General features: G+C 44.7%; 2 protein-coding genes and 1 long non-coding RNA gene across 3 annotated transcripts; all 3 read left to right on the top strand.

Moving 5' to 3' along the window:
- Nucleotides 1–16,966: 16,966 nt before the first annotated feature.
- Nucleotides 16,967–59,123, top strand: LOC311121476 (serine/threonine-protein phosphatase 6 regulatory ankyrin repeat subunit A-like; the record flags this gene model as incomplete). Its single annotated transcript, XM_084195963.1, has 21 exons — nucleotides 16,967–17,054; nucleotides 17,498–17,640; nucleotides 17,935–18,147; nucleotides 18,535–18,613; nucleotides 18,803–18,917; nucleotides 19,186–19,332; nucleotides 20,766–20,834; nucleotides 21,168–21,308; nucleotides 53,510–53,621; nucleotides 53,838–53,864; nucleotides 54,041–54,115; nucleotides 55,005–55,206; nucleotides 55,689–55,776; nucleotides 55,999–56,116; nucleotides 56,340–56,559; nucleotides 57,415–57,580; nucleotides 57,794–57,939; nucleotides 58,066–58,148; nucleotides 58,243–58,325; nucleotides 58,454–58,545; nucleotides 58,751–59,123. The coding sequence occupies 21 exons, from the start codon at nucleotides 16,967–16,969 to the stop codon at nucleotides 59,041–59,043; spliced, it is 2,700 nt and encodes an 899-aa protein (XP_084052089.1). The 3' UTR covers nucleotides 59,044–59,123.
- A 1,906-nt stretch (nucleotides 59,124–61,029) lies between these two features.
- LOC311121479 lies at nucleotides 61,030–68,048 on the top strand. Its single transcript, XR_014612288.1, has 3 exons — nucleotides 61,030–61,111; nucleotides 65,613–65,695; nucleotides 68,016–68,048. It is a non-coding gene; the product is annotated as an uncharacterized lncRNA (long non-coding RNA).
- A 6,351-nt stretch (nucleotides 68,049–74,399) lies between these two features.
- LOC311121475 (2-hydroxyacyl-CoA lyase 1-like) lies at nucleotides 74,400–87,312 on the top strand (the record flags this gene model as incomplete). Its single annotated transcript, XM_084195962.1, has 10 exons — nucleotides 74,400–74,414; nucleotides 75,321–75,408; nucleotides 82,763–82,838; nucleotides 82,997–83,069; nucleotides 83,258–83,335; nucleotides 83,512–83,610; nucleotides 83,910–84,018; nucleotides 84,818–84,953; nucleotides 85,301–85,406; nucleotides 87,187–87,312. 10 exons carry the CDS (start codon nucleotides 74,400–74,402, stop codon nucleotides 87,310–87,312), a joined length of 906 nt encoding a protein of 301 aa, XP_084052088.1.
- Between the last annotated feature and the right edge of the window lie 45,188 nt (nucleotides 87,313–132,500).

Raw genomic sequence — 132,500 nt, 5'->3', positions numbered from 1 at the left:
GAGTTGTCAACCGTGATGGCGAGATCATGGAACGGGCAGTCCTTCCCCGGGAGGAAGAGCAGCTCCGTCTTGCCAGGGTTCAGCTTGAGGTGGTGATCCGTCATCCATACTGATATGTCTGCCAGACATGCAGAGATGCGATTCGCCACCTGGTTATCAGAAGGGGGAAAGGAGAAGATTAGTTGTGTATCGTCAGCGTAGCAATGATAGGAGAGGCCATGTGAGGATATGACAGAGCCAAGTGACTTGGTGTATAGGGAGAAAAGGAGAGGGCCTAGAACTGAGCCCTGGGGGACACCAGTGGTGAGAGCACGTGGTGCGGAGACAGCTTCTCGCCACGCCACTTGGTAGGAGCGACCGGTCAGGTAGGACGCAATCCAGGAGTGAGCCGCGCCGGAGATGCCCAGCTCGGAGAGGGTGGAGAGGAGGATCTGATGGTTCACAGTATCAAAGGCAGCAGACAGGTCTAGAAGGACAAGAGCAGAGGAGAGAGAGTTAGCTTTAGCAGTGCGGAGAGCCTCCGTGACACAGAGAAGAGCAGTCTCAGTTGAATGACCAGTCCTGAAACCTGACTGGTTTGGATCAAGAAGGTCATTCTGAGAGATAGCAAGAGAGTTGGCTAAAGACGGCACGCTCAATAGTTTTGGAAAGAAAAGAAAGAAGGGATACTGGTCTGTAGTTGTTGACATCAGTGGGATCGAGTGTTGGTTTCTTGAGAAGGGGAGCAACTCTCGCTCTCTTGAAGACGGAAGGGACATGGCCAGCGGTCAAGGATGAGTTGATCAGCAAGGTGAGGTAGGGGAGAAGGTCACCGGAGATGGTCTGGAGAAGAGAGGAGGGGATGGGGTCAAGCGGGCAGGTTGTTGGGCGGCCTGCAGTCACAAGTCGCAGGATTTTATCTGGAGAGAGAGGGGAGAAAGAAGTCAAAGCATAGGGTAGGGCAGTGTGAGTAGGACCAGCAGTGTCATTAGACTTAACAAACGAGGATCGAATGTCGTCAACCTTCTTTTCAAAGTGGTTGACGAAGTCATCCACAGAGAGAGAGGAGGGGGGGGGCGGGGGGGGAGGATTCAGGAGGGAGGAAAATGTGGCAAAGAGCTTCCTAGGGTTAGAGGCAGATGCTTGGAATTTAGAGTGGTAGAAAGTGGCCTTAGCAGCAGAAACAGATGAAGAAAATGTAGAGAGGAGGGAGTGAAAAGATGCCAGGTCGGCAGGGAGTTTAGTTTTCTTCCATTTCCGCTCCGCTGCCCGGAGCTCTGTTCTGTGAGCTCGCAATGAGTCATCAAGCCACGGAGCTGGAGGGGAGGACCGAGCCGGCCGGGAGGATAGGGGACACAGAGAGTCAAAGGATGCAGAAAGGGAGGAGAGGAGGGTTGAGGAGGCAGAATCAGGAGATTGGAGGGAGAAGGATTGAGCAGAGGGAAGAGATGATAGGATGGAAGAGGAGAGAGTAGTGGGAGAGAGAGAGCGAAGGTTGCGGCGGCGCATTACCATCTGTGTAGGGGCAGAGTGAGTAGTGTGGGAGGAGAGCGAGAGAGAAAAGGAAACAAAGTAGTGGTCGGAGACATGGAGGGGAGTTGCAGTGAGATTAGTAGAAGAGCAGCATCTAGTAAAGATGAGGTCAAGCGTATTGCCTGCCTTGTGAGTAGGGGGGGACGGTGAGAGGGTGAGGTCAAAAGAGGAGAGAAGTGGAAAGAAGGAGGCAGAGAGAAATGAGTCAAATGTGGACATAGGGAGGTTGAAATCCCCCAAAACTGTGAGGGGTGAGCCATCCTCAGGAAAGGAACTTATCAAGGCGTCAAGCTCATTGATGAACTCTCCAGTGGACCTTAGTGGATTGAAGCTGAGCTGGTCCTGGAGTGGTGATGTGGTTCAACTGGGTCTGTCTCTCCCCAGCTGCAGGTTTGGGTGTGACCACAATGGTGAACACACCCATGGTGTCTGGTCCGGATCGTACTGCTGCTAAGGTGTACACACCTGCGTCTGTAAGTTTAATGTCTTGGATGGTTAGTAGGATTTCATCACCTTTACATGCACCCCCTTTTGACCCCTGCACACCCCTTATCATTGAAAACCTAGCTGCTTTAGAAGCATCTCCTATTACATATGGATAGCCTCTACGCCATTCCCAGAAGGTGCCAACATTTGTAATCATAAAATCCCAATATGGACACCACTTTCCCCCACACAGATAAGTACTTCTCTTTAACACATGGGGATACATTTTGTTACAGTTTTCCTTCTGGTTCCAATTGCAACCAGTGTCCCCAATTCCACTAGCCCTATTCCTCCATGACCAGATCTTACATGGTTCTAGGGACATCACTTGAGATTCCCCTTCCTGTAAGGTAATGACTATATTATGATACTGACTGGATGTCACTGTTCCCCATAGGGCCAGCCCCGCTAGTAACCATACCATCCTCCCCGTCTGCAGCCAAGTCCTGTTGTACTTGATCTAGAGTTCTTCCTGGAACTATATCTTTGGCACAATGTGGTCTGTGGTACCACACGTCCTTCTTACTCGTGTTTACCCTCAGCGAGTGACTTGATACCTCTTTCACCTGAAAAGGCCCTTCCCACCTTGGCTCCGTCCACTTCCTGGAATGCACCTTCACTCTCACCCAATCTCCCACCAGGATGTCTCTGTTCTCGTCCGTGGTTTCAACAGCAGGAGTGCGCACTTCCACCACCTGTTTAGACAATCTTTCAACAAGAGAAATTAGTGCCTGCATGTAGTCTGTATATCTGATTTTTGCAATATCTAGCCTAGCCTCTTCTCATCCATTGTGGTCCATCAATGTGTGCAATCCCATGTGCATGGGCAGAGTCTGTGTAGATGTCCACATTCTTTCCTTCACTTAGTTGTAGAGCTCTCCTCAACGGCCTAAGTTCAGCTAACTGTGCTGAAGCTTCATTGGGACCAAGTTTCTCTGCTTCCATTACTTAATGTCCTCCTTCTGTGTCTTGTTTCACCACTGCATAGGCAGCAGTGTTTCCTTCCTTTGGGTCCTTTGACCTGTAGCAGCATCCATCAGTGAACAGGGTGATTTTGTTCCCCTCCAAGGGTGAGTTTTGCAGGTCCATTCGGACTTTAATCTGTTTGGCTGCTCTATCCTCACAGACATGTGGTTCTCCAAAACCCATACCATCGGTCATATTGGTTGCTGTTGTCACATATGTAATGTGCTTTGCAGTGATGGCCTTTGTTATGCTGGATTTTCTTTTACTGGACATTGTGAAAAGTTTGGAGCCTATAAAAGCGGTCACCCCATGATCTGTATTGATTTCAAGTGGATGTCTCATCACAATGTGGGCTGTTTTACCTATAGCTTTTGCAATGGCAGCCATGTGTCTGGCACAGTCAGTCTGTCCTGTTTCAATGTTGTCCAGTTTCGCGCTATAGTAGTGTAACACTCTTCTTTCCCCCTTTTGTTTCTGATACAGGATGGAATGTACATAACCATCCTGCTCCGAAACATCCAAACAGAATGGCGTGGTGTAATCGGGTAAGGACAGTGCTTCAGCCTGTGCCAGCATCTGTTTGAGTTGGATTAAAGCTGCCTCTGCTTCCGGAGTCCACTTAAGGACTGCTGTGAGGTTTCTGTTTCCTGCTTCTCTCAAGATTGCCCGCAGTGGTTCCACTTTAAGACAGTATTCTGGCACATGCGTTCTGCTATATCCAGTAAGGCCAAGAAATGACAAAAGGTGTTGTACAGTAGTAGGTTTGGGATGTTCCAAGATGGAGGTCCTCTGAGCCACAGACACAGCTTGTCCCTTCCCTGACAGCACTCTTCCCAGGAACTGGACACTTCTCCGACAGCACTGCACTTTCTCTTTCTTTACCTTGTATCCCTTTTTGGCCACCAACAGGAGAAGGGACTTGGTGGCCTGCAAACAAGACTCAGCAGTGGGTGCTGCCAACAGAAGATCATCAACGTATTGGAGTAGTGTCACCCCCTCAGGTAATGTTAGTTCTTCCAAGTGGCTCTTCAGGATAGCGTTGAAGATTCCCGGGGAATCACGGTAGCCTTGTGGAAGTCGGGAATACGTAAATTGCTGCCCTCTATAGGTAAATGCAAAAAGTGGTTGGGACTCTGGATGTAATGGGATGCAGAAAAATGCATTGGCGAGATCCACTACTGTAAACCAATCTTGGGTGGGTGAAATGTTCTGTAAGGCCAGATATGGGTCTGGTACAGGTCGAACATCTGGTACAGTTACTTCGTTGATTGGTCTGAAGTCCTGCACCATCCTCCATTTCCCAGTGTCACCTTTCTTTACTGGAAGGATGGGTGTATTCCACACAGAACAGGTTGGATATATAACCTGTCCTTTTTGGAGTCCTGATATCGTAGGCTCAATACCCCTCGTCTTCTCTTCACTGAGAGGGTATTGAGATTTGTGAACTGGGATAGTGAGTTCACTTCCTTCTCGAATGGAGACAACCACTGGTTCTACATCAACCAGCCCCACATCTTCAGCACTTGTTGTCCACAGTTCCTCTGGTAGTTGATTGAAAATGTTAGGAGTATCCGGATGATCAGTCATCTCCCTGCCATGGTAACGTGATCTCCTCACAACCTCTGGTTTTGACACATCATCCACATTGAGTTTAATTCTCCATACTTGATTTCCCTCAAGGAATGCGCTTTCCACTTTGTAACAAGAGGTTTTGTTCCACCGTAGGCAACTTGCTGCCTTTACCGCTGGTCCCAGAGATCTTGCCTCATATCCAAATCCCACGAGAAGGGTAACATGCGGCATAGAATCATTAGGAAGAGCAAACCATTTGTCTGTGAGTACCACGTCTCCATCCATGACCATGCAGCTGGTAGCCACTCCTTCTTTGAGTATGTACATATAATTGCTGGTCACAATCGGGCGCCTATCGTCCATTTCCTCCTCCCAGGCTTCATCCAAGTCCCTGGTATAGTTCATTGTCATGTGCGGAGGGTCCTCAGGTGGATAGTATGCATTTAAGGTCTGTATCCAGGCCTTCCATAGTTGGAACTCTCTGCATACTCGGGGAGCATCAGGGTCAGTATCCATGAGCTTCAGCCAGTAAACATATGCTTCCTCCTCATCTTCCTCGTTTAGGTGTGTTCCCACATATAGCATGTGAGGGGGGTCGGAGAGTTTTTTCATGATTACTGGCATGAGATCATCTATGGGCGTGATGGATGCATGTAAACCCTCCTGGTTACAATAGATACTACATCCCAGTTTGGAAAGCTGGTCCCTCCCCATGAGCCCCATTGAGCATTCCGGGTTGTATAGAAACTGATGGGTAACCTGTTGGTCATCCCATACAACCTCCAATGGAACTGTGTATGGCTTTCTCATTATAGCCCCAGAAACCCCAGAGAAAGCTTGTGTTTTGGTAGTGAGTTGATATGTTGCTTGTACAGAAGACCATGTACATCCTGTATCAATCAGCATATTATGTTGTCTTCCTCCAATCGAACATGTCACTATCGGCTCTGAACCTGGTGGGAAAGTGTAAATGTTGGTGGTGGGATCCTTATGGGTTTCTGGGCAGCTTCATTGGTAATTGTGTTCATCACCCAGCCATGACATGCTGGGCAGGAAGGCAGCGTTAGGCACTGCTGGGTCTTGTTTTCGGTTCTGCTGTTGTGGTGGTTGGTGCTGCTGGACTGGCATTCCTCCTCCTTGCCAGTTTCCCCATCCTTGTTGGTATCTCGGTGCTTGTCTTCTGGACTGTCCCATGTAACCCCTCCCTCTTTGTTGTCCCTGTCTTGGGAGATAACAGTGTCTTGCCAGGTGGCCATGCATCCCACAGTTAAAACACCCTTGGTCAGCGTATCTAGGGGTGTATCCCTGTTGTCGTGGTGGTATATAGGATTGCTGGTATGCGGGTGCACCATATCCAGGAGGACCAGAAGGTGCCATCATTTCCGTCATTGCCTGTATTACAGCAGTAACTGCAGCAGTAGTATCATTTCCGGGTGCAGGAGTGGTAGGATTAGATGTTGGGGTACTGGTTACCACCATTTGTTTTCCCGGCTTGTCCTCTGTCAGTTGCTTCTTCAGAACCTTTTTCTGAAGTTGTTTGAGTTCATCCTCTTCCTTTCGCTTACCCTCTCTCCATCGTTCCACATGGTGTTGTGCTATCTCGGTAAATTCCGGAATTGATTTTGCGGTGATTGCCACAACTTTTTCACATTCAGCTCGAGCCTGATCCGGGAGTCCCCCCAAGCAGTTTGTCAGGAAGAGGTGCTTCATGGTGTCTTTTCCTGGTTCTTCATTCCATGCTTGCCTCCAGAGGCACTTAGCCCTCTTCATGTATGCTGGTATGGTTTCATCGTCATTCAATATCAGAGTTCTCATCAGTTCGGGTCTGGCCTGGGTAGGATACTTCCTCCTTATGACATTCCATACGTCACTGCGGTGGGGGTCAAATCTTGTAGCCGACCACACTTGCCCTCTCAGTCCCCCAGAGGTCATTATCTCTCTGCATTCCTGGTCTCCCATACACCTGTTCATTACAGTAACCATATCACCTATGGTGAGTTCATCCGCTGCTGTGAGACTCTCAAAAGACTTCACCCATCTGTGTCCAGATTCATCAGGTTGGGGGAGACTGTCCACCAGTGTCTGTATGTCTCTGTGAGACCATGGCTTGTAAACTGAGACCCCCCCTGGGGTCTCCCTCAACGGGTACTGCCCCCCTTTGTGTCCTTCTCTGGACTGGGCCCTGGCTCGGGTATGGTATGCAGGTCCATCATTGTTGTCCCATATGTCTCCATCAAAAGCTCCACATATTAGTTTTTGTTGTTTCCCTCTTTCCTCCTCATCTCTGAGGTCAATACAGTGTCCCCTTACTGGTGAGCGTTCACTTTCACTTCCGTTCTTGTTCGCTTTGAGCTCCATTTTTTACTTTTGCAATTGTGCTTCCTGGTGTCGTACTTCCTCTTTTATCATCTTCAACTCTTCCAGTCGTTCTTCATCTCTCTGTCTCTCAAGTCTCTCCCTCCTTTCCTTAGCATCCTTGTTTCGTTGCCACTCCCCCTGGGCTAGACCACCTCTTACGTTTCCTCCAGTTAGGCTCATTCTCTCTTCCTTCTCACTCTCACCGTCACCGTAAATACTCCCTCCTCCTTCTGTTCCGCATCTGTTCCCCGTCTCTCCCTCAATTCTACTCAGTTCAAACACTCCTTTTTCTAGCGCTCTTGCAGCTTTTAGAAGTACATTTACATTTTTTTTACATTTTTAGTCATTTAGCAGACGCTCTTATCCAGAGCGACTTACAGGAGCAATTAGGGTTAAGTGCCTTGCTCAAGGGCACATCGACAGATTTTTCACCTAGTCGGCTCTGGGATTAGAACCAGCGACCTTTCGGTTACTGGCACAACGCTCTTACCCACTAAGCTACCTGCCGCCCGCCATCCACTTCTCCCCTTCTGTCAGTCATATCGCTCTTTCTGACCCACACTCCTTCTTCCCCCTCATCTGTCCTTTGTTGATAGTGGACTTTTCCCGCTATATCCAGAACCGGAGCCATTGTTTTTGGGTGGTCTTCATATGGTGGTGGCGCTGTTGGTAAGGGTGGGTATAAACGGGTCCTTTCCTTTTGTCCTGTTTTCTCCGCACACAGTTTCTTCAATTTTCCAAGCATTGCTAGGCCAATCCTCTCCTTTAGCTTTGCTTTCTCCATTGCGTCTTTAATTTTGCCACTGCGGGGCTCTCCTTCACTTTTCCATTCGCCTTCTGCTTTCTGGGTTTTCCGTTTCAACGTCTCCAGTATTCTCCCTGGTTCGCCTTCTACAGGCACTCCATCGGGGGACAGTATACAACCATCGTCTATCCATTCTCTATAAAGTTTTTCTCCTCGCCTGCTCCATTCTTTTCCATCTTTTCCTCCGTTTGTTTCAAGTGTGGATTTTAGAGCCTTCAATATTCTTTCCGCTTCTCCGCTGGTAGTCATGTTTTTTTCGTTTTAATTTGTAATATTCGTCCGCTATTTAGTTATTTAAAGTACATCTATCTATTATTCCCACCTAATTAGTTAAACTCGGCGCCAGGTTATTTCAACCTTAATTGTTTGAAAGCAGTATTCTTACAGTGCCACACATCAAATGGTAAATTGAAGGAATAAACCCAATTGTTTCAATTATTTAACCAATGTGGCGATACATCAAATTAAACGCCACACATCAATTGGTAAATTGAACGAATAAACCCAAGTTTTTCAATAATTTAACCAATGTGGTGATACATCAAATTAAACGCCACACATCAATTGGTAAATTGAACGAATAAACCCAAGTTTTTCAATTATTTAACCAATGGTTGATACATCAAATTAAACGCCACACCAAATCACTTCAATTTACTTATTTAAAAGCAGTATTACGCTATGTCAAACATCAAATGTTATATTTCAAATATATCAGTTCAAACGTTTTAGTTCAGTCACACTCATTCATCACTTTTCATTTCATGTTTTCGATTGTTACTGACGGGTTATATGGTTTGAGTAAACACAAATCCAACATTTATTCCCAAATTATACCGTTTGGACAGCCACAAACGTCTTTTGATTCCCAATTTGTTTTCTATCAAGGTATACAGGTTTATCATTCACACTTTCATGCATACGACAACACTCGCACTGTCTAACTTTTATAGTACCTCCTATGGGTGTCTTTTGTTAACGTTTGCACACTTTAAACTTTATTTCCTAATTGTAATTCTCATCATTTACTGTTTTAAAATATTCTTTGTATTCACAGTCAAAAATGGTACACAGTTAAACGTAGTATACAGTTATCACACAGCAAAAATAGTACACAGTTATCGCACTCACTCACAATACACAGTCATAATCCTATCATACAGTCAAATATGTCACACAGTCATAAATGACACACTTATATTCCACACACAATCTATTTGGGCACACAGCCGCGTCTATTTTATTCAAAACACTGTGCTGAACCTAGCCGCAACCCTTAGTTACGGACCTTGCCAGTCACCAGTATTATCAAAAATTTCCCGAACCTAGCCGTATCTCAGTTACGGACCTTGCCGGTATAATTCTTCGAACCTTAGTCGTACTGTCGTAGTTACGAACCTTGCCGATAGCAATTATTTAAACCAATTATTCCCTATATCTTCCGAACCTTAGCCGTATTGTCGCAATTACGGACCTTGCCGGTAGATGTCAGTATTGTCTCCTGAACCTAGCCGTATCTCACGGACCTTGCCGGTAGAACCAATACTCTCTGGTACCATGGTTTAAACATCACATTTACTAAAGGCTTGCATGTCACAATATTGTGCTTATCTACTCATAATAGTTTCATAATTGAGTTCACTTACATCAGACAGGTGTTTCACAAAATTAATTTGGATAAAGCCAATGTGCAGATCTTTAGTTATTTAACAATAGGTATCTGCTTACCTTTTTAGAAGCCCGGGCAGTTTGTGAAACACACGGTTCGATGAAAGAGGTGACCAAATGGGCCGGACAGTATCCAGCGAAGTCCCTTCTACCAGATCACGTCGGGGTCACCAATTGTCAAAGTCGCGTCAATTCAAATCTGGTATTAGGAACAAAAGAGGTCAACACGACTTCTAAGATATACTAGTTATTTTAATTAATGCAAAAAACTTCAATGGTAAATATGATGTTTCGTATATACGGACTCTTTGAAATACCTCGCAGGGCACTTCAGAGAACTAAAACATTGTTTCAGATCCAATACTCAAATACTCTGACAGAGAAAGTTTCCCACTTCTCTGCTGGCCAATTAGAGTAAAGGAATGAGTGTGGTTTTAACTTTACTCAGCCAATCCGTTGGTTCAGGTGTTGGTCCCATCTCCTCGGCGCCATTTGTTGCACACTTCAGCCAGGCACAAGTTTATCATAACAACCTGTCATAGTGAGAAGAGCCAGCTCCCTTAGACCTCATTCCTACGTCCAAGGAAGGTTCACAGATCACAAAGAACCAGCATAGTCTAGCATTTGGAGAAACAATCCTTATCTCATTTTACCCCCTAAAACAGCTCTTCACATCAATCACAGCCTGCCAGGTGTCACAACCTACATTAGCCCAGTCAAGAATGCATTCTTTCTAAGTTAGTCATCCCATCAATTTAGGAGAATAATAAATCCCCAATAAACGCCAGGGTTGTAGGTTCGATTCCCACGGGGGGTATGAAAAAAAAAAAAGTAACGTATGCACTAACTGTAAGTCGCTCTGGATAAGAGCGTCTGCTAAATGACTTAAACATGTTAAATGTAGAGGGCCCCGTAAACAGTTCCACAAACGTCAGCATGAGTGCTCTGACTGTGGAAGCACTAATCACTGGACCAAAGCTCACTGTCAGATGCACCAGCTGTGCGTCAAGTGCTTTTCTCCGGGCCACATGAGCTTTGACTGTAGTGAGGCTGGGCAGCGACAGAACCCTGGATGTGGACAGACTGGCAGGTCTCAGGAAAACTAGAAAGCCTCCGTTCTGAGGAGGGCAATGTGGGGCATTCTTATTTTTCCTCCACTGATGATGATATCCAATCTGTTTATTCTTACTTTTGTGAGTCAGTACCCAAGAACAACACAGTCATTTTTCAGAACACAATGAGAATTACTCAGAATGACAGTTTGTTTTACACCACTGTGCTAGTACAGGATAAAGTTGAGCTGAAGGGGATGTTAGATAGTGGGTCCATGGCTACTACTCTGCGCGCAGATATTGTACCTCGGTTGAGGGAGGCAGGAGTGGTAGAGGGGAACTTTCTAGCTCCTTCAGACATCATCCTGGTGGGTTGTGGTGGGAACAAACTAGCCCAGTGGGCATGTGACTTAAAAATTCAACTTTATGGCTTCTGTTATGTAGTCCCAGTGCTTATTGTTGATGGGCAGGTTGATTAACTCATTGTGGGAACTAATGTGTTGAAGTCTCTGATTAGACAGTGATTTTCTATGTGCTCACGCAGGTGCCCGAGAGCTGTGGCTGCACCAAGGGCTAAGCTATTGTGTGTTGTCTCTTCGTGTACAGGTATGTCATTTATTTTGTCAGAATTATGTTGTATATCATTTTACTTGTATTGTATAGTGTGTTGTTAGGCACTGAATGTGTCCCCTGTCGGTCTGTCCCCCTGTCGGTCTGTCCCCTGTCGGTCTGTCCCCTGTCGGTCTGTCCCCCTGTCAGTCTGTCACCTGTTTTTCTGTCTGTGTCCCAGGAGCCAGAGTAAATGCCAAAGACAACAAGTGGCTCACTCCTCTGCACCGGGCCGTGGCTTCCTGCAGTGAGGTACGTGTACTGATACTGTCAGCCCTCACACACACTCCTGTGCATATGTGTTTGACTGTTAAGTGTGTTGTGATTTTTAAATGCACTTTAAACAAAGTTGAACATGATTTGAACTGTGTTCCTGTAGGAGGCTGTCCAGGTGTTATTGAAACACTCTACTGACGTGAACGCCAGGGACAAGAACTGGCAAACGCCGCTCCACATCGCTGCGGCCAATAAGGCAGTCCGCTGTGCCGAGGCCCTGGTCCCTCTCCTCAGCAACGTGAACGTGTCAGACCGGGCCGGGCGCACGGCGCTGCACCATGCAGCCTTCAGTGGACACCAGGAGGTTAGCAATTAGCATGGACATGATTACACACTGTAGTCTACACTTTATACCTGTCCTATCCCCACGTTGAGCTTACTGTGCATCCGATTACTTATATTGGTTGAATGTAGGGCTGTGACGGTAATTGGATAACCGTGACATTGACGGTTTTGGATGAAGAACGCCATGAAAATAAAATAACCGTCAAAACCAAGTATGATTTTCTCTCCATAAAATGTTTTATCACCTTTTATTTGAATGTAGATATACTTTATCCATAGCGGGAGTGTTAACTCTTGATTATATGGTATTGTTTTGCTGACTTAGTTGGAGGAGATATAGACAGTTTAATAGATGGACTATCTTTTGATGCACCGCAATCACCAAATCTGCTCTATGTGCGAATAGGAGAGAATCTTTGAAGGTCAATTCAGGTTAATTGAAGAGGGGGGGTAAGGTGAAAAGTGGGGACCGGGGGTAACTATAGTACCTCTAGATCTATAGCCTACAGGCTGGGGGTGGGTGGGTAGCCTCTGACCTCTGACCTTCACCTCTGACCTTTTTCATTGTTACAGTAGATCAGAGGAGTGAGGTGAAAAAGATGGCTCTCATTGCAAAAAAAAACCCATAACAACCTGTTTGGGCACATTTCAGTTTCACACCTAATGACGATGGAGAACCAGATGACTTGGCCAGCCTGTTTGCAGAATATGCGCCAAACCCATAGGCTACCTACTAAGAATTCCAGCACCACAAACGGGACACCGATAAGTGGCGAGCACTGCCAGACACTGGAACTCGTTATTTAGTCATAGGAATGGTGCCTTTACGAACGGTGGAGAAACCCGCCTTCAAATAAATGCTCTGGAAATTTGACAGACTATACGAGTTACCGGGGAGAAAGTATTTGTCTCAAACAGCGGTCCCTACCTTGTTCAACAAGGTGAAGGGGGAGGTTCAGACAGAGCTAAAGGACGTAGATTTGTTTATTTTTGCACTGAATACGGACATGTGGTCAAGTGTAAATATGACTCCTTACATGAACCTAACAGTGCACTATCTGACGAAAGACTGGACACTGAAATCCAACTGTTTGGAAACAACCTACATTCCGGAATACCACACAGCCGACAAACTCTCCGAAGCCCTGCGTTCGGAATTCCTTGACTGGGCCCTTGATGAAAATCTAATGTCCTGTATCGCCACAGACAACAGGGCCAACATTGTGGCTGAAGTGAGGCAACTGAACTGGCCTTGGCTAAATTGCTTTGGCCACAATCACCATCTCGCTGTCACCATCAATGTGAAGCTAGAGCACAGGCCGTGTTCTAGGCCTATGTAGAACTCTGGTGGGCACTTTTTAGCAGAGCTGGCGATTTAACAGGGGGACCTAGTAAGGCCCAGACCGAGCTGAACCTCCCAATTCACAACCTCATTCTTGTGAGAAATTAAGTTTTAATAACTAAGCTGTAATAACCATTTATAGGCTATTCAATATTAAAAGAATAAGCTATGCAAAATGATTGTTCATGAATAATTGTAATTCAGATGCCCGAGCAAATAAACAAACAAAATAGGCTAGTTTCCTTGAATCACTTAATGTTGCATTACCATAGGCCCATTGTTTTATTTAGCCAATCATACTCTAATTAAACCACTGATTATAATGAGTTAATAATGAGAATATAGAACATATTCTGGGAATCCTACATGTTACGTGTGTATACTATACCAGAAAGCATGATCATTAGCTTCTTCTGGATTGTTTTAAATCGCGTAGCCTGTCGGAAGGCAGCGGGTGCGGCGAATAGGCTTCCAAATAGATGACTGTTGAGTTGTGAATGTCAGTGAAAGAGAGGCTCAACCAGGCATATCGCAATTTTTCAAAATACAATGGAGGGAAAACAGTTTGGAAAGCAATTGGCTTATTGCTTCAAAGAGAAGAAGATGAAAATACTAATGTCTTTTTAATGATCAAAATCCTCAACTTAATTGAGGGAACAGTATCATTGGCATCGGCTATATCCCTGGTGAGTGTGCATATTCACTGTCTTTATCACTGGGTCAGTGCCACTTGAAAGTCGTGTTGAAAAATATTCTGCTAATCTCTCTAGTCATATAAAGTGTAGTAGAATTGCGTGATTTTAAAATAATAAAAGGCCACATTTTTCCAGTGAAAAGAAACCTACTCCACCACCCGCTGCATTGAACAGCCTGTGATTGAGTTATATTATTAGCCTAAATTATGACTATCCAATTTACTAATCACATTAGGAATAGTCAGCTATTTTACATAAGTTCCGAGCTGGTCATGGGTGCACTTCAGCCACGCTCAAGGTCCTAAACGATATTATAACCGCGATTGATAATAGACAGTACTGTGCAGCCGTCTTCATCGACCTGGCCAAGGCTTTCGACTCTGTCAACCACCGCATTCTTATTGGCAGACTAAATAGCCTTGGTTTCTCAAATGACTGCCTCGCCTGGTTCACCAACTACTTCTCAGATAGAGTTCAGTGTGTCAAATCGGAGGGCCTGTTGTCTGGACCTATGGCAGTCTCTATGGGGGTGCCACAGGGTTCAATTCTTGGGCCGACACTTTTCTCCTTGTATATCAATGATGTCGCTCTTGCTGCTGGTGACTCTCAGATCCACCTCTACGCAGACGACACCATTTTGTATACATCTGGCCCTTCATTGGACACTGTGTTAACAAACCTCCAAACGAGCTTCAATGCCATACAACACTCCTTCAGTAGCCTCCAACTGCTCTTAAACACTAGTAAAACTAAATGTATGCTTTTCAATCGAACGCTGCTGGCAGCCGCCCACCCGACTAGAATCACCACTCTCGACGGGTCTGACCTAGAGTATGTGGACAACTACAAATACCTAGGTGTCTGGTTAGACTGTAAACTCTCCTTCCAGACTCACATAAAGAATCTCCAATCCAAAGTTAAATCTAGAATCGGCTTCCTATTTCGCAACAAAGCCTCCTTCACTCATGCTGCCAAACATGCCCTCGTAAAACGGACTATCCTACCGATCCTTGACTTCGGCGATGTCATTTACAAAATAGCCTCCAACACTCTACTCAGCAAACTGGATGTAGTCTATCACAGTGCCATCCGTTTTGTCTCCAAAGCCCCATACACTACCCACCACTGTGACCTGTACGCTCTTGTTGGCTGGTCCTCACTACATGTTCGTCGTCAAACCCACTGGCTCCAGGCCATCTATAAATCACTGCTAGGCAAATCCCTGCCTTATCTTAGCTCATTGGTCACCATAGCAGCACCCACACGTAGTCTGCGCTCCAGCAGGTATATCTCACTGGTCATTCCCAAAGCCAACACCTCCTTTGGCCGCCATTCCTTCCAGTTCTCTGCTGCCAATGACTGGAACGAATTGCAAAAATCTCTGAAGCTGGAGACTCTTATCTCCCTCACTAACTTTAAGCATCAGTTGTCAGAGCACCTTACCGATCACTGCACCTGTACACAGCCCATCTGAAATTAGGCCACCCAACTACTACTCCTGAGTGGCGCAGTGGTCTAAGGCACTGCATCGCAGTGCTAACTGTGCCACTAGAGATCCTGGTTCGAATCCAGGCTCTGTCGCAGCTGGCCGCGACCGGGAGACTCATGGGCGGCGCACAATTGGCCCAGCGTCGTCCAGGGTAGGGGAGGGAATGGCCGGCAGGGATGTAGCTCAGTTGATAGAGCATGGCGTTTGCAACGCCAGGGTTGTGGGTTCGATTCCCACGGGGGGGCCAGTATAAAAAAATATGTATTCACTAACTGTAAGTCGCTCTGGATAAGAGCGTCTGCTAAATGACTAAAATGTAAAATGTAACTACCTCATCCCTATATTGTTATTTATTTTGCTCTTTTGCACCCCGGTATCTCTATTTGCACATAATCTCTTGCACATCTAGCATTCCAGTGTTAATACTATTGTAATTATTTTGCACTATAGCCTATTTATTGCCTTACCTCCATAACTTGCTACATTTGCACACACTGTATATATATTTTCTGTTGTATTTTTGACTTTATGTTTTTTTACCCCATATGTAACTCTGTGTTGTTTTTATCGCACTGCTTTGCTTTATCTTGGCCAGGTCGCAGTTGTAAATGAGAACTTGTTCTCAACTGGCTTACCTGGTTAAATAAAGGTGAAAACAAAAAACAAAACAAAAATATGTTTGCAAATGTGATGATGCATGGAATACTTGATATTTTTCATGGAGAAAATTAGCTTCCCCAAAATTGAGAGCAAGACTGGCCTAAACGCGCTAATGTTTTCCTTTGCTAATGTCCGTCCCGCCCCCCTGTCAGCTGTCAGTTTTGTCGATGACCACGTACATAAGACACGCCAATCACCGACACCTGAAGTTCCATGACCATCACAGCCCTAGTTGTATGCTTGAGTTTGTTCAGAGGAGGCTTTGAATAAAATCCGATCTGAGTGTGAAATGCCTTACTGAGGGTAAATGGAAGCTCCTCTTGTGCCCGGCTCAGCCTTATACGGTTTAAGGTACTTTACCGTATCCATTTCAGTAAGGCCAGATTGTCCAAATTCTACCCAAATATTGATGGTACATGTGACAGGTGTAAAAGCTCCTTGGTGGACTTGACCCACATGTTCTGGTCCTGTCCCCGTCTGGCAGATTATTTGTCCACTATTTAAAACCCTTTCTGAAGCATTTGATATAAAGTTGCAGCCTAGTGCAGAAATTGCTATTTTTGGAGTACCAAACAACAATCCTTCTCTGACCAATAGACAGCTAGATGCCATTGCCTTTGCCTCCCTGTTAGCCCGCAGAAGGATTTTATTGGATTGGAAATCTATCAATCCTCCCTTAGCCTCTCTTTGGCTCGAAGATCTGAAGCTGTTCCTAAAATGAGAAAAAATGAAGTTACCATTCGAGGGTCAACCAACTCATTTTATTCCTCCTGGGACCCGATGATATCCTATTTTGAACAGCTCCAAACACTTCCTCCAAATTTGTACTCTTGGCCCCACCTTGAGATTACTGCTATATAGGCCTATAAAATCACTTAATCACCTGAAATTGTTAGGCTATTACATTTTTGCTTGAAGTAACGTTGTTGTATACTTTTGTTTTGTTTTCTGACATGTAAGTCAATTACTTTCCCTTTCTTTTTAAATGTGTTTGGAGGCATTCTGGGGAGAGGGGGAGGTCAAAGGGGGACTAAAAGGGGAGAAATGTACCATGTCTTTACATGTTATCTTTCATTCATTGTGAATACAAAATATATTTTTTAAAGGGGAGGCTTTGAAGCCAGATTTAGCGGATTTTGCTGTTTAGTTTTCCTCAACCTGTGTTTTGTTTCGCTCTCCTCTCCCTGTTAGATGGTGAGGCTGCTTCTCTCCAGAGGAGCCAACATTAATGCCTTTGACAAGAAGGATCGCCGAGCAATCCACTGGGCTGCTTACATGGGTGATGAGTTTACCACATCATTTACATTCTGACTAATGTCCTTTATACCAATGAATGAATGAATGAATGGACTGTGTGTTAGTCTCACAGCTCAGCTGTATGAGCCACGTCTAGTGTGTTATTATGTCAGAATCATGTACTTAGTAGGTTGATTAGATGTTTTCAGTTGTACTAACATGATGTAGGTGTTGCTTATGGTGCTGTGTACCACTGTAAACTAATCTATCTCTCCCTCTCTCTGCCTATCTCTCTGTGTTTGTATCTCTGTTTCTCTCTTAACCCCCTTACTATCTCCCTCCCCTCTCTCTCTCTCTCTCTCTCTCTCTCTCTCTCTCTCTCTCTCTCTCTCTCTCTCTCTCTCTCTCTCTCTCTCTCTCTCTCTCTCTCTCTCTCTCTCTCTCTCTCTCTCTCTATTTATCCCTCCCCCTCTCTCTCTACCATAGGGCACATTGAGGTGGTGAAACTTCTGGCCTCTCATGGATCAGAGGTGTCCTGTAAAGACAAGAAGGCCTACACCCCTCTCCACTCTGCAGCCTCCAGTGGAATGATCAGTGTGGTCAAGTACCTCCTGGACCTTGGAGTGGATGTGAGTCAACACGCATTCAAATGTGTAGTCACTGTTCAATTACAACTCAATGAAAATACAGAGCTCTAGTGGGTTGGCGAATGATTTCCTTTCAAGTAATGAAGAGATGGAGGTTGGAGCCAGTGTTTTGGGCCAGGGGGTTTTCAGAACCAAGTAATGAAGAGATGAAGGTTGGAGCCAGTGTTTTGGGCCAGGGGGTTTTCAGAACCAAGTGACCTGATCAGGAATGTATTGTTTTGTTCCCCCCCCCCCCCCTCTCTCTCTCCACTCTTTTCCCTCCCTTGCTCCCTCCAGATAAATGAGCCCAATGGTTACGGTAACACCCCCCTCCACGTGGCATGCTACAACGGGCAGGACGTGGTGGTGAATGAGCTGATCGAGTGCGGCGCCAACGTGAACCAGGTGAACGAGAAGGGTTTCGCCCCACTCCACTTCACGGCCGCCTTGCGCCATGGGGCGCTCTGCTTGGAGCTGCTGGTGGGCAACGGGGCCCTCGTCAACATCAAGGTGAGGAGACCGGATGACCAACACTGTGTCTGAACTAAATAACACCCTATTCCCTATGTAGTGCACTACTTTTGACCAGGGGCCCATAGAGCAAGGAGCCGTGGTGGCACTGCCTGTGTCCCAAATGGCACCCTGTTCCCTTTATAAGTACACTACTTTGGTTCAAAAAGTAGTTCACTATGAAGAGAATAGGGTGCCATTTGGGACGCACACACTGACGCAGCACATGGCTTAGTATTTGGCCCTGGTCTACATTCAAATACCAATGGAATAGGCCTAACAATGCAAACTAAATGCAATCAAGCGCTCCTCCAATACGTGTTTGATTTTGCCTGTGGTCAGCAGCACAGACTGCCGTGTGAACCATCTTTGTCTTTCTATCTGCAGAGTAAAGATGGAAAGACCCCCCTCCACATGACGGCCATCCACGGACGCTTCTCCAGATCTCAAGCCATCATCCAGAATGGTGAGTCGCTGTGAATGCTCTCAACTGAATATATATGAACCAGTAGGCTCTTCAGCATTGTCTTTAGTCTTCAAACCATGATTCACTGGCACAGAGCAATGTTACTTGCAATGTGGTTGAACATAATGCTTCATGATGCCTCTTGGGTCAAGTGGTTGACGTGTGTGTGTGTGTGTGTGTGTTCTGTAGGTGCTGAGATCGACTGTGAAGATAAGAATGGAAACACACCCCTGCACATCTCTGCTCGCTACGGCCACGAGTTACTCATCAATACACTCATCACGAACGGAGCTGACACAGCCAAGTGAGAACACACACAGTTTCCAGCAATAATGCAACATGCATCTGCAATTCTGTCATTGACCGAATAGCCGCTTGGAGACTATGCTCAACACATTGTGGTGTGTGGGGGGTTGATAGACAGGGCATTGCAGCATGCTGATGTGTTGATCTGCTGTGGGGTTTAATGAGGACTGTGATGTGGTGCTGTTTCCAATCTTAGCTGAATGAACTGTAAGTCGCTCTGGATAAGAGTGTCTGCTTAAAGTCTAAAATGTAAAAATGTGTTGCAGGCGAGGCGTCCATGGGATGTTCCCCCTCCACCTGGCTGCTCTCAGTGGGTTCTCTGACTGCTGTCGGAAGCTCCTCTCATCAGGCTTTGATATAGACACCCCTGACGACTTTGGAAGGACCTGTTTACATGCTGCAGCAGCTGGAGGGTGAGTGGACTGGTCCAGGCTTTACACCAAGGAATATTTAGTTCATGAACTGGAAAGCCACCAGAAAGAACAAACACATATTCACACTCTTACATTTCACATGGTTTAGCAGTATTGTTTAGAGTTATTTAAAAAATCGTATAGATCATTAGTGCGGTATCATTTCTGTATAATGTGGTTCCATGCCATGGTGGTATTGACTTGAGCTCTGGTCTAAATTGTCTTTATATCTTCTTGAAAGAGAAGCCTGCAAACTGCTCTTGCTAGTATCACTTTTTATTATTGCTTTTAGTAGCATTATAAAAACAGTGATACTAGCAAGAGCAGTGTACGGGTTTCTCTTTTCTTTCAGGTTCTCATTGTTACCATCCACCTGATAGCTCAGATGAACGAGAGCCTTTCTGAACTTGATATCTTGTTACCATCCACCTGATAGCTCAGATGTACGAGAGCCTTTCTGAACTTGATATCTTTTTACCATCCACCTGATAGCTCAGATGAACGAGAGCCTTTCTGAACTTGATATCTTGTTACCGTCCACCTGATAGCTCAGATGAACGAGAGCCTTTCTGAACTTGATATCTTGTTACCATCCACCTGATAGCTCAGATGTACGAGAGCCTTTCTGAACTTGATATCTTGTTACCATCCACCTGATAGCTCAGATGTACGAGAGCCTTTCTGAACTTGATATCTTGTTACCATCCACCTGATAGCTCAGATGTACGATAGCCTTTCTGAACTTGATATCTTGTTACCATCCACCTGATAGCTCAGATGTACGAGAGCCTTTCTAGACTTGATATCTTGTTACCATCCACCTGATAGCTCAGATGTACGAGAGCCTTTCTGAGCTTGATATCTTGTTACCATCCACCTGATAGCTCAGATGTACGAGAGCCTTTCTAAACTTGATATCTTTTTACCATCCACCTGATAGCTCAGATGAACGAGAGCCTTTCTGAACTTGATATCTTGTTACCGTCCACCTGATAGCTCAGATGAACGAGAGCCTTTCTGAACTTGATATCTTGTTACCATCCACCTGATAGCTCAGATGTACGAGAGCCTTTCTGAACTAGATATCTTGTTACCATCCACCTGATAGCTCAGATGTACGAGAGCCTTTCTGAACTTGATATCTTGTTACCATCCACCTGATAGCTCAGATGTACGAGAGCCTTTCTGAACTTGATATCTTGTTACCATCCACCTGATAGCTCAGATGTACGAGAGCCTTTCTGAACTTGATATCTTGTTACCATCCACCTGATAGCTCAGATGTACGATAGCCTTTCTGAACTTGATATCTTGTTACCATCCACCTGATAGCTCAGATGTACGAGAGCCTTTCTGAACTTGATATCTTGTTACCATCCACCTGATAGCTCAGATGTACGAGAGCCTTTCTGAACTTGATATCTTGTTACCAGGAACCTGGACTGTCTGAATCTGCTGCTCAACACAGGGGCAGACTTCAACAGAAAGGACAGCTTCGGAAGGTCTGTCTGTGGCATCAAATAACTTTCATATGTGATCTTTATGATAATGGGGAATATAGTATAGGGGCATATAGGAATTATTATGGGGAAGATTGGGCGGCAGGTAGCCTAGCGGTTAAGAGCGTTGGGTCAGTAACTGAAAGGTTGCTGGTTCGAATCCCCTAGCCGACTAGGTGAAAAATCTATGTGCCCTGCAGAAAGGCACTTAACCCTAATTGCTCCTGTAAGTCGCACTGGATAAGAGTGTCTGCTAAATGTAAAATGTAAATGTTTTACAGCTCCAATAAGCTGTTTCTGTTGTTGATGTTGAATGGTTTCTGTGCGTTCTTCTAGGAGTCCTCTGCATTATGCGGCAGCCAATTGTAACTACCAGTGTCTGTTTGCCTTGGTGGGGTCTGGGGCCAGTGTGAACGATCTGGATAAAAGGGGTTGCACCCCGCTCCACTACGCTGCTGCCTCCGACACAGACGGAAAGTACGTCTCACACCTCTCTTACTGTTGTGTGTGTTGTGGTGCCATGACCTTTCACATTTCACTGTAGTCTGGAGAGTATGTTGTGGTGCCATGACCTTTCACATTTCATTGTAGTCTGGAGAGTATGTTGTGGTGCCATGACCTTTCACATTTCACTGTAGTCTGGAGAGTATGTTGTGGTGCCATGACCTTTCACATTTCATTGTAGTCTAGAGTATGTTGTTGGTCGTGTTTGAATACATACTAGTGTTAAAATCTGCAGTGTGAAAGCTTGGCCACGTCTCCTTTGGGAAAGTGTCTCTGCTTGCTTATCTGTCTGTCTTGATGTTGGTATAATGATTAGTGAACTCTTGACCTCTGACCTCTAGGTGTCTGGAATATTTGCTGTGAAACGACGCTAACCCAGGGATCAGGGACAATCAGGGCTACAACGCAGTCCATTACGCGTCTGCGTAACAGGAAGTGGCGTTTCCTACCGAAAATGCATAAGTTTCCAAAGATCATGATTAAGGTAGGGTGCTCTGTGTTTTGAGATTACCTCTGTAAGGCAGGGCTGAAATTTACCCTACAGATTCACTACACCCCTATTGTCTCTCAGCATTAGAACAATACTGTTGTCATTGTCTTTAGGAGGTTGAGTGAGGACGCTGTAATTCAATCCTAATACACATGGGAGAGAGTCAATGGCTATGTCCCAAATGGCACCCTATTCCCTATATAGTGCACTACTTTTTACCAGCGCTCTATGGGCCCTTTTCAAAAGTAGTGCCTTATGTAGCGAATAGGGTGCCTTTTGGGATGCACACTCTGTATTTTACACAGGCTCAGTTGTCCTGATGTGTTTTGTCAACAGCTGTTCAAGACAAAAGGGGAACCGAAGAGCCACCCTAAACAGGATGCACTGCCTACCAAACGTCTCAGAGAGACTCATATTTCTCAGGGTAAGTGATAAGCATCGATAATGTCATATTGATGTATCACCCTATGACAAGCTTGTTAAAACAGTGACAACAGATACAGGCAGACAGACGGGCAGGCAGACAGACAGACAGACAGGCAGGCAGGCAGGCAGGCAGGCAGGCAGGCAGACGGACAGGCAGGCAGACGGACAGACACAAACACACACATTCATTTTCTGATTATGAAATGTTCTTATGACAGATGCTGAGTGTGAGGTTCCAGAGGTTCCATCCACTTCCCCTCCCAAGGAGGACCTGACAACCACACCGGCCCCTGCTCCCCAGGAGTCCCAGTCCCGTAAACGCCCACTCATAGTCAGGGTGTTACACGCTCTCTCCAGAGCCATCTCCAAACCATTCAGAGGAGCTTCTGGGAAGAAGAATTAGCCAAATGCCTGATTTTATTAATATTATATTTTAATCAGAGCCTTTATTTAATAAAACATTACTGCATTGATTTCTGTCTATAGTAGTCTTCATGTATGTGCAAGATAACGGTAAAGTACTTCAAACCACATAGTCAAAAGTATTCATAGTGAAGTACCGTTTATGATTATTGATTGTGGAAATACACATAATACAGAAAAGTTGTTGTCACATACAAAGACAGACATAAAGGAGAACTCCGTAGACCAGTCACATTCTCAAGCCATAACTAAATCCATGAATGGATCTCCTATAAGATGACAGGAGAACATTTGTAACACTTTCTATGAATCCAGGCTCTGTCGCAGCCGGCCGCGACCGGGAGACTCATGGGCGACGCACAATTGGCCCAGCGTCGTCCAGGGTAGGGGAGGGAATGGCCGGCAGGGATGTAGCTCAGTTGATAGAGCATGGCGTTTGCAAGCAAAACCTCAAGACTTCCTTAGTATTTGATTTTGTGCACCAGCTGTTGTTTACAAATATACACAGACCGCCACCCCTTGTCTTACCGGAGTCAGCCGCTCTTTCCTGCCGATGTAGCGTATATCCCGTCAGCTGTATGTTGTCCATGTCGTCCTTCAGCCACGACTTGGTGAAACATAAGATATTACAGTTTTTAATGTCCCGTTGGTAGGATAACCGTAATCGTAGGTCTTCTAATTTATTTTCAAATGATTGAACATTGGCTAATAGGATTGATTGAAGAGGCAGTTTACTTGCTCGCCGTCGGATTCTTACAAGGCACCCTGACCTACGTCCACGATATCTCCGTCTCTTTCTCCTGCGAATGACGGGGATTTGGTCCTTGTCGGGTGTCTGTAGGATATCCTTCGCGTCCGACTCGTTGAAGAAAAAATCTTCGTCCAATATGAGGTGAGTAATCGCTATCCTGATATCCAGAAGCTCTTTCTGGTTATAAGAGACGATGACAGAAACATTATGTACAGAATAAATTACAAATAACGCGAAAAAACACACATTATAGTACAATTGGTTAGAGGGCTGTAAAACGGCAGCCATCTTCTCCGGCGCCATCTCCCCAGATGCCTTTAAACAGCTTGGAAAATCACCCCCACAGCATGATGCTGCCACCCCCGTGCTTCACGGTTGGGAGGGTGATCTTCGACTTGCAAGCAACCCCCTTTTTCCTCCAAACATAACAATGGTCATTATGGCCAAACAGTTCTATTTTTGTTTCATCAGACCAGAGGACATTTCTCCAAAAAGTACGATCTTTGTCCCCATATGCAGTTGCAAACCGTAGTCTGGCTTTTCTATGGCGGTTTTGGAGCAGTGCCTTCTTCCTTGCTGATTGACCTTTCAGTACCTTTTGTACCTGTTTCCTCCAGCATCTTCACAAGGTCCTTTACTGTTGTTCTGGGATTTATTTGCATTTTTCGCACCAAAGTACGTTCATCTCTAGGAGACAGAACGCGTCTCCTTCCTGAGCGGTATGACGGCTGCGTGGTCCCATGGTGTTTATACTTACGTACTATTGTTTGTACAGATGAACGTGGTACCTTCAGATGTTTGGAAATTGCTCCCAAGGATGAACCATACTTGTGTACGTCTACACATTTTTTTTTTGAGGTCTTGGCTGATTTCTTTTGATTTTCCCATGATGTCAAGCAAAGTGGCACAGAGTTTGAAGGTAGGCCTGGAAATATATCCACAGGTACACCTCCAATTGACTCAAACAATGTCAATTAGCCTATCAGAAGCGTCTAAAGCCATTTTCTGGAATTTTCCAAGCTGTTTAAAGGCACAATCAACTTAGTGTATGTAAACTTCTGACCAACTGGAATTGTGATACAGTGAATTATAAGTGAAATAATCAGTCTGTAAACAATTGTTGGAAAAATTACTTGTGTCATGCACAAATTAGATGTCCTAACCGACTTGCCAAAACTATAGTTTGTTAACATGACATTTGTGGAGTTGTTGAAAAACGAGTTTTAATGACTCCAACCTAAGTGTATGTCAACTTCCGACTTCAACTGTATGTCTCCTTTACTATGTGACTAGCTCTCAGCACGTCTCAGATATCACTGGGGTAATAGAATAGGACTACACTACAAAAAGACTGAAAAGGAAATTGAAAGTGATGTCAGACAGATGACAGGAGGGATATTGTAAAGACATCAGCTCTGGGATACAAAGTCTCATCTTCTCAGAACTGGAGTCATAATATTTCACTTTACTGCTGAGGGTGCAGAGTGTTAAACACACACACGGACGGGCGGACGGACGGACGGACGGGCGGACGGACGGCTATGATGACACACCAAATGATGACCACCAGTCAGAGACCACTATGATGACACAACAAATGATGACCACCAATCAGAGACCTCTAAAATGACACACCAAATGATGACCACCAATCACAGACCACTATGATGACACACCAAATGATGACCACCAATCAGAGACCACTATGATGACACACCAAATGATGACCACCAGTCAGACACCACTATGATGACACACCAAATGATGACCACCAATCAGAGACCACTATGATGACACACCAAATGATGACCACCAATCAGAGACCACTATGATGACACACCAAATGATGACCACCAATCAGAGACCACTATGATGACACACCAAATGATGACCACCAATCAGAGACCACTATGATGACACACCAAATGATGACCACCAATCAGAGACCACTATGATGACACACCAAATGATGACCACCAATCAGAGACCACTATGATGACACACCAAATGATGACCACCAATCAGAGACCACTATGATAACACACCAAATGCGTTTGATGGATCCTTTTTGTGTTCTTCTAATGCCTCTTAAGGGGACAGTAATCAAAATGTAACTGAAAGTAATCAGATTACATTACTGAGTTTGGGTAATCAAAAAGTTACGTTACTGATTACAATTTTGGACAGGCAACAAGTAACTGACATCATCTTCTGCACATCTATCACTCCAGTGTTAATACTAAATTGTAATTATTTTGCACTATGGCCTATTTATTGCCTTACCTCCATAACTTACTACATTTGCACACACTGTATATAGATTTTCTATTGTGTTATTGACTGTACATTTTGTTTATCCCATATGTAACTCTGTGTTGTTGTTGTTTTTATCGCACTGCTTTGCTTTATCTTGGCCAGGTCGCAGTTGTAAATGAGAACTTGTTCTCAACTGGCTTACCTGGTTAAATAAAGGTGAAATAAAACAAAAAAAAACTGTAACACACACTATATTACAAACAAACACGATGAAACACTGCCACCTAGTGCTCATTAAACAGTTTAGCGGTATGAACAGACGCACTCTTGAACCATTCTATTGTCTGGTATGGACTTTAATCTATGGATTAATCTAAAATCCAAAATCAATGTGTAATCTATGGATAAAGATCAAGTTTGAGTAAGATAGTATCTCTCTCTCTCTCTCTCTCTCTCTCTCTCTCTCTCTCTCTCTCTCACTCTCTCACTCTCTCTCTCTCCAGTCTATCTCTCTCCAGTCTATCTCTCTCCAGTCTCTAGAGAGAGAGAGAGAGAGAGACTGGAGAGATAGAGACTGGAGAGAGAGACAGAGAGAGAGAGAGAAAAAGAGAGAGAGAAAAATAGAGAGAGAGAGAGAGATGGCGAGAGAGAGAGAAAGAGAGAGAGAGAAAGAGAGAGAGAGATGGCGATTGAGAGAGAGAGAGAGAGAGAGAGAGAGAGGGAGAGGGAGAGAGAGAGAGAGAGAGAGATGGCAAGAGAGAGAGAGAGAGAGAGAGAGAGACTGGAGAGATAGAGACTGGAGAGAGAGACAGAGAGAGAGAGAGAAAAAGAGAGAGAGAAAAAGAGAGAGAGAGAGAGATGGCGAGAGAGAGAGAGAGAGAAAGAGAGAGAGAAAGAGAGAGAGAGATGGCGATTGAGAGAGAGAGAGAGAGAGAGAGAGAGAGAGAGGGAGAGGGAGAGAGAGAGAGAGAGAGAGAGAGAGAGAGATGGCAAGAGAGAGAGAGAGAGAGAGAGAGAGAGAGAGATACTATTCAAAAAATTTCAAATAGAGCAGCTACTAATGAAAAAATGAGTTTTTAGAGTGAAGTACATCGGAAAAAAACCAAAAGAAAACTGCAAGACTGAATAAGAGACAAAACAAGCAACAAACAAAGAAGAAAGGCTTTTGAAAAAGTAACTATTTTTCATAAAACTGTACAGTTATCTTAGCTAGCTGAATTGTTTACCAGTTGCTAAGCAGTTGCTAGGGACTCTCCTGGAAGAAGCTAGCTAGCTAACAAAGAATATCTAGTTAACTGAAGAAAAGAAAGACAAAATAAGACAAAATAAGGACAGAAGACAAATGACATCAAAGTAAAACAGTCCTCTAAAAGACACAAGAGAGAATAATACAAGAAACAACGCTTCTATTGCAACATTGTGTGAAATTGTTTACCCACCAGACATCCAGACGGAGAAAGCTAAGAAAAGTTTCAAAGGTTTGATGATGGAACAGAACCATGAATGCCTGTTTGCAGATCTTACCAGTTGCAAAACAAGAGCAAATGTAATATTTAATACCAAACAAGGGCACATATGAAAAAGGGTTATTTGCAACAATTTCCCTTTCTCAAAAAAGAGAGGCATCAGCCAAGGATGTCAGATCAGCATTTTTGAAGAAGCTGACAAGAGCAACACGTATTAAACAGTAAACTTATATAATAATGGAACTGTATTGATACAAGGCAATGATTCAAGCCTCCAGGATTTTTAGAATATGTTTGCTACCCTAAAAGCAGAAGCTAAACTCATCTCAGAAACTGAGGAAAAAGTCAATGAGGGAGATGGAGAAAAGCAGGCCCCAACGGTCTCTGTGACACAGCAAGAAGCCCTCAGTGTCCCTCTACCTACCTCACCTGCAGCAGACAAAGCCAAGGACATGCCTACGACACCAAGAACACCTGCTATGCAATGTTTCCACAACACCCTCTCTCTAATTGAAGCAGAGGTCATATAATTCAAAGAGAGGGAGGAGGACACTGTCCAGAAACTAAAAGAAGAGATGAAACAGTTCAATCAGACAAATGATGACCTCAGAGACCATCTGAGCACAACAAGAAAGGAGCTAGAACAAAGAGAGAGGTACATTGAGACCCTCAACCAGCAGCTAGTCAATATGTCCTCTGCATCTAGAGAACATGTCCACCAGCCTGGTACAACACAAGCAGAACCTGAGACCAGCATGGCCTCCACCACACAGCCTGATGACACTGCACCCGCCTACCAGTCTGCTCCAGTCCAGATCAGCCAACCAGCATCCCACTCTGCTCTAGCCCAGGTCAGCCTACCTGCTTCCCAGTCTGCTCCAGCACAGTGTGCTCCAACCCAGGTCAGCCAACCAGCAAACCAGTCTGCTCCAACCCAGGTCAGCCAACCAGCCACCCAGTCTGCTCCAGCCCAGGTCAGCCAACCAGCCTCCCAGTCTGCTCCAGCCCAGGTCAGAATACCAGTCTCCCAGTCTGCTCCAGCCCAGGTCAGAATACCAGTCTCCCAGTCTGCTCCACCCAGACAGTCACCCACAACTGCAATCCTTATTGATTCAAATGGGAAGTTCTTAGTCCAGGAAAGATTATTCCCTAGACACCAGGTGTATAAGTTCTGGTGTCCTACAACTGAGAGTGCAATGCAGCTACTCAGTCAGACCAGGATTGACACCCCCGACAACGTCATCATCCACACTTCCCAGGAAAGTTGATCGAAAAAATAAATCAACAGATCACTGTGGACTGTGCCTCACTGCTCAACGGCTCACCACCCCACTCTGACATGTGAACATTTATACGATAATGTACATCTTGATCAGGACAGTATCAGAACCTTTGCCAAGGACCTAAAGGATGCAACACTTGGCAGGGACCCACACACCCATCACCTCAGCAACAGAGCCCCCCCCCCCTCCCCCCCCCACTCCCCCCGCCCCACCTTCTGAAACAACAGTACCCCCACCATCCCCAAGAGAGAATAGCCAGACACGGCTTATTACAGCACAGCTCTACAAGACCAGGCCCAACACAGCACAGATTTACCAGACCAGACCCGCCTCAGGACAGCACGACCAGACCCGTCCCATCACAACACAGCTCTACTAGACCTGGCCCATCACAACACAGCTCTACTAGACCCGGCCCATCACAACACAGCTCTACTAGACCTGGCCCATCACAACACAGCACTGCCCACTACTCCAGGGTCGGGCAGAACACTGTCCTTCAGAGAAGTACACCACATGATGCAGTCCACACCATGTATCATTCAGATCATCAGCCTACATATGCTGAGGTAACCTCTGGCAAAAGACACCTAGAACTATCAGAGATTGGAGAGGTGCGCCAACTACTGCATCTAATATGCAGACTACTGGGATAAACAGACCCTTTCATTCACACGCACGCACACACGCACACACACAGACACAGGGTTGCAGATTGCTTTGTACTTATTTTTTGGGCCATTCTTATTAATTTGTTTACAACTATCCTTTATTTTAATGCCACTGGTATTTTAATAATAGTGATGTGTAATGGTGTGTGTGTGTGTATGTGTATATGTATGTATATATGTGTATGTGTATATATGTATGTATATATATATGTGTATGTGTATATGTATGTATGTACAGTGGGGAAAAAAAGTATTTAGTCAGCCACCAATTGTGCAAGTTCTCCCACTTAAAAAGATGAGAGAGGCCTGTAATTTTCATCATAGGTACACGTCAACTATGACAGACAAAATTAGAAAAAAAATCCAGAAAATCACATTGTAGGATTTTTAATGAATTGATTTGCAAATTATGGTGGAAAATAAGTATTTGGTCAATAACAAAAGTTTCTCAATACTTTGTTATATACCCTTTGTTGGCAATGACACAGGTCAAACGTTTTCTGTAAGTCTTCACAAGGTTTTCACACACTGTTGCTGGTATTTTGGCCCATTCCTCCATGCAGATCTCCTCTAGAGCAGTGATGTTTTGGGGCTGTCGCTGGGCAACACGGACTTTCAACTCCCTCCAAAGATTTTCTATGGGGTTGAGATCTGGAGACTGGCTAGGCCACTCCAGGACCTTGAAATGCTTCTTACGAACCCACTCCTTCGTTGCCCAGGCGGTGTGTTTGGGATCATTGTCATGCTGAAAGACCCAGCCACGTTTCATCTTCAATGCCCTTGCTGATGGAAGGAGGTTTTCACTCAAAATCTCACGATACATGGCCCCATTCATTCTTTCCTTTACACGGATCAGTCGTCCTGGTCCCTTTGCAGAAAAACAGCCCCAAAGCATGATGTTTCCACCCCCATGCTTCACAGTAGGTATGGTGTTCTTTGGATGCAACTCAGCATTCTTTGTCCTCCAAACACGACGAGTTGAGTTTTTACCAAAAAGTTATATTTTGGTTTCATCTGACCATATGACATTCTCCCAATCCTCTTCTGGATCATCCAAATGCACTCTAGCAAACTTCAGACGGGCCTGGATATGTACTGGCTTAAGCAGGGGGACACATCTCGCACTGCAGGATTTGAGTCCCTGGCGGCGTAGTGTGTTACTGATGGTAGGCTTTGTTACTTTGGTCCCAGCTCTCTGCAGGTCATTCACTAGGTCCCCCCGTGTGGTTCTGGGATTTTTGCTCACCGTTCTTGTGATCATTTTGACCCCACGGGGTGAGATCTTGCGTGGAGCCCCATATCGAGGGAGATTATCAGTGGTCTTGTATGTCTTCCATTTCCTAATAATTGCTCCCACAGTTGATTTCTTCAAACCAAGCTGCTTACCTATTGCAGATTCAGTCTTCCCAGCCTGGTGCAGGTCTACAATTTTGTTTCTGGTGTCCTTTGACAGCTCTTTGGTCTTGGCCATAGTGGAGTTTGGAGTGTGACTGTTTGAGGTTGTGGACAGGTGTCTTTTATACTGATAACAAGTTCAAACAGGTTCCATTAATACAGGTAACGAGTGGAGGACAGAGGAGCCTTAGTTAGTTAATCATTAGTCTAACAGTTGTTTTTCATTTTATTGTTTTCATTTATTTTATTTCTCACATTAAACAGACATTTGAGAAGGATTTGAGAAGCGAATTGCTTGCAGTTGTACCTATGACACACAGACACACTAAAGCTGTACAGTGTAGTTAGAAAAGTCAGTTTACATTATTTGCAGATGTGTTCCCTTTTATTTACAAATCGAAAAATGTAACATTTGAAATGAATGTGACAGAACAGTTAAGCCAAGAGTTCCTGTGGGAGTCTTCTCCTTCAGTCTTTTTGCCTCCTATGCCTCGTTTCCCATTAGATGGGATTTTCCCAATGCCAACTTCACCTGAGACAGCCACTATCCAGTGTCATGTGTTGCTGAATTACAGATCTCGCTATCCCAATGTCGCTGCTGTCCATGGTGCTGAAATATCCAATCTCGAGCTATTTGCATACATAGGACCATCCACACTTGACACCACACACACAAGTTAATGCTTTTTCTCTCACACACTTTTGAACATTGCACAACCTGCAACAAGACACTGAAACAACACTTAATTTCAAGTTTGTTTTTTTCTGAATAAGATGAAATCAATGTGTGGAAGGAGATTGGACAATGTATAGGCATTCCCTATAGCTGTTTTTGACTGGAGCATGATCCGATTGCTTTGTTTGAGCCAGAATGGAAATTTGGTCTGAGAAACGACGCCCATTTTAGCATGACTATTTCAGACAAAATTAACTTTATGTTATATGTAAAAATATAAATAAGGCAATGTTTATATGTCACGCCCTGGCTCTGGGGACTATGTTATGTTGAGCCAGGGTGTGTAAGTCTATGTTTGTATATCTATGTTGGCCTGAGTGACTCCCAATCAGAGGCAACGAGTGTCAGCTGGTTGTCTCTGACTGGGAGCCATATTTAACTATCGGTCTTTTCACTTTGTGTTGTGGTTTCTTGTTCCGTTAAGGTTTGTTCGTGTTGTAACCTTAGACGTCACGCATCGTTGGTTATTGTTTTGATCGTGTTGATCAGTTAATAAATATATATTATGTTCACCTTCAACGCTGCGCATTGGTCCTCTCTCGTAGACGAGCGTGACATTATATGACCCCCTTTCAAACAGTCACTTATTTATCACTTTCTTGCAGATATACAGTGCATTCAGAAAGTATTCATACCCCTTAACTTATTCCACATGTTGCTTTCTTACAGCCTGAATTCAAAATGGATTCAATTATAACATTTTCTCTCACGCAGCTACACACAATACCCCATAATGACAAATTGAAAACACGCTTTTGAAATTTTTGCAAATGTATTGGAAATTACATACAGAAATATCTCATTTACATAAGTATTCCCACCCCTGAGTCGATTAAAGCTGTGTCTTACTTGATAAATCTCCAAGAGCTTTGCACAACTGGATTGTAAAATATATGCATTATACAATATATAGACAGACATTTTTTTTTTGCCATAGGTTTTCAAGCCGAATTAAGTCAAAACTGTAACTAAGCCACTCAGAAACATTCAATGTCGTCTTGGTAAGCAACTCCAGTGAATATTTGGCCTTGTGTTTTAGGTTATTGTCCTGCTGAAGAGGGAATTTGTCTCCCAGTGTCTGTTGGAAAGCAGACTGAACCAGGTTTTCCTCTAGGAATCTGCCTGTACTTAGCTCTATGCCGTTTATTTTTATCCTAAAAAAGTATCTAGTCCTTGCCAATGACATGCATACCCATAACATGATGCAGCCACCACCATGCTTGGAAATATGAAGAGTGGTACTCAGTGATGTGTTGTGTTGGATTTGCCCCAAACATTAGGCTTTGTATTCAGGGCATTAAGTTCATTTCTTTGCCACATTATTTGCAGTTTTACTTTAGTGCCTTATTGCAAACACAATGCATGTACAGGTTTCCTTCTTTTACATTTACATTTTAGTCATTTAGCAGACGCTCTTATCCAGAGCGACTTACAGTTAGTGAGTGCATACTCTGTCAATTAGGTTAGTATTGTGGAGTAACTACAATGTTGATGATTCATCCTCAGTTTTCTCCTATCAAAGCATTAAACTTTCTAACTGTTTTAAAGTCACAATTGGCCTCATGGTGAAATCCCTGAGCGTTTTCCTTCCTCTCTGGCAGCTGAGTTAGGATGGACACCTGTATTTTTGTGGTGACTGGGTGTATTGATACACCATCCAAAGCATAATTAATAACTTCACCATGCTCAAAGGAATATTCAATGTCTGCTTTATTTGTACCCATCTACCAAAAGGTGCCCTTCTTTGCGAGGCATTGGAAAACCTCCCTGGTCTTCATGGTTGAATCTATGTTTGAAATTCACTGCTCGACTGAGGGACCTAATAGATAATTGCATGTGTGGGGTACAGAGATTATGTATTCGTTCAAAAATCACTATTATTGCACACATAGTGAGTACATCTAACTGATTATGTGACTTGTTAAGCACATTTTTACTCCTGAGCTTATTTACACTTGCCATAACAAAGGGGTTGAAAACAAATTGATTAGATTACTAGATACTAGACTCTGTCAATATGTTTTTGGAAGTGGCTCTGCATTTCTTGCATACATATCATATTTATGTAAGGATTATGATGACTTTCTAAAAGGACAAAGCTGTTTATGTGTGTTCCCTTGTCTCCACTGTCACCACATCCCTCGATGCGTGCAAACAGAGCATCTATATCAGGGATGGGCAACTCCAGTCCTCGGGACCTGATTGGTGTTACACTTTTTCCCCAGCCCCAGCTAACACGTTTGACTCTAATAATCAAGTGCTCATGGGTTTCAGTTTAGAATGCAATAAGTTTAATCATCTGTGTTTGCTAGGGATGGGGAAAAAGTGTGACACCCCTCCGACCCCCAAGGACTGGAATTGTCCATCCCTGATCTATATGGTAGGACCAGTACCAGACCTGAATGAATGTGTCTGTTTTGAATATTCACGGAGACAGAATGATGTGGTTGATAGCAGAGACGTCATGCCCAAAGGGGGCACAGGGTCACTTGCCCCCTCAGATTTGTGATGTTTAAATTTGTCTTGTTATATTTTCTCTGTCATACTACTAACCATGAAGTTGGCTTTAGCTAGCCCAGATAGGATCCCAATCTCCCAACCTAATAACTACACTGAACAAAAATATAAACGCAACATGTAAAGTGTTGGTCCCAAAATCCCAGAAATGTTCCATTTGCACAAAAAGCTTATTTCTCTCAAATTGTGTACACACATTTGTTTACATCCCTGTAAGCAAGCATTTCTCCTTTGCCAAGATAATCCATCCACCTGACAAATATGGCATATCAAGAAGCTGATTAAACAGCATGATAATTACACAGGTGCACCTTGTGCTGAGGACAATAAAATGCCACTCTAAAATGTGCAGTTTTGTCACACAACACAATGCACAGATGTTTCAAGTTTTGAGGCAGCGTGCAATTGGCTTACAGACTGCAGGAATGTCCACCAGAGCTGTTGCCAGATACGTTTATGTTAATTTCTCAACCATAAGCCAAGGCGGCTTTAGAGAATTTGGCAGTACTTCTAACTGGCCTCACGACTTCAGACCACTTGTAAAGCAGCATATGGGCGAGCTGTTGGCTGATGTCAACGTTGTGAATGCCCCATGGTGGCATTGGGGTTATGGTATGGGCAGGCATAAGCTACGGACAATGAACACAATTGCATTTTATCGATGACAATTTGAATGCACAGAGATACCGTGGGATAGTGTACGTGCACAAAGTGAGTTTGTAACATGTATATCATTCTTGCTTGTTGTTCTTTATAGTTACTACCATTGCCTATTGTAAGTTGCCTCTCTGTGTTTTACTGTGTTGTGTAATACTCCGCAGGTAGCATTATGCCATTAATACAGCCCTTCCTTTGTTAATAGCGTTGTTGCTCTACTTGTGCTATCAGTTATTGTGCATATTCATTACCCCTGTTATCTGTCCATTACAGGACCACTATCATTCCACTACCTTTCCATGTCCATTTCATCCGTTTGTGTCAATAAAGTATCCTTGGATGTAACTCTGAGGTTGCCTTATTCCCCTCTTACCGAGGGAGGTGAAAGCGCAACCTGGTCTCAAAACATTTCAAGGCAAAGGGTGGCTACTTTGAAGAATCTCAAATCTGAAATATATTTTGATATGTGTAACACGTTTTTGGTTACTACATGATGCCATATGTGTTATTTAATAGTTTTGAAGACTTCACTATTATTCTACAATGTAGAAAATACACAAGACACAGAGGAGGAGAAACTATCCAACACCCTGGGAGAGAGAACGAGTGACCTCAGTCGAACTCACAGCCAGAAAGATGGGTTAGATACAGGAGAGGAGGAGGTTACCCCGGATGCCATCACCCCTGCTCCTGTGATCAGGCCAACGGGCAGGCGGAGCGAGAGGTCATAGTGATAGTGATTCACACCCAGAGAGAGACAGACAACCCATACAACCTCTTGGCTGAGATTAACCACACAGAGGTAGAGGTAGAGGGCCTTCAGGGCAAGCCAGTCAGTCTGCCTGCTCTGATCCTCAAGTCAATTGTATTTAAATTCATATTCATTAAAGATTTTTAGTCAAGACTTGAAAAGTGCCATTTATTTCAAATGATAATTATTCAGTGTCTGCAACCCTCAAGAACCAGGGTGAGTCTGGGTCCCCCTTTAACTGGGCAAACACAACTTGCATATCGTCATAGACTAGGCGGAAACGTTCATCTTTTAACTTTGCTTAAATAAAACAATGCATTTTTCATAGTGAGCAAGAGTTTTCTATGATGATTAAAGTTTTTTGGTCGCGCCCTCCACTTTTTTTGTCAAATAATACATCTAAAAAAAATGTAATAAGTTAATTATTAAAAGCATTAAAATTGGGATTGGGATGTTTCCCACTTATTTATACAACCTACTCCACAAAGTTTAGAGAAATGTTCTGAAATTAATTAAGAATTAAACAGAAGAAAATCAGAATTGAAGGCAACTATAATGCAAAGAATTTAATGGTCTATGGTTCAATCCTGTTTCTGGTCTAATGAATAATTAATATTGTTCCTCCTCTTCCTTGTGGCAAGCGCAGCAGCACACTGCCCTCCAAAGCCTGCAAAAAAAACGCCGGACTGCCCCTTTCCTCGCCCTGCATGGAACATCCAGGGTCACCTCCTTGGTGACGTGTGGGGTGACGTCCAGGGTGACCACAGCAACATCCTCTGGAAAGGGACAAAAGTGGGGCAGAATGTAAATAAATGCAAACCGTAGGTTCTAAACACTGGCCAGTTGAATGGGATCTTTTATTTCAGCTCATGAAACATGGGACCAACACTTTACATGTTATCATGATGAACGGCACCTGTCAGAGTGCTTTCTATAAGTCTTACTCACCTGCTTGGATGTCAGATGGCAGAGTGGCGTAGACGGCCACCATGAGAGGCTTTTCTTCAGGTGTGACGTCCGCAACCTCCAAGAGTGCAGAAGCAGGGTATTTATCTGTGTTAGGGGTGAGGTCCAAAACCTCCAGCTGAGAACAAGCCGGATCTGCCTCTGTGTTAGGGGTGATGTCCACAACCTTCAGGTGGGTAGAAGCCGGGTCTGCCTCTGTGTAAGGGGTGATGTCCACAACTTCCAAGTGGGACGAGACGGGTTCTGCCTCTGTGTTAGGTGTGACGAATACAATCTCCAAGTGGGAAGAGACGGGTTCTGCCTCTTTGTTAGGGGTGATTTCCACAACCTCCAGGTGAGAAGAAGCCGGGTCTACCTCTGTATTAGGGGTGATGTCCACAACCTTACGGTGGGAAGAAGCCGGGTCTGCCTCTATGTTAGGGGTGATTTCCACAACTTCCAGCTGGGAATAAGCCGGGTCTGCCTCTGTGTTAAAGGTTATGTCCACAACAACTAGGTGGAAAGAAGCCGGGTCTGCCTCTGTGTTAGGGGTGATGTCCACAAGCTCCAGGTGGGAAGAAGCAGGATCTGCCTCTGTGTTTGGGGTGATGTCCACAACCTCTAGGTGGGAAGAAGCCAGGTCTGCATCTGTGTTAGGGGTGATGTCCACAAACTCCAGGTGGGAAGAAGCAGGATCTGCCTCTTTGTTTGGGGTGATGTCCACAAGCTCCAGGTGGGAAGATGCCGGGTCTGTCTCTGTGTTAGGGGTGGTTTCCACAACCTCCTGATAGGAAGAAGCCGGGTCTAACTCTGTGTTAGGGGTGGTTTCCACAACCTCCTGATAGGAAGAAGCCGGGTCTAACTCTGTGTTAGGGGTGAGGACCACAAACTTCAGGTGGGTAGAAGCCTTCTTAGCCTCTGTGTTAGGGGTGATGTCCACAAGCTCCAAGTGGAAAGCAGCCAGGTCTGCCTCTGTGTTAGGGATGATTTCCATAACCTCCTGGTGGGAAGAAGATGGGTCTGCCTCTGTGTTAGGGGTGATGTCCACAAGCTCCTGGTGGGAAGAAGCCAGGTGTGCCTCTTTGTTAGGAGTGATGTCCACAACCTCCAGTTGGGAAGAAGCAAGGTGTGCCTCTTTGTTAGGGGTGATGTCCACAACCTCCAGGTGAGAAGAAGCCGGGTCTGCCTCTGTGTTTGAGGTGATGTCCACAACCTCCAGGTGGGAAGATGCTGGGTCTGCCTCTGAGTTATGGGAGATGTCAACAACCATACGGTGGGAAGAAGCCGGGTCTGCCTCTGTGTTTGGGGTGATGTCCACAAGCTCCAGGTGGGAAGAAGCCGGGTCTGTCTCTGTGTTAGGGGTGGTTTCCACAACCTCCTGATAGGAAGAAGCCGGGTCTAACTCTGTGTTAGGGGTGATGACCACAAACTTCAGGTGGGTAGAAGCCGTCTCAGCCTCTGTGTTAGGGGTGATGTCCACAAGCTCCAGGTGGGAAGAAGCCAGGTGTGCCTCTTTGTTAGGGGTGATGTCCACAACCTCCAGCTGAGAAGAAGCCGGGTCTGCCTCTGTGTTATGGGTGATGTCCACAACCTCCAAGTTGGAAGAAGCAGGGTCTGACTCTGTGTTAGGGGTGATGTCCACAACCAATGGGTGGGAAGAAGCTGGGTCTGCCTCTGTGTTATGGGGGATTTCCACAACCTCCAGGTGGGAAGAATCCTGGTCTGCATCTGTGTTTGGGGTGACAATTAAAATCCTGATTGGCTTTACTACTACAAGGCACCAGGATGTCATGACAAAAGGCATATGTCAGAGTGTTCTCTATGAGTGCTACTCACCTGCTTGGATGTCAGCTGGTAGTGTGGCGGAGACGGCCACCACTAGGACAGGGGGAACTGGCAGGGTGTCTGCAGTAGGCTGGAAGTAGCTTTTCACCTCGTCCGCCACAAAGGCACAGACAGAGCTCATAAAAAAAGGGGTTGTGAGGTCATCCAGGGAGAAGGACTGGCTGATTCTCCCAAGGATCGACCTCACAGAGTCAAAAGTAGCAGCCCGGGAGAAAGGGGTGTGAGGAGAAGAGGCCTTCAACATGCTGGAGAGCTTCTCCCCTACGGCCACCACCATACTCACAGCCATCCCGCTTAGGAGGATGGGGTGATCTGAATGGCCTTCCTCTGGCTGAAGCCACAGGGCCAGGAGGATCCTGGGCACCAGCTCCACCACCACCTGGGATGGGCTGAGCAGGTTGCTACAGGGCTTATTGGACAGCTTGTCCTGAATGCTCCTCACAGCTCTCTCCATGATGATGTGGACCTTGGGGTCGCTGAAATCAACAAAAAGCAGCAGAGAAAGCTAAACAATGTGCAATGTTCACACAGAGAACACTGCCCTAGTTTTTTTCTGCATAGCTCCAGATGTGTAGATGAATGGAGCAAGCCGTATGCGGGGCAGTACATGGAACTCACATGTCAGCGCCAGCTGGAGAGGTGGGGTGCATAGAGCGGCGGAGCTTGCAGACAGCCTTGTGCTCCATGTCAATCATTTTTAGGCAGGTGTTTACTTCCCAGGTCTGCCGTAGGAAACAGGAAGTCCCATTAGTGTAATTTCACAACAGATATATTCTGCTGTACTAACTAGTTGTTGAAAGGCTAGAAAAGAGCTCACTGACTGATAGTCTAAGTCTCTAACTCTCATTCTCTTACCAGCCGAGCGAGTTCGTTCCCCTCCTCCAGGGTTTCCTTCCACACCCTTCAAATAAAACACAAAGCATTTCAACTTTCCTGGCTTCCTATTTATCTGTTGTTTATTTTACCCACACCTCCTGGAGTGCTGCTGGTGACAGAGAATGGCAGTGAAGGTGAGAGCTGACGTGGTACTCACCTCTCCCTAAGGGATTTTTTGCCCTGAGACACCAGCCAGTCGCTCATGTGCTCCATGGTGACATGGGGCGAGACCTGGCCTCGACTCTGGAGCAGCAGATAGTGGACCATGAGCTTCTTCTGCAAGATGAGGTAAGGTGTGAGACCGTGCCACTAAAGACCATATAATGTGCTTTCAGAAGGGCCTCTCGTAACATTTCACAACTGCTCATGTCTCACAATTTGCAAGTGATATTAAGAACTCTTATGACCATCTTCTCTAAACTGTCTTGAAATAAAACTCTTGTTTTGGGATTAAATCTATCTCTTTCTTTCTGTGGTTACTGTTTTTGTGGGATGAATCTTACCTGTTTATTGTAATATGCTTCCTCCCAGCAGGCCTGCAGAGTCTGAAAATAAAGGCTGCTTCTACAGAATTCCTTTGAAAATAATTAAAATAAGTATGCTTTATTAGGTACATTATGCACAGGCATTTACAGTATGCCAAAAGGAATATCTCCTAAAATTACCTTAGTGGGACCATAAGTGAACTCAGGAATGCTCCCAATCCTATCCATGGTCAGAGGGGGACGAAATGCAGCGCTATAAATATACGGGATGCTCTAGAGATAACAGGAATTACTTAAAGTCGCGAATGATCAATGCCTGTGGAATCGTCCAATTTGCTGCGCTGAGAATTGAGTTGTAGGCGATATTTGGTTATGTTTGGCGCAACATACATGTTTACATTCTATTGCCATGGAGAAATTGAGTTTCTAGAACCTGTTTTCTTCTATGTCTTTATTTCGTGAAATATTAAGATCTTTTTTTTGTCATAATGTGTATATGAGGACGTTGGAGCCCGTTCCGATTCATGACGCGGTTATCCAGGTGCAAGTTGCATAGACCTACTAATCAAACCTTGGCTTACAAGTTAAATTAAATTAGTATATATGCCTATACAAATCTATTGACCACGTCCATTTAAATCAATGATTGTCAATTGAAAATCTGGTTGTTGTGTTATCCTGTTGTGCGTGTCAGGTGTCCTCTTAAGCACGTTATTCCAATATTTCCTAGAATTGACGCAGGTTACACTTTTGCAAAACTACTCGGTTAAAAATAAGAGCATGAATGACAATAAAGGTATGACTTGAATTATATGTGTAGTAGTGTGATGTTGTTCCCCTAGATTATGCACCAAATTGCACACAAGGACAGTTCAAGTAGGCCAGGTCAAGAGGGGATGTTAAAAAGTTAATAATAATAGTAATTCAATGTGGTTTCTTTATTTAATTACAGCTCCATAGCTAATGTTATTTTTTGGTGTACAAACATTTTTATGTATCTATATTGTTAATACACCTAATTGTAAAAGTTGTGTATATTTTGGTTTGGTCCATCGCGGGTTATCTGTATTTATGTACCCTCTTATTGTTCTCTTTTGCCTGACCTTCAACTAGCAAGGTATGTTGTCCTTGGCGCCGTAATTTGTCGATATAAAACTGTGGTAAAGTTACACAAAGTGCTGTTACGCAACTACAGGTTTTGTTACAATGTGGACAATATAAAGATTTATGTTAACAACTTTCACCGAGCTCGCTAATTAGGGTACCTATTGTAACTCGGGAGTATTTGGGGCAGTGTTTGAGTGAGTTTCTATGTGCTCACGCAGGTGCCCGAGAGCTGTGGCTGCACCAAGGGCTAAACTATTGTGTGTTGTCTCTTCGTGTACAGGTATGTCATTTATTTTGTCAGAATTATGTTGTATATCATTTTACTTGTATTGTATAGTGTGTTGTTAGGCACTGAATGTGTGCATGCAGCACCTGTTCTCTTTTGCCTGACCTTCAACTAGCAAGGTGCCCGAGAGCTGTGGCTGCACCAAGAGCTAACATATTGTGTGTTGTCTCTTCGTGTGCAGGTCGAATAAAAATTATCCAACCATCAGAATTCCAGTTGTGGCAGTGTCCTAATTACGTGACCTGCCGACTGGTCAGCTCAAGCCGACCGCCGGAGCTGTGCATGTGGATGAGGTGCACGACCTGCGCATGTGAATTTGTTGATGGCTTACTGTAAGTGAATATATACTGTAAACAGTGAAAGTGAATGTAGCATATTCATTAGATACAGGTATTCGTGCTTATTTGTATGTTTTGGATGAATTTGTTTATTGCATTTTTTGGGGGGGGTATTTGAATGCACTAAATGCACCCGTGTTATGCTGGGGATTTTAGTGTGGGTAGAGGGAGGGGTGTCCTTCCATTTACACCAATTGTACAGTCAGCTCCTGGGAGTAGAGCGTTTGCTAGTCCTGAGTTTGCAAGCACTGGGAGGGGTAGGCTGTTTGTTCCACCTGACCAGGGTATCCCACCTCTGTCTTTTGATGTACCATCATCCACAGTACTCGGTGATAATGGGACGCCTCCGAGTCAGCTTAGTGACCTTATTAAGCAGATTGGTTCAGAGATAGGAGAATCTATCAGAGCGAGTTTACTGCAGCCTGGGGTTTCAAGTCTTTCTCCTGCCCGTCCCCCTCACCAACCCCAGCAGTTTCCCCTGCCTGAGCAGTGTGGGTCAACCTTTATTGATGCGTCCAAGCTGAATCTGGTTGTGAAGTCAGATGTTAGTGCTCCACCTCTTTTTAGGGGTGATGGCTCAGATAAGTACTCTGTCCTGGAGTGGGAGGAGTTAATGGAAGTCTACCTAGAGAAGAGGGGTTACACTGGGTCTGGGAATGAGATGAGGATTCCTAGTCAATGAACTTGTCATAAATCAACATAGGATAGGCCCTCTTCCCCCCCCCCCCCCCCCACAAGACTCATATATATATATATATATATATATATAGGAAATGTAAGCAAGGGTTGAGCTTCTTCAGTTTGTGTCACAAAGTGGATAAGTTTCTGTGTCCCTTTCAGAGTGAGTGACAAATTTACTTTCTATAGTGTACCAAGAGTTGTTCCCTCGCTTACGGCCATACCAGCCTGAATACGCCCGATCTCGGAAGCTAAGCAGGGTTGGGCCTGGTTAGTACTTGGATGGGAGACCGCCTGGGAATACCAGGTGCTGTAAGCTTTTTGTCCCAGTAGAGCGTGCTCTTGTGTCATGGAGCAACTGCCTTTTATTTATCACCCTAATAATATCATGGATTGTTATTGGACTAAATGCAGTTTGTGTGCTGCCCTGCCCTGCCCTGATCAAATCAAATAATGGACAGTGCGTTTCCCTCAAAATATAGGCAGTACATGCAATCTTAGTTTTTAGTCTAGGAGACAGTCAATGTCTGTAGTCCATTAGGGCACTATAAAATCCCTTCAATGTTTTGCCTGATTCCGTTAATTCCCAAGTTCCCTTTTCTCCGTTTAGATTTCCCCGTTGACCGTTTGTCCCTGTTTTGGCAGGTTTTCGCTCTCAAAAGTACACCTTTTTAATAGCAAAACAGCACAATTGGATGTTCTATGTCCACAACAATGTTTAAACCCTATCAGGTGACCATTTGTGAGGTCTGGGAAAAATGTAAGACATTTAGATTTTGGGGTGTAGTTACCCTTAAATGCAAGCGTGCACCAGGAAGAGACCTTTGTTTGGTTAAGCGGTGTTGCTGTAGAACAAATGGCCACTGGAGTGATGCAAATGATCACGGTATAATTCTGCCAGGCAGGCATAGGCTACTTTGTAGTTAACATTTACTTGCGAAGGTTTTGGGGAAAGCCATTCCTTCCCTACCAGAAGAAGGTTATCATTAGCATCATCGCTAACGGCTACACAAAGTGTAGACATACGCGCGCACCGCACACATGCACACAGACAGGGGCATTCCTGTGCCGTTTCAGAAAGTTCATGGAAATACGAATCACTGATGCATTTTGTTCATGTCTTATGATTGACTTGGGCAAATGAATGTGTTTTCTAACAAGTTGAATAGATTTAGTTGATTTCTTACTAAGTTCAATAAATGTTTGAATATTGTTGAATTTCGGTTTAATGTCTGGATTCCGTGATTCGGTCCGCAACGCTTATTTTATAGGGCCCTAGTCAATGAACTTGTCATAAATCAACATAGGATAACGATATTATAACCGCGATTGATAATAGACAGTACTGTGCAGCCGTCTTCATCGACCTGGCCAAGGCTTTCGACTCTGTCAACCACCGCATTCTTATTGGCAGACTAAATAGCCTTGGTTTCTCAAATGACTGCCTCGCCTGGTTCACCAACTACTTCTCAGATAGAGTTCAGTGTGTCAAATCGGAGGGCCTGTTGTCTGGACCTATGGCAGTCTCTATGGGGGTGCCACAGGGTTCAATTCTTGGGCCGACACTTTTCTCCGTGTATATCAATGATGTCGCTCTTGCTGCTGGTGACTCTCAGATCCACCTCTACGCAGACGACACCATTTTGTATACATCTGGCCCTTCATTGGACACTGTGTTAACAAACCTCCAAACGAGCTTCAATGCCATACAACACTCCTTCAGTAGCCTCCAACTGCTCTTAAACACTAGTAAAACTAAATGTATGCTTTTCAATCGAACGCTGCTGGCACCCTCCCTCCCGACTAGAATCACCACTCTCGACGGGTCTGACCTAGAGTATGTGGACAACTACAAATACCTAGGTGTCTGGTTAGACTGTAAACTCTCCTTCCAGACTCACATAAAGAATCTCCAATCCAAAGTTAAATCTAGAATCGGCTTCCTATTTCGCAAACAAAGCCTCCTTCACTCATGCTGCCAAACATGCCCTCGTAAAACTGACTATCCTACCGATCCTTGACTTCGGCGATGTCATTTACAAAATAGCCTCCAACACTCTACTCAGCAAACTGGATGTAGTCTATCACAGTGCCATCCGTTTTGTCTCCAAAGCCCCATACACTACCCACCACTGTGACCTGTACGCTCTTGTTGGCTGGTCCTCACTACATGTTCGTCGTCAAACCCACTGGCTCCAGGCCATCTATAAATCACTGCTAGGCAAATCCCCGCCTTATCTTAGCTCATTGGTCACCATAGCAGCACCCACCCGTAGTCTGCGCTCCAGCAGGTATATCTCACTGGTCATTCCCAAAGCCAACACCTCCTTTGGCCGCCATTCCTTCCAGTTCTCTGCTGCCAATGACTGGAACGAATTGCAAAAATCTCTGAAGCTGGAGACTCTTATCTCCCTCACTAACTTTAAGCATCAGTTGTCAGAGCACCTTACCGATCACTGCACCTGTACACAGCCCATCTGAAATTAGGCCACCCAACTACCTCATCCCTATATTGTTATTTATTTTGCTCTTTTGCACCCCGGTATCTCTATTTGCACATAATCTCTTGCACATCTAGCATTCCAGTGTTAATACTATTGTAATTATTTTGCACTATAGCCTATTTATTGCCTTACCTCCATAACTTGCTACATTTGCACACACTGTATATATATTTTCTGTTGTATTTTTGACTTTGTTTTTTTACCCCAAATGTAACTCTGTGTTGTTTTTATCGCACTGCTTTGCTTTATCTTGGCCAGGTCGCAGTTGTAAATGAGAACTTGTTCTCAACTGGCTTACCTGGTTAAATAAAGGTGAATTTTTTTTAATTTTTTTAATAAGTTTGCAAATGTGATGATGCATGGAATGCTTGATATTTTTCATGGAGAAAATTAGCTTCCCCAAACTTGAGAGCAAGACTGGCCTAAACGCGCTAATGTTTTCCTTTGCTAATGTCCGTCCCGCCCCCCTGTCAGCTGTCAGTTTTGTCGATGACCACGTACATAAGACACGCCAATCACCGACACCTGAAGTTCCATGACCATCACAGCCCTAGTTGTATGCTTGAGTTTGTTCAGAGGAGGCTTTGAATAAAATCCGATCTGAGTGTGAAATGCCTTACTGAGGGTAAATGGAAGCTCCTCTTGTGCCCGGCTCAGCCTTATACAGTTTAAGGTACTTTACCGTATCCATTTCAGTAAGGCCAGATTGTCCAAATTCTACCCAAATATTGATGGTACATGTGACAGGTGTAAAAGCTCCTTGGTGGACTTGACCCACATGTTCTGGTCCTGTCCCCGTCTGGCAGATTATTTGTCCACTATTTAAAACCCTTTCTGAAGCATTTGATATAAAGTTGCAGCCTAGTGCAGAAATTGCTATTTTTGGAGTACCAAACAACAATCCTTCTCTGACCAATAGACAGCTAGATGCCATTGCCTTTGCCTCCCTGTTAGCCCGCAGAAGGATTTTATTGGATTGGAAATCTATCAATCCTCCCTTAGCCTCTCTTTGGCTCGAAGATCTGAAGCTGTTCCTAAAATGAGAAAAAATGAAGTTACCATTCGAGGGTCAACCAACTCATTTTATTCCTCCTGGGACCCGATGATATCCTATTTTGAACAGCTCCAAACACTTCCTCCAGATTAGTACTCTTGGCCCCACCTTGAGATTACTGCTATATAGGCCTATAAAATCACTTAATCACCTGAAATTGTTAGGCTATTACATTTTTGCTTGAAGTAACGTTGTTGTATACTTTTGTTTTGTTTTCTGACATGTAAGTCAATTACTTTCCCTTTCTTTTTAAATGTGTTTGGAGGCATTCTGGGGGGAGGGGGAGGTCAAAGGGGGACTAAAAGGGGAGAAATGTACCATGTCTTTACATGTTATCTTTCATTCATTGTGAATACAAAATATATAATTTGAAAGGGAAGGCTTTGAAGCCAGATTTAGCGGATTTTGCTGTTTAGTTTTCCTCAACCTGTGTTTTGTTTCTCTCTCCTCTCCCTGTTAGATGGTGAGGCTGCTTCTCTCCAGAGGAGCCAACATTAATGCCTTTGACAAGAAGGATCGCCGAGCAATCCACTGGGCTGCTTACATGGGTGATGAGTTTACCACATCATTTACATTCTGACTAATGTCCTTTATACCAATGAATGAATGAATGAATGGACTGTGTGTTAGTCTCACAGCTCAGCTGTATGAGCCACGTCTAGTGTGTTATTATGTCAGAATCATGTACTAAGTAGGTTGATTAGATGTTTTCAGTTGTACTAACATGATGTAGGTGTTGCTTATGGTGCTGTGTACCACTGTAAACTAATCTCTCTCTCTCTCTCGCTCTCGCTCTCTCTACCTACCATAGGGCACATTGAGGTGGTGAAACTGCTGGCCTCTCATGGATCAGAGGTGTCCTGTAAAGACAAGAAGGCCTACACCCCTCTCCACTCTGCAGCCTCCAGTGGAATGATCAGTGTGGTCAAGTACCTCCTGGACCTTGGAGTGGATGTGAGTCAACACGCATTCAAATGTGTAGTCACTGTTCAATTACAACTCAATGAAAATACAGAGCTCTAGTGGGTTGGCGAATGATTTCCTTTCAAGTAATGAAGAGATGGAGGTTGGAGCCAGTGTTTTGGACCAGGGGGTTTTCAGAACCAAGTAATGAAGAGAGAGAGGTTGGACCAGGGGGTTTTCAGAACCAGGTAATGAAGAGAGAGAGGTTGGACCAGGGGGTTTTCAGAACCAGGTAATGAAGAGAGAGAGGTTGGACCAGGGGGTTTTCAGAACCAAGTAATGAAGAGAGAGAGGTTGGACCAGGGGGTTTTCATAACCAAGTAATGAAGAGAGAGAGGTTGGACCAGGGGGTTTTCAGAACCAAGTAATGAAGAGAGAGAGGTTGTACCAGGGGGTTTTCAGAACCAAGTAATGAAGAGAGAGAGGTTGGACCAGGGGGTTTTCAGAACCAAGTAATGAAGAGAGAGAGGTTGGACCAGGGGGTTTTCAGAACCAAGTAATGAAGAGAGAGAGGTTGGACCAGGGGGTTTTCAGAACCAAGTAATGAAGAGAGAGAGGTTGGACCAGGGGGTTTTCAGAACCAAGTAATGAAGAGAGAGAGGTTGGACCAGGGGGTTTTCAGAACCAAGTAATGAAGAGAGAGAGGTTGGACCAGGGGGTTTTCAGAACCAAGTAATGAAGAGAGAGAGGTTGGACCAGGGGGTTTTCATAACCAGGTAATGAAGAGAGAGAGGTTGGACCAGGGGGTTTTCATAACCAAGTAATGAAGAGAGAGAGGTTGGACCAGGGGGTTTTCAGAACCAAGTAATGAAGAGAGAGAGGTTGGACCAGGGGGTTTTCATAACCAGGTAATGAAGAGAGAGAGGTTGGACCAGGGGGTTTTCATAACCAAGTAATGAAGAGAGAGAGGTTGGACCAGGGGGTTTTCATAACCAAGTAATGAAGAGAGAGAGGTTGGACCAGGGGGTTTTCATAACCAAGTAATGAAGAGAGAGAGGTTGGACCAGGGGGTTTTCAGAACCAAGTAATGAAGAGAGAGAGGTTGGACCAGGGGGTTTTCATAACCAAGTAATGAAGAGAGAGAGGTTGGACCAGGGGGTTTTCATAACCAAGTAATGAAGAGAGAGAGGTTGTACCAGGGGGTTTTCAAAACCAAGTAATGAAGAGAGAGAGGTTGGACCAGGGGGTTTTCATAACCAAGTAATGAAGAGAGAGAGGTTGGACCAGGGGGTTTTCAGAACCAAGTAATGAAGAGAGAGAGGTTGGACCAGGGGGTTTTCAGAACCAAGTAATGAAGAGAGAGAGGTTGGACCAGGGGGTTTTCAGAACCAAGTAATGAAGAGAGAGAGGTTGTACCAGGGGGTTTTCATAACCAAGTAATGAAGAGAGAGAGGTTGGACCAGGGGGTTTTCAGAACCAAGTAATGAAGAGAGAGAGGTTGGACCAGGGGGTTTTCATAACCAGGTAATGAAGAGAGAGAGGTTGGACCAGGGGGTTTTCATAACCAAGTAATGAAGAGAGAGAGGTTGGACCAGGGGGTTTTCATAACCAAGTAATGAAGAGAGAGAGGTTGGACCAGGGGGTTTTCATAACCAAGTAATGAAGAGAGAGAGGTTGGACCAGGGGGTTTTCATAACCAAGTAATGAAGAGAGAGAGGTTGGACCAGGGGGTTTTCATAACCAAGTAATGAAGAGAGAGAGGTTGTACCAGGGGGTTTTCATAACCAAGTAATGAAGAGAGAGAGGTTGGACCAGGGGGTTTTCATAACCAAGTAATGAAGAGAGAGAGGTTGTACCAGGGGGTTTTCATAACCAAGTAATGAAGAGAGAGAGGTTGGACCAGGGGGTTTTCATAACCAAGTAATGAAGAGAGAGAGGTTGGACCAGGGGGTTTTCAGAACCAACTAATGAAGAGATGGAGGTTGGACCAGGGGGTTTTCATAACCAAGTAATGAAGAGAGAGAGGTTGGACCAGGGGGTTTTCATAACCAAGTAATGAAGAGAGAGAGGTTGTACCAGGGGGTTTTCATAACCAAGTAATGAAGAGAGAGAGGTTGGACCAGGGGGTTTTCATAACCAAGTAATGAAGAGAGAGAGGTTGGACCAGGGGGTTTTCAGAACCAAGTAATGAAGAGAGAGAGGTTGGACCAGGGGGTTTTCAGAACCAAGTAATGAAGAGAGAGAGGTTGGACCAGGGGGTTTTCATAACCAAGTAATGAAGAGAGAGAGGTTGGACCAGGGGGTTTTCATAACCAAGTAATGAAGAGAGAGAGGTTGGACCAGGGGGTTTTCATAACCAAGTAATGAAGAGAGAGAGGTTGGACCAGGGGGTTTTCATAACCAAGTAATGAAGAGAGAGAGGTTGGACCAGGGGGTTTTCATAACCAAGTAATGAAGAGAGAGAGGTTGGACCAGGGGGTTTTCAGAACCAAGTAATGAAGAGAGAGAGGTTGGACCAGGGGGTTTTCATAACCAAGTAATGAAGAGAGAGAGGTTGGACCAGGGGGTTTTCATAACCAAGTAATGAAGAGAGAGAGGTTGGACCAGGGGGTTTTCAGAACCAAGTAATGAAGAGAGAGAGGTTGGACCAGGGGGTTTTCAGAACCAAGTAATGAAGAGAGAGAGGTTGGACCAGGGGGTTTTCATAACCAGGTAATGAAGAGAGAGAGGTTGGACCAGGGGGTTTTCAGAACCAAGTAATGAAGAGAGAGAGGTTGGACCAGGGGGTTTTCAGAACCAAGTAATGAAGAGAGAGAGGTTGGACCAGGGGGTTTTCAGAACCAAGTAATGAAGAGAGAGAGGTTGGACCAGGGGGTTTTCATAACCAAGTAATGAAGAGAGAGAGGTTGGACCAGGGGGTTTTCATAACCAAGTAATGAAGAGAGAGAGGTTGGACCAGGGGGTTTTCATAACCAAGTAATGAAGAGAGAGAGGTTGGACCAGGGGGTTTTCAGAACCAAGTAATGAAGAGAGAGAGGTTGGACCAGGGGGTTTTCATAACCAAGTAATGAAGAGAGAGAGGTTGGACCAGGGGGTTTTCATAACCAAGTAATGAAGAGAGAGAGGTTGGACCAGGGGGTTTTCAGAACCAAGTAATGAAGAGAGAGAGGTTGGACCAGGGGGTTTTCATAACCAAGTAATGAAGAGAGAGAGGTTGGACCAGGGGGTTTTCAGAACCAAGTAATGAAGAGAGAGAGGTTGGACCAGGGGGTTTTCAGAACCAAGTAATGAAGAGAGAGAGGTTGGACCAGGGGGTTTTCAGAACCAAGTAATGAAGAGAGAGAGGTTGGACCAGGGGGTTTTCAGAACCAAGTAATGAAGAGATGGAGGTTGGACCAGGGGGTTTTCATAACCAAGTAATGAAGAGATGGAGGTTGGAGCCAGTGTTTTGGGCCAGGGGGTTTTCAGAACCAAGTGACCTGATCAGGAATGTATTGTTTTGTTCCCCCCCCCCCCCCCCCCCCTCTCTCTCTCCACTCTTTTCCCTCCCTTGCTCCCTCCAGATAAATGAGCCCAATGGGTACGGTAACACCCCCCTCCACGTGGCATGCTACAACGGGCAGGACGTGGTGGTGAATGAGCTGATCGAGTGTGGCGCCAACGTGAACCAGGTGAACGAGAAGGGTTTCGCCCCACTCCACTTCACGGCCGCCTCGTGCCATGGGGCGCTCTGCCTGGAGCTGCTGGTGGGCAACGGGGCCCTCGTCAACATCAAGGTGAGGAGACCGGATGACCAACACTGTGTCTGAACTAAATAACACCCTATTCCCTATGTAGTGCACTACTTTTGACCAGGGGCCCATAGAGCAAGGAGCCGTGGTGACACTGGCTGTGTCCCAAATGGCACCCTGTTCCCTTTATAAGTACACTACTTTGGTTCAAAAAGTAGTTCACTATGAAGAGAATAGGGTGCCATTTGCGACGCACACACTGACGCAGCACATGGCTTAGTATTTGGCCCTGGTCTACATTCAAATACCAATGGAATAGGCCTAACAATGCAAACTAAATGCAATCAAGCGCTCCTCCAATACGTGTTTGATTTTGCCTGTGGTCAGCAGCACAGACTGCCGTGTGAACCATCTTTGTCTTTCTATCTGCAGAGTAAAGATGGAAAGACCCCCCTCCACATGACGGCCATCCACGGACGCTTCTCCAGATCTCAAGCCATCATCCAGAATGGTGAGTCGCTGTGAATGCTCTCAACTGAATATATATGAACCAGTAGGCTCTTCAGCATTGTCTTTAGTCTTCAAACCATGATTCACTGGCACAGAGCAATGTTACTTGCAATGTGGTTGAACATGAAGCTTCATGAGGCCTCTAGGGTCAAGTGGTTGACGTGTGTGTGTGTCTGTGTGTGTGTGTGTGTGTGTGTGTCTGTGTGTGTGTGTCTGTGTGTGTGTGTCTGTGTGTGTGTGTGTTCTGTAGGTGCTGAGATCGACTGTGAAGAAAAGAATGGAAACACACCCCTGCACATCTCTGCTCGCTACGGCCACGAGTTACTCATCAATACACTCATCACGAACGGAGCTGACACAGCCAAGTGAGAACACACACACACACAGTTTCCAGCAATAATGCAACATGCATCTGCAATTCTGTCATTGACCGAATTGCCGCTTGGAGACTATGCTCAACACATTGTGGTGTGTGGGGGGTTGATAGACAGGGCATTGCAGCATGCTGATGTGTTGATCTGCTGTGGGGTTTAATGAGGACTGTGATGTGGTGCTGTTTCCAATCTTAGCTGAATCAACTGTAAGTCACTCTGGATAAGAGTGTCTGCTTAAAGTCTAAAATGTAAAAATGTGTTGCAGGCGAGGCGTCCATGGGATGTTCCCCCTCCACCTGGCTGCTCTCAGTGGGTTCTCTGACTGCTGTCGGAAGCTCCTCTCATCAGGCTTTGATATAGACACCCCTGACGACTTTGGAAGGACCTGTTTACATGCTGCAGCAGCTGTTGGGTGAGTGGACTGGTCCAGGCTTTACACCAAGGAATATTTAGTTCATGAACTGGAAAGCCACCAGAAAGAACAAACACATATTCACACTCTTACATTTCACATTGTTTAGCAGTATAAAAAAATCGTTTAGATCATTAGTGCGGTATCATTTCTGTATAATGTGGTTCCATGCCATGGTGGTATTGACTTGCGCTCTGGTCTAAATTGTCTTTATATCTTCTTGAAAGAGAAGAGAAACCTGCAAACTGCTCTTGCTAGTATCACTTTTTATTATAGCTTTTATTAGCATTATAAAAACAGTGATACTAGCAAGAGCAGTGTACGGGTTTCTCTTTTCTTTAAGGTTCTCATTGTTACCATCCACCTGATAGCTCAGATGTGAAAGGGCCTTTCTGAACTTGATATCTTGTTACCATCCACCTGATAGCTCAGATGAACGAGAGCCTTTCTGAACTTGATATCTTGTTACCATCCACCTGATAGCTCAGATGTACGAGAGCCTTTCTGAACTTGATATCTTGTTACCATCCACCTGATAGCTCAGATGTACGAGAGCCTTTCTGAACTTGATATCTTGTTACCATCCACCTGATAGCTCAGATGAACGAGAGCCTTTCTGAACTTGATATCTTGTTACCATCCACCTGATAGCTCAGATGTACGAGAGCCTTTCTGAACTTGATATCTTGTTACCATCCACCTGATAGCTCAGATGTACGAGAGCCTTTCTGAACTTGATATCTTGTTACCATTCACCTGATAGCTCAGATGTACGAGGGCCTTTCTGAACTTGATATCTTGTTACCATCCACCTGATAGCTCAGATGTACGAGAGCCTTTCTGAACTTGATATCTTGTTACCAGGAACCTGGACTGTCTGAATCTGCTGCTCAACACAGGGGCAGACTTCAACAGAAAGGACAGCTTCGGAAGGTCTGTCTGTGGCATAAAATAACTTTCATATGTGATCTTTATGATAATGGGGAATATAGTATAGGGGCATATAGGAATTATTATGGGAAATATTGGGCGGCAGGTAGCCTAGCGGTTAAGAGCGTTGGGTCAGTAACCGAAAGGTTGCTGGTTCAAATCCCCTAGCTGACTAGGTGAAAAATGTGTCTATGTGCACTGCAGCAAGGCACTTAACCCTAATTGCTCCTGTAAGTCGCACTGGATAAGAGTGTCTGCTAAATGACGTAAATGTAAAATGTAAATGTTATACAGCTCCAATAAGCTGTTTCTGTTGTTGATGTTGAATGGTTTCTGTGCGTTCTTCTAGGAGTCCTCTGCATTATGCGGCAGCCAATTGTAACTACCAGTGTCTGTTTGCCTTGGTGGGGTCTGGGGCCAGTGTGAACGATCTGGATAAAAGGGGTTGCACCCCGCTCCACTACGCTGCTGCCTCCGACACAGACGGAAAGTACGTCTCACACCTCTCTTACTGTTGTGTGTGTTGTGGTGCCATGACCTTTCACATTTCACTGTAGTCTGGAGAGTATGTTGTGGTGCCATGACCTTTCACATTTCACTGTAGTCTGGAGAGTATGTTGTGGTGCCATGACCTTTCACATTTCACTGTAGTCTGGAGAGTATGTTGTGGTGCCATGACCTTTCACATTTCATTGTAGTCTGGAGAGTATGTTGTGGTGCCATGACCTTTCACATTTCACTGTAGTCTGGAGAGTATGTTGTGGTGCCATGACCTTTCACATTTCACTGTAGTCTGGAGAGTATGTTGTGGTGCCATGACCTTTCACATTTCACTGTAGTCTGGAGAGTATGTTGTGGTGCCATGACCTTTCACATTTCACTGTAGTCTGGAGAGTATGTTGTGGTGCCATGACCTTTCACATTTCACTGTAGTCTGGAGAGTATGTTGTGGTGCCATGACCTTTCACATTTCACTGTAGTCTGGAGAGTATGTTGTGGTACCATGACCTTTCACATTTCACTGTAGTCTGGAGAGTATGTTGTGGTGCCATGACCTTTCACATTTCACTGTAGTCTGGAGAGTATGTTGTGGTGCCATGACCTTTCACATTTCATTGTAGTCTGGAGAGTATGTTGTGGTGCCATGACCTTTCACATTTCACTGTAGTCTGGAGAGTATGTTGTGGTGCCATGACCTTTCACATTTCACTGTAGTCTAGAGTATGTTGTTGGTCGTGTTTGAATACATACTAGTGTTAAATCTGCAGTGTGAAAGCTTGGCCACGTCTCCTTTGGGAAAGTGTCTCTGCTTGCTTATCTGTCTGTCTTGATGTTGGTATAATGATTAGTGAACTCTTGACCTCTGACCTCTAGGTGTCTGGAATATTTGCTGCGAAACGACGCTAACCCAGGGATCAGGGACAATCAGGGCTACAACGCAGTCCATTACGCGTCTGCGTACGGACACCGCCTCTGTCTGGAGCTGGTGAGTCAGAACCACAGGGGACTAGACGCCCTGCATTCACAGACCATTTTGTCTGCGTCCCAAATGAATGTAGGGCCCATAGGGCTCTGGTCAAAAGTAATGCACTATATAGGGAATAGGGTGCCATTTGGGACAGACGTTGATATTCAGTAGGTTTTAAGGTGTGGTTGCATGTTTGTCGTGGCCGCATCGTCACTCTTGATGTTCTTTTTCCAGATTGCAAGTGAAACACCTTTAGATGTGGTAAGTACCAGTTGGTTACTTTTCCTCACACTAGCTTGTTTAAGATACGAATGCAACACCCCAGTATGTCTGCAGGGGCTGGTCACTGAGATTTACAACATGAAACATGCTACTAGACTAACCTTCAAAGTAAATATGTTACAAGTCTAAACTGGCCCGTCCTTGTCTTTCCCCAGCTAATGGAAACCTCAGGGACAGACATCCTGAACGACTCTGATGTCAGAGCTCCCATCAGCCCCCTACACTTAGCTGTGAGTAAAGCCTACCTGCTCCTGTAGGGGTCTCGCCACATGACAAATGGCACCCTATTCCCTATTTAGTGCACTACTTTTGACCAGAGCCTTATGGGCCCAGATCAAAAGTACTGCACTACATGGGAAATAGGGTGCTATCTGGGATGCAGGCATGGTGTTGTTTTTCCACGAAAAGTTGATTGTCCAGACACTCACACACCATGTTCCTATCTGTTCCTGATTAGTGTAAAATACATGCATATTTTGACACGGTGATGATGAGGATGATTTCCTTATTTTGCCATTTGAGTTAATCAACCTCCAACAGAGGAGAAGTAGAGTGTTTCTAAATCTCACGCTTGGCAGGGACCTTCGATGTTGATGCTGGGCGGGAGAAAAAATGGGCACCCGATTTGAGAGACACTGGTCTACTTTAGGGGTCTAGGACTGTTTCTGTTCAGGCATACCACTGGTCTACTATAGGACATTGATTATATTAAGAGTGTATATCTGTTCAGGCGCACCACTGGTCTACTATAGGACATTGATTATATTAGGAGTGTATTTCTGTTCAGGCGTACCACTGGTCTACTATAGGACATTGATTATATTAAGAGTGTATATCTGTTCTGGCATACCACTGGTCTACTATAGGACATTGATTATATTAGGAGTGTATATCTGTTCAGGCATACCACTGGTCTACTATAGGACATTGATTATATTAGGAGTGTATATCTGTTCTGGCATACCACTGGTCTACTATAGGACATTGATTATATTAGGAGTGTATATCTGTTCAGGCATACCACTGGTCTACTATAGGACATTGATTATATTAGGAGTGTATATCTGTTCAGGCATACCACTGGACTTTGCTTCAGACTGTGTGTTTGTTTCCATTCAGGCGTACCACGGCCACCACCATGCTATGGAGGTCCTGGTTCAGTCTCTGCTGGATCTAGACGTGAGGAACAGCCAGGGGCGCACCCCTCTGGACCTGGCTGCCTTTAAAGGCCATGTGGAGTGTGTTGACGTCCTCATCAACCAGGGAGCCTCCATCCTGGTTAAAGACTTCACCCTGAAGAGGACCCCCATCCACGCTGCAGGTACGCATAGGATATCACGTAAGACCTAGAGATTCTGTAATTCAAAAGTTTTCCTTACCAAGATGGACATTTGTTTGGTCATGTTGCTAGGACGCCAATGTCCACTCTAGGGATATTATATAGCATAGTGTGAAAATGCCCACTACACACTGATCTAAGGTCATTTTTTGTCATTATTGCTGAGGATCTGGGGAGGGTAAGCTGATCCTAGATCAGTGCACAGGGGGACTTCTATCCAGAGCCAGGTACACAGCTAGCAGGTGACAGGCTTCGAGGGCCTCAGCCCCAAAATGTTTTATTATCTGCTGTGTTAACATCATGAGGATGTCATCTACCAATACCACTGTTCTAGAAATCTGTCTGTTCATGTGAAGGTAATAGTCGTCCAGCAATCAGCTCATATCCTCTCTGTTTAGCCTCCTCTAGCTACCAACGGTCAATCATCTCACATTCTTATATCCTCTCTGTTTATCCTCCTCTAGCTACCAACGGTCATTCGGAGTGTTTGCGTTTGCTGATTGGAAATGCTGACCTCCAGAGTCCAGTGGACGTTCAAGACGGGAATGGACAGTAAGTCAATTGGGTTTTGGATACAATTCCTGAAATAAAGAGATTTTGACACTAGTTCTACGTCCCAAATGGCACCCTATGCCCTACTTGGTGCACTACTTTAAACCAGAACCCTATGGGCTCGGGTCAAAAGTAGTGTACCATATAGGGAATAGGTTGCCATTTGGGACTCAGCCTGGTTATTACCAGTTTGTAATATGACCTTGTTGTCTTGTGTATCAGAACCCCTCTGATGCTGTCAGTGCTGAGCGGACACACAGACTGTGTGTACTCACTGCTCAACAAGGGAGCCAGCGTAGAAGCCAAAGACAAGTGGGGCAGAACAGCGCTACACAGAGGGGTGAGGAGGAGAGCTGGCTGTATACGCTCACACACAGAAAGAGACGGGGAGGCTCAAATATACATATTATCTTCAGAAAAGTAGTTGTCCATGGGTAGTGGTGTATTCATCCCTGTAGGGGGACCTGCCTCCAGACATCATTTGTAATAATTGATGATTCATTATTATATCATTGATTATTAGTTATTCAAATCCATTCTTGTCTCCCTGCCCTTCCTCCCAGGCGTTGACGGGTCATGAGGAGTGTGTGGAGGCCCTGCTGCAGCACAGCGCCAGCTTCCTGGTTCGGGACTGTAAGGGGCGGACCCCTGTCCACCTGGCGGCGGCATCCGGACACATCGGGGTGCTGGGGGGACTCCTACACGCCGCCCAGTCAGTGGAGACCCTCCCCGTCATCACAGACAACCAGGGCTACACGCCACTACACTGGGCCTGCTACAACGGTACGTACTGGACTAACGGAACACTAGATATTTTCTGATTTTCTCTCTTCAGCACCGTAAACATGTCCCTGAATTAGGCAGGCCATACAACTAGGGGTGTAACGATTCGATTTGTATCACGATTCGTGGTTGTCGATACGATTCAAGGACGATATTGGTTCATTTAGAACGATACGATCCGAAACGATTCAGTGACTTGAAATCGATTCAGTAACCTTTTAGCCAAAAATTCAACCAGTGTGACTGAAATAAATACCTGGATACTGGACAGTGCAGGTGAAGTTTCCTAGATTCCTGTTTCTTGTAAGGACCGCAATGGTGGCTTGATAATTTCTCGCTCGTCGGCTTCTCCTCTGTCGTCCGCCATGCTATGTTTTGTTGTCTTTGCGCCTTTGCGCTGCTGCTGGCGTGGGGCGATGACGTCACGGATAGGCAGACTGAATCGAGTAATGTTTAAAGCCTTTATCATTAAAAGTGCTAAGAAAAAACATCCATATAAAGTCTGACGTGCTTAAATCCAATGGGTTATTTCCTAGTATCGATACAATCGATTTATTACATTTTAAAACGATGTTAGAGTGATATATGTTGTCCAAAAGGCCAACTCACCGAGCACAGATCGATGTAGTTGGATCATAGGAATATAAATCGATACATCGATGTAGTAGATGGATCGTTACACCCCTACATACAACGGTACGTACTGACTAACTGGACTGTAGCTCTGTTCTCTCCTCCATGAAGTGTACACTCATTCACTCCCTCTTGTGGCTTGAAAAGCATTCGATTGGTGTGGACGGAGCCATGTGGGGGAATGAACAAGACTACAACAGAATTAGGGGTTATGACTCTCAGTGGAGGACCTTACACTGAAACAGGACTTTGTCATAGCATATGTCACCGAGGGCAACTCGTTCAGCCCCCTCCACTGTGCTGTGATCAATGACAACGAGGGGGCTGCAGAGATGCTGATTGACACTCTGGGGCCGGCCATTGTCAACGCCACTGACACCAAGAACCGGTAACTACAGCACATGACAAAGTCCTTTTCTTCTGGAGAATAATGTTGTCTTGGGAATAAAATGACCTCTGGGGTTGGATGAGGGATTGTAGATTACTTTTAATACATCTATTAGTGATTTTATATTTCTATGGTATAAACAGGGTTAATTGAACAAACTTGTTTATAACAGTCCTACATGATATCGGTGAAATAAGTTTCCTCTCTCTCCAGGACCCCCCTGCATGCGGCGGCTTTCACGGACCACGTGGAGTGTCTTCAGCTGCTGCTAGGCCACAACGCCCAGGTCAACTCCCCCGATGCCTCCGGGAAGACCTCCCTCATGATGGCTGCTGAGAACGGACAAACCAACGCTGTCGGTACGCAGCCCCCTCTCCTCCGCTTTGCCTCGCCCAGCCGGCTTAAGTTCAACATGTCTGTTTTACATTTTAATAAGTCGCTTCATTTCCTAATTGAGTTTCTTTATGTTTCTCTGTCTGTGTCAGAGCTGTTGGTGAGCAGTGCCAAAGCAGAGCTCACCCTGCAGGATGCAGTCAAGAACACTGCTCTTCATCTGGCCTGCAGTAAGGTGAGCATCCCCACATGAAGATGACGTTCATCTGAACAGTTGGCTCTCTCTGGTTGACATTTTGGTCTGACATGTTTGACTCTGGTTTTTAAAGGGGCATGAAACCAGTGCTTTGTTGATATTGGAGAAGATTACAGACAGGAACCTCATCAACTCGACTAACGCAGCCTTACAGACGTACGTATGGTTCAGCTGTATTAATTGGGCCAGAAGAATTAGAAGAAGTGCACTATATAGGGAATAGTCTGGCATTTGGGAGGTATCCTCATTTGCTGCTGGCTAATCTGACGGTACTTTCTCCTCAGGCCGTTACACGTTGCAGCCAGAAATGGTCTGACGGTGGTGGTTCAGGAGCTACTAGTGAAGGGTGCTAGCGTGCTAGCAGTCGATGACAATGGTAAGATCCATAACGCTAACACCGTTTTCTTCTGTACTTCTCTTCTCAATGTGTCCACAAATGTTTCTCTCTAGTCCACTGCTTGGTTATTGTCTTAACTTTGTATCTCCTAGCCTGCTGTTATTTCATGTTTTTCACCAAAAGTGTTATAGTAAACGGTGATGCTCCTGAAGTGACCCTCTGCTGTTCTGTTTGAACCCCTCAGGTTACACGCCTGCCTTGGCCTGCGCCCCCAACAAAGACGTGGCGGACTGCCTGGCGCTGATCCTGGCCACCATGATGCCCGTGTCCCCCTGCAACCCGGCGCCCAGCCTGTCCTTCAGTGCCATTAACCACTACACCACCAGCCCCTCCAAGAGTGTGACCTTCGACAGCCTGCCCGTGCTGCGCAGCGAGCACAGCTCCTACTGCAGCTTCAACAACATCGGCCACCGCGACCACGATGGAGGCTTCTACAAGGATGAGGAACTCAACGACTCAGACTCAGAGACATACTGAGGGGGGTGGTGGTCGCTGCCCAGGAGGGGAGCCAAGGGCAGGCGGATGGACAGTGAAGTGGGGCAGAGGCCACAAACAAATCCACACATACACACCGTGTCTTAAATCACCACAGCCAGCTTTGGGAGGGCACGAGCCGAGACAGTCCGCACAGGAGCCTTAAGAGTCCTGCAGATGGAGAGAGAGAAATGGAGGGAGGGAGGGAGAGGGGGAGGCACAACAGGCTGGCTGGCCACACTCATCCTCTCGTACCACCAGGTGTCCTTCCAGCAGATACTGGACTTCAGAGGAACTGCTGCTGCTATACCCCACCTTTACCTTTACCCACAAAGGTCCTAAACGGTAGAAACTGTCCAGCCAACAGACAGACGGACACCTTATGACGGCAATAACCTGTAGTCCAAGGGGATAGTAGCACTTCACTGAGTGAAAAACAGACATGGACCAAAAGATGCGGAAGAAGCCTTTTCAAAACCTGTTTTGACAGTAGAAATGGGATTGAGCGTTTTGGCCTGAGAAAAAACATAAGGAGTGATGTTTCATTTAAGTTTTATGAGAGTGATGGTCATGTTTATCCGCACACTAAGACAGTCAGAACGCACCTAGCCTCTTGTCTGTAATCCATGTGGGAGGAGGGGAAATCATTTATTTTTTATGAACAAACATTTTAATAATATCATTCATGTCTTAAGCTCCTGACCCTCTGTGGGAACCAAAGAATCGTAGTATTTGCTCTCATGAGTAATTTCAAAGAATTTCCATCCCCAATGGCACCCTATTCCCTTTATAGTACACTACTTTTGACCAGGGCCATAGGGTTCTGGTCAAAAGTAGTGTACTCTATAAAGAATAGGGTGCCATTTAGATTTTGCATTTGTATGTGAGCGACAGGACTTTTTATTTGCGTTATTAAACCTACCTGTCCTTTGCCCTCTAGAAAATATTTTAGAAAGTAAATTATTAATTCATGTATTCTTTCTTGTGATATTTATGTCATCATTTTGTGCCTTCTTTAGTTACTGAGGGGAGGTTAGGAGAGTAGGGGCAGCTGTATGAGCGAAAACAATGATGCACACTAAGTAATACAACGTTTGTGAAAAGCACTGATACTATTCCGAGGCATACGAGGGGGAAAACATGCCTCCCTTGGAGAGGAGAAACACTGTAAACCAATGGTAGGACAGCAGCATTTAGATTTTCTTCTGTTGAAAAAAAAATATATATATTATTTGTCTTGGTCTTATAATCAATGTATTTTGACAGGTTTTGCTTGCTTAACTTCTTCAAAAAAATGAAACCACTCAAACCTTTTATGTGATTGCTTGTTCAAACCCCCGTTTGTGTCTCTTTTTTAAAATAATTTTAACTGGAAATATGTACAATACATATGCTATGTTCGTGAAATCAGGATCAGGAGGTTCACAGGTTTTTTCGTGTCCTTTTTTTCTTTAAAAGGATGAAACTAGCATGTACATATGAAATAGTGACTGAATCGAAACTCCCATGAATTCTTTCAGTATCTGAAGATTGCTGTATATTTTATGAGTAATAAAATAAAGAAATGAGTTATGTTATTTAATAATGAACTATGGGTTATCTGTTTTATGTGACAACCGCAGTATCAATTTCTAGGTGACAGTGGTGCTAATCCCAAAAGAAAGGCTACATACAACAAGGAACAAGAAGTCTATTGGCAAAGTGATGAATATTGCATGTACCTTGGCCTAACGGTGTGGGTTATGTATTTTATTTTTCATGGCGTCCTCAACATTACAGTTTTAAGGGCAACAATAGCCTAAATTTGTTTACAACTCGCAGGATTTCCATACATGAGCTTTCAACAACACAGAGTGTTGCATCAGCACGAGATCGAAAGTGCGTCAAATCTGTACAGGTCATTGTTACGTCATCACTGATAAACGTTGAAACGGATGAAAAACCGCTGGAGCAGTTCAGTCTAAACCTCCCTAGTGCTGGAGGATTGCGTTTGTTTTCGCTCTGGATGCGCGTTCATTTTGGCAAGGAAATGTGCTGATTTTGCAAGGAGATGGAGAATAAAGAGTTCAAGGTAGGCATGTTATTTATTTTTAAATCTTCAATTATATTAATTACTGTGGATTAAATATTGTTTAACAAATGAAATAATGTGCTATTCATGCTGTAATATCAAACTAGAAAGTCTATGGCCGGGGAGTCATGAGAGTTGGCTAAAGGTACAGTAGGGTCAAATGGGGGTCAAAGGTTATGACAGCACCTTCATAATTTCGTCCAAAATGGCACCCTATTCCCTATGTAGGCTAGTGTACTACTTTTGACCAGGAGCCATAGAAGGGTTGGCTGACGTCACGAAAACGATGCCCGCGCATCGATGGCCCGAAGTCGTGTATCTTGTTATGATTCTGAACCTCAGCTAACAACAAGCTGCCATGTGGGGAATCGTAGCTCTGTGGCATGTTTCAGCTTGTTGTATGGTGTTATTGATACCATGTCTTGTTTTGAGGTGTTTTGACTGATATCATGTCTATGCAATGACTCAAATTCGCTACCTAGCTAACCAACAACAACTGTAACAATGTATTTGAGACGAGTTCATTGTTCAAATGTATTTATGTTTGCATTAAACATTTAGAGACTAAATATAGTTTACATGTTGTCAACAGTCTAAGTCAAACCCTGTCTATTTTGCCCCATAGTTGCATGCCAGTTTTGTTGCTTAACAACCAACCCCTCTATAGAGTCCCACAGTGGAGGTGTGATAATACCCAAAAAACCTAGCGGTCAAACAGGGACATGGTTCCAATCGTTTTTCCACCATTCATTTTTCCCATAGCCGATTTTAGAAACACATAAAATAAGGGCTGTATTTCGTGTAGGCTTACCCTGGCGTGACGTTTTTGTAACCATGTAAATCTCTCTCGGACAAGTTGACTTTTATCAGTATATTTACATTTTACATTTATATCATTTAGCAGACGCTCTTATCCAGAGCGACTTACAATGGTGCATTCAACAATTGGTGTATTCAACTTATGATAGCCAGTGGGACAACCACTTATTTTTCTTCTTTTTTTTTTATGGGGGGGGAGGGGGGGGGGTAGAAGGATTACTTCATACTATTCCAGGTATTCCTTAAAGAGGTAGGGTTTCAAGTGTCTCCGGAAGGTGGTCAGTGACTCCGCTGTCCTGGCGTCGTGGGGGAGCTTGTTCCACCATTGGGGTGCCAGAGCCTGAAGGTAAGGAGGTGCCGTTCCCCTCACAGCTCCGTAGGCAAGCACCATGGTCTTGTAGTAGATGCGAGCCTCAACTGAGCGGGGTGACATGAGAGAACTTGGGAAGGTCGAACACCAGACGGGCTGCGGCGTTCTGGATAAGTTGTAGGGGTTTAATGGCACAGGCAGGGAGCCCAGCCAACAGCGAGTTGCAGTAATCCAGACGGGAGATGACATGTGCCTGGATTAGGAACTGTGCCGCTTTCTGTGTAAGGTAGGGTCGTACTCTGCAAATGTTGTAGAGCATGAACCTGCAGGATCGGGTCACCGTTTTGATGTTAGCAGAGAATGACAGGGTGTTGTCCAGGGTCACGCCAAGGCTCTTTGCACTCTGGGAGGAGGACACAATGGAGTTGTCAACCGTGATGGCGAGATCATGGAACGGGCAGTCCTTCCCAGGGATGAAGAGCAGCTCCGTCTTGCAGAGGTTCAGCTTGAGGTGGTGATCCGACATCCACACTGATATGTCTGCCAGACATGCAGAGATGCGATTCGCCACCTGGTTATCAGAAGGGGGAAAGGAGAAAATTAATTGTGTGTCGTCTGCGTAGCAATGATAGGAGAGACCATGTGAGGATATGACAGAGCCAAGTGACTTGGTGTATAGAGAGAATAGGAGAGGGCCTAGAACTGAGCCCTGGGGGACACCAGTGGTGAGAGCACATGGTGCGGAGACAGATTCTCGCCACGCTACCTGGTAGGAGCGACCTGTCAGGTAGGACGCAATCCAAGAGTGAGCAGCGCCGGAGATGCCCAACTCGGAGAGGGTGGAGAGGAGGATCTGATGGTTCACAGTATCAAAGGCAGCGGATAGGTCTAGAAGGATAAGAGCAGAGGAGAGAGAGTTAGCTTTAGCAGTGCGGAGAGCCTCCATGACACAGAGAAGAGCAGTCTCAGTTGAATGACCAGTCTTGAAACCTGACTGGTTTGGATCAAGAAGGTCATTCTGAGAGTGATAGCAGGAGAGTTGGCTAGAGACGGCACGCTCAAGAGATTTGGAGAGAAAAGAAAGAAGGGATACTTACTTGTCTGTAGTTGTTGACATCGGAGGGATCGAGTGTAGGTTTTTTGAGGAGGGGTGCAACTCTCGCTCTCTTGAAGACGGAAGGGACATGGCCAGCGGTCAAGGATGAGTTGATGTGGGAGGTGAGGTGAGGTGAGGTAAGGGAGAAGGTCTCCGGAAATGGTCTGGAGAAGAGAGGACGGGATAGGGTCAAGCAGGCAGGTTGTTGGGCGGCCGGCCGTCACAAGTCGCAAGATTTCATCTGGAGAGAGAGGGGAGAAAAAAGTCAAAGCATAGGGTAGGGCAGTGTGAGCAGGACCAGCGGTGTCATTTCACTTAATAAATGAGGATCGGATGTCGTCAACCTTCTTTTCAAAATGGTTGACGAAGTCATCCACAGAGAGGGAGGAGGGTGGGGGAGGAGGATTCAGCAGGGAGGAGAAGGTGGCAAAGAGCTTCCTAGGGTTAGAGGCATAGGCTTGAAATTTAGAGTGGTAGAAAGTGGCTTTAGCAGCGGAAACAGAGGAAGATAATGTAGAGAGGAGGGAGTGAAAAGATGACAGGTCCGCAGGGAGTCTAGTTTTCCTCCATTTCCGCTCGGCTGCCCGGAGCCCTCTTCTGTGAGCTCGCAATGAGTCGTCAAGCCACGGAGCAGGAGGGGAGGACCGAGCCGGCCGGGAGGATAGGGGACATAGAGAGTCAAAAGATGCAGAAAGGGAGGAGAGGAGGGTTGAGGAGGCAGAATCAGGAGATCGGAGGGAGAATGATTTAGCAGAGGGAAGAGATGATAGGATGGAAGAGGAGAGAGTAGCGGGAGAGAGAGAGCGAAGGTTGTGATGGCACATTACCATCTGAGTAGGGGCAGAGTGAGTAGTGTTGGAGGAGAGCGAGAGAGAAAAGGATACAAAGTAGTGGTCGGAGACTTGGAGGGGAGTTGCAGTGAGATTAGTAGAAGAACAGCATCTAGTAAAGATGAGGTCAAGCGTATTGCCTGCCTTGTGAGTAGGGGGGGACGGTGAGAGGGTGAGGTCAAAAGAGGAAAGGAGTGGAAAGAAGGAGGCAGAGAGAAATGAGTCAAAGGCAGAGACGTAGGGAGGTTAAAGTCACCCAGAACTGTGAGGGGTGAGCCATCCTCAGGAAAGGAACTTATCAAGGCGTCAAGCTCATTGATGAACTCTCCAAGGGAACCTGGAGGGCGATAAATGACAAGGATGTTAAGCTTGAATGGGCTAGTGATGTGACAGCATGGAATTCAAATGAGGAGATAGACAGATGGGTCAGGGGAAAAAGAGAGAATGTCCACTTTGGAGAGATGAGGATTCCTGTGCCACCGCCGCGCCGACCAGATGCTCTCGGGGTATGCGAGAACACATGGTTAGACGAGGAAAGAGCAGTAGGAGTAGCAGTGTTTTCTGTGGTAATCCATGTTTCCGTCAGCGCCAAGAAGTCGAGGGACTGGAGGGTAGCATAGGCTGAGATTAACTCTGCCTTGTTGGCTGCAGAACGGCAGTTCCAGAGGCTGCCAGACCACTAGGTTTTATGGGTATTATGACTCATACTGTGGGACTCTATAGGGCTCCAGCCAAAAGAAGTGCACTATATTGGAACTAGGGTGCTATTTCGGACACAAGCATAGATATGATGCATTATTATGTGACCATAGAAATAGAATCACTAGAAAGGATAGAGCCTCTGACCTTGGCAATTTGACTGGTAAACTGAACTGCACACCTGATATGATGTTCTGGTGATTCTATTTCTCTGAATATGATGCATTATGATGTGACAATGAGAGTTGGGTTAATGGTGCTCTCAAGGCAACTGGGAACTCGAAAAAAATAACTAGGTCAAATCATGACGTCCGTGATCTTCAGGTCGGAAAGTCGGAGCTCTAGAAAGATGCCAGAGTTTCCGACTTGGAATTCCTTTTTACATTTTGTGGTGGTAATTTTATCCCCTTTTTCTCCCCAATTTTTCGTGATATCCAATTGGTAGTTACGATCTTGTTACGATCTTGTCTCATCGCTGCAACTCCCCAGCGGGCTCGGGAGAGGTGAAGGTTGAGTCAGGCGTCCTCCAAAACATGACCCGCCAAGCCGCGCTGCTTCCGACTTGGAATTCCGAGTTGGATGACTGTTCAAAACGATTTTTCCCAGTCGGAGCTTGTTTTTTTTTCCTATTTCCCAGTTGTCTTGAACGCACTGAAGTCGGAAGTCAGAGATTTCCCAGTTGTTTTGAACACGGCAAAAGGCGACACAGTAGGTGACATCTAAACATGACTTTGTGCTGTCTTTCAGAGGTCAGAGGTCAATGGAAATGACCTCACCCTCATAGACCTGGATGACCCCATCAATGAAGCTGATGTTATGAAGGAAGTCAGGTAAGTGATTTACACTAATGACACATTTGTGACTGGTTACAGGATCACATAGGCCTACAGATACAGATTCAGTAGTAGGTCAAAGGTCACCGCCTATGGAGAGGTAGGCCCAGAGCCATGTATTTAGAGAGTTGGGACATTGAGATATAAACTCAGCAAAAAAAGAAACGTCCTCTCACTGTCAACTGCGTTTATTTTCAGCAAACTTAACGTGTAAATAACGCATCTCCCGAGTGGCGCAGTGTTCTAAGGCACTGCATCGCAGTGCTAGCTGTGCCACTAGAGATCCTGGTTCGAATCCAGGCTCTGTCGTAGCCGGCCGCGACCGGGAGACCCATGGGGCGGCGCACAATTGGCACAGCGTCGTCCAGGGTAGGGGAGGGAATGGCCGGCAGGGATGTAGCTCAGTTGGTAGAGCATGGCGTTTGCAACGCCAGGGTTGTGGGTTCGATACCCACGGGGGGGCAGTATGAAAAAAAAAAAATATATATATATAAAAAAAGAATAAAAATAAAATAAACAAATAAAAGAATGTATGCACTCACTAACTGTAAGTCGCTCTGGATAAGAGCGTCTGCTAAATGACTAAAATGTAAAAATGTAATGTAAATATTTGTATGAACATAACAAGATTCAACAACTGAGACATAAACTGAGATGTTACCCCCTCGTCCACCAAGGCACCTGCAAGTTCCCAGACATTTCTGGGGGGAATGGCTAAATCCTAGCCCTCACCCTCCGATCCAACAGATCCAGGCTCTTCATGGCAGAACACTGACATTCCTGTCTTGCAGGAAATCACGCACAGAACGAGCAGTATGGCTGGTGGCATTGTCATGCTGGAGGGTCATGTCAGGATGAGCCTGCAGGAAGGGTACCACATGAGGGAGGAGGATGTCTTCCCTGTAACGCACAGCGTTGAAATTTCCTGCAATGACAACAAGCGTAGTCCGATGATGCTGTGACACACCGCCCAAGACCATGACGGACCATCCACCTCCAAATCGATCCCGCTCCAGAGTACAGGCCTTGGTGTATCGCTCATTCCTTCGACGATAAACACGAATCCGACCATCACCCCTGGTGAGACAAAACCGCGACTCGTCAGTGAAGAGCACTTTTTTGCCAGTCCTGTCTGGTCGAGCGACGGTGTGTTTGTGCCCATAGGCGACGGTGTTGCCGGTGATGTCTGGTGAGGACTTGCCTTACAACAGGCCTACAAGCCCTCAGTCCAGCCTCTCTCAGCCTATTACGGACAGTCTGAGCACTGATGGAGGGATTGTGCGTTCCTGGTGTAACTCGGGCAGTTGTTGTTTCCATCCTGTACCTGTCCCGCAGGATGTTCCGATCCTGTGCCGATGTTGTTACACGTGGTCTGCCACTGCGAGGATGATCAGCTGTCCGTCCTGTCTCCCTGTAGCTCTGTCTTAGGCGTCTCACAGTACGGACATTGCAATTTATTGCCCTGGCCACATCTGCAGTCCTCATGCCTCCTTGCAGCATGCCTAAGGCACGTTCACGCAGATGAGCAGGGACCCTGGGCATTTTTCTTTTGGTGTTTTTCAGAGTCAGTAGAAAGGCCTCTTTAGGGTCCTAAGTTTTCATAACTACCGTCTGTAAGCTGTTAGTGTCTTAATGACCGTTGCACAGGTGCATGTTCATTAAGTGTTTATGGTTCATTGAACAACATTTTACATTTTAGTCATTTAGCAGACACTCTTATCCAGAGCGACTTACAGTTAGTGAGTGCATACATTTTCATACTGGCCCCCCGTGGGAAACAAACCCACAACCCTGGCGTTGCAAGCGCCATGCTCTACCAACTGAGCTACAGGGGACTAGCATGGGAAACAGTGTTTAAACCCTTTACAATGAAGATCTGTGAAGATATTTGGATTTTTACGAATTATCTTTGAAAGATCCTGAAAAAGGGACGTTTTCTTTTTTTGCTGAGTTTATGTATACATTACATGACACAGTAGATATCCATATGACAGCTGGCTCCCCATGGGCAATGTTGACATTTTAAACAATGCTATGTAACTGAACATCTATAATTAGAATTTACTTATAATGAAAGGATAAATGAAAGGCTCCAAGGCGCTAACATGGAGTCCTTTTAAAAGTTGGCAGAATTCTCTAAATATTTGGCTCTGGATAGGCCGAGTCATCTCAAGAGTATTGGAGCCATAGAATTTGAGTGATTCTATTCTAATTCTAGAATGATTCATTCTAATTCTGTGATTCTAATTCTATAATTACACATCCTCACACTCACATTATAGCAGTGACCTAAGAGATATTCCTTTTCTCTATCTAGATCCCATAAAGATCACAGAGAGGCTGAGAGACTGACCAAGTTGGACGAGGCTGTTCTAGACACAGATACCCCAACTCAGTCACAGGAGGGTGAAGAAGAGAGTGAGTTGGACGAGGCTGTTGCCATCCCATCTCAGTCGCAGGAGGTTGAAGGAGAGAGTGAGTTGGACGAGGCTGTTGCCATCCCATCTGAGTCGCAGGAGGTTGAAGGAGAGAGTGAGATGGACGAGGCTGTTGCCATCCCATCTCAGTCGCAGGAGGTTGAAGGAGAGAGTGAGTTGGACGAGGCTGTTGCCATCCCATCTCAGTCGCAGGAGGTTGAAGGAGAGAGTGAGTTGGACGAGGCTGTTGCCATCCCATCTCAGTCGCAGGAGGTTGAGGGAGAGAGTGAGTTGGACGAGGCTGTTGCCATCCCATCTCGGTCGCAGGAGGTTGAAGGAGAGAGTGAGTTGGACGAGGCTGTTGCCATCCCATCTCGGTCGCAGGAGGTTGAAGGAGAGAGTGATTTGGACGAGGCTGTTGCCATCCCATCTCAGTCGCAGGAGGTTGAAGGAGAGAGTGAGTTGGACGAGGCTGTTGCCATCCCATCTCAGTCGCAGGAGGTTGAAGGAGAGAGTGAGTTGGACGAGGCTGTTGCCATCCCATCTCAGTCGCAGGAGGTTGAAGGAGAGAGTGAGTTGGACGAGGCTGTTGCCATCCCATCTCAGTCGCAGGAGGTTGAAGGAGAGAGTGATTTGGACGAGGCTGTTGCCATCCCATCTCAGTCACAGGAGGTTGAAGGAGAGAGTGAGTTGGACGAGGCTGTTGCCATCCCATCTCAGTCACAGGAGGTATGATGTATTTTTCTATTACATGGATGACATTTCATTGAGATATTTTGTGTTTTAATGACGCAAAATTGAATTCCAGCCTAACTCTGCTTTCTGTTGTCGCCATCAGGCTGCAGTGGTGACCTTCACTACCGTGACCCACAAGGATGAAACTTCCCAGACCAGTCTCACCCTCAGCAGGGGAAAGAGAAGCTACCCAGACCTACACACCTTTGTGCAGGACATGAAGGACGAGTAAGTTGCTCTTTGGCTTCCCCATGCATCCCCTAGATATGTTCCCTATCTCAATTGCATACTCCTCGTGTCCTCTCTTCTCAAAACCCATTGGATGAGAAAGCCAGAGGTCCCGCCCTTCTGACCTTCTCATCCAATGGGTTTTGAGAAGGAGGTGAGGAGATTGAGAGTCTCCCATAGTCTCGGGCCAATACAAAGGACTCAACGGACCAAATAACCAATCAGGGATGTCTGGGTGTGGCCTAGTTCCATAGAGGTCCATCCTTAACGTAGTCTAAGATAATAGAGGTAATGTCCATCCATAACGTAATCAAAGATAATAGAGGTAATGTCCATCCATAACGTAATCTAAAATAATAGAGGTAATGTCCATCCATAACGTAATCTAAAATAATAGAGGTAATGTCCATCCATAACGTAGTCTAAGATAATAGAGGTAATGTCCATCCATAACGTAATCTAAGATAATAGAGGTAATGTCCATCCATAACGTAATCTAAAATAATAGAGGTAATGTCCATCCATAACGTAATCTAAAATAATAGAGGTAATGTCCATCCATAACGTAATCTAAAATAATAGAGGTCATGTCCATCCATAACGTAGTCTAAGATAATAGAGGTAATGTCATGTAGTTCATTGTGTACTTGCATTTATTTACTTTTCAGCCATTGGAATCTGCTGAGTGAGAATATGCGTGCCGGGGTGAGTTATAGTCACCTCTAAAGTAGTTAATGTTGGTAAAATGGACCAAACATTCATTTGTGGAAATCCTGCAGGACCTTTAATCCTGAACCACTGCTTTAATTGACTAGCTTGAGTAAATGGTTCTACGTTTTATATCAGTGCAGCCCCTTTAACAAACTAACTCTGGATGGTCTTTTAACATTGCAGATGAGCAGACATGAGTTTAGTGCCAAGTGCATGGATATTGTAGCATGGGTGATGGAGTCTACATCCACTGTGGTTGTTCCCGCCCTTGACCTCACCATGCAGATAGAGCTCTCTGATTCGCCAAGCTCTTCTGGATCAGGAAGTAATGAGGCAGGAGAGGTGACCTCTCTTGGCCGCAGCGTCAGATTCAGCTGTAGTGGAGGACCCAGCAGGTGCACCAGCGCCAGAACCGCCTGCAGCACACGCACTCCCACGCCTTTCCCCTCCTCTCACAGGTACCTAGCCCTATCCCCTCCTCTCACAGGTACCTACCCCTCTCCCCTCCTCTCACAGGTACCTAGCCCTATCCATGCCTCTCACAGGTACCTACCCCTCTCCCCTCCTCTCACAGGTACCTAGCCCTATCCATGCCTCTCACAGGTACCTACCCCTATCCCCTCCTCTCACAGGTACCTAGCCCTATCCATGCCTCTCACAGGTACCTAGCCCTATCCCCTCCTCTCACAGGTACCTAGCCCTATCCTCTCCTCTCACAGGTACCTAGCCCTATCCCCTCCTCTCACAGATACCTAGCTCTATCCCCTCCTCTTTTTGCAGGTCTTTCCTGTTATAGGTACAAATATCCATTCCAGATCCACTTAGTGAGAAATACTACTTAGATACTACACAACCACAAAAAGTTTACTCTAAATGTTAATGTTTGGACTGAGTGTGGTTTGAGATGGTTCACAATGCTTCCTTTGAATAACAATAACAAGGTTGAGTTTGTGTCCCAAATTCTTGGATCATATTTTTTTATTTTGTTACCATGTATTATTAATTTCTATTGTGCATTCTGCAGGTGTTTGACCTCTTTGCTGAGTGAGGACAATGAGCGATATGTCTCCTCACCTGAGGGTGGCGATAGAGAGATGAGACACAGACCACACTCAGCACCACTGAGATCTGTGTTTGGCATCTCTGAGGACTCTGTCTTCGACATGGTCCAGAGCGGCCAGTCGCAGGGCGACATCGTACCGCCGCCCAAACGGAGTAGACAGGAGAAATACAGACCTAGCAAAATGTCAACGGACGGCAAGTTTATGATGGGTATTGTCGAGTTGGTTATAAACCTTCTCAACTCCAGATGGGCTGAGCTAATGCGAAGTGTCAGTCAGGGAACTCTAGTTCTGCTGACTGGAAGTATCTCAGCAAGTCAACAGTTTGCCCAAGAGATGCTAAGCATGGCGACTTCTAAGATGTATTCCCATGCCATAGAGCATATTGCGCTCGGCCACAAGTCTCCCCTTGAGTTAGAGAGGGAGCTTGAGGCCATCTTGGGTCCTCTGGCTGGACAGGTCATAGTCATCATCATAGATAGCATCATCAAGGCTAAAACCAACGGAGGAAATGAGGGGAGAGCGACCAGCCCCTTGACCTATTTTCTAACTGCCATTTCGGCAGAAATACAAAGCCTAGTGGTTCACAGATCGGCTAGCAGACCATCCACCAGACTGTCCAACAACGACCCACTGCTGAACATTTCCAAGTCGAAGGTCTTAAGATCAGTTCTGCTCAAAATGGCAGAGCTCTTTGGCCAAGGTCCAAGTGAAACCTGTCTAGTTCCACTAGTCCAGAGTCAGTCCAACAACTCCATTTGCGACTGGACTGTGAATGCAGGCACCATTCATCCAAGTACATTTCTGTCCGACAACAGAATGATAGAAGTGTCATCCGATGTTGTGGATCTTGTACTTGAGGTTTTTTGGATAACAGGATTTTTGGATAACAGGAACCCGTCAAGGCCACAGAGTGCCTGCTCCCACAACTCAGCTAGTGGAGCAATAGATATGAGAGCTCTTGCTGGGGACTTGGTCAGACAGGTGTCTGTCAAACTCAGCCCGTTTGTCTCTGAGAGTCAACTCTCCACCATGTCCATGACAGATCTGTCATCATCTTTTTCTGACTCCACCTTGAAGCAGTTGTGTTCTCGCTCTGTTGTTGCTCTGGTAACTGCCTGTCAAGCAATCAAAACAGAGCTCGAGAACCAGAGACCTACCAACCTGGCAGCCAGAGACCTACTATCGTCTCTGGTAGAGACCATTGAGGACATGGATATCTCTGACATCCTCCGGGGCCCGTCGGCCATTTTGGAGGTGGCTGCTGTGATAAAGCACCCAGAGATGTCCACCTCGACAATATACAGATCTCTGCTTCTCGACTCATCTCTCGCCTCCTCTAAGATGGTCACTGAGAGCATTATCTTCAACAACCCATGCCCATCAGAGGAGAATGTGAGTATTCAGAAGGAGCTCCCTGCTGATAAAGTTGACATCCTCCATGGTCAACCAGTGGAGGAGTATATTGTCAAAGCTGAGCAATGCATCACTCAGGTCATTCAGGATGCAGCTGTGACATATACTGCTGCGCTGGATAAAACCGACACTTGTGGGAAACTGTCGGAAATCCTATCTGTCCATGTTTCCTCAGAGAATATTGAGGAGGCATCCTCTGATCTCTTTGGTGGAATTATTTCCGACCTGCTTGAGGTATATGAGGTCAATAAGGCCTCCAAGCGTACGAAATCAGGTCGCAAAATGTTCTGGGTGGAAGTGAGTTCAGGTTCCCAGAAGATTTATACCAAAACCCTGGACAAACTAAGGAAGCTGTTCACCTCCCACCATCTCACTGAGGGAAAAAATACTCCTGTGCAAATCGAGCTTTCTGCAACTGGACTACTTGTAACTGAGGCCACTGTGCAGGAATCTCCTGTAACTGAGGCCACTTTGGCAGTGTCTCCTGTACAGAAGACAGACAGTAAGACCCCTTCTAAGTCCTCAGCCTCAGCCTACCAGCTCACCCTCGACACCTGCACTAAAGGGGTAATCAAACAGGTGATCTCGGTGCTGAGGGTGGACACTTCAAAGGAAAACTGCTCCGCTTCCGTTGGGGAGAGCACGTCAAATTCATCCTTCGACTTCAACCAGAAGTTGGACTCGATAATTTCGAAATTGGAGGACCTCACCATTTCGAGTGATGTGACGTCAGCCGAGATTGCCACACTCACGCGATCTCTTAGTGCAGCCAGCAGAACCTCTAACATTTCTATCCAGAGCTTTCACAGTGCTGAGTTCCGAGCTAAGGCCAAACACATTGTGAATGAGACCATTCTCAGAGCTGCTAGCAAAGCCAGCCATTCTTTGCTACAGAGCATGCCTAGCACCACCTTCTCACACCATGCGGTTTCTACAGCCGAAGATATAGTAAATATTATCATGCAAGACCTTGAAAGTGTATCCCAGTACACTGTGGACGACGCAGACTCCTTCCCACTAGGAGAGAAAAAGCTGGAGTTCCAGCTCAAACCCAGAGTTGTCTTTGACAACTTATTGGATGCTGCTCAAACCATGTACCACAGAGTAAAGGATAGACTGAACATCTTTTTCTCTTTTCCACCAGTGTCAGTCACCACAGCCAAATATGTGCTGGACTCCACCCCTGTGGAGACACTCAGACGTTCTAAGTCCGCTGACACTGCTCTTGTTGAGGACAGGAGCCGCCCTCCGTCTGTGAGAAGTGAGAAGCCTTTGTCAAAAGTCTGTTTGGCTAAAAGGTCTAAAACCCTTCTGTCTTCGAGTGGCTCTTCAACAGACCACCATGTAATTGACACATGCAGTGAGGATGTCACTCTGCCCACCAGGAGTATGTCAGTTGTGAGCAACAACAGTTTGAAGAGAGCCTCTCCTCTCCACGGCAGTGGATTGAGTGAAAGTTGCAAACCTCTTGTGGCTCTAAAAGACGTAACAGTGGCAGTCAGCCAAGAAGGCTTTAGCAAAACTGCAAAGAAGACGCTCAGCTTGATCCTAAATGTGATCAAGTGTAGAGTGGCCAACTCTGAGAGTTCATCTGTTGGGCAGATTGCAAGTGAGGAGTGTCTGATAGCCACTAACATGTTAGACTCTGTACTGGAGAGCCTTGACCAGTTGCCTGACATGAGCGCTGCCGATGAGATCACAAGGACAGAATCCCATACCTCTATCGCAATGGACGAGACAGGTTCACGGTCAATGCTTGTGAGCCAACAAGAAATAATCATATCTGACACCAATATCATAGTGAAAACTATAATGGACACATTGAAGACGGACGACCCAGAGATGACTTCAGCAGAAGAACATCTGGATAGGCTCCTGTCAGTTGAAGCCCTTCAAGGTGCATCTGGCAACCTGATCGCAAAGGTCCATGGTCTCATTCAGGAGATAACCATAAACCGTCAGCTTCAATCCATGGTTGGCCACAGAAGCCTCTCTCAACCAGCGCTGCCTAAACCAGCCCTGAGGAAGCTGTCAAAGGACGATGCCTCAGAGCTCATTTACAACTTTGCCCAGACTTCTGTTAGGAGACTCCTGGGGCAGTGTATGGGAAGGCCTTTGCCACCATCAGCTGAAATGGTTTTGGATCAGGTCATCAAGTTGATGACAGACGTGGTGATGGACAGCCTGACTTATGTGTCCAAGTCTACAATGGAGGATGGTAAGTGAAAGTACCTCTTTTCATCTGCATAGGACTTAATTGTAACATGATGCTCAATACATTGCGTTTTATGATGTAAAATTCACTGGTTGTGTCCAAAATGGCACCTTCTTCCATATTTAGTGCACTACTTTTGACCAGACCCTATGGGTCCTGGTCAAAAGTAGTGCACTATAAAGTGAAGAGAATGCCATTTGGGATGCAGTGACTGACTTCAATGGCTGCGTCCTCTTCTCCCAGTTATTGTACACAGGTCGGTCACACTAGCGTGCTCTTCTCACTCAGACACCAGCAATGCCACAAGTGACATCACTCATGGTGTTGTAGCTGACCTTAATGCTACTGAGGAATTCCCTGCCAGGAGCCTTAGCCCGGCTGATGTAAAGGCTGACGGCATGGCCCGCCTTCCCTCTGCCAGAGGGGAAGAGACTAAGAAGAACAGGAAGTGGCGTTTCCTACCGAAAATGCATAAGTTTCCAAAGATCATGATTAAGGTAGGGTGCTCTGTGTTTTGAGATTACATCTGTAAGGCAGGGCTGAATTTTACCCTACAGATTCACTACACCCCTATTGTCTCTCAGCATTAGAACAAAACTGTTGTCATTGTCTTTAGGAGGTTGAGTGAGGACGCTGTAATGCAATCCTAATACACATGGGAGAGAGTCAATGGCTATGTCCCAAATGGCACCCTATTCCCTATATAGTGCACTACTTTTTACCAGCGCTCTATGGGCCCTTTTCAAAAGTAGTGCCTTACGTAGCGAATAGGGTGCATTTTGGGATGCACACTCTGTATTTTACACAGGCTCAGTTGTCCTGATGTGTTTTGTCAACAGCTGTTCAAGACAAAAGGGGAACCGAAGAGCCACCCTAAACAGGATGCACTGCCTACCAAACGTCTCAGAGAGACTCATATTTCACAGGGTAAGTGATAAGCATCGATAATGTCATATTGATGTATCACCCTATGACAAGCTTGTTAAAACAGTGACAACAGATACAGGCAGACCGACGGACAGACAGGCAGACGGACAGGCAGGCAGACAGACAGACAGGCAGGCAGGCAGGCAGGCAGGCAGACGGACAGGCAGACAGACAGACAGACAGACAGACAGACAGACAGACAGACAGACAGACAGACAGACAGACAGACAGACAGACAGACAGACAGACAGACAGGCAGACGGACAGGCAGGCAGACGGACAGGCAGGCAGACAGGCAGACAGACAGACAGGCAGACAGACGGACAGGCAGACGGACGGGCAGGCAGACAGACAGACAGGCAGGCAGGCAGACGGACAGGCAGGCAGACGGACAGGCAGGCAGACGGACAGACACAAACACACACATTCATTTTCTGATTATGAAATGTTCTTATGACAGATGCTGAGTGTGAGGTTCCAGAGGTTCCATCCACTTCCCCTCCCAAGGAGGACCTGACAACCACACCGGCCCCTGCTCCCCAGGAGTCCCAGTCCCGTAAACGCCCACTCATAGTCAGGGTGTTACACGCTCTCTCCAGAGCCATCTCCAAACCATTCAGAGGAGCTTCAGGGAAGAAGAATTAGCCAAATGCCTGATTTTATTAATATTATATTTTAATCAGAGCCTTTATTTAATAAAACATTACTGCATTGATTTCTGTCTATAGTAGTCTTCATGTATGTGCAAGATAACGGTAAAGTACTTCAAATCACATAGTCAAAAGTATTCATAGTGAAGTACCGTTTATGATTATTGATTGTGGAAATACACATAATACAGAAAAGTTGTTGTCACATACAAAGACAGACATAAAGGAGAACTCCGTAGACCAGTCACATTCTCAAGCCATAACTAAATCCATGAATGGATCTCCTATAAGATGACAGGAGAACATTTGTAACACTTTCTATGAATCCAGGCTCTGTCGCAGCCGGCCGCGACCGGGAGACTCATGGGCGGCGCACAATTGGCCCAGCATCGTCCAGGGTAGGGGAGGGAATGGCCGGCAGGGATGTAGCTCAGTTGATAGAGCATGGCGTTTGCAACGCCAGGGGAGTGGGTTCGTTTCCCACGGGGGGCCAGTAAAAAAAAATATATACATATATATATTTATTCACTAACTGTAAGTCGCTCTGGATAAGAGCGTCTGCTAAATGACAAAAAAGAAAAAAAAAAGAAAAAAAAAAAAAGCCTATATCTATAATGCATACACTCAAGTCATTTACATTTACATTTACATTTTAGTCATTTAGCAGACGCTCTTATCCAGAGCGACTTACAGTTAGTGAATACATAGATATATATATATTTTTTTATACTGGCCCCCAGTGGGAATTGAACCCACAACCCTGGCGTTGTGACCACTGCGCCACTCAGGAGTATTTACATTTTACATTTTAGTCATTTAGCAGAAGCTCTTATCCAGAGCGACTTACAGTTAGTGAGTGCATACATTCTTTTATTTGTTTATTTTATTTTTATTCTTTTTTTATATATATATATATTTTTTTTTCATACTGCCCCCCCGTGGGTATCGAACCCACAACCCTGGGGTTCATACTGTCATACACTCATAATGACTTAATTGAGTTAAGTGTTAAGTTAAGTGCAGTTATAAACACATAATGAGGGCTTATTATGTATTTCTTGCAATAAAAAAAGAAAAATGCTACTAGTTTATTAAATATTCATGACTGCTATTGCACGGCTCATGTCCACACTTCTGTACAATAGGGGGCAGTAATGCACCATAACGTTGGATGCCAACTGTCTATAAACCCCACTGAAGAAGAAAAAGCTACTCATGTAATGCATGCTGGAAAGCAGACAAAAACTAATGATTTGCAAGAGATCTAAACACGATTTATAAGCTACTGAACAACAAGTCCAAGAAAGCATTGCTAACCGCGTTTGCACTTTGAACAGATTTCTCGACAATAATAATGGAAGATGTGACTGGGGCTCAGCTCATTGCAGAGGCACTAAAAGCTCAGGTGAAGTGTGTGCAATTTATATAAAACAGTGTTATACTGTGTAACCGTGTTGCTAAGAATATATTAGTCGCTGATCATGTCCTTGGCAGTGAGAATGTAGCACTACGAGTTGTGAAAGTGTGCCATAGGTCATTGCACTGGTATAGCTAACTATTAATATTGTTGTAGAAAAACATTTAGATGTTTATGTGGAATAGCATATGTTAACATAGTGAGTTTTTGTCCTGGGTCCGCCTGGGTCCTGCAGTCGGTGAAAAGCAATTGCACTGCCTGCATCTCAGAACTGCGGCTGCCTTGATCTCATGAGGTTATCGTTGCCCGCGTGTGCATGACGTCAGAGAAAGTCGGGATCAAGTCGGACACAAATCTAACCAGCATGCATTGGGCGGTGATCGCTGGTAATCGATTCTGCGCAGACCTGGCTCATCTCAAATGGGCCTCTTGTCTATGATCTGTCGGCATGGTTATACTGGCCTGTGGCCTTGTTGGAGGCCTTGATGATATCGGAGGGGGGCTCCCATTTGAAGCAGGGCTCCAGATTGGCCATCTTTATGGTCATTATTGAGGACAGGGTGCCATCCAATGCTAGGCTGTTTCTTCTCTTGGTTTTGTTCAGTCCCACAACTGAAAACACCCTCTCAGCATCTGCGTTTGCATGGGGCAACACCAGGACAAGCTTGGCGACGGCAGCAAGCCTCTCGAATTCTTTGGCTCCTGTCACCTATGGAAAATGCACCAAAACACAATGGAAAAACATACCTTGATTTTTTATTGATTAATACTGTGAATATACTGTAGGTTGATCCATTAACAAAGTTCAGATAAAAACATGCATAATTTGAAACATGCATGACACATATATGCATGCAACAATTTTAAGCAACAGATGTAGCCAAGCCACACCTGCCAAAAGAAAAGACAAAAAAGGAAAAAAAAATTACATTATGCTTCCGGGTTGCCATTTCAGCCCAGAAGCTTTCCATTTCAGTTTAGTCCTGCAGGGATATCATTGGCATGGTCTGATAATTTAGAAACTCCTCACCCAGAAGGTCATGCTCCTCTGGCCAATGGTATGGGAGGAGATGGGGAAACCTATTTATGAAAGTAGAGTTACAAGTTGTTACGTTTTAGGTATATAGTCATCAACCAGCAGCAGTTCATACACATCTTTGAGGAGAAGCCACATAAGAATATCTCATGTGCAGTTTAGGAGTGAACACACCTCATCATAAAACACAGGGTATTTTAGCTAAGATGAAAGACAATAATTAGAGAAAAAAAACGAACCTTTCAACAAAGTACAGGACATCTTCGATGTCACTTTCAGCCCTCTGCCGTACATCTACAAATTGTGCGTGCTTGATCAGTGGCTCTTCCAGTGGCAGCTTCTTAAGTGCATAGTCCACAGCACTTGTCAGGAAACACAACACAGCTTCATGGAATGAATCCACCTGCTGTGGTGTGATGTCACCCTCGTCGAGTAATCTGTTAATTTTAGCCCTGGTTGTGAACCCAATACAGCATATCGGTATAATGTACAAGGCTAAATATCACATATCACAGTGTTTGATCATAATAATAGTCAAATACTAACCTGGTAAATGGTTTGCCTTTTCTTCAAAGGCAATTTCACAAGGCTCCTCATGGCACTGCAGAGCTGCTGGAACCATAAACTTGGAACATAGCTTGCGTACGAATTTCACCATCTATAACAGACATTTACAAAAATAGTAGGTGAAACCTGTTTTAGAGGACCCCTGCAGATATCAGCAAGAAACACAGAATGGAAAAAAACTGCAAAATCCAATCCCACCTCATCATGTAACAAAAATATTGATGACTGCTCTCTCTGAAGCAGCAAGTTGAAAGAAGTGAAAGTTGGTACGGTGGCTTGGAAGAACAGCAGGTACACTTCTGTCATGGGGACAGTGAATGTCTGCACAAGTCTCTTGAACCTGGCCTGATTTTCATCTTGAATCAATCAATAAATAACACAAAACAAGAGGTTGTCATTAATACAAGTATGTGACTAACAATCCATGTAGTTGCTGCATAATGAAATTGAAAATTGATGACCATACTAGCAGATTTGTAGTAGCTGGCCAGAGGTTCATACAGCCTCAGGATCCTGGTCACACAACGTTCAAGGCTTAGCCAACGGACCGAGATATGCAGGAGGACCTCCATGTACTCCGCTTCATGGAGCTCACAAAACTCTGTTTTAGACATTAAATCCATATCATATATTTTCTACAGCTCAGCATTTCAGTATTACACTTAATAGTATCAAACATGCATACCTGACAGGTATCCTTTCCGATTTGTGCTACCCTTGAACCAGTAACCGATGTCCACTACCATATCCTCCAAATCAAAACCGGACACCTGCAATGCATAAATCAATCGTAACGCATTCAGTCAATGCATGTAATTAGGATACAAATAAAAAGTTACATGTAAAGATAAATCAGGCCTTAACTCACTTTAAAAAATCTTTAAAAAATCCCACTCCTGCAGCTTTGGCGGTGTTATGTGCCACATGACAAGGACAACCATGAATATAGGTGTTGGAATGCTTCTGGAGCACCCTAGAGGCAATGGAATTACGTGGTCCAATGTTCACAGCTGCATTGTAAACTGAGAGACCAAAGCAGTTCTCCCAAGGGATGCCATGCTCCTCTATGGTGGAGTTAATTTTGGTGAAGATCTCACTTGCTGGCCCACATCTCCTCCCACTTGTTGTGCACATATTTAAGAACTGGTGGACAACTTTGCTGCCCATGAAGACCCGGACAGTAAGCGGGTTCATCTTTTCCACTCCTATAATGACAAGTTAGAATCATACAGATGTTCATGTTATTAGATGTTTAAAAATACACAAAGCACATGTTTTGCAGATGAGAAAAATCTCAAATAGTTTGTGAAATACCAGTGTCATTCGACCCATCCGTAACAAGGGTATACGGGGCTTTTTTCATCTCCTTCACAAGCTCCTGTGTGAAATATGGTGCGAGTGCTTCATTGGTAATGCAGGATGACTTAGTCCTGGCACACCTGTACTCCTGCGCTGTCTTCGAATCTCCGAAACATTATTTTAGGAGAGGCCCCAGGTGGTCCGCAAAGGCTAGGGGGACGTTGTGAACTACCAACCCAGCTGTCATTTTGACCTCAGCCCTTCTTGTCTGTAAGAAATAAAAAATTATTAATCCTCCCAAAATACCATAGTTTATTTAAAATAGACGCCTGCGATAATAGGGCACAGGTAAAAAACACATTCAGCAACTAAGATCTCAAATTAAGAAAACTGGACTGTACTACACTGAAATACAAACCACAAATTAGTCAAAACTATCAACCATGACTTTACCGTGATCAACTAGAACACAAAACTCTTGATTGAACCTTGACAGAATCATTACACATATCATACCTTAACCTCTTGTGCAGACATACCCCCAACAGATGGAACGGCCATTGCATATTGGGATATTGTGGCTGTGGACAGGAGAGCTCGTTGCTTATCTTGGTGGCCTTTTGCTTTTTATATGGCGCACTACATCTGTCACACCCTGGTGGCAACATGAGTTTTCAATACGGCAGACTGCACACCAGTAGTGCATGTTGAGGCTCCCTCTGGTAATAAATGGCCATGAAGAGGTCCACTCATTTTTGAAAATGGATCTATATGTTGCTGCTCCAGCCAGAGCACGACTCTTCTGGCCCTGCTGTTGGATTGGGGGGGTCTCTTCTTTCTGTCCCTCTGTGTCTTCTTCCATCTGCCCTGTTGGTTGTTCTATTTGTCCTGTCTGTTGCTCCTCTGCATGTGCGTCAATCTGTCCTGTCTGTTGCTCCTCTGCTTGTTTGTCAGTCTGTCCTGTCTCCTGCTCTCTCTGTCCTTTGTGTTGCTCCTCTGTCTGTTGTCCTGTCGTTTCTATCAATCGTTCTGGCTGTTCTGTCAGTGTGTTTGTCTGTCTTTTCTCACTTGGCTGGTTCTTTAAATAAAATAAAAGGTTTCGCTTTTGTCCTGGCAAAGGTCTCTTACGGGACATCTTTGAAACCTTAAACAATTAAAATGGTCATGTTGGTTTAATAACTCTACTCTCAGTTACAAAAACATACCTACTTCTATTGCACACATTTCCTGTATTTATGTTAAATTCTTTGGAATACATCTTACCTGTTCGAAATCAGCTGAGTTTACATTCACCACACTAAATCATGTTCACACGCACAAACAAATAATTTATTTCAAGATTTAAAGTTTAAGAGAGTGAGTATTCAATTGGACGACATTTCATTGTTACATACCTAGTCTCAGCTCAGCTTCTTATCAGACTTCTTCAGGGCGGCAGGTAGCTTAGTGGGTAAGAGCGTTGTGCCAGTAACCGAAAGGTTGCTGGTTCTAATCCCCGAGCCGACTAGGTGAAAAATCTGTCGATGTGCCCTTGAGCAAGGCACTTAACCCTAATTGCTCCTGTAAGTCGCTCTGGATAAGAGCGTCTGCTAAATGACAAAAAAAAAAAAAAGGTAGTGACCTGCTCATCTTATGTTGACTTTCACGGCAATGGTATCTCTTCTTCTGTCGCTAACTTCGGGGTGCAGCACATATGGTTCATTGGCGCTCATCAGCGCCATCTACCGTCGGGGAGTTTGAAAAAAGGAACGAACGAGTCTCTGCCGATTTTTTTTGCTTGAGAAATTGGATGTGTGGCGTGAGTGCGTGTGAAAACAGGCAAAAACGTGTGTCACACGGCGAAAGCGTGAGAGTTGGCAGCTCTGTGTTAACACCCTTGTTGATGCATGCCAATGTGTGTGTCAATGCAAAGAAAATCTAAACTACATTGTAACAATTCATATACAATTCAGAATGAAAATGTATGCACTCACTAACTGTAAGTCGCTCTGGATAAGAGCGTCTGCTAAATGACTAAAAATGTTTTAAAAAATGTAAATATACTGTATCTACATGTATCTCTCTACAGAATGTAGAATATATGTTTGGAATAGTTGGTGTTCCAGTCATTGAAGTAGCTATGGCAGCTCAAGCCTCAGGAATCAAGTATGTGGGAATGCGCAATGAACAAGCCCTAAGCCACCTTTTTATTACTAAACCAGCTCTCCCCAAATCATGTGATATTAACTACCCTTACATAGACTACAGGAGCGTGTAGTGTGTGAGGGTCAGTTTCATAGCTTTTTTGCATTGCTAATTATGTCTGCCTGTCTGTCTGACCCTTTGTGTGTCTGTCTGCCTGTCTTCCTGTCTTTCCCTCTGTCTGTCTGTTCCTCTCCAGTCCAGGTGCATGTCTGGTTGTGTCTGGACCGGGACTCATCCATTCACTTGGTGCAATGGCCAATGCTAACATGAACTGCTGGTATGCTAGAACTCCACAAACAGAAGACCCTACTACTCATGTTCAGTGGCCTTTCAAAAGAAGGGATGCTATCCGCACACTGCAAAAAATGATCTGAGGACTCCAAACTATCTCAGCTTGTCAGTTGATGTCATTGTGTGATACCTCTCTCTCTGTAGGCCTGTGATTGTTATTGGAGGCTCCTCTGATCAAAACCAAGAGACCACTGGGGCGTTTCAAGAGTTTCCACAGGTACCGATTCAACCATGACATTTCTGACTATTGAACATTAGGGGATGGTATCCCGGGACACAGATTAAGCCTAGTCATGACCTAAAAAGCAAACTCAATAGAGAATCTCTGTCTGGGAAACTGGCCCTAGCAGTTTAATTGCTGAAAGAGGAAATCATTTGTTATTTGTGGTCCTCTTTCTCTGTCAGGTGGAGGCATGCAGATTGTACAGTAAGTTCTCTGCTAGGTCTAGCAGTCTGGATATGATCTCCTCAGTGGTAGAGAAGGTATACAGTCTACTCTGACTCCCTCTGTGTAGTCCTCTTCATATCATTTGGTATCACCTGCAATTGTCTGTTTTCTGACCTCTAATTTTCCAGCTTAGCAAGGTACCTTAACTGCTTCATAAGAGCACAGCACAGCCTTAATTGATCTGAATGGAAGGGTGTTTGGTCTGTCTAAGGCAGCACGCACTAGCATGTATGGACGTCCAGGTGCTGTATACGTAGACATATCTGGGGACATGGTCAATGCTAAATTGGACAGGAGCAGAGCCAGGTTAGTGGCCATCACTGTCTTTCATCCATTTAAAATGTATACTAATGCGTTACTGTTGAATATGTATACCTCTGAATTCACATCACCGTAGTCATTTTTATTTTATTTTGTTATACCTTTTAACGTCTGAAGTGAACCAGAAATTAAATTACTTAGAAAATATAGCACTATATCAAAATATTCTCATCAGAGAATAGCAATAAGCCTCGATAGACCTTCATGATGTATTTACATATGCAATACAGTTGCTAGGTAACATGTTTAATGTTTGACCTATTATTTATTATTTCCTTTGTCAGAGAGGTGCCCTGTAGTCCACCTCCTCCTGTGAGTATGGCTGACCATATGGCGATCACAGAAGCACTGGCGGTCCTGAAAGGAGCCAAACGGCCTTTACTCATCATTGGCAAATGTAGGCATTGCTTTTTTAATAGCCAGATAATCTGGGGGAAACAGAACTAAAATGTTGCATAATTGCGTCAGATACTTGGTTAAGGTCTGGGGAGATGTTAAGAGAAAGATACTAACGCCACTTGCGAAGTTTCCACCCCCCTAAACGGAAACTCTCTGCAAGTTTCAGGCAAGTTTATGGGCCAAATGTCCCCTCCCCTTCTGAAATTGAAAAGATGCGAGTACCTGCGAAATCGGGATTTGTCCAAATGATTAGTGGTGAAAAATCAGCGTACCGGAACAAAGTTGTCACATCCCAGTCTGTTGACAGACGCTACTTCCAGTTATGTTACGTGCGTCTGTCCAGGAGAGATCAATAGCCAGGTGAGACGCACTGTAACACATATAGCACTGTACCACAGCCGGGGCGGCAAGTAGCTTAGTGGTTAAGAGCGTTGTGCCAGTAACCGAAAGGTCGCTGGTTCTAATCCCCGAGCCGACTAGGTGAAAAATATGTTGATGTGCCCTTGAGTAAGGCACTTAACCCTAATTGCTCATGTAAGTCGCTCTGGATAAGAGCGTCAGCTAAATGACTAAAATGTAAATGTACCACGGTTCAGTCGAAAATAGGGCCACGTTCAGTCGACAAATGTTGTTGACATGATTTCTCATTCTACCTGTCCGAGAGGCACGTTCGTTCTACATGCTATATTTCTATCTGAACGTTGCACAACGTTTTGCTCAGCTGAATGCATCCCAGTTGTGAAGGCCAGTCTGTTGAAATCCGTGTGGCAGTGCCCTCTGTCTGTGTCCCTCTGCAGGTGCAGCCCATGGAAGAGCAGAGGGGGCTCTGAAGGAGCTGGTGGAGGGGTGTGACCTGCCCTTCCTGCCCACCCCCATGGGTAAAGGGGTGCTGCCTGACGATCACCCCAACTGTGTTGCTGCTGCCCGCTCCAGGTCAGCCTCTCCTTCTCTCAGCTGGCATCATATTCATGTACAGACCATTGACTGTATAAGTAGGACCAATAATTTCCCTGACCATTTGAACGGACCACGAAACTCCTGAAATCCCTATCTATAACTAGACTCTCCTGGCCAGGTCATGTCAATGTAAACTGGTGTCAATCAAACAACTACACTACTCCTATAACTAGCCTCTTTTCATTACATTTTGTTTTGTCCCTGCTCTCCTCCTCCTCTCTTCCTATCCTCCTCCTCCTCTCTTCCTATCCTCCTCCTCCTCTCTTCCTCCTCCTCCTCCTCTTCCTATCCTCCTGGTTCTATGGTCTTGGTGGGGACTGCAGAGCTCTGCTCCAGTCTGATGTTGTGGTCCTACTTGGTGCCAGACTCAACTGGATCCTGCACTTTGGCCTTCCCCCCAGGTTTGACACCCAAGTAAAGGTCATCCAGCTAGGTCAAAGGTCACCAGTAGGGTTTCTTTTTTTTCCTTCTTTTTTTCGGATTTTCTTCTTATTCCGTTCTGATTTCTGGAATCTTCCAACAGGGATTTCTGGGAATTTTGGGAAAGTAACTGTAATTTTGCAACCCTAGTCACAGGTCATTTCATAGTGAACTACATTTCATTGTAACCAGGTATAAAGGTATTTGACTCAGTCTATTGGATTTAGTCTATCAATTATATAGCTTCTCTATAAGTCTTTGTGGTCTCTCCAAATAATGTCATGGCTGTCTTAGTGCTGTACAGTACATCTATATTTAAGCAATAAGGCCCGAGGGGGTGTGGTATATGGCCAATATACCACGTCTAGGGGCTGTTCTTAAGCACGATGCAACGCGGAGTGCCTCGATACAGCCCTTAGCCGTGGTATATTGGCCCTATACCACAAACCCCAGAGGTGCCTTATTGCTATTATAAACTGGTTACCAACGTAATTCGAACAGTCAAAATACATTTCAAATCAAATCAAATCAAATTTTATTGGCCACATGCGCGGAAATACAACAGGTGCAGACATTACAGTGAAATGCTTACTTACAGCCCTTAACCAACAGTGCATTTATTTTTAACAAAAAAGTAAAAATAAAACAACAACAAAAAAAGTGTTGAGAAAAAAAGAGCAGAAGTAAAATAAAAGAAGAGTAGGGAGGCTATATATACAGGGGGGTACCGGTGCAGAGTCAATGTGCGGGGGCACCGGCTAGTTGAGGTAGTTGAAGTAATATGTACATGTGGGTAGAGTTAAAGTGACTATGCATAAATAATTAACAGAGTAGCAGCAGCGTAAAAGGATGGGGTGGGGGGGCAGTGCAAATAGTCCGGGTAGCCATGATTAGCTGTTCAGGAGTCTTAAGGCTTGGGGGTAGAAGCTGTTGAGAAGTCTTTTGGACCTAGACTTGGCACTCCGGTACCGCTTGCCGTGCGGTAGCAGAGAGAACAGTCTATGACTAGGGTGGCTGGAGTCTTTGACAATTTTGAGGGCCTTCCTCTGACACCGCCTGGTATAGAGGTCCTGGATGGCAGGAAACTTGGCCCCAGTGATGTACTGGGCCGTACGCACTACCCTCTGTAGTGCCTTGCGGTCGGACGCCAAGCAGTTGCCATACCAGGCGGTGATGCAACCAGTCAGGATGCTCTCGATGGTGCAGCTGTATAATTTTTTGAGGATCTGAGGACCCATGCCAAATCTTTTCAATCTCCTGAGGGGGAATAGGCTTTGTCGTGCCCTCTTCACGACTGTCTTGGTGTGTTTGGACCATGATAGTTCGTTGGTGATGTGGACACCAAGGAACTTGAAGCTCTCAACCTGTTCCACTACAGCCCCGTCGATGAGAATGGGGGCGTGCTCAGTCCTCTTTTTTTTCCTGTAGTCCACAATCATCTCCTTTGTCTTGGTCACGTTGAGGGAGAGGTTGTTATCCTGGCACCACACGGCCAGGTCTCTGACCTCCTCCCTCAACGTGACCCATGTTATACGGTCAGATATACCACAGCTTTCAGCCAATCAGCATTCATGGCTCGAGTCACCCGGTTTATAAAAGGGAACGTGTGTGTGTCAGCCTTAGCATTATGTGGTGCTGCCTGGTTATTTCTGTTGTGTTTAGCTTGAGGTTTGGCCACTCCTCCAGCTGCTGTTACATGTGTCACGCACGGCGCTCTTCCTGTCGTGTCGTTGCTGGTATGTTGTAGTAACGTTCCACATACGTTATTTATGTCAAGGTCAATGTCAAGGTTGATCTGTGTGCTGAGGAGATGGGGAACAACGTGCAACCTGCTGCTGCTCTCCTGGGGGACATCAATACTATTGTCAAGCAGGTAACACAACACAGTCCTGGGGGACTGGAGATCCTGGTTTGAATCCAGGCTCTGTCGTAGCCGGCCGCGACCGGGAGACCCATGGGGCGGCGCACAATTGGACCAGCGTCGCCTAGGGTAGTGGAGGGAATGGCCGGCTCAGTTCGTAGAGCATGGTGTTCGCAACGCCAGGGTTGTGGGTTCGATTCCCACGGGGGGTATGACATTTTTTTATAACGTATGCACTAACTGTAAGTCGCTCTGGATAAGAGCGTCTGCTAAATGAGGGCAATGTGGGGCATTCTTATTTTTCCTCCACTGATGATGATATCCAATCTGTTTATTCTTACTTTTGTGAGTCAGTACCCAAGAACAACACAGTCATTTTTCAGAACACAATGAGAATTACTCAGAATGACAGTTTGTTTTACACCACTGTGCTAGTACAGGATAAAGTTGAGCTGAAGGGGATGTTAGATAGTGAGTCCATGGCTACTACTCTGCGCGCAGATATTGTACCTCGGTTGAGGGAGGCAGGAGTGGTAGAGGGGAACTTTCTAGCTCCTTCAGACATCATCCTGGTGGGTTGTGGTGGGAACAAACTAGCCCAGTGGGCATGTGTGACTTAAAAATGCAACTTTATGGCTTCTGTTATGTAGTCCCAGTGCTTATTGTTGATGGGCAGGTTGATGAACTCATTGTGGGAACTAATGTGTTTACATTTACATTTACATTTTAGTCATTTAGCAGACGCTCTTATCCAGAGCGACTTACAGGAGCAATTAGGGTTAAGTGCCTTGCTCAAGGGCACATCGACAGATTTTTCACCTAGTCGGCTCGGGGATTAGAACCAGCGACCTTTCGGTTACTGGCACAACGCTCTTACCCACTAAGCTACCTGCTACCTGCCGCCCCAGTCTCTGATTAGACAGTGAGTTTCTATGTGCTCACGCAGGTGCCCGAGAGCTGTGGCTGCACCAAGGGCTAAGCTATTGTGTGTTGTCTCTTCGTGTACAGGTATGTCATTTATTTTGTCAGAATTATGTTGTATATCATTTTACTTGTATTGTATAGTGTGTTGTTAGGCACTGAATGTGTGCATGCAGCACCTGTTCTCTTTTGCCAGACCTTCAACTAGCAAGGTGCCCGAGAGCTGTGGCTGCACCAAGAGCTAACATATTGTGTGTTGTCTCTTCGTGTGCAGGTCGAATAAAAATTATCCAACCATCAGAATTCCAGTTGTGGCAGTGTCCTAATTACGTGACCTGCCGACTGGTCAGCTCAAGCCGACCGCCGGAGCTGTGCATGTGGATGAGGTGCACGACCTGCGCATGTGAATTTGTTGATGGCTTACTGTAAGTGAATATATACTGTAAACAGTGAAAGTGAATGTAGCATATTCATTAGATACAGGTATTCGTGCTTATTTGTATGTTTTGGATGAATTTGTTTATTGCATTTATTTTTTTTGGTATTTGAATGCACTAAATTACATTGTATTTTAGTGCTCTGTTGAGCCATGGAAGATTCTCAAATCCATAAGACGTGTTATGCTGGGGATTTTAGTGTGGGTAGAGGGAGGGGTGTCCTTCCATTTACACCAATTGTACAGTCAGCTCCTGGGAGTAGAGCGTTTGCTAGTCCTGAGTTTGCAAGCACTGGGAGGGGTAGGCTGTTTGTTCCACCTGACCAGGGTATCCCACCTCTGTCTTTTGAAGTACCATCATCCACAGTACTCGGTGATAATGGGATGCCTCCGAGTCAGCTTAGTGACCTTATTAAGCAGATTGGTTCAGAGATAGGAGAATCTATCAGAGCGAGTTTACTGCAGCCTGGGGTTTCAAGTCTTTCTCCTGCCCGTCCCCCTCACCAACCCCAGCAGTTTCCCCTGCCTGAGCAGTGTGGGTCAACCTTTATTGATGCGTCCAAGCTGAATCTGGTTGTGAAGTCAGATGTTAGTGCTCCACCTCTTTTTAGGGGTGATGGCTCAGATAAGTACTCTGTCCTGGAGTGGGAGGAGTTAATGGAAGTCTACCTAGAGAAGAGGGGTTACACTGGGTCTGGGAATGTTGGGGAGGTGATGTCTAGGCTCATGGGGAGGGCACGGGATGTGACCAAAGTCTGGAAGCGTAACAACCTTGTTGTCACAGATGTTAAGGCGGTGTTCAGTGTTTTCAAGCAACACTTTGGGGATACTGTCTGCTCAGGTATGCCATTAGCTGATTTCTATTCAATCAAACCATATGCTAATGAGGGTCCAATAGATTTCTGGATTAGGCTTAACAAAGCTGCAGAGGCAGCCGACCAGTACCTTGTGAGTGAGGGCAGGACCTTACCCAATCAGTGCTCAGAGTTGGCAGTCATGTTTGTACGCAACTGTCCTGATAAAGAGTTGGCCCAAGTGTTCAAGAGCAAACCCATTCGTGACTGGACAGCCAGTGAGGTACAGGATTGGTTGGATGAACTGTTAAGGGAACGTAAAGCATGTAGAACACAACTTTCACAGCAGGTTGCTGCTGTTTTTGACTGCCCTCAGGAGGGAGTGGGTCCTGTGAAAAGACCTAATGTGTCATCTTTTTCTCAATGTGGCCGTGAACCAGACCAGGCACCATCTGTATCTGAGGGTGGGACATTAAAGAAAGTTTTGACTTTGTTAGAGAAGGCTCTGGTCAGCAATACTCAGTCTGTGAGTGGCGCAGTGGTCTAAGGCACTACATCGCAGTGCTAGCTGTGCCACTAGAGATCCTGGTTCGAATCCAGGCTCTGTCGTAGCCGGCCGCGACCGGGAGACCCATGGGGCGGCGCACAATTGGACCAGCGTCGCCTAGGGTAGTGGAGGGAATGGCCGGCTCAGTTCGTAGAGCATGGTGTTTGCAACGCCAGGGTTGTGGGTTCGATTCCCACTGGGGGTATGAAAAAAATTAATAACGTATGCACTAACTGTAAGTCGCTCTGGATAAGAGCGTCTGCTAAATGAGGGCAATGTGGGGCATTCTTATTTTTCCTCCACTGATGATGATATCCAATCTGTTTATTCTTACTTTTGCGAGTCAGTACCCAAGAACAACACAGTCATTTTTCAGAACACAATCAGAATGACAGTTTGTTTTACACCACTGTGCTAGTACAGGATAAAGTTGAGCTGAAGGGGATGTTAGATAGTGAGTCCATGGCTACTACTCTGCGCGCAGATATTGTACCTCGGTTGAGGGAGGCAGGAGTGGTAGAGGGGAACTTTCTAGCTCCTTCAGACATCATCCTGGTGGGTTGTGGTGGAACAAACTAGCCCAGTGGGCATGTGTGACTTAAAAATTCAACTTTATGGCTTCTGTTATGTAGTCCCAGTGCTTATTGTTGATGGGCAGGTTGATGAACTCATTGTGGGAACTAATGTGTTGAAGTCTCTGATTAGACAGTTCAAATCAAATGACAGCTACTGGCGGGTGGCGGGTACACCAGGTTCCTCTAGCCAGTGTGATGTCAAATCTGGAGAGATGGAGAGGAGACTCCATCCCAGATAAAGTGGGCACCATTAAGTTGAAGAGAGCAGTAACGCTCCAACCCATGAGTGAGCATCTGGTGTGGGGCCGCCTACCGCCAAAGACAAAATTCTCTGTGGGCAGTACTGTTGTTGTCGAGCCCAGCACGTCTCGTTGTGTGAATCGACACATACTAGTGGGGAGAGTAGTTACGCCTCTGTGGGGGGATGGATGGCTCCCTGTGAAGATTGTGAATCCAACAACATCGCCAGTTACCCTGAGACGAAATGCTAAAGTGGCGGATGTGTACCCTTGCATTGCATTGGAGTATTTTAATGATGTCAAGCAGCAAGCAGCTCATCAGAATGTGGCAAAGGCTCAATGTGACAGATCACATGGCAGTCTGACAGCTAAGAGTTCAGTTGGTGGCAGTGTAGATAATGGCAACAGTACACTGAGGAATCTTGGACTTCAAGGCCTGTCTGTTGAGGAGTGTCCAGTTTCACAGTTCTGGAAAGATAAACTTGTCAACTTAATTGGGAAGTATGACACAGTGTTCTCTAGACATAGCCTAGATTGTGGCGAGGCAAAGGAGTTCTGCCTTCGCATACGGCTGACTGATGACCGCCCATTTCGATGACCTTATCGTAGGCTGTCTCCAGCTCATTACCAAAAACTCAGGGAAACACTGGATGATATGGAGGAAAAGGAAATCGTCAGAAAATCCAGCAGCGAGTATGCCTCACCATTGGTGCTGGTATGGAAAAAGAATGGGGACTTGCGCCTATGTACTGACTTCAGGTGATTAAATGCCCGCACAGTAAAGGATGCTCATCCCCTGCCTCATCAGGCTGATGTACTGGCCGCGCTGGGAGGTAATGCCTTCTTCAGCACAATGGATTTGACGTCAGGGTATTACAACGTGCCACTGCATGAAGAGGACAAGACATACACTGCCTTTTCCTCCCCTTTAGGTCTGCACGAGTACAATCGGTTACCTCAGGGCCTCTGCAACAGCCCGGCTACTTTTATGAGAATGATGCTGACCATCTTTGGTGACCAAAACGTTCTAAGTCTCCTTTGTTACTTGGATGATCTGATGGTTTTTGCTAAGACGGAGGAAGAGAGTCTGCAGAGACTTGAGATGGTTTTTCAGCGGTTGCAGGAGCACAACCTTAAACTGTCTCCGTCTAAGTGCAAGTTTCTGAGGAGGTCTGTAAAGTTTTTGGGCCACATCATTTCTCAGGAGGGTGTAGCCACTGACCCTGCTAAAGTTCAAACCATTTTGAATGTGACTGAGAGTGAAGCTGAGAGTGAAGCTGATGGTGTCACACCGTCTCCTATCAAAATAGGTTCTTTCCTTGGTATGGTAGTATACTATTAGCACTACATTGAGAATTGTTCCATGGTTGCTAGGCCATTGTTTCAGCTAACTACAGGTCAGAAGAAGCCTAGGAGAGGCAAGGGTAGGAAGTTCATACATACAGGGCGGCAGGTAGCTTAGTGGTTAAGAGCGTTGTGCCAGTAACTGAAAGGTCGCTGGTTCTAATCCCCGAGCCGACTAGGTGAAAAATCTGTCGATGTGCCCTTGAGCAAGGCACTTAACCCTAATTGCTCCTGTAAGGCGCTCTGGATAAGAGCGTCTGCTAAATGACCAATTATTATTAATTATTAAGAGGCCTGGTCCCCCTCGCAGGCTCACTGCTGCAGACTGGACTGCCGAATGTCGACTCGCTTTTGAAGCTTTGAAATCAGCACTAGTTGACCAGGCACTGCTGGTTCATCCAGATTTTTCTCAGCCATTTCTACTTTCCGTGGATGCATCTACTAGTGGTTTGGGAGCTGTACTATCACAAGTGCAAGATGGGAAGGACATAGCCAGGCCGATAGCTTTTGCTATTAAATCTCTTAATCATGCACAATCCAAGTATCCTGCTCACCGGCTGGAATTTCTAGCCATGAAATGGGCCATTCATGATAAATTCAGCCATTGGCTGCGAGGGCATAAGTTTACTGTGTGGACCGACAACAATCCACTCAAATATATTCTTACAAAGCCGAGACGATGCATGCGAGCAGAGATGGGTTGCAAAGCTGGCACCCTTTGAGTGGCGCAGTGGTCTAAGGCACTGCATCGCAGTGCTAGCTGTGCCACTAGAGATTCTGGTTCGAATCCAGGCTCTGTCGTAGCTGGCCGCGACCGGGAGACCCATGGGGCGCCGCACAATTGGCCCAGCGTTGTCCAGGGTAGGGGAGGGAATGGCCGGCAGGGATGTTGCTCAGTTGGTAGAGCATGGCGTTTGCAACGCCAGGGTTGTGGGTTCGATTCCCACGGGGGGCCAGTATGAAAAATACAAATGATGTATGCACTCACTAACTGTAAGTCGCTCTGGATAAGAGTGTCTGCTAAATGACTAAAAATGTAAAATAAAAATGATATCCAGTACATACAGTGGGGAGAACAAGTATTTGATACACTGCCGATTTTGCAGGTTTTCCTACTTACAAAGCATGTAGAGGTCTGTAATTTTTATCATACATACACTTCAACTGTGAGAGACGAAATGTAAAACAAAAATCCAGAAAATCACATTGTATGATTTTTAAGTAATTAATTTGCATTTTATTGCATGACATAAGTATTTGATACATCAGAAAAGCAGAACTTATTATTTGGTACAGAAACCTTTGTTTGCAATTACAGAGATCATACGTTTCCTGTAGGTCTTGACCAGGTTTGCACACACTGCAGCAGGGATTTTGGCCCGCTCCTCCATACAGACCTTCTCCAGATCCTTCAGGTTTCGGGGCTGAGATCCCCAAAGCCTACAAGAATTCTGATAGTGAAACTCCACTCAGCTGGGATGGTGCTGTGCCTGATGTTGTTAACTTGGTTGAAGATGCTTTGTCAGTCTGATCTGTGACAATCTACCAGGATTCTGATCAGTCGTCTGACACTACTAGTGTTGAGTCGGAAATTGAAAGTGTGCTGGCTCCGGATATGCTGATCTGTAGTACTCCCCAACCTGAGGTTAGACCTTTGAGCACGGTTGGTGCTGTCCGTGACATTCCTGCTAGGTTTTTGGGTGAGGGTGTTCGGACTAGACTAGGTAGATTTATTAATCGAGTGAATAGGCTAATCCAAACTATGTCTACACAGGAAATGAAACAATTCTTGGTTTCTCAGTGACGGTAGGATATTGCCTACCTTTTCTTTGTTGTGTGTATGTGGTAATCTAAGTGGGTCTTAGAGTGATTTGTGGGTTTGTCTAATATTTTTGACAATTCATGTAACTTTGTGTGTAGTTCATCAGCATAAAATGTATTTGGCATTTTTTGTATAGGGTTGAATAAGGGATTAGCTACCTCTTATTTTTCCTAATCCTTCACGGGATAGCTTTCCAGCTGATCGACCATTTGTGGGTCTAGAATTAAGGGACTACACTGGGTTACTCTGTCGCCCTGTGGGTGTGGAATGTTTTTTTTCTTTCTTTGCTTTGTTACCTTCGAGGTAATGTGTTTTGTTTTGTGTTTATAATATAGTGTAAAACAGTAGGGGTGAATGTAGTAGTGTGATGTTGTTCCCCTAGATTATGCACCAAGTTGCACACAAGGACAGTTCAACTAGGCCAGGTCAAGAGGGGATGTTAATAAGTTAATAATAATAATAATAATAATATTAATTCAATGTGGTTTTTATTTAATTACAGCTGCATAGCTAATGTAATTTTTTGGTGTACAAACATTTTTATATATCTATATTGTAAATACACCTAATTGTAAAAGACAATATAAAGATTTATGTTAACAACTTTCACCAAGCTCGCTAATTTGGGTACCTATTGTAACTCGGGAGTATTTGGGTCAGTGTTTGAGTGAGTTTCTATGTGCTCACGCAGGTGCCCGAGAGCTGTGGCTGCACCAAGGGCTAACCTATTGTGTGTTGTCTCTTCGTGTACAGGTATGTCATTTATTTTGTCAGAATTATGTTGAATATCATTTTACTTGTATTGTATAGTGTGTTGTTAGGCACTGAATGTGTGCATGCAGCACCTGTTCTCTTTTGCCTGACCTTCAACTAGCAAGGTGCCCGAGAGCTGTGGCTGCACCAAGGGCTAACATCATTTTTTTGTCTCTTCGTGTGCAGGTCGAATAAAAATTATCCAACCATCAGAATTCCAGTTGTGGCAGTGTCCTAATTAAAAGTACACAACGCAGAACGAACCACGCTACATATGCATAATGATGTAGTAAACAACATCGCTCTGCGTGGGAACTTTTGGTGGGGGGGAAGTAGCCTTTATAAGTCTCCATGGTGGGTAAAGACCATCACTTCGTTGTCTTGTTGGGAATAGTAATAATTTGTGACAGTACGCATTGTATTAGTCTAACGGTTGTTTTTAATTTAGTTTCTCACATTAAACAGACATTTGAGAAGGATTTGAGAAGCGAATTGCTTGCAGTTGTACCTATGACGCACAGACACACTAAAGCTGTAAAGTGTAGTTAGAAAAGTCAATTTACATTATTTGCAGATGTGTTCCCTTTTATTTACAAATCGAAAAATGTAACATTTGAAATGAATGTGGCAGAACAGTTAAGCATAGAGTTCCTGTGGGAGTCTTCTCCTTCAGTCTTTTTGCCTCCTATGCCTCGTTTCCCATTAGATGGGATTTTCCCAATGCCAAGTTCACCTGAGACAGCCGCTATCCAGTGTCATGTGTTGCTGAATTACAGATCTCGCTATCCCAATGTCGCTGCTGTCCATGGTGCTGAAATATCCAATCTCGGCTATTTGCATACATAGGACCAACCACACTTGACACCACACACACAAGTTAATGCTAATATCACACACACTTTTGAACATTGCACAACCTGCAACAAGACACTGAAACAGCACTTAATTTCAAGTTTGTTTGTTTCTGAATAAAGATGCGAAGAATGAAATCAATGTGTGGAAGGAGATTGGACAATGTATAGGCATTCCCTATAGCTGTATTTGACTGGAGCATGATCAGATTGCTTTGTTTCAGCCAGAATGGAAATTTGGTCTGAGAAACTATGCCCATTATAGCATGACTATTTCAGACAGAATTCACTTAATATTGTCTGTAAAAATATAAATAAGGCAATGTTTATATGACCCCCTTTCAAACATTCACATATTTATCATTTTCTTGCAGATATACAGTACATTCAGAAAGTATTCATACCCCTTAACTTATTCCACATGTTGTTTTCTTACAGCCTGAATTCAAAATGGATTCAATTATAATATTTTCTCTCACGCAGCTACATACAATACCCCATAATGACAAAGTGAAAACACGTTTTTGAAATTTTTGCAAATGTATTGGAAATGAAATACAGAAATATCTCATTTATATAAGTATTCACACCCCTGAGTCGATTAAAGCTGTGTCTTTCTGGGTAAGTCTCCAAGAGCTTTGCACAACTGGATTGTAAAATATATGCAATATACATTATATAGACAGCCATTTTTTTTTTTTGCCATAAGTTTTCAAGCCGAATTAAGTCAAAACTGTAACTAAGCCACTCAGGAACATTCAATGTCATCTTGGTAAGCAACTCCAGTGAATATTTGGCCTTGTGTTTTAGGTTATTGTCCTGCTGAAGAGGGAATTTGTCTCCCAGTGTCTGTTGGAAAGCAGACTGAACCAGGTTTTCCTCTAGGATTCTGACTGTACTTAGCTCTATTCTGTTTCTTTTTATCCTAAAAAAGTCTCTAGTCCTTGCCAATGACATGCATACCCATAACATGATGCAGCCACCACCATGCTTGGAAATATGAAGAGTGGTACTCAGTGATGTGTTGTGTTGGATTTGCCCCAAACATTACACTTTGTATTCAGGACATAAAGTTAATTTCTTTGCCACATTATTTGCAGTTTTACTTTAGTGCCTTATTGCAAACACAATGCATGTAAGGTTTCCTTCTTTTACATTTACATTTTAGTCATTTAGCAGACGCTCTTATCCAGAGCGACTTACAGTTAGTGAGTGCATACTCTGTCAATTAGGTTAGTATTGTGGAGTAACTACAATGTTGATGATTCATCCTCAGTTTTCTCCTATCAAAGCCATTAAACTTTCTAACTGTTTTAAAGCCACCATTGGCCTCATGGTGAAATCCCTGATAGTTTTCCTTCCTCTCCGGCAGCTGAGTTAGGAAGGACGCCTGTATTTTTGTAGTGACTGGGTGTATTAATACACCATCCAAAGCGTAATTAATACCTTCACCATGCTCAAAGGAATATTCAATGTCTGCTTTAATTGTACCCATCTACCAAAAGGTGCCCTACTTTGCGAGGCATTGGAAAACCTCCCTGGTCTTTGTGGTTGAATCTATGTTTCAAATTCACTGCTGGACTGAGGGACCTTATAGATAATTGTATGTGTGGGGTACAGAGATTATGTAGTCGTTTGAAAATCACTATTATTGCACACATAGTGAGTCCATCTAACTGATTATGTGACTTGTTAAGCACATTTTTACTCCTGAGATTATTTAGGCTTGCCATAACAAAGGGGTTGAAAACTAATTGATTAGATTACTAGATACTAGACTCTGTCAATATGTTTTTGGAAGTGGCTCTGCATTTCTTGCATACACATCATATTTATGTAAGGATTATGACGACCTTCTAAAAGGACAAAGCTGTTTATGTGTGTTCCCTTGTCTCCACTGTCACCACATCCCTCGATGTGTGCAAACAGAGCATCTATATCAGGGATGGGCAACTCCAGTCCTCGGGACCTGATTGGTGTTACACTTGTTCCCCAGCCCCAGCTAACACATTTGACTCTAATAATCAAGTACTCATGGGCTTCAGTTTAGAATGCAATAAGTTTAATCAGCTGTGTTTGCTAGGGATGGGGAAAAAGTGTGACACCACTCCGACCCCCAAGGACTGGAATTGTCCATGCCTGATCTATATGGTAGGACCAGTACCAGATTAATATGGAGGCGAAAGAAACGCACACCTATTTAGGCGAGGTGCTGGCTATCGGAGTAGAACACTTGAAAAAGAAAAGGAGAGCCGCACACTCTAGGAGCTCAGATGCAATAATTTAATAACTTAATAACCAACGTCAGGATACCCTGATGAAGACAGCTTGTCTGTCGAAACTTTGGTTATTAGGTTATTAAATTATTGCATCTGAGCTCCTAGAGTGTGCGGAAAAAGTGTGACACCACTCCGGCCCCCAAGGACAGGAATTGTCCATCCCTGATCTATATGGTAGGAACTGTACCAGACCTGAATGAATGTGTCTGTTTTGAATATTCACGGAGACAGAATGATGTGGTTGATAGCAGAGACGTCATGCCCAAAGGGGGCACAGGGTCACCTGCCCCCTCAGATTTGTGATGTTTAAATTTGTCTTGTTATTTTTTCTCTGTCATACTACTAACCATGAAGTTGGCTTTAGCTAGCCCAGATAGGATCCCATTCTCCCAACCTAATAACTACACTGAACAAAAATATTAACGCAATATGTAAAGTGTTGGTCCCATGTTTCATGAGCTGAAATAAAAGCGTGAAATATTTTGTTCGCACAAAAAGCTTATTTTTCTCAAATTGTGTGCACAAATTTGTTTACATCCCTGTAAGCGAGCATTTCTCCTTTGCCAAGATAATCCATCCACCTGACAAATATGGCATATCAAGAAGCTGATTAAACAGCATGATAATTACACAGGTGCACCTTGTGCTGAGGATAATAAAATGCCACTCTAAAATGTGCAGTTTTGTCACACAACACAATGCACAGATGTTTCAAGTTTTGAGGCAGCGTGCAATTGGCTTACGGACTGCAGGAATATCCACCAGAGCTGTTAACAGATACGTTTATGTTAATTTCTCAACCATAAGCCAAGGCGGCTTTAGAGAATTTGGCAGTACTTCTAACTGGCCTCACGACTTCAGACCACTTGTAAAGCAGCGTATGGGCGAGCTGTTGGCTGATGTCAACGTTGTGAATGCTCCATGGTGGCAGTGGGGTTATGGTATGGGCAGGCATAAGCTACAGACAATGAACACAATTGCATTTATCGATGACAATTTGAATGCACAGATATACCGTGGGATAGTGTACGTGCACAAAGTGAGTTTGTAACATGTATATCATTCTTACTTGTTGTTCTTTATATTTACTACCATTGCCTATTGTAAGTTGCCTCTCTGTGTTTTACTGTGTTGTGTAATACTCCGCAGGTAGCATTATGCCATTAATACAGCCCTTCCTTTGTTAATAGCGTTGTTGCTCTACTTGTGCTCTCAGTTATTGTGCATATTCATTACCCCTGTTATCTGTCCATTACAGGACCACTATCATTCCACTACCTTTCCATGTCCATTTCATCCGTGTGTGTCAATAAAGTATCCTTGAATGTAACTCTGAGGTTGCCTTATTCCCCTCTTACCGGGGGAGGTGAAAGCGCAACCTGGTCTCAGAACATTTCGTATTATTCTGTATGTACAAAGCTGTGATCAAGGCAAAGGGTGGCTACTTTGAAGAATCTCAAATCTGAAATATATTTTCAAATCAAATCAAATCAAATTTTATTGGTCACATGCGCCGAATACAACAGGTGCAGACATTACAGTGAAATGCTTACTTACAGCCCTTAACCAACAGTGCATTTATTTTAAACAAAAAAGTAAGAATAAAACAACAACAAAAAAGTGTTGAGAAAAAAAAAGAGCAGGAGTAAAAAATAAAGTGACAGTAGGGAGGCTATATATACAATAGAATAAAGTGACAGTAGGGAGGCTATATATACAGGGGGGTACCGTTGCATAGTCAATGTGCGGGGGCACCGGCTAGTTGAGGTAATATGTACATGTGGGTAGAGTTAAAGTGACTATGCATAAATACTTAACAGAGTAGCAGCAGCGTAAAAAGGATGGGGTGGGGGGGCAGTGCAAATAGTCCGGGTAGCCATGATTAGCTGTTCAGGAGTCTTATGGCTTGGGGGTAGAAGCTGTTGAGAAGTCTTTTGGACCTAGACTTGGCACTCCGGTACCGCTTGCCGTGCGGTAGCAGAGAGAACAGTCTATGACTAGGGTGACTGGAGTCTTTGACAATTTTGAGGGCCTTCCTCTGGCCTTCCTCTATTTTGATATGTGTAACACGTTTTGGGTTACTACATGATGCCATATGTGTTATTTAATAGTTTTGATGTCTTCACTATTATTCTACAATGTAGAAAATACACAAGACACAGAGGAGGAGAAACTATCCAACACCCTGGGAGAGAGAACGAGTGACCTCAGTCGAACTCACAGCCAGAAAGATGGGTTAGATACAGGAGAGGAGGAGGTTACCCCGGATGCCATCACCCCTGCTCCTGTGAACAAGGAATGAGAGGGGAAGCCTTCTAATCAGGCCAACGGGCAGGCGGAGCGAGAGGTCATAGTGATAGTGATTCACACCCAGAGAGAGACAGACAACCCATACAACCTCTTGGCTGAGATTAACCACACAGAGGTAGAGGCAGAGGGCCTTCAGGGCAAGCCAGTCAGCCTGCCTGCTCTGATCCTCAAGTCAATTGTATTTAAATTCATATTCATTAAAGATTTTTAGTCAAGACTTGAAAAGTGCCATTTATTTCAAATGATAATTATTCAGTGTCTGCAACCCTCAAGAACCAGGGTGAGTCTGGGTCCCCCTTTAACTGGGCAAACACAACTTGCATATTGTCATAGACTAGGCCGAAACGTTAATCTTTTAACCTTGCTTAAATAAAACAATGAATTTTTAATAGTGAGCAAGAGTTTTCTATGATGATTAAAGTTTTTTTGTCGCGCCCTCCACTTTTTTGTCAAATAATACATCTAAAAAAAATGTAATAAGTTAATTATTAAAAGCATTAAAATTGGGATTGGGATGTTTCCCACCTATTTATACAACCTACTCCACAAAGTTTAGAGAAATGTTCTGAAATTAATTAAGAATTAAACAGAAGAAAATCAGAATTGAAGGCAACTATAATGCAAAGAATTTAATGGTATATGGTTCAATCCTGTTTCTGGTCTAATGAATAGTTAATATTGTTCCTCCTCTTCCTTGTGGCAAGCGCAGCAGCACACTGCCCTCCAAAGCCTGCAAAAAAAACGCTGGACTGCCCCTTTCCTCGCCCTGGATGGAACATCCAGGGTCACGTCCTTGGTGACGTGTGGGGTGACGTCCAGGGTGACCACAGCAACATCCTCTGGAAAGGGACAAAAGCGGGACAGAATGTAAATAAATGCAAACCGTAGGTTCTAAACACTGGCCAGTTGAATGGGATCTTTTATTTCAGCTCATGAAACATGGGACCAACACTTTACATGTTATCATGATGAACGGCACCTGTCAGAGTGCTTTCTATAAGTCTTACTCACCTGCTTGGATGTCAGATGGCAGAGTGGCGTAGACGGCCACCATGAGAGGCTTTTCTTCAGGTGTGACGTCCACAACCTCCAAGAGTGAAGAAGCAGGGTATGCATCTGTGTTAGGGGTGAGGTCCACAAGCTCCAGGTGGGAAGAAGCAGGATCTGCCTCTGTGTTTGGGGTGATGTCCACAACCTCTAGGTGGGAAGAAGCCGGGTCTGCATCTGTGTTAGGGGTGATGTCCACAAACTCCAGGTGGGAAGAAGCAGGATCTGCCTCTGTGTTAGGGTTGATGTCCACAACCTTCAGGTGGGAAGAAGCCGGGTCTGCCTCTGTGTTTGGGGTGATGTCCATAAGCTCCAGGTGGGAAGAAGCCGGGTCTGTCTCTGTGTTAGGGGTGGTTTCCACAACCTCCTGATAGGAAGAAGCCGGGTCTAACTCTGTGTTAGGGGTGATGACCACAAACTTCAGGTGGGTAGAAGCCGTCTCAGCCTCTGTGTTAGGGGTGATGTCCACAAGCTCCTTGTGGGAAGAAGCCAGGTGTGCCTCTTTGTTAGGGGTGATGTCCACAACCTCCAGGTGGGAAGAAGCCAGGTGTGCCTCTTTGTTAGGGGTGATGTCCACAAGCTCCTTGTGGGAAGAAGCCAGGTGTGCCTCTTTGTTAGGGGTGATGTCCACAACCTCCAGGTGGGAAGAAGCAAGGTGTGCCTCTTTGTTAGGGGTGATGTCCACAACCTCCAGGTGAGAAGAAGCCGGGTCTGCCTCTGTGTTAGGGGTGATGTCCACAACCTCCAGGTGGGAAGATGCTGGGTCTGCCTTTGAGTTATGGGTGATGTCAACAACCATACGGTGGGAAGAAGCAGGGTCTGACTCTGTGTTAGGGGTGATGTCCACAAACTTCAGGTGGGTAGAAACCGTCTCAGCCTCTGTGTTAGGGGTGACGTTCACAACCTCCAGGTGGGAAGAAGCCAGGTGTGCCTCTTTGTTAGGGTTGATGACCGCAATCTCTAGGTGGGAAGAACCCGGGTCTGCCTCTGTGTTTGGGGTGATGTCCACAAGCTCCTGATGGGAAGAAGCCAGGTGTGCCTCTGTGTTAGGGGTGATGTCCTCAACTTCCAGGTGGTAAGATACCGGGTCTGCCTCTGTGCTACGGGTTTTGTCAGCAGCCTCCAGGTGGGAAGAAGCCAGGTGTGCCTCTGTGTTAGGGGTGATGTCCAAAACCACTATGTGGGAAGAAGCCGGGTCTTCCTCTCTGCTACAGGTGATGTCAACAACATCTAGGTGGGGAGAAGCTGGGTCAAACTCTGTGTTAGGTGTGAATCCCTCAACCTCCAGGTGGGCAGAAGCCGGGTCTTTCTCTGTGTTAGGGGTGATGTCCACAACCTCCGGGTGGGAAGAAGCTGGGTCTGCCTCTCTGTTATGGGGGATTTCCACAACCTCCAGATGGGAAGAAGCCTGGTCTGCATCTGTGTTAGGGGTGACAATTAAAATCCTGATTGGCTCTACTACTACAAGGCACCAGGATGTCATGACAAAAGGCATCTGTCAGAGTGCTTTCTATGAGTGCTACTCACCTGCTTGGATATCAGCTGGTAGTGTGGCGGAGAAGGCCACCACTAGGACAGGGGGAACTGGCAGGGTGTCTGCAGTAGGCTGGAAGTAGCTTTTCACCTCGTCCGCCACAAAGGCACAGACAGAGCTCATAAAAAAAGGGGTCTTGAGGTCATCCAGGGAGAAGGACTGGCTGATTCTCCCGAGGATCGACCTCACAGAGTCAAAAGCAGCAGCCCGGGAGAAAGGGGTGTGAGGAGAAGAGGCCTTCAACGTGTTGGAGAGCTTCTCCCCTACGGCCACCACCATACTCACAGCCATCCCACTTAGGAGGATGGGGTGATCTGAATGGCCTTCCTCTGGCTGAAGCCACAGGGCCAGGAGGATCCTGGGCACCAGCTCCACCACCACCTGGGATGGGCTGAGCAGGTTGCTACAGGGCTTATTGGACAGCTTGTCCAGAATGCTCCTCACAGCTCTCTCCACGATGATGTGGACCTTGGGGTCGCTGAAATCAACAAAAAGCAGCAGAGAAAGCTAAACGATGTGCAATGTTCACACAGAGAACACTGCCCTAGTTATTTTCTGCATAGCTCCAGATGTGTAGATGAATGGAGCAAGCTGTATGCAGGGCAGTACATGGAACTCACATGTCAGCACCAGCTGGAGAGGTGGTGTGCATAGAGCGGCGGAGCTTGCAGACAGCCTTGTGCTCCATGTCAATCATTTTTAGGCAGGTGTTTACTTCCCAGGTCTGCCGTAGGAAACAGGAAGTCCCATTAGTGTAATTTCACAACAGATATATTCTGCTGTACTGACTAGTTGTTGAAAGGCTAGAAAGGAGCTCACTGACTGATAGTCTAAGTCTCTAACTCTCATTCTCTTACCAGCCGAGCGAGTTCGTTCCCCTCCTCCAGGGTTTCCTTCCACACCCTTCAAATAAAACACAAAGCATTTCAACTTTCCTGGCTTCCTATTTATCTGTTGTTTATTTTACCCACACCTCCTGGAGTGCTGCTGGTGACAGAGAATGGCAGTGAAGGTGAGAGCTGACGTGGTACTCACCTCTCCCTAAGGGATTTTTTGCCCTGAGACACCAGCCAGTCGCTCATGTGCTCCATGGTGACATGGGGCGAGACCTGGCCTCGACTCTGGAGCAGCAGATAGTGGACCATGAACTTCTTCTGCAAGATGAGGTAAGGTGTGAGACCGTGCCACTAAAGACCATATAATGTGCTTTCAGAAGGGCCTCTCGCAACATTTCACAACTGCTCATGTCTCACAATTTGCAAGTGATATTAAAAACTCTTATGACCATCTTCTCTAAACTGTCTTGAAATAAAACTCTTGTTTTGGGATTAAATCTATCTATTTTTTTCTGTGGTTACTTTTTTTGTGGGATGAATCTTACCTGTTTATTGTAATATGCTTCCTCCCAGCAGGCCTGCAGAGTCTGAAAATAAAGGCTGCTTCTACAGAATTCCTTTGAAGATAATTAAAACAATTATGCTTTATTAGGTACATTATGCACAGGCATTTACAGTATGCCAAAAGGAATATCTCCTAAGATTACCTTAGTCGGACCATAAGTGAACTCAGGAATGCTCCCAACCCTATCCATGGTCAGAGGGGGACGAAATGCAGCGCTATAAATATACGGGATGCTCTAGAGATAACAGGAATGACTTAAAGTCGCGAATGATCAATGCCTGTGGAGTCGTCCAATATGCTGCGCTGAGAATTGAGTTGTAGGCGATATTTGGATATGTTTGGCGCAATTTACATGTTTACATTCTATTGCCATGGAGAAATTGAGTTTCTAGAACCTGTTTTCTTCTATATCTTTATTTCGTGAAATATTAAGATCTTTATTTTGTCATAATGTGTATATGAGGACGTTGGAGCCCGTTCCGATTCATGACGCGGTTATCCAGGTGCATGTTGCATAGACCTACTAATCCAACCTTGGCTTACAAGTTAAATTAAATGAGTATATATGCCTATACAAATCTATTGACCACATCCATTTAAATCAATGATTGTCAATTGAAAATGTGGTAGTTGTGTTATCCTGTTGTGCGTGTCAGGGCTCCTCTTAAGCACGTTATTCCAATATTTCCTAGAATTGACGCAGGTTACACTTTTGCAAAACTACTCGGTTAAAAATAAGAGCATGAATGACAATAAAGGTATGACTTGAATTATATTTGTAGTAGTGTGATGTTGTTCCCCTAGATTATGCACCAAATTGCACACAAGGACAGTTCAAGTAGGCCAGGTCAAGAGGGGATGTTAATAAATTAATAATAATAATAATTCAATGTGGTTTCTTTATTTAATTACAGCTGCATAGCTAATGTTATTTTTTGGTGTATAAACATTTTTATGTATCTATATTGCAAATACACCTAATTGTAAAAGTTGTGTATATTTTGGTTTGGTCCATCGCGGGTTATCTGTATTTATGTACCCTCTTATTGTTCTCTTTTGCCTGACCTTCAACTAGCAAGGTATGTTGTCCTTGGCGCCGTAATTTGTCGATATAAAACTGTGGTAAAGTTACACAAAGTGCTGTTACGCAACTACAGGTTTTGTTACAATGTGGACAATATAAAGATGTATGTTAACAACTTTCACCGAGCTCGCTAATTAGGGTACCTATTGTAACTCGGGAGTATTTGGGGCAGTGTTTGAGTGAGTTTCTATGTGCTCACGCAGGTGCCCGAGAGCTGTGGCTGCACCAAGGGCTAAACTATTGTGTGTTGTCTCTTCGTGTACAGGTATGTCATTTATTTTGTCAGAATTATGTTGTATATCATTTTACTTGTATTGTATAGTGTGTTGTTAGGCACTGAATGTGTGCATGCAGCACCTGTTCTCTTTTGCCTGACCTTCAACTAGCAAGGTGCCCGAGAGCTGTGGCTGCACCAAGAGCTAACATATTGTGTGTTGTCTCTTTGTGTGCAGGTCGAATAAAAATTATCCAACCATCAGAATTCCAGTTGTGGCAGTGTCCTAATTACGTGACCTGCCGACTGGTCAGCTCAAGCCGACCGCCGGAGCTGTGCATGTGGATGAGGTGCACGACCTGCGCATGTGAATTTGTTGATGGCTTACTGTAAGTGAAAATATACTGTAAACAGTGAAAGTGAATGTAGCATATTCATTAGATACAGGTATTCGTGCTTATTTGTATGTTTTGGATGAATTTGTTTATTGCATTAATTGTTTTGGGTATTTGAATGCACTAAATTACATTGTATTTTAGTGCTCTGTTGATCCATGGAAGATTCTCAAATCCATAAGACGTGTTATGCTGTGGATTTTAGTGTGGGTAGAGGGAGGGGTGTCCTTCCATTTACACCAATTGTACAGTCAGCTCCTGGGAGTAGAGCGTTTGCTAGTCCTGAGTTTGCAAGCACTGGGAGGGGTAGGCTGTTTGTTCCACCTGACCAGGGTATCCCACCTCTGTCTTTTGATGTACCATCATCCACAGTACTCGGTGATAATGGGACGCCTCCGAGTCAGCTTAGTGACCTTATTAAGCAGATTGGTTCAGAGATAGGAGAATCTATCAGAACGAGTTTACTGCAGCCTGGGGTTTCAAGTCTTTCTCCTGCCCGTCCCCCTCACCAACCCCAGCAGTTTCCCCTGCCTGAGCAGTGTGGGTCAACCTTTATTGATGCGTCCAAGCTGAATCTGGTTGTGAAGTCAGATGTTAGTGCTCCACCTCTTTTTAGGGGTGATGGCTCAGATAAGTACTCTGTCCTGGAGTGGGAGGAGAAAATGGAAGTCTACCTAGAGAAGAGGGGTTACACTGGGTCTGGGAATGTTGGGGAGGTGATGTCTAGGCTCATGGGGAGGGCACGGGATGTGACCAAAGTCTGGAAGCGTAACAACCTTGTTGTCACAGATGTTAAGGCGGTGTTCAGTGTTTTCAAGCAACACTTTGGGGATACTGTCTGCTCAGGTATGCCATTAGCTGATTTCTATTCAATCAAACCATATGCTAATGAGGGTCCAATAGATTTCTGGATTAGGCTTAACAAAGCTGCAGAGGCAGCCGAACAGTACCTTGTGAGTGAGAGCAGGACCTTACCCAATCAGTGCTCAGAGTTGGCAGTCATGTTTGTACGCAACTGTCCTGATAAAGAGCTGGCCCAAGTGTTCAAGAGCAAACCCATTCGTGACTGGACAGCCAGTGAGGTACAGGATCGGTTGGATGAACTGTTAAGGGAACATAAAGCATGTAGAACACAGCTTTCACAGCAGGTTGCTGCTGTTTTTGACTGCCCTCAGGAGGGAGTGGGTCCTGTGAAAAGACCTAATGTGTCATCTTTTTCTCAATGTGGCCGTGAACCAGACCAGGCACCATCTGTATCTGAGGGTGGGACATTAAATAAAGTTTTGACTTTGTTAGAGAAGGCTCTGGTCAGCAATACTCAGCAATACTCAGTCTGTGAGTGGCGCAGTGGTCTAAGGCACTGCATCGCAGTGCTAGCTGTGCCACTAGAGATCCTGGTTTGAATCCAGGCTCTGTCGTAGCCGGCCGCGACCGGGAGACCCATGGGGCGGCGCACAATTGGACCAGCGTCGCCTAGGGTAGTGGAGGGAATGGCCGGCTCAGTTCGTAGAGCATGGTGTTTGCAACGTGTCAAAGTCACGTCAATTCAAATCTGGTATTAGGAACAAAAGAGGTCAACACGACTTCTAAGATATACTAGTTATTTTAATTAATGCAAAAACCTTCAATGGTAAATATGATGTTTCGTATATACGGGCTCTTTGAAATACCTCGCAGGGCACTTAAGAGAACTAAAACATTGTTTCAGATCCAATACTCAAATACTCTGACAGAGAAAGTTTCCCACTTCTCTGCTGGCCAATTAGAGTAAAGGACTGAGTGTGGTTTAAACTTTACTCAGCCAATCCGTTGGTTCAGGTGTTGGTCCCATCTCCTCGGCGCCATTTGTTGCACACTTCAGCCAGGCACAAGTTTATCATAACAACCTGTCATAGTGAGAAGAGCCAGCTCCCTTAGACATCATTCCTACGTCCAAGGAAGGTTCACAGATCACAAAGAACCAGTATAGTCTAGCATTTGGAGACACAATCCTTATCTCATTTTACCCCCTAAAACAGCTCTTCACATCAATCACAGCCTGCCAGGTGTCACAACCTACATTAGCCCAGTCAAGAATGCATTCTTTCTAAGTTAGTCATCCCATCAATTTAGGAGAATAATAAATCCCCAATAATCCCCCTTTTCACACCTAATAAGGTGTGATTCAAAAAATAAGAAAACACAGATTGTCATTCATTATAATACAATACAAACAAAAAATCACACTTTTATTAATAGGCCATAATGATACTAAAAAATGTAAACCCTCAGTTCATCTACACCCAACTTGCAAATTGTTACCAGTCATCAAAGAACTTCAAACCATATAACACAGGATTAATAGAACACAAAACATAAAACTATTAACACATAAAACACAAACAAAGAAGGACATTTTGACTCCCTTTTGACACCCTCTAGGGTGTGATTCCAAAAATGTGAAAGGGAAAATGTAATTCCCTCTGTTGACACCATTTATGGTGTCACTCCAAATAACAGTTTGAACAGAATATAAACAACCCTGAGTATAACAGGATATGGAAATTAAATCACATCAAAAAATTAATAAACAAAAAATAATAATTCTAACCCTCTATTTCTCCCCTACACCTAACATGTACTGAGTTGGCTACCAGCCACCCAGGAATCCTTTACCTTCACCTCAGGAGGAATAAACAATCACAGTGGTTAGTAAAAACACAAGGTAATAAATGAGCAAAAACTGAAATTAAATGCGTGTATATATTTTACTAGGCAAACCATGGATCATCCAACTTGGTCTCAGAGTCAGTGGCAGAGTCACCCGCAACTTCCTGGGCTGGCAACAACGGCATCACTCCTGACACCCGCACCACTCCTACCACTGACTTCCTGAGACAGGGAATGATACAAGCAGCACAACACATCAACAATAAAAACACAATTACTAGGGTCAGAAACCCAGTAACCACCATAGAAGAATACTTACCGAACCAGTCACTTAACCAGGAGAACAGCCCACCACTCCCCACTCCAGCCATGCTCTTCATTTCTGCTGACAACCTTCCAGGCCAACTAGGGCCTTTGTGATGCTCCCGTCCGGGCTAGTATTGTTAGGAATAAACGTACAGCATTGTTCCCCAAACATCTTACACACACCCCCTTGGTTAGCAAGCAACATGTCAAGTGCTAGTCTATTTTGCCTAGCCACCCTAGAGGTGGCCTCTAGTTGTTCCGACATTCCAGTCAGGGCAGTGCGTGTATAGTTAACAAATCGCTGTTGGTTATAATAGATGTAATTTATCCAAGATCGCTGTTTAGCAGCATCTATGGCAGGTCCTATGATTGGCAACAAATGCCACAACCCATCATTCCTGTTGAGTGCCTGGAACTGTAATGGTACTCCCACAGGCACCCCCAACAGGTTAGAGTGGATCTCCTCTCCTGCTGACCATGGGGCACTACGTTTCCCCCGCCTCATTCTCTCTCTGTCTGGGGCTAGCTGGGCGATGCCCAAAAGTTGGTCTGAGGAAACATGAATAATGGTCAGAGGTATAATCAAACTGGCTAATGCACACGTGCCCTGCCAGTCCCCCTTTAGAATCGGGGTTAGTTTTCTATTTGGTCCACAGATCCACCACACATCAGCCACCCCTTTTGTCTGGGTTTTACCCTCTACTGGCCAAGTGCTGTTCATAGTTACATTCACAGCACAGTCCCCTGGTGGTAGCCTACCATAGTTAACACCCTTACCTGTTCCAGTAATGCAACTGTAATTACCTCCATAAGCCTGAACTCCTTCAGGTGCCTTTTGTGGGGGAACCTCAGGGAAAATCAAACTTAGGGCTTTGCACAGGGTGGTGTTTGGCAGTGAATGTTAGAACTCTTCCAATATGCACTGCCATCCTTCCCCTTCTCCTAAAGCGAATTTTGCTAGAGATGACATGCAGGAGCTTGCAGGGATTTGTAGTTTTGCATGATGTCTACTTTGATGCTAATTAGCATTTTCGAATCTGAGAGTAAATAGAGCCAAATATACTGATAAAAGTCAACTTGTCCGAGAGAGATTTACATGGTTACAAAAACGTCACGCCAGCCCTTATTTTAAGTGTTTCTAAAATCCCCAATGGGAAAAATGAATGGTGGAAAAACGATTGGAACCATTTCCCTGTTTGACCACTAGGTTTTATGGGTATTATGACTCATACTGTGGGACTCTATAGGGCTCCAGCCAAAAGAAGTGCACTATATTGGAACTAAGGTGCTATTTCGGACACAAGCATAGATATGATGCATTATTATGTGACCATAGAAATAGAATCACTAGAAAGGATAGAGCCTCTGACCTTGGCAATTTGACTGGTAAACTGAACTAAATACCTGATATGATGTTCTGGTGATTCTATTTCTCTGAATATGATGCATTATGATGTGACAATGAGAGTTGGGTTAATGGTGCTCTCAAGGCAACTGGGAACTCGAAAAAAATAACTAGGTCAAATCATGTCCGTGATCTTCAGGTCGGAAAGTCGGAGCTCTAGAAAGATGCCAGAGTTTCCGACTTGGAATTCCTTTTTACATTTTGTGGTGGTAATTTTACCCCCTTTTTCTCCCCAATTTTTCGTGATATCCAATTGGTAGTTACGATCTTGTTACAATATTGTCTCATCGCTGCAACTCCCCAGCAGGCTCGGGAGAGGTGAAGGTTGAGTCAGGCGTCCTCCAAAACATGACCCGCCAAGCCGCGCTGCTTCCGACTTGGAATTCCGAGTTGGATGACTGTTCAAAAATATTTTTCCCAGTCGGAGCTTGTTTTTTTTTCCTATTTCCCAGTTGTCTTGAACGCACTGAAGTCGGAAGTCAGAGATTTCCCAGTTGTTTTGAACACGGCAAAAGGCGACACAGTAGGTGACATCTAAACATGACTTTGTGCTGTCTTTCAGAGGTCAGAGGTCAATGGGAATGACCTCACCCTCATAGACCTGGATGACCCCATCAATGAAGCTGATGTTATGAAGGAAGTCAGGTAAGTGATTTACACTAATGACACATTTGTGACTGGTTACAGGATCACATAGGCCTACAGATACAGATTCAGTAGTAGGTCAAAGGTCACCGCCTATGGAGAGGTAGGCCCAGAGCCATGTATTTAGAGAGTTGGGACATTGAGATATAAACTCAGCAAAAAAAGAAACGTCCTCTCACTGTCAACTGCGTTTATTTTCAGCAAACTTAACGTGTAAATATTTGTATGAACATAACAATATTCAACAACTGAGACATAAACTGAACAAGTTCCACAGACGTGTGACCAACAGAACAAAGGGGGGGGTCAAAATCTAAAGTAACAGTATCTGGTGTGGCCACCAGCTGCATTAAGTACTGCAGTGCATCTCCTCCTCATGGACTGCACCAGATTTGCCAGTTCTTGCTGTGAGATGTTACCCCACTCTTCCACCAAGGCACCTGCAAGTTCCCAGACATTTCTGGGGGGAATGGCTAAATCCTAGCCCTCACCCTCCGATCCAACAGATCCAGGCTCTTCATGGCAGAACACTGACATTCCTGTCTTGCAGGAAATCACGCACAGAACGAGCAGTATGGCTGGTGGCATTGTCATGCTGGAGGGTCATGTCAGGATGAGCCTGCAGGAAGGGTACCACATGAGGGAGGAGGATGTCTTCCCTGTAACGCACAGCGTTGAGATTTCCTGCAATGACAACAAGCTCAGTCCGATGATGCTGTGACACACCGCCCAAGACCATGACGGACCATCCACCTCCAAATCGATCCCGCTCCAGAGTACAGGGTGTATCGCTCATTCCTTCGACGATAAACACGAATCCGACCATCACCCCTGGTGAGACAAAACCGCGACTCGTCAGTGAAGAGCACTTTTTTAGCCAGTCCTGTCTGGTCCAGCGACGGTGTGTTTGTGCCCATAGGCGACGTTGTTGCCGGTGATGTCTGGTGAGGACTTGCCTTACAACAGGCCTACAAGCCCTCAGTCCAGCCTCTCTCAGCCTATTACGGACAGTCTGAGCACTGATGGAGGGATTGTGCGTTCCTGGTGTAACTCGGGCAGTTGTTGTTTCCATCCTGTACCTGTCCCGCAGGTGTGATGTTCGGATGTTCCGATCCTGTGCAGGTGTTGTTACACGTGGTCTGCCACTGCGAGGACGATCAGCTGTCCGTCCTGTCTCCCTGTAGCTCTGTCTTATGCGTCTCACAGTACGGACATTGCAATTTATTGCCCTGGCCACATCTGCAGTCCTCATGCCTCCTTGCAGCATGCCTAAGGCACGTTCACGCAGATGAGCAGGGACCCTGGGCATTTTTTTTTGGGTGTTTTTCAGAGTCAGTAGAAAGGCCTCTTTAGGGTCCTACGTTTTCATAACTACCGTCTGTAAGCTGTTAGTGTCTTAATGACCGTTCCACAGGTGCATGTTCATTAATTGTTTATGGTTCAATGCATTGAACAACATTTTACATTTTAGTCATTTAGCAGACACTCTTATCCAGAGCGACTTACAGTTAGTGAGTGCATACATTTTCATACTGGCCCCCCGTGGGAAACAAACCCACAACCCTGGCGTTGCAAGCGCCATGCTCTACCAACTGAGCTACAGGGGACTAGCATGGGAAACAGTGTTTAAACCCTTTACAATGAAGATCTGTGAATTTTTACGAATTATCTTTGAAAGATCCTGAAAAAGGGACGTTTTCTTTTTTTGCTGAGTTTATGTATACATTACATGACACAGTAGATATCCATATGACAGCTGGCTCCCCATGGGCAATGTTGACATTTTAAACAATGCTATGTAACTGAACATCTATAATTAGAATGTACTTATAATGAAAGGATAAATGAAAGGCTCCAAGGCGCTAACATGGAGTCCTTTTAAAAGTTGGCAGAATTCTCTAAATATTTGGCTCTGGATAGGCCGAGTCATCTCAAGAGTATTGGAGCCATATAATTTGAGTGATTCTATTCTAATTCTAGAATGATTCATTCTAATTCTATGATACTAATTCTATAATTGGAACACATCCTCACACTCACATTATAGCAGTGACCTAAGAGAGATTCCCTTTTCTCTATCTAGATCCCATAAAGATCACAGAGAGGCTGAGAGACTAACCAAGTTGGACGAGGCTGTTCTAGAGACAGATACCCCAACTCAGTCACAGGAGGTTGAAGGAGAGAGTGAGTTGGACGAAGCTGTTGCCATCCCATCTCAGTCACAGGAGGTTGAAGGAGAGAGTAAGTTGGACAAGGCTGTTGCCATCCCATCTCAGTCGCAGGAGGTTGAAGGAGGGAGTGAGTTGGACGAGGCTGTTGCCATCCCATCTGAGTCGCAGGAGGATGAAGGAGATAGTGAGTTGGACGAGGCTGTTGCCATCCCATCTCAGTCGCAGGAGGTTGAAGGTAGGAGTGAGTTGGACGAGGCTGTTGCCATCCCATCTCAGTCGCAGGAGGTTGAAGGAGAGAGGGATTTGGACGAGGCTGTTGCCATCCCATCTCAGTCACAGGAGGTTGAAGGAGAGAGTGAGTTGGACGAGGCTGTTGCCATCCCATCTCAGTCACAGGAGGTTGAAGGAGAGAGTGAGTTGGACGAGGCTGTTGCCATCCCATCTCAGTCACAGGAGGTATGATGTATTTTTCTATTACATGTATGACATTTCATTGAGATATTTTGTGTTTTAATGACGCAAAATTGAATTCCAGCCTAACACTGCTTTCTGTTGTCGCCATCAGGATGCAGTGTTGACATTCACTACCGTGACCCACAAGGATGAAACTTCCCAGACCAGCCTCACCCTCAGCAGGGGAAAGAGAAGCTACCCAGACCTACACACCTTTGTGCAGGACATGCAGGACGAGTAAGTTGCTCTTTGGCTTCCCCATGTATCCCCTAGATAGGATCCCTATCTCAATTGCATACTCCTCGTGTCCTCTCTTCTCAAAACCCATTGGATGAGAAAGCCAGAGGTCCCGCCCTTCTGAACTTCTCATCCAATGGGTTTTGAGAAGGAGGCGAGGAGATTGAGAGTCTCCCATAGTCTCGGGCCAATACAAAGGACTCAACGGACCAAATAACCAATCAGGGATGTCTGGGTGTGGCCTAGTTCCATAGAGGTCCATCCATAACGTAGTCTAAGATAATAGAGGTAATGTCAATCCATAACGTAATCTAAGATAATAGAGGTAAAGTCCATCCATAACGTAATCTAAAATAATAGAGGTAATGTCCATCCATAACGTAATCTAAAATAATAGAGGTAATGTCCATCCATAACATAATCTAAAATAATAGAGGTAATGTCCATCCATAACGTAGTCTAAGATAATAGAGGTAATGTCATGTAGTTCATTGTGTACTTGCATTTATTTACTTTTCAGCCTTTGGAATCTGCTGAGTGAGAATATGCGTGCCGGGGTGAGTTATAGTCACCTCTAAAGTAGTTAATGTTGGTAAAATGGACCAAACATTCATTTGTGGAAATCCTGCAGGACCTTTAATCCTGAACCACTGCTTTAATTGACTAGCTTGAGTAAATGGTTCTACGTTTTATATCAGTGCAGCCCCTTTAACAAACTAACTCTGGATGGTCTTTTAACATTGCAGATGAGCAGACATGAGTTTAGTGCCAAGTGCATGGATATTGTAGCATGGGTGATGGAGTCTACATCCACTGTGGTTGTTCCCGCCCTTGACCTCACCATGCAGATAGAGCTCTCTGATTCGCCAAGCTCTTCTGGATCAGGAAGTAATGAGGCAGGAGAGGTGACCTCTCTTGGCCGCAGCGTCAGATTCAGCTGTAGTGGAGGAGCCAGCAGGTGCACCAGCGCCAGAACCGCCTACAGCACACGCACTCCCACGCCTTTCCCCTCCTCTCACAGGTAACTAGCCCTATCCCCTCCTCTCACAGGTACCTAGCCCTATCCCCTCCTCTCACAGGTACCTAGCCCTATCCACGCCCCTCACAGGTACCTAGCCCTATCCCCGCCTCTCACAGGTACCTAGCCCTATCCATGCCTCTAACAGGTACCTAGCCCTATCACCTCCTCTCACAGGTACCTAGCCCTATCCCCTCCTCTCACAGGTACCTAGCTATATCCCCTGCTCTTTTTGCAGTATTTCCTGTTATAGGTACAAATATCCATTCCAGATCCACTTAGTGAGAAATACTACTTAGATACTACACAACCACTCTAAAACGTTTACTGTGTTTGGTCTGAGTGTGGTTTGAGAGTTCACAATGCTTCCTTTGAATAACAATAACAAGGTTGAGTTTGTGTCCCAAATTCTTGGATCATATTTTTTATTTTGTTACATTATACTATTCATTTCTGTTGTGCATTCTGCAGGTCCATGACCTCTTTGCTGAGTGAGAACGAAGAGCGATATGTCTCCTCACCTGAGGGTGGCGATAGAGAGATGAGACACAGACCACACTCAGCACCACTGAGATCTGTGTTTGGCATCTCTGAGGACTCTGTCTTCGACATGGTCCAGAGCGGCCAGTCGCAGGGTGACATCGTACCGCCGCCCAAACGGAGTAGACAGGAGAAATACAGACCTAGCAAAATGTCAACGGACGGCAAGTTTATGATGGGTATTGTCGAGTTGGTTATAAACCTTCTCAACTCCAGATTGGCTGAGCTAATGCGAAGTGTCAGTCAGGGAACTCTAGTTCTGCTGACTGGAAGTATCTCAGCAAGTCAACAGTTTGCCCAAGAGATGCTAAGCATGGCGACTTCTAAGATGTATTCCCATGCCATAGAGCATATTGCGCTCGGCCACAAGTCTCCCCTTGAGATAGAGACGGAGCTTGAGGCCATCTTGGGTCCTCTGGCTGGACAGGTCATAGTCATCATCATAGATAGCATCATCAAGGCTAAAGCCAACGGAGGAAATGAGGGGAGAGCGACCAGCCCCTTGACCTATTTTCTAACTGCCATTTCGGCAGAAATACAAAGCCTAGTGGTTCACAGATCGGCTAGCAGACCATCCACCAGACTGTCCAACAACAACCACTGCTGAACATTTCCAAGTCAAAGGTCTTAAGATCAGTTCTGCTCAAAATGGCAGAGCTCTTTGGCCAAGGTCCAAGTGAAACCTGTCTAGTTCCACTAGTCCAGAGTCAGTCCAACAACTCCATTTGCGACTGGACTGTGAATGCAGGCACCATTCATCCAAGTACATTTCTGTCCGACAACAGAGTGACAGAAGTGTCATCCGATGTTGTGGATCTTGTACTTGAGGTTTTTTGGATAACAGGATTTTTGGATAACAGGAACCCGTCAAGGCCACAGAGTGCCTGCTCCCACAACTCAGCTAGTGTAGCAATAGATATGAGAGCTTTTGCTGGGGACTTGGTCAGACAGGTGTCTGTCAAACTCATCCCATTTGTCTCTGAGAGTCAACTCTCCACCATGTCCATGACAGATCTGTCATCATCTTTTTCTGACTCCACCTTGAAGCAGTTGTGTTCTCGCTCTGTTGTTGCTCTGGCAACTGCCTGTCAAGCAATCAAAACGGAGTTTGAGAACCAGAGACCTACCAACCTGGCAGCCAGAGACCTACTATCGTCTCTGGTAGAGACCATTGAGGACATGGATATCTCTGACATCCTCCAGGGCCCGTCGGCCATTTTGGAGGAGGCTGCTGTGATAAAGCACCCAGAGATGTCCACCTCGACAATATACAGATCTCTGCTTCTCGAATCATCTCTCGCCTCCTCTAAGATGGTCACTGAGAGCATTATCTTCAACAACCCATGTCCATCAGAGGAGAATGTGAGTATTCAGAAGGAGCTCCCTGCTGATAAAGTTGACATCCTCCATGGTCAACCAGTGGAGGAGTATATTGTCAAAGCTGAGCAATGCATCACTCAGGTCATTCAGGATGCAGCTGTGACATATACTGCTGCGCTGGATAAAACCGACACTTGTGGGAAACTGTCGGAAATCCTATCTGTCCATGTTTCCTCAGAGAATATTGAGGAGGCATCCTCTGATCTCTTTGGTGGAATTATTTCCGACCTGCATGAGGTATCTGAGGTCAATAAGGCCTCCTTGCGTACGAAATCAGGTCGCAAAATGTTCTGGGTGGAAGTGAGTTCAGGTTCCCAGAAGATTTATACCAAAACCCTGGACAAACTAAGGAAGCTGTTCACCTCCCACCATCTCACTGAGGGAAAAAATACTCCTGTGCAAATCGAGCTTTCTGCAACTGGACTACTTGTAACTGAGGCCACTGTGGAGGAATCTCCTGTAACTGAGGCCACTTTGGCAGTGTCTCCTGTACAGAAGACAGACAGTAAGACCCCTTCTAAGGCCTCAGCCTACCAGCTCACCCTCGACACCTGCACTAAAGGGGTAATCAAACAGGTGATCTCGGTGCTGAGGGTGGACACTTCAAAGGAAGACTGCTCCGCTTCCGTTGGGGAGAGCACGTCAAATTCATCCTTCGACTTCAACCAGAAGTTGGACTCGATAATTTCGAAATTGGAGGACCTCACCATTTCGAGTGATGTGACGTCAGCCGAGATTGCCACACTCACGCGATCTCTTAGTGCAGCCAGCAGAACCTCTAACATTTCCATCCAGAGCTTTCACAGTGCTGAGTTCCGAGCTAAGGCCAAACACATTGTGAGTGAGACCATTCTCAGAGCTGCTAGCAAAGCCAGCCATTCTTTGCTACAGAGCATGCCTAGCACCACCTTCTCACACCATGCGGTTTCTACAGCCGAAGATATAGTAAATATTATCATGCAAGACCTTGAAAGTGTATCCCAGTACACTGTGGACGACGCAGACTCCTTCCCACTAGGAGAGAAAAAGCTGGAGTTCCAGCTCAAACCCAGAGTTGTCTTTGACAACTTATTGGATGCTGCTCAAACCATGTACCACAGAGTAAAGGATAGACTGAACATCTTTTTCTCTTTTCCACCAGTGTCAGTCACCACAGCCAAATATGTGCTGGACTCCACCCCTGTGGAGACACTCAGACGTTCTAAGTCCGCTGACACTGCTCTTGTTGAGGACAGGAGCCGCCCTCCGTCTGTGAGAAGTGAGAAGCCTTTGTCAAAAGTCTGTTTGGCTAAAAGGTCTAAAGCCCTTGTGTCTTCGAGTGGCTCTTCAACAGACCACCATATAATTGACACATGCAGTGAGGATGTCACTCTGCCCACCAGGAGTATGTCAGTTGTGAGCAACAACAGTTTGAAGAGAGCCTCTCCTCTCCACGGCAGTGGATTGAGTGAAAGTTGCAAATCTCTTGTGGCTCTAAAAGACGTAACAGTGGCAGTCAGCCAAGAAGGCTTTAGCAAAACTGCAAAGAAGACGCTCAGCTTGATCCTAAATGTGATCAAGTGTAGAGTGGCCAACTCTGAGAGTTCATCTGTTGGGCAGATTGCAAGTGAGGAGTGTCTGATAGCCACTAACATCTTAGACTCTGTACTGGAGAGCCTTGACCAGTTGCCTGACATGAGCGCTGCCGATGAAATCACAAGGACAGAATCCCATACCTCTATCGCAATGGACGAGACAGGTTCACGGTCAACGCTTGTGAGCCAACAAGAAATAAACATATCTGACACCAATATCATAGTGAAAACTATAATGGACACATTGAAGACGGACGACCCAGAGATGACTTCAGCAGAAGAACATCTGGATAGGCTCCTGTCAGTTGAAGCCCTTCAAGGTGCATCTGGCAACCTGATCGCAAAGGTCCATGGTCTCATTCAGGAGATAACCATAAACCGCCAGCTTCAATCCATGGTTGGCCACAGAAGCCTCTCTCAACCAGCGCTGCCTAAACCAGCCCTGAGGAAGCTGTCAAAGGACGATGCCTCAGAGCTCATTCACAACTTTGCCCAGACTTCTGTTAGGAGACTCCTGGGGCAGTGTATGGGAAGGCCTATGCCACCATCGGCTGAAATGGTTTTGGATCAGGTCATCAAGTTGATGACAGACGTGGTGATGGACAGCCTGACTTATGTGTCCAAGTCTACAATGGAGGATGGTAAGTGAAAGTACCTATTTTCATCTGCATAGGACTTAATTGTAACATGATGCTCAATACATTGCGTTTTATGATGTGAAATTCACTGGTTGTGTCCAAAATGGCACCTTCTTCCATATTTAGTGCACTACTTTTGACCAGACCCTATGGGCCCTGGTCAAAAGTAGTGCACTATAAAGTGAAGAGAATGCCATTTGGGATGCAGTGACTGACTTCAATGGCTGCGTCCTCTTCTCACAGTTATTGTACACAGGTCGGTCACACTAGCGTGCTCTTCTCACTCAGACACCAGCAATGCCACAAGTGACATCACTCATGGTGTTGTAGCTGACCTTAATGCTACTGAGGAATTCCCTGCCAGGAGCCTTAGCCCGGCTGATGTAAAGGCTGACGGCATGGCCCGTCTTCCCTCTGCCAGAGGGGAAGAGACTAAGAAGAACAGGAAGTGGCGTTTCCTACCGAAAATGCATAAGTTTCCAAAGATCATGATTAAGGTAGGGTGCTCTGTGTTTTGAGATTACCTCTGTAAGGCAGGGCTGAAATTTACCCTACAGATTCACTACACCCCTATTGTCTCTCAGCATTAGAACAATACTGTTGTCATTGTCTTTAGGAGGTTGAGTGAGGACGCTGTAATGCAATCCTAATACACATGGGAGAGAGTCAATGGCTATGTCCCAAATGGCACCCTATTCCCTGCAATTGTCTGTTTTCTGACCTCTAATTTTCCAGCTTAGCAAGGTACCTTAACTGCTTCATAAGAGCACAGCACAGCCTTAATTGATCTGAATGGAAGGGTGTTTGGTATGTCTAAGGCAGCACGCACTAGCATGTATGGACGTCCAGGTGCTGTATACGTAGACATATCTGGGGACATGGTCAATGCTAAATTGGACAGGAGCAGAGCCAGGTTAGTGGCCATCACTGTCTTTCATCCATTTAAAATGTATACTAATGTGTTACTGTTGAATATGTATACCTCTGAATTCACATCACTGTAGTCATTTTTATTTTATCTTGTTATACCTTTTAACGTCTGAAGTGAACCAGAAATTAAATTACTTAGAAAATATAGCACTATATCAAAATATTCTCATCAGAGAATAGCAATAAGCCTCGATAGACCTTCATGATGTATTTACATATGCAATAAAGTTGCTAGGTAACATGTTTAATGTTTGACCTATTATTTATTATTTCCTTTGTCAGAGAGGTGCCCTGTAGTCCACCTCCTCCTGTGAGTATGGCTGACCATATGGCGATCACAGAAGCACTGGCGGTCCTGAAAGGAGCCAAACGGACTTTACTCATCATTGGCAAAGTTAGGCATTGCTTTTTTAATAGCCAGATCATCTGGGGGAAACAGAACTAAAATCTTGCATAATTGCGTCAGATACTTGGATAAGGTCTGGGGAGATGTTAAGAGAAAGATACTAATGCCACTTGCGAACTCTCCACCCCCCTAAACGGAAACTCTCTGCAAGTTTCAGGCAAGTTTATGGGCCAAATGTCCCCTCCCCTTCTGAAATTGAAAAGATGCGAGTACCTGCGAAATCGGGATTTGTCCAAATGATTAGTGGTGAAAAATCAGCGTACCGGAACAAAGTTGTCACATCCCAGTCTGTTGACAGACGCTACTTCCAGTTATGTTACGTGCGTCTGTCCAGGAGAGATCAATAGCCAGGTGAGACGCACTGTAACACATATAGCACTGTACCATGGTTCAGTTGAAAACTGGGCCACGTTCAGTCGACAAATGTTGTTGACATGATTTCTCATTCTACCTGTCCGAGAGGCACGTTCGTTCTACATGCTATATTTCTATCTGAACGTTGCACAACGTTTTGCTCAGCTGAATGCATCCCAGTTGTGAAGGCCAGTCTGTTGAAATCCGTGTGGCAGTGCCCTCTGTCTGTGTCCCTCTGCAGGTGCAGCCCATGGAAGAGCAGAGGGGGCTCTGAAGGAGCTGGTGGAGGGGTGTGACCTGCCCTTCCTGCCCACCCCCATGGGTAAAGGGGTGCTGCCTGACGATCACCCCAACTGTGTTGCTGCTGCCCGCTCCAGGTCAGCCTCTCCTTCTCTCAGCTGGCATCATATTCATGTACAGACCATTGACTGTATAAGTAGGACCAAGAATTTCCCTGACCATTTGAACGGACCACGAAACTCCTGAAATCCCTATCTATAACTAGTCTCTCCTGGCCAGGTCATGTCAATGTAAACTGGTGTCAATCAAACAACTACACTACTCCTATAACTAGCCTCTTTTCATTACATTTTGTTTTGTCCCTGCTCTCCTCCTCCTCTCTTCCTATCCTCCTCCTCCTCTCTTCCTATCCTCCTCCTCCTCTCTTCCTCCTCCTCCTCCTCTTCCTATCCTCCTGGTTCTATGGTCTTGGTGGGGACTGCAGAGCTCTGCTCCAGTCTGATGTTGTGGTCCTACTTGGTGCCAGACTCAACTGGATCCTGCACTTTGGCCTTCCCCCCAGGTTTGACACCCAAGTAAAGGTCATCCAGCTAGGTCAAAGGTCACCAGTAGGGTTTCTTTTTTTTCCTTCTTTTTTTCGGATTCCAGATTTTCTGCTTATTCCGTTCTGATTTCTGGAATCTTCCAACAGGGATTTCTGGGAATTTTGGGAAAGTAACTGTAATTTTGCAACCCTAGTCACAGGTCATTTCATAGTGAACTACATTTCATTGTAACCAGGTATAAAGGTATTTGACTCAGTCTATTGGATTTAGTCTATCAATTATATAGCTTCTCTATAAGTCTTTGTGGTCTCTCCAAATAATGTCATGGCTGTCTTAGTGCTGTACAGTACATCTATATTTAAGCAATAAGGCCCGAGGGGGTGTGGTATATGGCCAATATACCACGTCTAGGGGCTGTTCTTAAGCACGATGCAACGCGGAGTGCCTCGATACAGCCCTTAGCCGTGGTATATTGGCCCTATACCACAAACCCCAGAGGTGCCTTATTGCTATTATAAACTGGTTACCAACGTAATTCGAACAGTCAAAATACATTTCAAATCAAATCAAATCAAATTTTATTGGCCACATGCGCCGAAATACAACAGGTGCAGACATTACAGTGAAATGCTTACTTACAGCCCTTAACCAACAGTGCATTTATTTTTAACAAAAAAGTAAAAATAAAACAACAACAAAAAAAGTGTTGAGAAAAAAAGAGCAGAAGTAAAATAAAAGAAGAGTAGGGAGGCTATATATACAGGGGGGTACCGGTGCAGAGTCAATGTGCGGGGGCACCGGCTAGTTGAGGTAGTTGAAGTAATATGTACATGTGGGTAGAGTTAAAGTGACTATGCATAAATAATTAACAGAGTAGCAGCAGCGTAAAAGGATGGGGTGGGGGGGCAGTGCAAATAGTCCGGGTAGCCATGATTAGCTGTTCAGGAGTCTTAAGGCTTGGGGGTAGAAGCTGTTGAGAAGTCTTTTGGACCTAGACTTGGCACTCCGGTACCGCTTGCCGTGCGGTAGCAGAGAGAACAGTCTATGACTAGGGTGGCTGGAGTTGGACCAGCGTCGCCTAGGGTAGTGGAGGGAATGGCCGGCTCAGTTCGTAGAGCATGGTGTTTGCAACGCCAGGGTTGTGGGTTCGATTCCCACGGGGGGTATGAAAAAAAAAAAGTTACGTATGCACTAACTGTAAGTCGCTCTGGATAAGAGCGTCTGCTAAATGACTTAAACATGTTAAATGTAGAGGGCCCCGTAAACAGTTCCACAAACGTCAGCATGAGTGCTCTGACTGTGGAAGCACTAATCACTGGACCAAAGCTCACTGTCAGATGCACCAGCTGTGCGTCAAGTGCTTTTCTCCGGGCCACATGAGCTTTGACTGTAGTGAGGCTGGGCAGCGACAGAACCCTGGATGTGGACAGACTGGCAGGTCTCAGGAAAACTAGAAAGCCTCCGTTCTGAGGAGGGCAATGTGGGGCATTCTTATTTTTCCTCCACTGATGATGATATCCAATCTGTTTATTCTTACTTTTGTGAGTCAGTACCCAAGAACAACACAGTCATTTTTCAGAACACAATGAGAATTACTCAGAATGACAGTTTGTTTTACACCACTGTGCTAGTACAGGATAAAGTTGAGCTGAAGGGGATGTTAGATAGTGGGTCCATGGCTACTACTCTGCGCGCAGATATTGTACCTCGGTTGAGGGAGGCAGGAGTGGTAGAGGGGAACTTTCTAGCTCCTTCAGACATCATCCTGGTGGGTTGTGGTGGGAACAAACTAGCCCAGTGGGCATGTGTGACTTAAAAATGCAACTTTATGGCTTCTGTTATGTAGTCCCAGTGCTTATTGTTGATGGGCAGGTTGATGAACTCATTGTGGGAACTAATGTGTTGAAGTCTCTGATTAGACAGTGAGTTTCTATGTGCTCACGCAGGTGCCCGAGAGCTGTGGCTGCACCAAGGGCTAAGCTATTGTGTGTTGTCTCTTCGTGTACAGGTATGTCATTTATTTTGTCAGAATTATGTTGTATATCATTTTACTTGTATTGTATAGTGTGTTGTTAGGCACTGAATGTGTGCATGCAGCACCTGTTCTCTTTTGCCTGACCTTCAACTAGCAAGGTGCCCGAGAGCTGTGGCTGCACCAAGAGCTAACATATTGTGTGTTGTCTCTTCGTGTGCAGGTCGAATAAAAATTATCCAACCATCAGAATTCCAGTTGTAGCAGTGTCCTAATTACGTGACCTGCTGACTGGTCAGCTCAAGCCGACCGCCGGAGCTGTGCATGTGGATGAGGTGCACGACCTGCGCATGTGAATTTGTTGATGGCTTACTGTAAGTGAATATATACTGTAAACAGTGAAAGTGAATGTAGCATATTCATTAGATACAGGTATTCGTGCTTATTTGTATGTTTTGGATGAATTTGTTTATTGCATTTATTTTTTTTGGTATTTGAATGCACTAAATTACATTGTATTTTAGTGCTCTGTTGAGCCATGGAAGATTCTCAAATCCATAAGACGTGTTATGCTGGGGATTTTAGTGTGGGTAGAGGGAGGGGTGTCCTTCCATTTACACCAATTGTACAGTCAGCTTCTGGGAGTAGAGCGTTTGCTAGTCCTGAGTTTGCAAGCACTGGGAGGGGTAGGCTGTTTGTTCCACCTGACCAGGGTATCCCACCTCTGTCTTTTGATGTACCATCATCCACAGTACTCAGTGATAATGGGATGCCTCCGAGTCAGCTTAGTGACCTTATTAAGCAGATTGGTTCAGAGATAGGAGAATCTATCAGAGCGAGTTTACTGCAGCCTGGGGTTTCAAGTCTTTCTCCTGCCCGTCCCCCTCACCAACCCCAGCAGTTTCCCCTGCCTGAGCAGTGTGGGTAAACCTTTATTGATGCGTCCAAGCTGAATCTGGTTGTGAAGTCAGATGTTAGTGCTCCACCTCTTTTTAGGGGTGATGGCTCAGATAAGTACTCTGTCCTGGAGTGGGAGGAGTTAATGGAAGTCTACCTAGAGAAGAGGGGTTACACTGGGTCTGGGAATGAGATGAGGATTCCTAGTCAATGAACTTGTCATAAATCAACATAGGATATGCCCCCCCCCCACAAGACTCAAATATATATATATAATGGAAATGTAAGCAAGGGTTGAGCTTCTTCAGACAGGGGCATTCCTGTGCCGTTTCAGAAAGTTCATGGAAAAAACGAATCACTGATGCATTTTGTTCATGTCTTATGATTGACTTGGGCAAATGAATGCGTTTTCTAACAAGTTGAATAGATTTAGTTGATTTCTTACTAAGTTCAATAAATGTTTGAATATTGTTGAATTTCGGTTTAATGTCTGGATTCCGTGATTCGGTCCGCAACGCCTATTTTATAGGGCCCTAGTCAATGAACTTGTCATAAATCAACATAGGATATGCCCTCTTCCCCCCCCCCCCCCAACAAGACTCAAATATATATATATATATATATATATATATATATATATATATATATATATATATTGGAAATGTAAGCAAGGGTTGAGCTTCTTCAGTTTGTGTCACAAAGTGGATATGTTTCTGTGTGCCTTTCAGAGTGAGTGACACATTGACTTTATATAGTGTACCAAGAGTTATTCCCTCGCTTACGGCCATACCAGCCTGAATACGCCCGATCCTCCCTCCTCCATAGACACTAAAGTACTCCCCTTTATAAACATACTTTCAAATTTCTCTAGTTTTGCATTATACATTAATTCCACCTGCTTTCTTAAACCTGCTTTAAAGATTACCCAGATATTCACCTTTTTCCCTTCAAAATGTTTCATATTCCTTCTACAGTAAATTGCATACCTCACAAAACTCAAAACAATATTCAACAGGTACACATTCACACCCAAACATTTCCCCATTACTCCAAATAATATTAACCTATCCCATGCAAAACTTTCTAAAAACTCTTTTCTCCAGTGCCTCCACAACAAAAGTTTTACTTCCTTGAAAAAACCTGTCAGACTTGGACATTCAACAAATAAATGCAACAAAGACTCTGGCTTCATCATACACACATCACATTCCCGCTGTACATCGCGGTTTATCTGATGTAAAATAATATTTGTGTATATACGATTATGCCGTACCATAAAATCCATGTTCTCACAATTTCGTTTATTCCCAAACAAAACCAAATTCTCCCACATCAAAGAAACATCCAAATCAATAAACATTTTTCTCCACATCCTCTCAGCCGCAGGCCTCACACACACAGACTTCAACATACACTTGTACAATCTTTTCTGTGTTACTTTTGATAATACTTGTTTCCCCGATCCTTTACCCACATAGAGACTTGGCAGCACATACAAGTCCTCATATTCCCCCTCCCCATTTATCACTTTTATCCACTCACCCGGAATGCATAATTTAATTCTTTCGTATATCTGTAATACTAATTTTCTCTCCACTGTATCATCAAACTCCCACACAGTATCCAGAATTGCCTGCCCCCTTAAAAACCCCGGTATAACCTCGTAAAGAAAATCTTTTACCAATATTAACCCAGCCTTCATGAACATTTTGTTGTACAGCACCTTCCCACCACTCTCTATTTTCGGATTCAAAAACACAGGCTGATTAAATATGTTGTCCTTATTTGTACATGTGTACTCAATCTTAGGAAGAAATTCCCCCCATGCCAAGAACACCTCTTTATAGAACTCAGGCAAACCCTCCAACATATCCTTCTTCCATGACATCAATAATCCACTTTCTTCACAACCACCACTTCTGTACAAAAAATGTTTAAAAAACCTTTTCCATCCATAATCTACCTCCCCATATAAGTATTTTTGCACAGTTTTTATTCTCATTGCTTTTCTCTTCACATCCAAATCCACCAATTTCAACCCCCCATCCTTTAAATCCGAGATAAGAGTTGCCCTTGCAATCCTAGTCCCCTTCCCCTCCCATAGGAAATCTGTAACCAAACCATTGAATTCTTTTAACACCCATTGTGGCATATCCAACGAACCTAGAACATAGATACATTTGGATGCCACCAAAGAATTAATCACCACCACCTTCCCCCTCAAGAACAGTTTTCTTGCCTTCCAATAGGATAGAGTATGTTTTATTTTATTCAAAACCCCAGTCCATGTCTCATCTCTCGTCCCTTCTTTATCCACCCCCAAAACCACCCCTAAAGTCTTTATATAACCTTCAGCCTTTTTGAAAGGGAATCCACAGTCCACTTTTTCATCTATCCCCACATACATTATTTCAGATTTTTCAACATTAAGTTTTGCCCCTGATGCCTTGCCATATACCTCAAAACACTCCATTACATTCTTCACACTTTCAACATCTATCACAGTACATGTAGTATCATCCGCATATTGCTGTATAACACTCTCCCCCCCATCCGGTATCCGTATACCTCGAATTAATTTGTTTGCTTTAATCATTGCTGCAAGCGGCTCCACCGATAAACTATAAAGAGCAGCTGATAACGGACATCCCTGCCTAACAGATCTCTCCAGAGGAAAATAATCTGTTAAAATCCCATTACATTTTACTCTGCTCCTTGCATATCCATTCAGTAATCTAATCCAACCTATCATTCTTTCACCAAACCCAAATTTCCCAAGTGTACGTAGTAAAAAGGAATGATCAACTCTATCAAAAGCCTTATTTAGATCCAAACTCATCACAAACCCCCCTTCCTCCCCCATATGCTTTATCACATCCCTTATTGTTCCCACTGTGTCAGAAATATCCCTCCCTGGTACACTATATCCTTGTGTCTCTGCTATTACTCCTCCCATAACTTTTTTAACTCTATTAGCTAAGACCTTGGCTAAGATCTTATAATCACAATTTAAAAGTGTCAACGGTCGATAATTATCCAAATTTACACGACTCCCTTTATTTTTATACAGTATGGTTAAAACTCCTGTGGCCAGCGAATCTGGCACCACTTGAGTCTTTTCAATATATTCATACAGTTTTCTTAAAATTGGAGCCAACAAATCTGCAAAAGATTTATAAAATTCCGCAGTTAGGCCATCAGACCCCGGACTCCTATTGCAATTAGCATCTAATATGGCCTCCTTAATGTCAGTTAGACTCATATCTTCATCACACATGTTTTTTTCCCCTTCTGTTAACTTAGTATCCACGTGTTCAAGCACCTTATCCATACAGGAATCATTAACCTCTTCTTTTTTAAATAAACATTCATAATATCCCTCGACCGTATCCAGAATCCCCACCAAATCATTAACCTTTTCCCCTTTATCATTAATTAACTCCGTAATATAAATCTTCTCTTGTCTTCTTTTTTCTAAATTCAAGAAAAATGAAGTACACCTTTCCCCCTCTATCGCATATTGCACTCTACTCCTTACAATCGCCGCATTACATTTCTTCTTCTCATATTCATCAAGTGCATCCTTAGCCAGTAAATAATCCTCCACCCCATGACCTTCATCCTTTTCTATACACTCAAGTTCATGTTTAACCTTCTTACGTAGTTCCCTCTCCTTCTTTTTCAAAAAATAATTCCTCTTAACAGCATATTTTATAGTCAATTCCTTACATTTGGTTTTCAGCTCCTCCCACCACAACCCCATATTCACCTCCATTAACTGTTGTCTTTTGGCCTTCCCAATACATTCTGATATCATCTCAATATAATTTTCCTCCTCTAGCAAGCTATTATTTAAACACCACAGCCCACCAGATTTAGTATGTGTCCTTACTCCACAAGAAAATACCATCGCCGCATGATCACTAAAAGCTGTAAAAACATACTTAATTTCTTTCATAAAATTCCTTAAACCCTCATTTACTAAAACCAGATCTATTCGCGTCTGTTTCAACTCCCCTAAAACCACCTGCCTTCTAGAAATTCCTCTCTTGTTCGGATTCTCATCCCTCCATATATCAATCAAACTGTTTTCAAACATAATCTTCCTTAAGACCCCCCTAGATACGTCATTTCTAAAAATAGCTCCCCTTTTCATATCTAATCTATTCATTTTAACATTAAAATCCCCTACTAAAATACAGTTACCCTTGCACCATTTCCCTAATTCTAAAAATAAATTATTTCGCTCTATCTCATTATTCGGCGCATAAATATTTATAATCCTAAAAACCCTATTCATATATTCAAAATCCAAAATTAAAATCCTCCCATTATTATCATTATATATCTTCTTCACATTTTCTACTACATCCTTCCTTAATAAAATTGCAACCCCACTTGAATTTCCCCTGCCATTGTTAACATAAATAAAATCCCTCCATATTTTTTTTACTTCTAAAACACATGCATTATCCCAGTGCGTCTCTTGAATACATAAAATATCTGAATTCTTCATTTGTACTATTCTATTAAATTTTCCCATTGTTCTCAAACCATTTGCATTTATTGACATTATATTTACCATTCTAATAAATAATAAAATAATAAAATATAATTTCATTATCCTCTACCTGTTATCCAGTTTCTTTCCTCTTCCACCCTTTCTCTCTCCCTCTTCCCCCCGCTTTCCTCTTCCTGTATCCTTCCCTCGTTCTTTCACTCTTTTCTCCATCATCCGTGTCCGATATCTCCTCCAAGTCCATGTTATCCAGCCAACTCAACTTCTTGTCACCCTCATCCGTTGTGCTCCCCATGTTCATCTCCGTCTCTGGTATTGTCATCGTTGTGCTCCCCGTGTTCATCTCCGTCTCATGTATAGCCGTCGTTGTCGTTTCTGTTATTGTTCTCAAACTCGAACCCCTCTCCATTTCTTCACCCCCCGAGGTACTTGTTAGTACTGTGCTATCCCCCAAAACCTGTGAGTCCCCCATGCTTCCCCCCAGTCCACCCCCCCCCTCCTCCTGAAAACTCCCTCTTCTTATTTCTGAGTCCATACTACTCCCAATTTCATTCATCTTCTGGTCCTTCTCCCTTCTTCCTTCCTCCGTCTCTCCACTCTCCACCACGTCCTCTCCTCCATCTTCTTCTCCTTCTTGCGACAATACAACTGCTTCCTCGAATAGTGCTTGACTCCCCTCTTCAGCCATAACCTCTCCACAGTTGCACTCCGCCAATCTCTTTCTGCATCCACCACAGAAATTCCTTTCCTTCTCTCCGACACATTCTCTCACATAGTGTCCTTGCTTGCCGCATTTGAAACACTTAAATTCAGGGCAGTCTTTAACTATGTGCCCGGGTTGAATACACAAACGACACACTCTGACCTGTTTGTCATGAAGGACCCTAAAATATTCTGCTCCCTCCATCGTCTCAATTCTTGTAGAGTAAGGCAATGATGTCACTTTTTCTGTGAACTTGACTTTGCAAAAACGTGTCCCATCAACCACCTCCGTTCCTGGCCAAACTCTCCTCCTTATCTCCGATACGGCTGCCACTCCCCATCTACTCAGCTTGCCCAGTATCACACCATCTTCTACATATACTGGGAGATTCATAAAAGACACCACCAATTCCTTCACATTAACATCTCTCGCCAAAATCCTGGTGTCCTTTATCCGTATTCCATCCATTAAACGTTCTTTTCCTTTTCCGATTCTCATCGTAACTTCATACTTCTTTTCTCCTTTCATTCGGCATCCGTGTATTCTTTGCCATATTTCATTCCTTCTTTATCTTCATTTTTCTTCCGTTGCGCCCTTTCGTTGTCTTTGTCCATTCCGTTTGTCATTTCCATGTTGTCCGTCATAGTGCTTCAAAAAAAACCCGAAAAGAAAAACTCTCCCCCAAGCAGCAAAACTGCAAGGGGGGAAGACTAACCAAACTTAAAACTATTCAACTGCAAGAACAAAAAAAAAATATATTTCGAAATCCAAATAATTAACAAAAATAGCTCTCGCGCAAACACTCTTCAGCAAACCCTCACTCACAGCTCAAAACTCGCACCTGTCGTCACTTCTCCAATCAGGATGGGTGTATTCAGGCTGGTATGGCCGTAAGCGAGGGAACAACTCTTGGTACACTATATAAAGTCAATGTGTCACTCACTCTGAAAGTGACACATAAACGTATCCACTTTGTGACACAAACTTAAGAAGCTCAACCCTTGCTTACATTTCCAATATATATATATATATTTGAGTCTTGTTGGGGGGGTGAGAGAGGGCATATCCTATGTTGATTTATGACAAGTTCATTGACTAGGGCCCTATAAAATAGGCGTTGCGGACCGAATCACGGAATCCAGACATTAAACCGAAATTCAACAATATTCAAACATTTATTGAACTTAGTAAGAAATCAACTAAATCTATTCAACTTGTTAGAAAACGCATTCATTTGCCCAAGTCAATCATAAGACATGAACAAAATGCATCAGTGATTCGTATTTCCATGAACTTTCTGAAACGGCACAGGAAAGCCCCTGTCTGTGTGCATGTGTGCGGTGCGCGCGTATGTCTACACTTTGTGTAGCCGTTAGCGATGATGCTAATGATAACCTTCTTCTGGTAGGGAAGGAATGGCTTTCCCCCAAAACCTTCGCAAGTAAATGTTAACTACAAAGTAGCCTATGCCTGCCTGGCAGAATTATACCGTGATCATTTGCATCACTCCAGTGGCCATTTGTCCTACAGCAACACCGCTTAACCAAACAAAGGTCTCTTCCTGGTGCACGCTTGCATTTAAGGGTAACTACACCCCAAAATCTAAATGTCTTCCATTTTTCCCAGACCTCAAAAATGGTCACCTGAATGATATATATATCTTGGAAATGTAAGCAAGGTTTGAGCTTCTTCAGTCTGTGTCATAAAGTGGATACTTTTCTGTGTCTCGTTCAGAGTGAGTGACACATTGACTTTATATAGTGTACCAAGAGTTGTTCCCTCGCTTACGGCCATACCAGCCTGAATACGCCCGATCTCGTCAGATCTCGGAAGCTAAGCAGGTTTAGGGCTGGTTAGTACTTGGATGGGGGACCACCTTGGAATACCAGTTGCTGTAAAAGCATGTAAGAAGCTATGATGTGGACTGATAATCTGTGTTATAGGCTGAGATGTGAAGATGTGATGTGAAATATGAAGCTATGATATGTAAAAAAATAAACTGTGAAGCTATGAGATGTGAAGATGTGATGTGAAATATGAAGCTATGATATGTAAAAATAAGCTGTGAAGATGTGATATGAAGCTATGATATGTAAAAATAAGCTGTGAAGATGGGATGTGAAATATGAAGCTATGATATGTAAAAAAAATAAGCTGTAAAAAGCTATGATGGGTTAATTTAAAAAAAAAAATAAATAAATAAAAAAATACGCCCGATCTCGTCCGATCTCGGAAGCTAAGCAGGGTCGGGCCTGGTTAGTACTTGGATGGGAGACCGCCTGGGAATACCAGGTGCTGTAAGCTTTTTGTCCCAGTAGAGCGTGCTCTTGTGTCATGGAGCAATTGCCTTTTATTTATCACCCTAATAATATCATGGATTGTTATTGGACTAAATGTAGTTTGTGTGTGCTGCCCTGCCCTGCCCTGCCCTGATCAAATCAAATAATGGACATTGCGTTTCCCTCAAAATGTAGGCAGTACATACAGCCTTTGTTTTTAGTCTAGGAGACTGTCAATGTCTGTAGTCCATTAGGGCACTATAAAATCCCTTCAATGTTTTGCCTGATTCCGTTAATTCCCAAGTTCCCTTTTCTCCGTTTAGATTTCCCCGTTGACCGTTTGTCCCTGTTTTGGCAGGTTTTTCGCTCTCAAAAGTACACCTTTTTAATAGCAAAACAGCACAATTGGATGTTCTATGTCCACAACAATGTTTAAACCCTATCAGGTGACCATTTTTGAGGTCTGGGAAAAATGGAAGACATTTAGATTTTGGGGTGTAGTTACCCTTAAATGCAAGCGTGCACCAGGAAGAGACCTTTGTTTGGTTAAGCGGTGTTGCTGTAGGACAAATGGCCACTGGAGTGATGCAAATGATCACGGTATAATTCTGCCAGGCAGGCATAGGCTACTTTGTAGTTAACATTTACTTGCGAAGGTTTTGGGGGAAAGCCATTCCTTCCCTACCAGAAGAAGGTTATCATTAGCATCATCGCTAACGGCTACACAAAGTGTAGACATACGCGCGCGCCGCACACATGCACACAGACAGGGGCATTCCTGTGCCCTTTCAGAAAGTTCATGGAAATACCAATCACTGATGCATTTTGTTCATGT

Source organism: Coregonus lavaretus, assembly GCF_964263955.1.
Source record: "Coregonus lavaretus genome assembly, contig: HAP1_SCAFFOLD_341, whole genome shotgun sequence".
NCBI classification, from domain to species: Eukaryota; Metazoa; Chordata; class Actinopteri; order Salmoniformes; family Salmonidae; genus Coregonus; species Coregonus lavaretus.
The sequence above is the reverse complement of the archived record's forward strand: the minus strand, read 5'-3'. Positions and strand labels throughout refer to the sequence as shown.